General features: G+C 52.6%; 4 protein-coding genes and 1 long non-coding RNA gene across 10 annotated transcripts; 2 read left to right on the forward strand and 3 right to left on the reverse strand.

Annotated features, from left to right (window-relative positions):
* Nucleotides 1-1,641: 1,641 nt before the first annotated feature.
* On the reverse strand, nt 1,642-17,032 carry LOC144247886 (protein spinster homolog 1-like). The gene is made up of 12 exons (XM_077789539.1): nt 17,002-17,032; nt 16,331-16,396; nt 14,133-14,269; nt 12,202-12,353; nt 11,310-11,376; nt 10,546-10,685; nt 8,398-8,553; nt 6,287-6,476; nt 4,838-4,903; nt 3,953-4,051; nt 2,821-2,995; nt 1,642-1,736 (listed from the first exon to the last, which is right to left on the reverse strand). Exons 1-12 carry the CDS (start codon nt 17,021-17,023, stop codon nt 1,642-1,644), a joined length of 1,365 nt encoding a protein of 454 aa, XP_077645665.1. The 5' UTR covers nt 17,024-17,032.
* Nucleotides 17,033-19,950: 2,918 nt separating this feature from the next.
* On the forward strand, nt 19,951-27,613 carry MYL11 (myosin light chain 11). The gene is made up of 7 exons (XM_077789567.1): nt 19,951-20,042; nt 21,627-21,716; nt 22,957-23,032; nt 24,241-24,345; nt 25,125-25,203; nt 25,948-25,996; nt 27,390-27,613. The coding sequence occupies exons 1-7, from the start codon at nt 20,040-20,042 to the stop codon at nt 27,492-27,494; spliced, it is 507 nt and encodes a 168-aa protein (XP_077645693.1). The 5' UTR covers nt 19,951-20,039; the 3' UTR covers nt 27,495-27,613.
* Nucleotides 27,614-29,180: 1,567 nt separating this feature from the next.
* Nucleotides 29,181-37,119, reverse strand: CDIPT (CDP-diacylglycerol--inositol 3-phosphatidyltransferase). 2 transcript variants are annotated; one of them, XM_077789564.1, is made up of 6 exons: nt 37,058-37,119; nt 35,297-35,431; nt 33,812-33,965; nt 32,267-32,348; nt 31,220-31,301; nt 29,181-29,370 (listed from the first exon to the last, which is right to left on the reverse strand). In XM_077789564.1, the coding sequence occupies exons 1-6, from the start codon at nt 37,098-37,100 to the stop codon at nt 29,216-29,218; spliced, it is 651 nt and encodes a 216-aa protein (XP_077645690.1). In that variant the 5' UTR covers nt 37,101-37,119; the 3' UTR covers nt 29,181-29,215. The 2 variants fall into 2 exon arrangements, with proteins under 2 accessions (XP_077645690.1, XP_077645691.1); XM_077789565.1 differs by having other exon boundaries at nt 37,035-37,100.
* A 725-nt stretch (nt 37,120-37,844) lies between these two features.
* TAOK2 (TAO kinase 2) lies at nt 37,845-58,689 on the reverse strand. 4 transcript variants are annotated; one of them, XM_077789569.1, is made up of 13 exons: nt 58,569-58,689; nt 58,149-58,302; nt 56,577-56,648; nt 56,384-56,485; nt 54,179-54,224; nt 52,840-52,936; nt 51,332-51,445; nt 51,147-51,238; nt 49,823-49,919; nt 47,057-47,138; nt 45,576-45,656; nt 40,968-41,105; nt 37,845-38,157 (listed from the first exon to the last, which is right to left on the reverse strand). In XM_077789569.1, exons 2-13 carry the CDS (start codon nt 58,287-58,289, stop codon nt 38,047-38,049), a joined length of 1,173 nt encoding a protein of 390 aa, XP_077645695.1. In that variant the 5' UTR covers nt 58,290-58,302; nt 58,569-58,689; the 3' UTR covers nt 37,845-38,046. The 4 variants fall into 4 exon arrangements, with proteins under 4 accessions (XP_077645695.1, XP_077645694.1, XP_077645696.1 ...); XM_077789568.1 differs by having other exon boundaries at nt 40,944-41,105; XM_077789570.1 differs by lacking the exon at nt 40,968-41,105.
* A 42,036-nt stretch (nt 58,690-100,725) lies between these two features.
* LOC110481734 (uncharacterized) lies at nt 100,726-105,240 on the forward strand. Of its 2 annotated transcripts, XR_013341354.1 has the most exons (3): nt 100,726-100,770; nt 101,812-101,917; nt 104,433-105,240. It is a non-coding gene; the product is annotated as an uncharacterized LOC110481734 (long non-coding RNA). The 2 variants fall into 2 exon arrangements; XR_013341353.1 differs by lacking the exon at nt 104,433-105,240 and having other exon boundaries at nt 101,812-102,170.
* Nucleotides 105,241-106,399: the final 1,159 nt, after the last annotated feature.

Raw genomic sequence — 106,399 nt, forward strand, 5'->3', positions numbered from 1 at the left:
AATCCCGAACCTGCTCCGCCGCCGCCCCGCGCGCCCCAAAATCCGCGGGGCCCCTCCCCCACCCCCCAAAATCCCTCAAAAAACCCCAAAATCCCCCCAAAAAATCACAAAATCCCCCAAAACAGCCCAAAATCCCCCAAAACAGCCCAAAATCCCCCAAAAATCCCCAAAATCCCCCCAAAAATCCCGAACCTGCTCCGCCGCCGCCCCGCGCGCCCCAAAATCCGCGGGGCCCCTCCCCCACCCCAGGAAGCCGCGGCAGGAAACGGGGGGGGGGAGGGGGGAGGGGGAGGGGCAGACGGAGACGCCGAGACCAAAATTTTGGGGGGTCCGGGATTTATTTTGGGGGGAAAAACCCCAAATTTGGGGTCGGGATCCCGAAATTTGGGGGTGGGGTCCCAAAATTCGGGGTTGGGGTCCCAAAATTTGGGGCTGGGGTCCAAAATTTGGGGCTGGGGTCCCAAAATTGGGGTGAGAATCTCAAAATTTGGGGCTGGGGTCCCAAATTTGGGGCTGGGACCCCCAAAAATGGGGGAAGAGAGCCCAAAATTGGGCTGGGGTCCCAAAATTTGGGGCTGGGGTCCCAAATTTGGGGCTGGAATCCCAAAATTTGGGGCTGGGGTCCCAAATTTGGGGCTGGAATCCCAAAATTTGGGGCTGAGACCCCAAAACTGGGGGTTGGGAACCCAAATTTTGGGGCTGGGACCTAAAATTTGGGGTTGGGACCCCAAAAATTGGGGTTGTGACCCCAAAATGCAGATTTGGGACCCCAAAATGTGGCTTTGGGACCCAAAATTTGCGTCTGGGGTCCCAAAATTTGGTGCTGAGACCCCAAAATTGGGGGTTGGGACCCCAAAATTCGGGGCTGGGGTCCCAAAATTTGGGTCCAGAATCCAAAAATTTGGGTTTGGGAGCCCAAAATTCGAGGTTGGGACCCCCAAATTTGGGTGAAAAGTTCCAAAATTTGGGGTCAGTGACCCCCAAACGGAGCAGGTGACCCCTGGGGTGGTCAGTGTCCACTCTGAGTGAGTGACCACTGCCCTGGTCACTCCCAATGGTCACTCGGTCACTCTCCATGAGTGAGTGACCACAGCTCTGGTCACTCCCAATGGTCACTCGGTCACTCTCCATGAGTGACCACAGCTCTGGTCACTCCCAATGGTCACTCGGTCACTCTCCATGAGTGACCACAGCTCTGGTCACTCCCACTGGTCACTTGGTCACTTCCACACCAGCCTATGGTCACTCCCAGTGGTCAGCGGTCACTCCAGCCAGCCTGTGGTCACTCCCAGCGGTCAGTGGTCACTCTCAGGCCAGCAGGTGGTCACTCCCAGGTGGTCACTCGCAGTGGTCACTCAGCGGTCACTCAGTGGTCACTCAGGGTCACTCAGTGGTCACTCAGCGGTCAGTGGTCACTCAGTGGTCACTCAGTGGTCACTCAGGGTCACTCAGTGGTCACTCAGGGTCACTCAGTGGTCACTCAGCGGTCACTCAGTGGTCACTCAGTGGTCACTCAGCGGTCAGTGGTCACTCAATGGTCACTCAGCGGTCACTCAGGGTCACTCAGGGTCACTCAGTGGTCACTCAATGGTCACTCAGCGGTCACTCAGTGGTCACTCAGTGGTCACTCAATGGTCACTCTCAGGCCACGCCGTGGGCCGGGGGCAGTCTCCGTGTCCGGCCTCCGGCCTCGGTGTCGTCGTCGTCGTCGTCGCTGTCGCCGTCGGGGGGCAGCCCTGGGGGAGGGGGTGGGCGTGGGGTTGGGGTGTCCCCCCGGTGTCCCCCCAAAATCCCCCCGGTGTCCCCAAAATCCCCCCGGTGTCCCAAAATACCCCCGGTGTCCTTCCAAAATCCCCCCGGTGTCCCCCCAAATCCCCCCGGTGTCCCCCCAAATTCCCCCGGTGTCCCCAAAATTCCCCTGGTGTCCCCAAATCCCCCCGGTGTCCCCAAATCCCCCCGGTGTCCCCAAATCCCCCCGGTGTCCCAAAATACCCCCGGTGTCCCCAAAATCCCCTGGTGTCCCCCTGGTGTTCCGGGTGTCCTCGTCCCCCTGGTGTCCCTGTCACCCCCAAATCCCCGGTGTCCCCCCGCTATCCCGCTGTCCCGGTGTCCCCGGTGTCCCCGGTGTCCCCAATGTCCCCATCACCCCCAAATCCCCGGTGTCCCCCCTGCTGTCCCCACTGTCCCCGGTGTCCCGCTGTCCCTGCTGTCCCGGTGTCCCCCCACTGTCCCCGGTGTCCCAGTGTCCCCCCGGTGTCGCGGTGTCCCACTGTCTTGCTGTCCCCGGTGTCCCGCTGTCCCACTGTCCCCGGTGTCCCGGTGTCCCACTGTCCCCGGTGTCTCCCCGCTGTCCCACTGTCCCCGGTGTCCCGGTGTCCCACTGTCCCGGTGTCCCACTGTCCCGGTGTCCCACTGTCCCCGGTGTCTCCCCGGTGTCCCGGTGTCCCCCCGCTGTCGCGGTGTCCCCAAAGCCCCCCGGTGTCCCGGTGTCTCCCCGGTGTCCTGGTGTCCTGGTGTCCCCGGTGTCCCAGTCTCCCCGGTGTCGTGGTGTCCCCCCGGTGTCCCCATCACCCCCAAACCCCCCCCACTGTCCCGGTGTCCCCCCGGTGTCCCGGTGTCCCGGTGTCGCGGTGTCCCCTCACCCCCAAAACCCCCCGGTGTCCCCGTCACCCCCAAATCCCCGGTGTCCCCGGTGTCCCGGTCTCCCCGGAGTCCCTGTCATCCCCAAATCCCCACTGTTCCCCCGGTGTCCCGGTGTCCCCGGTGTCCCCGGTGTCCCACTGTCCCACTGTCCCCGGTGTCCCGGTGTCCCGCTCTCACCGCGTGCCGCCCGCCGGGCGCGGCGCCGGTCGCGGGGCAGGGCGGCGGCGGCGGCGAGGAACGCGGCCCCGCCGAGGGCGGCGGCGAACGGCAGCGGCAGCAGCGCCCGGCGCAGCGCGGCCGCCCCGCGCTGGAACGAGAGCGGCGCCGCGCCGCCCCCGAGGGCGTCACTGAGCTGGGGAGAGAGCGAGAGACCAGTATAAACCAGTATAAACCAGTATGGACCAGTATAAACCAGTATAAACCAGTATGGACCAGTATAAACCAGTATAAACCAGTATGGACCAGTATAAACCAGTATGGACCAGTACAGGGCAGTGGCCGCCCCGCGCTGGAACGAGAGCGGCGCCGCGCCGCCCCCGAGGGCGTCGCTCAGCTGGGGAGAGAGCGAGAGACCAGTATAAACCAGTATAAACCAGTATGGACCAGTATAAACCAGTATGGACCAGTATGGACCAGTATGGACCAGTATGGACCAGTATGGACCAGTACGGACCAGTATAAACCAGTATAAACCAGTATGGACCAGTATAAACCAGTATGGACCAGTATAAACCAGTATAAACCAGTATGGACCAGTATGGACCAGTATGGACCAGTATGGACCAGTATGGACCAGTATGGACCAGTACGGGGTAGTGGCCGCCCTGCGCTGGAACGAGAGCGGCGCCGCGCCGCCCCCGAGGGCGTCACTCAGCTGGGGAGAGAGCGAGAGACCAGTATAAACCAGTATAAACCAGTATGGACCAGTATGGACCAGTATAAACCAGTATAAACCAGTATGGACCAGTATGGACCAATATAGATCCAGTGATTCCAGTATGGACCAGTATGGTCTCAATGCTCCCAGTCCCTCCCAGTTTGTCCCAGTCCCTCCCAGTTCCCTCCCAGTCCCTCCCAGTTTGTCCCAGTCCCTCCCAGTTCCCTCCCAGTCCCTCCCAGTTTGTCCCAGTTCCCTCCCAGTCCCTCCCAGTCCCTCCCAGTTTGTCCCAGTTCCCTCCCAGTCCCTCCCAGTTCCTCCCAGTTCCCTCCCAGTCCCTCCCAGTTTGTCCCAGTTCCCTCCCAGTTCCTCCCAGTCCCTCCCAGTCCCTCCCAGTCCCTCCCAGTTTGTCCCAGTCCATCCCAGTCTCACCAGTCCCACCAGGTAGGGGCTCCCCGCGTCCCCCAGCAGGTGTGAGGTCAGGATCTGCAGCGCCTCGGCCGTGGAGCGGCGCCCGGGCGGCACCACGTACTGGGAGCACTGGTTTGTACTGGGAGCCACTGGGAGGGGGCTGGCGCCCTCCCAGTACAGCCCAATTTTCTCCCAGTTCATCCCAGTTCATCCCAATCCTTCCCAGTTTGTTCCAATCCCCTCCCAGTTCATCCCAGTTCCCTCCCAGTACAGCCTGGCACCAGCCCAGTACAAACCAGTACATCCCAGTTCCCTCCCAGTTCATCCCAGTTCCCTCCCACTCCCTCCCAGTTCATCCCAGTTCCCTCCCACTCCCTCCCAGTTCATCCCAGTACATCCCAGTACCAGCCCAGTTCATCCCAGGTCCTTTCCAGTTTGTTCAAAACCCTTCCCAGTTCCTCCCAGTCTCTCCCAGTAACATCCCAGTACATCCCAGTTCCATCCCAGTCCATCCCAATTCCCTCCCAGTTCATCCCAGTGCGTCCCAGTACCAGCCCAGTTCACCCCAGTTCCTTCCCAGTTTGTTCCAATCCCATCCCAGTCCCTCCCAGTTCCCTCCCACTTCCTCCCCAGTTCCCTCCCAGTTCATCCCAGTCCGTCCCAGTTCATCCCAGTCCCTCCCAGTTCATCCCAGTCCCTCCCAGTTCCCTCCCAGTCCCTCCCAGTTCCCTCCCAGTTCATCCCAGTTCCCTCCCAGTCCCTCCCAGTCCCTCCCAGTCCATCCCAGTCCCTCCCAGTCCATCCCAGTTCATCCCAGTTCCCTCCCAGTCTCTCCCAGTAACATCCCAGTCCCTCCCAGTTCCCTCCCAGTTCATCCCAGTCCCTCCCAGTTCATCCCAGTCTCACCAGTAAGATGTCGGCCACGATGGCCCAGTTCAGGGACAGGAGGGTCTCGCCCAGGAAGATGAAAACCTGGGGGGGGCTCCCAGTTCAAACCAGTTCAAACCAGTTGAAACCAGTTCAAACCAGTGCCCCCCAAATCCCCCCATAATGACCCCCAAACCCCTCCCAGTTCAAACCAGTTCATCCCAGTCCATTCCAGTCCCTCCCAGTCCATCCCAGTTCATCCCAGTCACACCCAAACCCCCCCATAATGACCCCCAAACCCCACCCAGTCCATCCCAGTATAAACCAGTCACCCCCAAACCCCTCCATAATGACCTCCAAACCCGTCCCAGTCCATCCCAGTCCATCCCAGTATAAACCAGTTCCCCAGTAATGACCCCAAATCCCCCCTTAATGACCCCAAAACCCCTCCCAGTTCAAACCAGTTCATCCCAGTTCATCCCAGTCACCCCCGAATGCCCCCATAATGACCCCCAAACCCCTCCCAGTCCATCCCAGTCCATCCCAGTATAAACCAGTTCCCCAGTAATGACCCCAAACCCCCCCATAATGACCCCCAAACCCCTCCCAGTCCATCCCAGTATAACCCAGTGCCCCAGTAATGACCCCCAAACCCCTCCCAGTTCAAACCAGTTCATCCCAGTTCATCCCAGTCACCCCCAAACCCCCCCATAATGACCCCCAAACCCGTCCCAGTCCATCCCAGTCCCTCCCAGTCCATCCCAGTCACCCCCAAACCCCCCCATAATGACCCCCAAACCCCTCCCAGTCCATCCCAGTATAAACCAGTGCCCCAGTAATGACCCCAAACCCCTCCCAGTCCATCCCAGTATAAACCAGTGCCCCAGTAATGACCCCAAACCCCCCCATAATGACCCCCAAACCCCTCCCAGTCCATCCCAGTATAAACCAGTGCCCCAGTAATGACCCCAAACCCCCCCATAATGACCCCCAAACCCCTCCCAGTCCATCCCAGTATAAACCAGTGCCCCAGTAATGACCCCAAACCCCTCCCAGTCCATCCCAGTATAAACCAGTCCATCCCAGTCACCCCCAAACCCCCCCATAATGACCCCCACACCCCTCCCAGTCCCTCCCAGTCCGTCCCAGTATAACCCAGTGCCCCAGTAATGACCCCAAACCCCCATCCCAGTATAACCCAGTGCCCCAGCAATGACCCCAAACCCCCCCATAATGACCCCAAAACCCCTCCCAGTCCATCCCAGTCCGTCCCAGTCACCCCCAAACCCCTCCCAGTCCATCCCAGTATAAACCAGTGCCCCAGTAATGACCCCAAACCCCCCCATAATGACCCCAAACCCCTCCCAGTCCATCCCAGTCCATCCCAGTATAAACCAGTGCCCCAGTAATGACCCCAAACCCCCCCATAATGACCCCCAAACCCCTCCCAGTCCATCCCAGTCCCTCCCAGTCCGTCCCAGTGCTCACGTAGGCGGCGGGGGGGCAGGGCTGGGCGCACAGCAGGGCCAGCAGCAGGCAGGGCGCGGCGCCCAGCACCCCCCCCGCGCACAGCAATGGGTCGGCCCGGGGGTGCCGGGGGCGGAGCCGCCGCGAGAGCTCCGCCCCCAGCCCCACCCCCAGCACCCCCGAGCCGCAGGTCAGGGCGCCGAACAGCAGGCTGGGGTCAGAGGTCAGCCCGGGGTCAGCCGGAACGTCCCCGAAACGTGCCCGAAATATCCCCAAAATATCCCAAAAACGTGCCCGAAATAGCCCCAAAATATCCCCGAAACGTGCCCGAAATATCCCCAAAATATCCCCAAAAACGTCCCCGAAATATCCCCAAAATATCCCCGAAACGTGCCCGAAATATCCCCAAAATATCCCTGAAATATCCCCAAAACGTGCCCGAAATATCCCCAAAATATCCCCAAAATATCCCCAAAACATGCCCGAAATATCCCCAAAATATCCCAAAAACGTGCCCGAAATATCCCCAAAATATCCCAAAAACGTGCCCGAAATATCCCCAAAATATCCCAAAAACGTGCCCGAAATATCCCCAAAATATCCCCAAAACGTGCCCGAAATATCCCCAAAATATCCCCAAAACATGCCCGAAATATCCCCAAAATATCCCTGAAATATCCCCAAAACGTGCCCGAAATATCCCCAAAATATCCCTGAAATATCCCCAAAACGTGCCCGAAATATCCCCAAAATATCCCCAAAATATCCCCAAAACATGCCCGAAATATCCCCAAAATATCCCAAAAACGTGCCCGAAATATCCCCAAAATATCCCAAAAACGTGCCCGAAATATCCCCAAAATATCCCAAAAACGTGCCCGAAATATCCCCAAAATATCCCCAAAACGTGCCCGAAATATCCCCAAAATATCCCCAAAACATGCCCGAAATATCCCCAAAATATCCCTGAAATATCCCCAAAACGTGCCCGAAATATCCCCAAAATATCCCTGAAATATCCCCAAAATGTGCCCGAAATATCCCCAAAATATCCCCAAAATATCCCCAAAACATGCCCGAAATATCCCCAAAATATCCCAAAAACGTGCCCGAAATATCCCCGAAATATCCCAAAAACGTGCCCGAAATATCCCCAAAATATCCCAAAAACGTGCCCGAAATATCCCCAAAATATCCCAAAAACGTGCCCGAAATATCCCCAAAACATCCCCAAAAACGTCCCCGAAATATCCCCAAAATATCCCCGAAACATGCCCGAAATATCCCCAAAATATCCCAAAAACGTGCCCGAAATATCCCCAAAATATCCCCAAAACATCCCCAAAATGTTCCCGAAATGTCCCCAAAACATGCCCAAAATATCCCCAGAATGTCCCCAAAAAATATCCCCAAAATGTCCCCAAAATATCCCCAAAATGTCCCCAATATATCCCCGAAATATCCCTGAAATATTCCCAAAATATCCCAAAAAAATTCCCAAAAAAATTCCCAAAATGTCCCAAAATCCCCCCAAGATTTCCCCAAAATCCCCCAAAAATGTCCCAAAATTCCCCCAAAATATCCCAAAATGTCCCAAAATCCCCCCAAACGTCCCAAAATCCCCCCAAAATGTCCCAAAATCCCCCCAAAATCCCCCCAAAATGTCCCAAAATGCCCCAAAATGTCCCAAAATCCCCAAATTTGGGCCCACCTCTGGTCTCCGCGGCAGCGCCGTGCCCCCCGGCAGGGCAGTGCCTCCCCCAACATCCCCAAAATGTCCCAAAATCCCCCCAAACGTCCCAAAATCCCCCCAAAATGCCCAAAACCCCCCAAAATGTCCCAAAATCCCCAAATTTGGCCCCACCTCTGGTCTCCGCGGCAGCGCCGTGCCCCCCGGCAGGGCAGTGCCTCCCCCAACATCCCCAAAATGTCCCAAAATCCCCCCAAAATGTCCCAAAATCCCCCAAAATGTCCCAAAATCCCCAAATTTGGCCCCACCTCTGGTCTCCGCGGCAGCGCCGTGCCCCCCGGCAGGGCAGTGCCTCCCCCAACATCCCCAAAATGTCCCAAAATCCCCCCAAAATGTCCCAAAATCCCCCAAAATGTCCCAAAATCCCCAAATTTGGCCCCACCTCTGGTCTCCGCGGCAGCGCCGTGCCCCCCGGCAGGGCGCCGCCTCGCCCCGCGCCAGCCGCACGCGGAACAGGAACGCCGGCGCCCAGAGCGCCAGCGCGCCCGTCACGAAGGCCACGGCCGTGAAACCCAGCGTGGACAGCACCAGCGTCCGGCTGCGGGGTCAGAGGTCAGGATTCCCGGGGAAAATTCCCAAAATCCCGAAAAAACGGCACCGAAATAACCCAAAATAGCCAAATTCTACCCCAAAACCGGTGAAAATCGACCCAAAAATGGCCAAAATCTACCCAAAAATGACCAATAAAAAGGGACATTGAGGTGACACCGAGCATGGACAGTACCAGCGTCCGGCTGCGGGGTCAGAGGTCAGAATTCCCGGGGAAAATTCCCAAAATCCCGAAAAAACGGCACCGAAATAATCCAAAATAGACAAATTCTACCCAAAAATGGCCAAAATCTACCCAAAAATGACCAAGAAAATGGGACACTGAGGTGACACCGAGCTTGGACAGCACCAGGGTCTGGCTGCGGGGTCAGAGGTCAGAATTCCCGGAGAAAATTCCCAAAATCCCGAAAAAACGGCACCGAAATAACCCAAAATAGCGAAATTCTACCCCAAAAACGGTGAAAATCGACCCAAAAATGGCCAAAATCGACCCAAAAATGACCAAGAAAAAGGGACACTGAGGTGACACTGAGCGTGGACAGTACCAGGGTCCAGCTGCGGGGTCAAAGGTCAGAATTCCCGGAGAAAATTCCCGGAATCCCGAAAAAACGGCACTGAAATAGCCCAAAATAGCCAAATTCTACCCCAAAAACGGTGAAAATCGACCCAAAAATGACCAAAAAAAGGGACACTGAGGATGAAAGACACCAGGGTCTGGATGCGGGGTCAAAGGTCAGAATTCCCGGAGAAAATTCCCGGAATCCCGAAAAAACGGCACCGAAATAGCCCAAAATAGCCAAATTCTACCCCAAAAACGGTGAAAATCGACCCAAAAATGGCCAAAATCCACCCAAAAATGACCAAGAAAATGGGACACTGAGGTGACACTGAGCGTGGACAGCACCAGGGTCCAGCTGCGGGGTCAGAGGTCAGAATTCCCGGGGAAAATTCCCAAAATCCCGAAAAAACCCCATCGGAATTGGTGAAAATGGGCAAAAATGGCCCCAAAATGGTCCCGGATGGGGCAGGGGTCACTCAGGGTCACTCAGGGGTCACTCAGGGGTCAGTGGTCAGTGGTCACTCAGGGGTCAGTTACATGTCAGGGGTCACTCAGGGTCACTCATGGTCACTCAGGGTCACTCAGGGTCACTCAGTGGTCACTCATGGTCACTCAGGGTCACTCAGGGTCACTCAGGGTCACTCAGTGGTCACTCAGTGGTCACTCACTTGTGTCCCAGCTCCCTGATCTCCCGGGCCCAGCTGCGGTCAGCGGTCAGTGGTCACTCACAGGTCAGTGGTCACTCTGGTCACTCAGTGGTCACTCATTGGTCACTCACTTGTGTCCCAGCTCCCTGATCTCTCTGGCCCAGCTGCGGTCAGTGGTCAGTGGTCACTCATTGGTCACTCTGGTCACTCTGGTCACTCATTGGTCACTCTCACTGGTCACTCTCAGTGGTCAGTGGTCACTCATTGGTCACTCACTTGTGTCCCAGCTCCCTGATCTCTCTGCCCCAGCTGCGGTCAGCGGTCAGTGGTCACTCAGTGGTCACTCTCACTGGTCACTCTGGTCACTCTGGTCACTCATTGGTCACTCTCAGTGGTCAGTGGTCACTCTGGTCACTCAGGGTCACTCAGTGGTCACTCACTTCATTCCCAGCTCCCTGATCTCTCTGCCCCAGCTGCGGTCAGCGGTCAGTGGTCACTCACAGGTCAATGGTCACTCATTGGTCACTCTCACAGGTCGCTGGTCACTCTCAGTGGTCAGTGGTCACTCACTGGTCACTCAGGGTCACTCTGGTCACTCATTGGTCACTCACTTCATTCCCAGCTCCCTGATCTCTCTGCCCCAGCTGCGGTCAGTGGTCAGTGGTCACTCACAGGTCAGCGGTCAGTGGTCACTCATTGGTCACTCTCACTGGTCAGTGGTCACTCTGGTCACTCTGGTCACTCTGGTCACTCTCAGTGGTCAGTGGTCACTCACTTCATTCCCAGCTCCCTGATCTCCCGGGCCCAGCTGCGGTCAGCGGCCGCGGCTCCGGCCCCGTCCAGGCCGCCCCGGGGCGGGTCCCTGACCACGGCCAGGAGCAGCAGCAGCGCGGCCACGCCCAGGACAGGGGTCACCTGCGGGGCAGAGGTCACACGGGGGTCAGGGGTCACCCGGGGGTCACTCAGGGGTCACCTGCAGGGCAGAGGTCACACGGGGGTCATTTGGGGTCACCCGGGGGTCACCTGCGGGGTCAGGGGTCACACGGGGGTCATTTGGGGTCACCCGGGGGTCACCTGCGGGGCAGAGGTCACACGGGGGTCATCTGCAGGGGTCAGGGGTCACCCATGGGTCATTTTGGGACATTTAAAGGTCATTTAGGGTCACCCAGGGGTCACTCAGGGGTCACCTGCGGGGCAGAGGTCACACGGGGGTCATTTGGGGTCACCCGGGGGTCACCTGCAGGGTCAGGGGTCACCCAGGGGTCATTTAGGGTAACTCAGGGGTCACTCAGGGGTCAGGGGTCACTCAGGGCAGGATTTTGGGGAATTTTGGGACCTTTTGGGGGATTTTTCGGGGATATTTTGAGCAAATTCTGGGGATTTTTTTGGGGCTATTTTGGGACATTTTGGAGGATTTTGGGGTATTTTTTTGGGGATATTTTGGGGGATTTTTTTGCGGGGATTTTTTGGGACTTTTCGGGGGATTTTTTTGGGGCTATTTTGGGAGATTTTGGGGAATTTTGTTGTTTTCTCACTCACCCGCAGCGCCCAGCGCCAGTCGGCCGCCAGGTCCTTGACCTTTGACCCCGCGATGTAACCCAGGCCGCTGCGGGGGTGGGGGAGGGGCGGGGTCACGGCGGGGTCACGGCCCCCCCGGAGCCCCTCCCCCACCCCGGGGAGAAATTCCCGCCCCTCCCCCACCCCCACTGCCCCTCCCCCACCCCAATGACGGGTCCCAGCCCCTCCCCTCCCCCATTTCCCCTCCCCCTCACCTGCCCAGGGGCACGGCCAGGTAGAACCCCTCCCCCAATTTACCCTCCCCCACCCCAATGAGGGGTCCCAGCCCCTCCCCCTCCCCCTTTCCCCTCCCCCTCACCTGCCCAGGGGCACGGCCAGGTAGAACCCCACCCCCACAGCCCCTCCCCCACCCCAATGACGGGTCCTAGCCCCTCCCCCACCCCCCACAGCCCCTCCCCCACCCTTTCTGCCCCTCCCCCACCCCCAATTTCCCCTCCCCCACCCCAGGGAGACATTCCCTCCCCTCCCCCACCCCCACAGCCCCTCCCCCACCCCCAATTTACCCTCCCCCACCCCAATGACAGGTCCCAGCCCCTCCCCCACCCCGTTTCCCCTCCCCCTCACCTGCCCAGGGGCACGGCCAGGTAGAACCCCTCCCCCACAGCCCCTCCCCCTCACCTGCCCAGGGGCACGGCCAGGTAGAACCCCTCCCCCACAGCCCCTCCCCCACCCTTTCTGCCCCTCCCCCTCACCTGCCCAGGGGCACGGCCAGGTAGAACCCCTCCCCCACAGCCCCTCCCCCTCCCCCACAGCCCCTCCCCCACAGCCCCTCCCCCTCACCTGCCCAGGGGCACGGCCAGGTAGAACCCCTCCCCCACAGCCCCTCCCCCACCCCGTTTCCCCTCCCCCTCACCTGCCCAGGGGCACGGCCAGGTAGAACGCCCCCAGGGCGCGGCTGCGGGCGGGGCCCCGGTACAGGTCGGCCACCAGGGTGGGGGCCAGGGTGGAGTAGGCGGCCTCGCCCACCCCCACCAGCGCCCGGCCGGCCAGCAGCACCCCGAAATGCTGGGGGGAGGGGCGGGGGTCACTGACCCCTCCCCCACCCTGCCCTGCCCATCCCCCACCAGCGCCCGGCCGGCCAGCAGCACCCCGAAATGCTGGGGGGAGGGGCGGGGCTCACTGACCCCTCCCCCACCCTCCCCGGCCCCTCCCCCACCCCCCTCCGGGGTCACTGACCCCTCCCCCATCCCCCCAGGTGTGTTTTGGGGGGTCCCCAGGTGTGCCCAGGTGTATTTTGGGGGTGCCCAGGTGTATCCCAGGTGTGCCCAGGTGTAATTTGGGTGCCCCCAGGTGTGTTTTGGGTGTCCCGAGGTGTATCTCAGGTGTATTTTGGGTGTCCCCAGGTGATTTTTGGGTGCCCCCAGGTGTATTTTGGGTGCTCCCAGGTGTATTTTGGGTGCTCCCAGGTGTATTTTGGGTGTCCCCAGGTGTGTTTTGGGGTGCCCAGGTGATTTTTGGGTGTATTTTGGGTGCCCCTAGGTGTATTTTGGGTGTCCCCAGGTGTATTTTGGGGTGCCCAGGTGATTTTTGGGTGTATTCTGGGTGCCCCCAGGTGATTTTTTGGGTATTCCCAGGTGATTTTTGGGGCGCCCAGGTGATTTTGGGGTACCTGGGGGGGCACGAAGTTGGTGGCCAGCGTCACCCCCGACCACAGCCCCAGCCCCAGGTGTGCCCAGGTGAGTTTTGGGTGTATTTTGGGTGCCCCCAGGTGTATTTTGGGTGTATTTTGGGTGCCCCCAGGTGATTTTTGGGTGTATTTTGGGTGTCCCCAGGTGATTTTTGGGGGTGCCCAGGTGATTTTTGGGTGTATTTTGGGTGCCCCCAGGTGTCCCCAGGTGTATTTTGGGTGCTCCAAGGTGTATTTTGGGTGTCCCCAGGTGTGTTTTGGGGTGCCCAGGTGATTTTTGGGTGTATTTTGGGTGCCCCCAGGTGATTTTTGGGTGTATTTTGGGTATCCCCAGGTGATTTTTGGGGCGCCCAGGTGTATTTTGGGTTGCCCAGGTGTATTTTGGGTGTCCCCAGGTGATTTTGGGGGTCCCCAGGTGATTTTTGGGTGCCCCCAGGTGATTTTTGGGGTACCTGGGGGGGCACGAAGCTGGTGGCCAGCGTCACCCCCGACCACAGCCCCAGCCCCAGGTGTGCCCAGGTGTGCCCAGGTGAGTTTTGGGTGTATTCTGGGTGCCCCCAGGTGTATTTTGGGTGCCCCCAGGTGATTTTTTGGGTGTCCCCAGGTGATTTTCGGGGCGCCCAGGTGATTTTTGGGTTGCCCAGGTGATTTTGGGGTACCTGGGGGGGCACGAAGCTGGTGGCCAGCGTCACCCCCGACCACAGCCCCAGCCCCAGGTGTGCCCAGGTGAGTTTTGGGTGTATTTTGGGTGTCCCCAGGTGATTTTTGGGTTGCCCAGGTGATTTTTGGGTGTATTTTGGGTGCCCCCAGGTGTATTTTGGGTGTCCCCAGGTGTATTTTGGGTGTCCCCAGGTGATTTTGGGGGTCCCCAGGTGATTTTTGGGTGCCCCCAGGTGATTTTTGGGGTACCTGGGGGGGCACGAAGCTGGTGGCCAGCGTCACCCCCGACCACAGCCCCAGCCCCAGGTGTGCCCAGGTGAGTTTTGGGTGTATTTTGGGTGTCCCCAGGTGATTTTTGGGTTGCCCAGGTGATTTTTGGGTGTATTTTGGGTGCCCCCAGGTGTATTTTGGGTGTCCCCAGGTGTATTTTGGGGTGCCCAGGTGATTTTTGGGGTGCCCAGGTAATTTTTGGGTTGCCCAGGTGATTTTTGGGGTACCTGGGGGGGCACGAAGCTGGTGGCCAGCGTCACCCCCGACCACAGCCCCAGCCCCAGCGCCAGGAGCCGCTTGCGGCTGTGCCGGTCCCCGAGGAAGCCGAAGAGCGGAGCCAGCACCAGGTAACTGCTGATGAACACTGGGCAGGTGAGAAAATCCAAAATTAGCCAAAAATCCGGGAAAAAAGCCAAAAAAACCCACCCCAAAATAACCAGAAACCAAAAAAAAACCACCCAAAAATCCTGAAAAAAATCACCCAAAAATGATAAAAATCAACACAAAAATGGGCACAAAGCTGCTGATGAACACTGGGCAGGTGAGAAAAACCAAAATTAGCCAAAAATCCGGGAAAAAACCCAAAAAAAACCACCCCAAAATAACCAGAAACCAAAAAAAAACCACCCAAAAATCCTGAAAAAAATCACCCAAAAATGATAAAAATCAACCCAAAAATGGGCACAAAGCTGCTGATGAACACTGGGCAGGTGAGAAAATCCAAAATTAGCCAAAAATCCGAAAAAAAAGCCAAAAAACCCACCCCAAAATAACCAGAAACCCAAAAAAACCACCCAAAATAAGCCAAAAATACTGAAAAAATCAACTAAAAATGATAAAGATTAACACAAAAATGGACATAAAACTGCTGATGAACACTGGGCAGGTGAGAAAAATCCAAAATTAACCAAAAATCCGGAAAAAAAACCAAAAAAAACACCCCAAAATAACCAAAAACCCAAAAACACCACCCAAAAATCCCGAAAAAATCACCCAAAAATGATAAAAATCAACCCAAAAATGGGCACAAAGCTGCTGATGAACACTGGGCAGGTGAGAAAATCCAAAATTAGCCAAAAATCCGGAAAAAAACCCAAAAAAAACCACCCCAAAATAACCAGAAACCAAAAAAAAACCACCCAAAAATCCTGAAAAAAATCACCCAAAAATGATAAAAATCAACCCAAAAATGGGCACAAAGCTGCTGATGAACACTGGGCAGGTGAGAAAAATCCAAAATTAGCCAAAAATCCAAAAAAAATCAACCAAAAATGATAAAAAATAACCCAAAAATGGGCACAAAACTGTTGATGAACAATGGACAGGTGAGGAAAACCCAAAATTAGCCAAAAATTTTAAAAAAACCCACAAAAACCCTTAAAACAATCCCAAAAGAAATCCTTGAAAAAATGAGGATAAACAACAACAAAAAAAAGCCCAAAAAAATCCCCAAAAATTAAAATAAAAAGCCCCAAAAAATCCCAATAAACCCCAAAAAATCCCCTAAAAATCCCCAAGAATTAAAAGACCTGAAAAATCCCAATAAATCCAAAAAAATCCCCACAAAAATCCCCAAATATTAAAAAACAAGCCCCGAAAAATCCCAATAAACCCAAAAAAACCCCCCACAAAAATCCCCAAAAATTAAAAAACAAAAAGCCCCGAAAAATCCCAATAAACCCAAAAAAATCCCCACAAAAATCCCCAAAAATTAAAAAACAAAAAGCCCCGAAAAATCCCAATAAACCCAAAAAAACCCCCACAAAAATCCCCAAAAATTAAAAAACAAAAAGCCCCGAAAAATCCCAATAAACCCAAAAAAACCCCCACAAAAATCCCCAAAAATTAAAAAACAAAAAGCCCCAAAAAATCCCAATAAACCCAAAAAAACCCCCACAAAAATCCCCAAAAATTAAAAAACAAAAAGCCTCAAAAAATCCCAATAAACCCAAAAAAATCCCCACAAAAATCCCCAAAAATTAAAAAACAAAAAGCCCCGAAAAATCCCAATAAACCCAAAAAAACCCCCACAAAAATCCCCAAAAATTAAAAAACAAAGCCAAATAATCCCCCAAAATATCCGCGAGCCCCAGGGCATTGTGGGACACGAATGTGGGCGTGGCCCGGGTGGGCGTGGCCTGGGTGGGCGTGGCCTGTGAATGGACGCGGCCTGGGTGGGCGTGGCCTGGGTGGGCGTGGTTTGGGAGTGGGCGTGGTTTGGGAGTGGGCGTGGCCTGGGTGGGCGTGGCATGGGGTGGGCGTGGCCTGGATTGGCGTGGACGCGGGGGCGTGGCCTGGGTGGGCGTTGTTTGGGATTGGGCGTGGCCTGGGGGTGGGCGTGGCCTGGTGTGGGTGTGGTTTGGGAGTGGGCGTGGTCTGGGTGGGCGTGGCCTGGGTGGGCGTGGCCGTGGGGGCGTGGCCTCACCTGTCTGCAGGAGGCCGGAGCTGCTGTCGCCGATGCCGAAATAATCCTCCACTTCCGGCAGCACGCCTGGGGGAGGGGCGGGGCTGGGCCACGCCCACCAACAGCCCCTCCCCCTCCCTTTAGCCCCGCCCCTTTCCATTTAATCCTTCAAGTTTAGCCCCGCCCCTTTTTAACCCCTCTCACTTTAGCCCCTCCCTATTTAAGCCCCTCCCCTTTCCCTTAACCCCGCCCCTTTTCCATTAACCCCGCCCCTTTTCCATTAACCCCGCCCCTTTCCCTTAGCCCCACCTGTAATTAACGAGGTTAATTAAGCACAAGGCCCAACCCTCTCCCTTTAGCCCCGCCCCTTTCCCTTTAGCCCCGCCCCTTTTCCTTAGCCCCGCCCATACCGGCCACGGTGAAGCGGTCTGTATAATTAACGAGGTTAATTAAGCACAGGACCTGCCCCTTCCCCTTTAACCCCACCCCTTTCCTCATTAGCTCCGCCCCTTTTCTTTAGCCCCGCCCCTTTTCCTTAGCCCCGCCCCTACAAGCCACGGTGAAACGGTCTGTATAATTAACGAGGTTAATTAAGCACAGGATCCGCCCCTTCCCCTTTAGCCCCGCCCCTCTCCCTTTAACCCCGCCCCTTTCCCTTAGCCCCGCCCCTTTCCCCTTAGCCCCGCCCCTACCGGCCACGGTGAAGCGGTCCATGTAATTAACGAGGTTAATTAAGCACAGGACCCGCCCCTTTCCCAATAGCCCCTCCCCTATTGGTCACAGTGAAGCAGTCCATGTAATTAACGAGGTTAATTAAGCACAGGACCCGCCCCTTTCCCTCAGCCCCGCCCCTACCGGCCACGGTGAAGTGGTCCATGTAATTAACGAGGTTAATTAAGCACAGGACCCGCCCCTTCCCCTTTTGCCCCGCCCCTTTTCCCTTAGCCCCGCCCCTACCGGCCACGGTGAAGCGGTCCATGTAATTAACGAGGTTAATTAAGCACAGGACCCGCCCCTTCCCCCTTTAGCCCCGCCCCTACCGGCCACGGTGAAGCGGTCCATGTAATTAACGAGGTTAATTAAGCACAGGATGGCCACGCTGAGCCGGGGGTGGGGCGCAGGGGGCGGGGCTTGGCCCGAGGGGGGCGGGGCCAGCGCCGGGTCCGGCCCCGCCCCCACCGTGACGTCATCGGGGCGGGCCAAGGTGGGGGAGGGGCAGGGGGAGGCCATGGGGGGGGAGGGGTCCTGGAGAGGGGGAGAGAAATGAATTAAACATCGACAATTAATTAATTAAATTAATGGGAATTAATGAAAAATCGAAATGGGATCAAGTTTAACGAGTTTAACAACAAAAAAAAACAACCAAAAACCCCCAAAATTCAGCTAAAAAATCCCAAAATTTATCAAAAAAACCCCAAAATTGGACAAAAAACCCCAAAATTCAACCAAAAATTCCAAAATTCATCAAAAAAGCCAAAATTGGACAAGATACCCCAAAATTAAATGAAAAAACCCGAAATTCAAGAAAAAAACCTCAAAATTCAACCAACAAAACCCAAAATTCAACAAAAAAACCCCAAAATTGAACAAAAAAACCAAGAATTGGGAAAAAAAAAACAAAATTCAACCAGAAAAGCCCAAAATACAACCAAAAAAACCCAAAATTCAACCAAAACCCCCATAAATCTTCCCAAAAATCCCCAAAATTCTCCGAATCCAACAAATTCTCCCTGAAATCCCCTGAAATGCCCAAAATTTCCCCAAAATTCCCATTTTTCCCCCAAAACACCACCAAATTCCCCCCAAATCCCCGATTTTCTGCCCAGACTCCCCCAAAAATCCCCCAAAATTTGAACAAATTCCCCCAGATTCACAAAAATTCCCCAAAATTCCCAATATTCCCTCCAAAACCCCCAAAATTCCCAAAATCCGCTCCGAGACCCCCGAAAATTCCCCAAAATTCACAAAATCCCTCAAAATCCCCCCAAAATTCGCCACAAAAGATCCAAAATTCCCACAAATTCCCAAAAATTCCCAATTTTCACCCCCAAAATTCCCCAAATCCCCCCAAAATTCCCCAAAACATCCGAAATTCCCCCAAATTCCCCATTTCCCCCAAAAAAATCCCCAAAATTCTCAATTTTCCTCCTAAAACCCCCAAATTCCCCAATTTCCCCCGAAATTCCCCAAAATTCCCAAAAAATTCCCAATTTTCCCTCCCAAAATTCCCCAAAATTCCCAATTTTTCCCTCAAACCCCCCCAAAATCCCCAAAATCCCCGAAAAATCCCCAAATTCCCCCCAAAATCCCCCAAATTCCCCCCGAAATTCCCCAAAAATTCCCCAAATTCCCAATTTTTTCCCCCAAAAAATTCCCAATTTTCCCCCCAATTTCCCCCCCAAAATCCCCCCAGCCGCTCAAAAATCCCAAAAATTCCCCGAAATCTCCCCAACCCCCCCCCAAATTCCCAAATTTCCCCCGAAATTCCCAAATTTTCCCCAATTTTCCCAAATTTTCCCCAATTTTCCCCAATTTCCGCTCCCGCCGCTACCTCGGCCCCGCGCGCCGCTCACGTGACCCCCCGGCGCCCCTCACGTGACCGCGCCCCGCTCACGTGACCCCTCCATCCCTCCCCGCCCCAAGCCCCGCCCACGCCCCGCGCTGATTGGTCGGGGCGCCCCGGCCACGCCCCCTCCGGCGGATTCTCGCTTCCCATTGGGCGGAGCGCGGAGGGAGCCGAGGGCTCGGCGCTGATTGGGTGAGGGGCGGGGCTTGGGGAGGGGGCGGGGCCAAGGAGCCGCGACGGACCCGATTGGGACCAGTTTGTCCCAGTTTGTCCCAGTTTGGACCAGTTTGGACCAGTTTGAACCAGTTTAGACCCAGTTTAGACCCATCTTAAACTGGTTCCCACTGGTTTCCACTGGTTGTTACTGGTTTCCACTGGTTTTTACTGGTTTCACTGGTTTTTACTGGTTTCCACTGGTTTTCACTTGTTTCCACTGGTTTCCACTGTTTTTCACTCGTTTTCACTGTTTTTTACTGGTTTCCACTGGTTTCCACTGGTTTTTACTGGTTTCCACTTTTTTTTACTAGTTTCCACTGGTTTCCACTGGTTTTTACTGGTTTCCACTGTTTTCCACTGTTTTTACTGATTTCCACTGGTTTTTACTGATTTTCACTGTTTTCCACTGTTTTCCACTGTTTTCCACTGGTTTTTACTGGTTTCCACTGGTTTTCACTGTATTTTACTGGTTTCCACTGGTTTTTACTGGTTTCCACTGGTTTCCACTGGTTTTTACTGGTTTCCACTGGTTTTTACTGGTTTTCACTGGTTTCCACTGGTTTTTAACCCTCTCTTTCCCGGTTTAAACCGGTTCTCCCGGTGTCCTTTACTGGTCTAACTGGTCCCTCCTCCCCTCCCCCACCCCCACCCCCCCCCTTCCCCTCCCCCCCCCCCCGCCACCCCGGGGTGGGGGAGGGGCAGCGGCAGCTGCGGGGTGGGGGAGGGGCGGGGGGGTGGGGGAGGGGCGGGGGGAGTTTCTATTTTCGGCCTCTGCCCCTTTAAGGGAACCCCGGGGTCCTTTTTGGGGGGGTGGGGGAGGGGCGGGGGGGGTCCCGGGGCTATTTTGGGGCCGCCCCTCCCCCACCCCGGGGCCATAAAAATCCCCCCGGAGGCGCCGGAACCCCCCGGGAGGAGCCCGAGGAGCGGGAGAGGAGCGGGAGAGCGGCCATGGTGAGAGACCCCGAAAGCGCCGGGATTCACCCCAAAATATCCCCAAAATATCCCCCAAATATCCCCAAAATATCCCCCAAAATATCCCCCAAATATCCCCAAATATCCCCCAAATATCCCCCAAAATATCCCCAAAATATCCCAAAATATCCCCCAAATATCCCCCAAATATCCCCAAAATATCCCCCAAATATCCCCCAAATATCCCCCAAAATATCCCCCAAAAATCCCCCAAAATATCCCAAAATATCCCCCAAAATATCCCAAAATATCCCCAAAATATCCCCCAAAAATCCCCCAAAATATCCCCCAAATATCCCCTGAAACCCCCGGCATTCACCCCAAAATATCCCCCAAATATCCCCAAAATATCCCCAAAATATCCCCAAAATATCCCCAAAATATCCCCAAATATCCCCCAAATATCCCCCAAATATCCCCCAAATATCCCCGAAATATCCCCAAAATATCCCCGAAAAATCCCCCAAAATATCCCCAAATATCCCCCAAAATATCCCCCAAATATCCCCCAAAATATCCCAAAATATCCCCCAAAATATCCCCCAAATATCCCCAAAATATCCCCGAAATCCCTGGGACTGACCCCAAAGTATTCCCAAAATATTCCCACAATCCCTGAATTTTATCCCAAAAAAATCCCCCGAAATCCCCGGGACTGACCGCAAAATATCCCAAAAATCCCCGTGATTCACCCCAAAAATATCCCCAAAACATCCCCAAAATATCCCCGAAATCCATGAATTTTATCCCAAAAATATTTCCCAAAATCCCCAGGACTGACCTCAAAATATCCCCAAAATCCCTGAAATTCACCCTAAAATATCCCTGGGATTTGCTCCATAATTCTCCCAAAATTCCCCAAAATCCCCCAAAAATCCCCCCCAAATTTCCCAAATCCCCCCAAAAATCCCCAATTTCCCTTCGAACTCCCCCACAAATCCCCCCCAAATCTGCCAAAAATCCCCAAATTTCCCCAAAACCGCTTCAAATCCCCCAAAATCTTCCCAAATCCCCCCAAAACCCCCAAAATCCCCCCAAATTTCCCCAAAATCCCCCAAATCTCCCAAATCCTCCCAAGCCCCCCCCAAAATCCCCCAAATTTCCCCAAAATCCCCCAAAAAATCCCCCAAAATTTCCCGAAATCCCCCCAAAATTCCCAAAAAATCCCCAAAATCCCCCCTGAAATCCAAAAAAAATCCTGAAAAAAATCCCCCCAAATCCCTCCAAATCCCCCCTAAAATCCCCCAAAATTCTCCAAAAATTCTCTAAAATTCCCCCAAATTCCCAAGAAATCCCCACAGGAATCCCAAAAAATTCCCAAAAAATCCCCCAAAATTCCCACAAAATCCCCTAAATCCCCCAAAATTCCCCAAAAATCCCCCCAAAATCCCCCCTGAAAATAAAAAAAAAATCCTGAAAAAAATCCCCTAAAATCCCCCAAAAATCCTCCAAAAATCCCCCCAAATTCCCAAAATTTCCCAAAATTCCCCCAAATCCCCCAAAAATCCCCAAAAATCCCCAAAATTGCCCAAAATTTCCCAAAATCCCCCAAAATCCCCCCAGGCCCCGAAGAAGGCGAAGCGCCGCGCGGCCGAGGGCAGCTCCAACGTCTTCTCCATGTTCGACCAGACCCAGATCCAGGAGTTCAAGGAGGTGGGGGAGGGGCCCAAAGGGGTGGGGGAGGGGCCTGGAGGGGTGGGGGAGGGGCTCAAGGTGGGGGAGGGGCTTAAATGGGGGGAGGGGCAAAAATCGCCACAGTGGTGACCCCAAAAATGGTGAAAAAATGGAGGAAAAAGAAGAGTGGGGGAGGGGCTCAAAGGGGTGGGGGAGGGGCTTGGAGAGGTGGGGGAGGGGCTCAAAGGGGGGAGGGGCTTGAAGTGGGGGAGGGGCAAAAATCGCTGTGGTTGGGGACCCAAAAATGGCGGAGAAATGGGGGGAAAAAAGAGTGGGGGAGGGGCTAAAAGGGGTGGGGGAGGGGAGGGGGAGGGGCTAAAGGTGGGGGAGGGGCTGAAGAGGGGGGAGGGGCAAAAATCAGGGCGGTGTAGGACCCAAAAATGGCGAAAAAAATGGGGGGAAAAATGAGTGGGGGAGGGGCTCAAAGGGGTGGGGGAGGGGCTAAAATGGGAGAGGGGCTTGAAGTGGGGGAGGGGCTTAAAAGGGGGAGGGGCTTGAAGTGGGGGAGGGGCTTAAAAGGAGGAGGGGCTTGAAGTGGGGGAGGGGCAAAAATCAGGGGGGTCGGGGACCAGAAAATGGCGGAGAAATGGGAGGGGAAAGGGTGGGGGAGGGGCTAAAGGGGGTGGGGGAGGGGCTTGGAGAGGTGGGGGAGGGGCTTAAAAGGGGGAGGGGTTTAAGAAGGGGGAGGGGCAAAACTCGCTGGGGGCGTGACCCCCAAAATGGCGGAGAAATGGGGGGAACACGAGAGGGGGAGGGGCTAAAAGGGGTGGGGGAGGGGCGGCCCCAAAAATGGCGGAGAAATTGGGGGGAAATGGGTGGGGGAGGGGCTTAAAATGGGGGAGGGGCTTAAAATGGGGGAGGGGCCTGAAGTGGGGGGAGGGGCAAAACCCACGGAGGCCACGCCCCCAAAATGGCGGAGAAATGGGGCAGAATGGCGGGGGAGGGGCTAGATTAGGTGGGGGAGGGGTTTAGAGTGGTGGGGGAGGGGTTTAGAGTGGTGGGGGAGGGGCTAAATAGGGGGAGGGGCTTTGAGCAGAGTGGGCGTGGCTTCGAGCTCAGTGGGCGGAGCTTCCCCTGCGCTTTTGACCCCAAACCCCCCAAATTTCCGCCGATTTTTCCCGGGGTTTTTTTGGGATTCTCGCCGGGATTTCGCGGGGGGCGTGGCCCTGACGCCCCTCCCCCTTTGGCCACGCCCACCTCCCCTCCCCCACCCCCCCAGGCCTTCACGGTGATCGACCAGAACCGCGACGGCATCATCGACAAGGATGACCTGCGGGAGACCTTCGCCGCCATGGGTGGGCGGGGCTAAGGGGGCGGGGCCTGGCATGGGTGGGCGGGGCTAAAGGGGGCGTGGCTTGGGTGGGCGGGGCTAGGGGGCGTGGCCTGGCATGGGTGGGCGTTGTCTGGGTGGGCGTGGCTTAGGGGGCGGGGCCTGGCTCGGGGGCGTGGTTTGGGTGGGCGGGGCTAAAGGGGGCGTGGTTTGGGTGGGCGGGGCTAAAGGGGGCGTGGTTTGGGTGGGCGGGGCTAATAGGGACGTGGTTTCGGTGGGCGGGGCTAGAGGGGGCGTGGTCTGGCTGGGGTGGGCGTGGCTTGGGTGGGCGGAGCCAAAATTTGGGTTTGGAGGGAGGGGCGGGGCTTAAGGGGATGGGCTTGAAATGGGGCGGGGCTTAAAGAAAAGGGGAGGGGTTTAAATAAAAGGGGAGGGGCTTAACTGGAAGGGGAGGGGCCTAAAGGAAAAGGGGAGGGGCTTAAACGAAAGGGGAAGGTCTAAAATTAAAGGGGAGGGGCTTAAAAAAATTGGGAGGGGCTAAAAGGAAAGGGGATTGGCTAAAACAAAAAGGGAAGGGCTAAAAGGAAAGGGGATTGGCTAAAACAAAAGGGGAGGGGCTTAAAGAAATTGGGAGGGGCTAAAAGGAAAGGGGATTGGCTAAAACAAAAGGGGAGGGGCTAAAAGGAAAGGGGATTGGCTAAAACAAAAAGGGGAGGGGCTAAAAGGAAAGGGGATTGGCTAAAACAAAAGGGGAGGGGCTAAAAGGAAAGGGGAGGGGCTTAAAGGAAAGGGGAGGAGCTTAAATGAAAAGGGGAGGGGTTTAAATAAAAGGGGAGGGGCTTAAAGGAAATGGGAGGGGCTTTTAAAATGGGGTGTGGCTTAAAGGAAAAGAGGAGGGGCTTAAAAGGAATGGGAGGGGCTTAAAGGGAATGGGGAGGGGCTAAAATAAAAAGGGGAGGGGCTTAAAGAAAAAGGGGAGGGGCTTAAATGGGTTTAAGGAAGGGGAGGGGCTTGAAGGGTCAAATTTAAAGGGAGGGGGTGTAAAAATGGGAGGGGCTTAGTGAGATGAATGGGCGGGGTTTGAAAGAAGGGGCGTGGTTTATTTAAATGAAGTGGGAGGGGCTTAGAGGGCGTGGCTTGGGTTTATTGGTGTTTTATTGGGAGTGGGCGGGGTTTGGGGGTTTGAGGGGCGGGGCCGGGGGCGTGTCCCGAGCTGGCCCCGCCCCCTGCCAGGCCGGCTGAACGTGAAGAACGAGGAGCTGGACGCGATGATCAAAGAGGCCTCGGGGCCCATCAACTTCACCGTGTTCCTCACCATGTTCGGGGAGAAGCTCAAGGGTGGGCAGAAAACCCCAAATTCCCTCCCAAATCCCCGAAATTCAAACCGAAAAAAACCCCCAAAAAATTCACCCCGAAATATTAAAAATTCAACCCAAAAAAACCCCCAAGATTCCAGCCCAAAATGCCCCAAATCCCTGAAATTCAAACTGAAAAAAACCCAAAAAAATTCACCCTGAAATACTAAAAATTCACCCAAAAAACCCCCAAAATTCCAGCCCAAAGTCCCTGAAATTCAAACCAAAAAAAAACCCCCGAAATTCCAGCCCCAAATCCCCCAAATCCCCGAAATTCAAACCGAAAAAACCCCCCAAAATTCCATCCCAAAATCCCCCAAATCCCCAAAATTCAAACTGAATAAAACCCCAAAATTCCATCCCCAAATCCCCGAAATCCCCAAAATTCAAACCAGAAAAAAAACCCCAAAATTCCATCCCCAAATCCCCAAAATCCCCAAAATTCAAACCAGAAAAAAAACCCCAAAATTCCATCCCCAAATCCCCCAAATCCCCAAAATTCAAACGGAAAAAAACCCAAAAAATTCACCCCGAAATATTAAAAATTCACCCCAAAAAAACCCCCAAATTCCATCCCCAAATCCCTGAAATCCCCAAAATTCAAACCGAAAAAAAACCCCCAAAATTCACATTGAAATACTAAAAACTCACCCCAAAAAACCCCAAATTCCATCCCAAAATGCCCGAAACGCCCCAAATCCCCCAGCCCCGCCCCGTTTGGCCCCGCCCCGTTTGACCCCGCCCCGTTTGGCCCCGCCCCAGGGGCGGACCCCGAGGACGTCATCATGGGCGCGTTCAAGGTGCTGGACCCGGACGGGAAAGGATCCATCAAGAAGAGTTTGTGAGTGGGGGGGCGGCTCCCAAAATCCCCCAAATTCACCCCAAAACAGCCCCGGAACATTGCCCAAAATCCCCGGAATTTACCCCAGAATATTCCTGAAAATCTCCGAAATTTACCCAAAAATATCCCCAAAATCCCTGGAATTTACCCCATAATATTCCTGAAAATCTCCGAAATTTACCCCAAAATATCCCCAAAGGACGCACTCGAAATTCCCCAAATTTACCCCAAATTAGCCCCAAAATATCCCCGAAATATTGCCCAAAATCCCCGGAATTTACCCCAGAATATTCCTGAAAATCTCCGAAATTTACCCCAAAATATCCCCAAAATCCCCGGAATTTAACCCAAAATATTCCTGAAAATATCCAAAATTTACCCAAAAATATCCCCAAAATCCCCGGAATTTAACCCAAAATATTCCTGAAAATATCCGAAATTTACCCAAAAATATCCCCAAAGGACACACCCAAAATCCCCCAAATTCGCCCCAAAATATCCCCGAAATATTGCCCAAAATCCCCGGAATTTACCTCAAAATATTCCCAAAAATCTCTGAAATTTACCCCAAAATATTCCTGAAATATCCCTGAAATTTACCCCAAAATATTCCCCCAAATCCCCAAAATTTACCCCAAAAAATCCCTGAAATTTTGGGGGTGGGGGAGGGGATTTTTGGGGTGGGGGAGGGGATTTTTGGGGTGGGGGAGGGGCGGATTTTGGGGTGACCCCTCCCCCCCCCAGCCTGGAGGAGCTGCTGACGACGCAGTGCGACCGCTTCACCCCCGAGGAGGTGAGAGCCCCAAAATCCCCCAAATCCGCCCCAAAATTCACCCCAAAATCCCCCAAATCCGCCCCAAAATTCACCCCAAAATCCCCCAAATCCGCCCCAAAATTCACCCAAAAATACCCCAAAATCTGCCCCAAAATTCACCCAAAAATACCCCAAAATCTGCCCCAAAATTCACCCAAAAATACCCCAAAATCCGCCCCAAAATTCACCCCAAAACACCCAAAATCCGCCCCAAAATTCAACCCAAAATCACCCAAATCTGCCCCAAAATTCACCCACAAGTACCCCAAAATCCGCCCCAAAATTCACCCAAAAACACCCGAAATCAGCCCCAAAATTCACCCAAAATCCCCCAAATCCGCCCCAAAATTCACCCCAAAATCCCCCAAATCCGCCCCAAAATTCACCCAAAAATACCCCAAAATCCGCCCCAAAATTCACCCCAAAACACCCAAAATCAGCCCCAAAATTCACCCAAAACCACCCACAATCAGCCCCAAAATTCACCCAAAAACACCCAAAATCAGCCCCAAAATTCACCCAAAAACACCCAAAATCCACCCCAAAATTCAACCCAAAATCACCCAAATCTGCCCCAAAATTCACCCACAAGTACCCCAAAATCCGCCCCAAAATTCAACCCAAAATCACCCAAAATCCGCCCCAAAATTCACCCCAAAATCCGCCCCAAAATTCACCCAAAAACACCCCAAAATCCCCCACAAAATTCACCCCAAAGTCCCCCAAATCCGCCCCAAAATTCACCCAAAAATACCCCCAAATCTGCCCCAAAATTCACCCCAAAATCCCCCAAATCCGCCCCAAAATTCACCCAAAAATACCCGAAATCCGCCCCAAAATTCACCCAAAAATACCCCCAAATCTGCCCCAAAATTCACCCAAAAACACCCAAAATCAGCCCCAAAATTCACCCAAAATCCACCCCAAAACCCCCCAAATTCACCCCAAAATCCCCATAAAATCCCAAAAAAATCCCCCAAAAATTCCAAATAAATTCCCCCAAAATCTCCAAATACCCAAAAATTCCCAAAAAATCCCCAAAAATCCCCCCAAAATCCCCCAAAATTCCAAATAAATCCCCCCAAAATTCCAAATAAATCCCCCCAAAAATCCCTCCAAAATCTCAAATAAATCCAAATAATTTCCCAAATAAATTCCAAATAAATCCCCCCAAAAAATCCCAAAAAATCCCTCAAAAATCCCAAATGAATCCCCCAAAAATTCCCAAACAAAACCCAAAAAAATCCCTAAAAATCCCCAAAAAATCCCCATAAAACCCCCAAAAATCCCCCCAAAATCCCCAAATTTCCCCAAATTTCCCCCTAATTGTCCCCAAAAATTCCGGGAATTCCGGGAATTCCCAAATTCCCAGATCAAGAACATGTGGGCCGCCTTCCCGCCGGACGTGGCCGGCAACGTGGACTACAAGAACATTTGTTACGTCATCACCCACGGCGAGGACAAGGAGGGCGAGTAGCCCCAAAATCCCGGGAATTCGCCCCAAAAATCCGGGAATTCTGCCCCGAAAATCCGGGAATTCACTGCAAAAAATCCGGCAATAAACGCCCAAAAAAATGGGATTTTACTGCGAAGAAATCTGGGAGTTTATGGCAAAAATATCTGGGATTTCACCCCGAAAATCCAGAAATTCATCACAAAAAATTTGGGATTTTGCCGCAAAAATCCGGGAATTCTGCCCCCAAAAATCCGGGAATTTACTGCAAAAAAAATCCAGGAATTTGCTGCAAAAAATCCGGGAATAAACCTCAAAAAAATGTGGGGTTTTCCGTTGGAATTTTTGGGCTTTTCTGTTGGAATTTGTGGGATTTTGGCTTGGAATTTTGGGGTGGAATTTTGGGGTTTTCCATTGAAATTTTGGGGTTTCCTGTTGGAATTTTTGGGGTGGAATTTTGGCCTTTTCCATTGGAATTTTTGGGGTTTTCCCGTTGGAATTTTGGGGTTTTCCATTGGAATTTTTGGGGTTTTCCCGTTGGAATTTTTGGGGTTTTCCCGTTGGAATTTTTGGGGTTTTCCCGTTGGAATTTTTGGGGTTTTCCCGTTGGAATTTTTGGGGTTTTTCCGTTGGAATTTTTGGAGTTTTCCGTTGGAATGTCGGAATTTTCTGTGGAGCCGCCCCTCCCCCTCCCCCTCCCCCCCCAAACTCCGCACACGTGGGGGGAGGGGCCGAACCCGGTTTATTTGCGGGGGGCGGGGCCGAGGGGGCGGAGCCCCGGGGGGGAGGGGATTTGGGGGATTTTGGGGGATTTTGGGGGATTTTAAGGGATTTTGGGGGATTTTGGGGGATTTTGGGTGATTTTGGGGGATTTTGGGGGATTTTGTGGGATTTTGGGGGATTTTGGGGAATTTTGGGGAATTTTGAGGGATTTTGGGGGATTTTGAGGGATTTTGGGGGATTTTGAGGGATTTTGGGGGATTTTGGGGGATTTTGGGGGATTTTGAGGGATTTGGGGTGATTTTGGTGGATTTTGGGTGATTTTGGGTGATTTGGGGGGGATTTTGGGGGATTTTGGGTGATTTTGAGGGATTTTGGGGGATTTTGGGGGATTTTGGTGGATTTTGGGGGATTTTGGTGGATTTTTGGTGGATTTTGGGGGATTTTGAGGGATTTTGGGGGATTTTGGGTGATTTTGGGGAATTTTGGGTGATTTGGGGTGATTTGGGGTGATTTTGGGGGGATTTTGGGTGATTTTGGGGGATTTTGAGGGATTTTGGGGGATTTTGGGGGATTTGGGGGGATTTTGGGGAATTTTGAGGGATTTTGGGGTGATTTTGGGGGATTTTGGTGGATTTTGGGGGATTTTGGGGGATTTTGAGGGATTTTGGGTGATTTGGGGTGATTTTGGGTGATTTTGGGGGGATTTTGGGTGATTTTGGGGGATTTTGAGGGATTTTGGGGGATTTTGGGGGATTTGGGGTGATTTTGGGTGATTTTGGGTGATTTTGGGTGATTTGGGGGGGATTTTGGGTGATTTTGGGTGATTTTGGTGGATTTTGGGTGATTTGGGGTGATTTTGGGGGATTTTGGTGGGTTTTGGTGGATTTTGGGGGATTTTGGGGGATTTTGGGTGATTTTGGGTGATTTTGGGGGATTTTGGGGGATTTTGGGTGATTTTGGGTGATTTTGGTGGATTTTGGTGATTTTGGGATTTTGGGTGATTTTGGGGGATTTTGGGGGGCTCAGGAGGATTTTTGGGCCCTCTCGGCCGCGTCCAGGGCGGCCACGCCCCGCAGGGCCCCGCCCAGCTGCAGAAGGTTCAGGAAGGATTTGAGGGCGGCCAGGGGGGCCAGGAGCCACAGGCCCAGCCGGGCCAGCCCGGGACCGCCCGGGAACGCTGCGGGAGAGAGGAAACCGGTCACAGCCGGATCGGGCCGGCCCGGACCAGAAAATCCGGGAAAAAATGGGAAAAAAACGGATTAAAACGGTAAAAATACGGTTAAAAACCAGTTAGAACCAGTTTGAAACCGGTTAAAACCTCCATAGAAGCCAGTCAGAATCAGTACAAACCAGTCAGAACCGGATCGGACCGGTACGGACGAGAAAATCCGGGAAAAAACGGGAAAAAAACGGATTAAAATGGTAAAAATACAGATTAAAAACCAGTTAGAACCAGTTTGAAACCAGTTAAAACCTCCATAGAAACCAGTCAGAATTAGTACAAACTGCTCAGAACCGGATCGGGCCAGCTCGGACCGGCACAGACAAGAAAATCCGGGAAAAAACGGGAAAAAAACGGATTAAAATGGTAAAAATACGGTTAAAAACCAGTTAGAACCAGTTTGAAACCGGTTAAAACCTCCATAGAAACCAGTCAGAATCAGTACAAACCAGTCAGAACCGGATCGGACCGGTACGGACGAGAAAATCCGGGAAAAAACGGGAAAAAAACGGATTAAAATGGTAAAAATACAGATTAAAAACCAGTTAGAACCAGTTTGAAACCAGTTAAAACCTCCATAGAAACCAGTCAGAATTAGTACAAACTGCTCAGAACCGGATCGGGCCGGCTCGGACCGGCACAGACAAGAAAATCCGGGAAAAAACGGGAAAAAAACGGATTAAAATGGTAAAAATACGGTTAAAAACCAGTTAGAACCAGTTTGAAACCGGTTAAAACCTCCATAGAAACCAGTCAGAATCAGTACAAACCGGTCAGAACCGGATCGGACCAGTACGGACCAGTATGGAGTGGTACGGATGAGAAAATCCGGGAAAAATCAGGAAAAAAATGGATTAAAACGGTAAAAATACGGTTAAAAACCAGTTAGAACCAGTTTGAAACCGGTTAAAACCTCCATAGAAACCAGTCAGAATCAGTACAAACCAGTCAGAACCGGATCGGACCGGTACGGACGAGAAAATCCGGGAAAAAACGGGAAAAAAACAGATTAAAATGGTAAAAATACGGTTAAAAACCAGTTAGAACCAGTTTGAAACCGGCTAAACCCCCGGGAACGCTGTGGGAGAGAGGAAACCGGTCAGAACCGGATCGGGCCGGCCCGGACAAGAAAATCCGGGAAAAAACGGGAAAGAAACGGATTAAAACTGTAAAAATACGGTTAAAAACCGGTTAGAACCACTTTGAAACCGGTTAAAACCCTGGGAACGCTGTTGGGGAGAGAAGAAACCGGTCAGAACCGGTTCGGACCAGCACGGACCAGTACAGACCGGTATGAACGAAAAAATCCGGGAAAAAACGTGAAAACGGGAAAAAAATGGATTAAAACGGTAAAAATCAGTAAAAACGGCTAAAAAATGGTAAAAATGACTGAAACCTGGTAAAACCTGGTAAAACCGGCCCAAAGCAGTCTGTACCAGTATAAACCAGTCCAGACCAGTTACAAACCAGTTACAAACCAGTTTAAAACTAGTTAAAACCAGTAAAGACCACTAAAAAAAGGTAAAAAAGGTTAAAATGACTGAAACTCGGTAAAACGTTGTAAAGCCAATTAAAACCAGTCCAGACCAGTATAAACCAGTCCAGACCAATACAAACCAGTCTAAACCAATTTAAAACCGGTTATAAACCAGTTTAAAACCGATTTTAAACCAATAAAAACCGGTAAAAATTGCTAAAAAAACGATAAAAAACGGAAATAATGACTAAAACCCGGTAAAACCAGTGCAGACCAGTCCAAAGCAGTCCAGACCAGTATAAACCAGTATAAACCAGTGGGACTCACCTGCGGGCCCCTCCCCCCAGTGCAGCAGGTAGAGGCAGCAGTGGAATCCCTCATTGCCGGCGCAGAGCGCGAAGAGCAGCGGCTGGGGAGGGAAGGGTTAAAGAAAAGGGGCGGGGTTAAGGGAAAGGGGCGGGGCTAAGGAAAAGGGGCGGGGCCAGGGAAAAGGGGCGGGGTTAAAGGAAAGGGGCGGGGCTAACTGGGGACAGACACGCCCCCTTCCCAGTTTGGTGCTGGGGCGTTCCCAGTTCCCTCCCAGTTTGTCCCAGTTCTCCCCAATTCCCCCCCAGTTCCCACCCAGTTCCCTCCCAGCCCCTCCCAGTTCCCTCCCAGTCCCTCCCAGTCCATCCCACTCCCTCCCAGTTTGTCCCAGTTCCCTCCCAGTCCCTCCCAGTTTGTCCCAGTTCCCTCCCAGTCCCTCCCAGTTCCCTCCCAGTCCCCCCCAGTCCATCCCAGTCCCTCCCAGTCCCTCCCAGTTTGTCCCAGTTCATCCCAGTTCATCCCAGTCCATCCCAGTCCCTCCCAGTTCCCCCCCAGTTCCCTCCCAGTCCCCCCCAATCCCTCCCAGTCCCTCCCAGTATAACCCAGTTCCCTCCCAGTTCCTCCCAGTTCCATCCCAGTCCATCCCAGTCCCTCCCAGTTCCCTCCCAGTCCATCCCAGTTCCATCCCAGTTCCCTCCCAGTCCCTCCCAGTCCCCTCCCAGTTTATCCCAGTCCCTCCCAGTTCCCTCCCAGTCCCTCCCAGTTCCCTCCCAGTCCCTCCCAGTCCATCCCAGTTCCTCCCAGTCCCTCCCAGTTCCCTCCCAGTCCCTCCCAGTATAACCCAGTTCCCTCCCAGTTCCCTCCCAGTTCCTCCCAGTATAACCCAGTTCCCTCCCAGTCCCTCCAAGTTCCCTCCCAGTCCCTCCCAGTTCCCTCCCAGTTCCCTCCCAGTCCATCCCAGTCCCTCCCAGTTTGTCCCAGTTCCCTCCCAGTTCCCTCCCAGTCCCTCCCAGTCCCCCCCAGTCCCTCCCAGTCCCTCCCAGTATAAACCAGTATCCCCAGTCTCACCCGGCACTGGTAGTAGCGCCTCAGCAGGGGGTGCCCCTCCCCCCCCACGTCCTTGTGCGACGACGCCCCCTGGAGGGCGGAGCTAAAGGGGGAGGGGCCAAAGGGGGCGTGGTCAGGTGGAGCAACCCTCATTTGCATATATGGCGCAAAGACCCCGCCCACATTGCCATATATGGAGTAACCCTCATTAGCATACACTGAGCAGAGGCCACACCCACATCACCATATAAGGAGTAACCCTCATTAGCATACAATGGAACAAAGACCACGCCCACATTGCCATATATGGACTGAGTAACCCTCATTAGCATATATGGCACACTGGCCACGCCCACATTGCCATATACGGAGTACAGCTCATTAGCATATATGGATCAAAGACCACGCCCACATTGCCATATATGGACTGCGTAACCCTCATTAGCATATATTATTCAGAGGACACACCCACATCACCATATTTGGAGTAACCCTCATTAGCATATATTAATCACCGCACACACCCACATTGCCATATATGGACTGAGTAACCCTCATTAGCATATATGGCACACTGGCCACGCCCACATTGCCATATACGGAGTACAGCTCATTAGCATATACGGATTAAAGACCACGCCCACATTGCCATATATGCAATAACCCTCATTAGCATACATACAAATGAGACCGCCCCACATTGCCATATATGGAGTGAGTACACTTCATTAGCATATATGGCACAGTGGCCACGCCCACATTGCCATATGTGGCGTGATCTCATTAGCATACACAGAGCAGAGGCCACGCCCACATCGCCATATTCAAACCACGCCCCCCCAAACCTCAATTTCCCGCCAATATCCCCCATTTTTTGCCCCAATTTCCCCTTTTTTCCCCCAAATTTTCCCCCTGGTGACCACACCCGGCCCCACCCACACAAGCCACGCCCCCTCCCACCAAAGCCACGCCCCCAAACCCCCATTACCTCCCATATTTCCTCCATTTTTTGCCCCATATTCCCTATTTTTTTGCCAATTTTCCCCTTTTCCCCCCCAAATTTTCTGCCTGGTGACCACACCCAGCCCCACCACCCAAGCCACGCCCCCTTCCACCCAAGCCACGCCCCCAAACCCCCATTTCCCCCCATATTTCCCCCATTTTTTGCCCAAATTTCCTAATTTTTTATCCTTTTTCCCCTGTTTTTCCCACATTTCTCCCCTGGCGACACCGCCCTGGCCCTGCCCCACCAAGCCACGCCCCTCCCACTAAAGCCACGCCCCCAAACCCCCATTTCCCCCCATATTTCCCCCTATTTTTGCCCCAAATTCCCCATTTTTTACCCATTTCCCCCCATTTTTTCCCCAAATTTTCCCCCTGACAACCACACCCGGCCCCACCCACCCAAGCCACGCCCCCTCCCATACAAACCACGCCCCCAACCCCCCATTTCCCCCCCATATTTCCCCCTATTTTTGCCCCAAAATTCCCCGTTTTTTTCTCATTTCCCCCCATTTTCCCCCCAAATTTCCCCCCGGCGGCCCCGCCCCGCCAAGCCCCGCCCACCAGTGGGTGTGCAGCCAATGGCTGGCCAGGTCCAGGGCGGAGCTGAGCTGGAAGAGCGGCGCCCAACGCGGGTAGAGCAGCGCCAGGTTCAGCAGGAGGCACATGGAGCTCAGCCGGTCCGTCAGCATGTCCAGCATGGCGCCCAGCCGCGAGCCTGGGGCACGGAAACTGGGATCGGACCGGATCCCAACTGGGAGGGACTGGGATGGGGCGGGGGGAAAAGATTCAGGGGGGAAAAGTCGAAATTTCGGTGAAAAAAGCTCAAAATTTGGAGGGAAAACCATGAAAAGGTCAATCCAAGATGGCGGAGGGGGTGGGGCCAACTGGGACATTCCCAGTTTGAAACTGGGATCGGACCGGTTCCAAACTGGGAGGGACTGGGGTGGGGTGGGGGGGAAGAATTCATGGGGAAAAAGTCAAAATTTGGGTGAAAAATGCTCAAAATTTGGAGGGAAAACTGTGAAAAGGTCAATCCAAGATGGCGGCGGGGGTGGGGCCAACTGGGACATTCCCAGTTTGGAACTGGGACATTCCCAGTTTGGAACTGGGATCAGACCGGTTCCAAACTGGGAGGGACTGGGGTGGGGCATGGGGGAAAAATTCTGGGGGGAGAAGTTGAGATTTTGGTGAAAAAATTGGAAATTACGGAGGAAAAACTTCGAAATTTGGAGGGAAGAGCTCGAAAAGGTCAATCCAAGATGGCGGAGGGGGCGGGGCCAACTGGGACATTCCCAGTTACAAACTGGAAGGGACTGGGGTGGGGCATGGGGGAAAAAAGTAAAAATTTTGGGAAAAAAAAACGGTCAAAATTTAGAGGGAAAAGCTCAAAAAGATCAATCCAAGATGGCGGCTGGGACGGGGCCAACTGGGACATTCCCAGTTTGAAACTGGGGCATTCCCAGTTTGAAATTGGGACATTCCAAGTTTGGGACTGGGAGCTCCAAATTTGGGGGAAAATCCCGAAATTTTGGGGAAAAAAAAGTAAAAATTTGGAGGGAAGAGCTCGAAAAGATCAATCCAAGATGGCGGCGGGGGCGGGGCCCCTTCCCAGTATGAACCAGTATAACCCAGTATAAACCAATAAAAACGAGTATAATCCAATATAAACCAGTATAAACCAGTATAACCCAGTGCTCCCAGTACCCTGCCCCAGTATAAACCAGTATAACCAGTATAACCAGTATAACCCAGTATAAACCAGTATAACCCAATATAACCGAGTATAACCCAGTGCTCCCAGTACAAACCAGTATAACCAGTATAACCCAGTATAACCCAGTATAAACCAGTATAACCCAATATAAACCAGTATAACCCAGTGCTCTGAGTACCCTGCCCCAGTACAAACTGGTATAAACCAGTATAAACCAGTCCAAACCAGTATAAACCAGTCCTCCCAGTGCAAACCAGTATAATCCAGTGCTCCCAGTACCCTGCCCCAGTCCAAACCAGTCCAAACCAGTATAAACCAGTATAAAGCAGTACCCTGGCCCAGCGCCCGCGCCGCGTGCCCGTCCACGGCGTCCAGCAGCGCGGCCGCTCCGTAGCAGGCGGCCGCCGGCCCCGGCCGCGTCGGCATCAGCCAGAAGGAGACGGCGGCCAGCAGGATGCGGGCGTAGCCTGGGACCAGTACAAACCAGTATGAACCAGTAGAAACCAGTACGGACCAGTAAAAACCAGTACAAACCAGTATAGAACAGCATAGAGCAATATGGAGCAGTAAAAGTCCAGTTTTGGCCACCAAAACCTCCCTGAAATGGGTCCCCGGGTGATGCAGAGTGAGGGGATGACCAGTATGGACCAGTTTGGACCAGTATAACCCAGTATGGACCAGTACAAACCAGTACAAACCAGTATAACGAAATATGGAGCAGTAAAAGTCCAATTTTCGCCACCAAAACCTCCCCAAATGACACCAAAGGGGTCCCTGGGTGATGCAGAGTGTGGGGATGACCAGCATGGACCAGTATAAACCAGTATAAACCAGTTTAAACCAGTACAAACCAGTACAAACCAGTACAACCAGTACAAACCAGTATAAACCAGTAAAACTCCGGTTTTGGCCACCAAAAGCTCCCTAAAATGGGTGCCCAGGGGATGAGGACGACCAGTATAAACCAGTTTGGACCAGTGTAAACCAGTTTGGACCAGTATAAACCAGTAAAAAGCACCGTGGATGGGTTCAAACCAGTACAAACCAGTACAGCCCCATCTGGAACGCCCCCAGACCCCTCCCAGTATAAACCAGTGACCCCTAAACCCCTCCCAGTCCCTCCCAGTATAAACCAGTGACCCCCAAACCCCTCCCAGTATAAACCAGTGACCCCAGACCCCTCCCAGTATAAACCAGTGACCCCCAAACCCCTCCCAGTATAAACCAGTGACCCCCAAACCCCTCCCAGTATAAACCAGTGACCCCCAAACCCCTCCCAGTATAAACCAATGACCCCCAAACCCCTCCCAGTACAAACCAGTGACCCCCAAACCCCTCCCAGTATAAACCAGTGACCCCCAAACCCCTCCCAGTATAAACCAATGACCCCCAAACCCCTCCCAGTACAAACCAGTGACCCCCAAACCCCTCCCAGTATAAACCAATGACCCCCAGTTCCCTCCCAGTATAAACCAGTGACCCCCAGTTCCATCCCAGTATAAACCAGTGACCCCCAGACCCCTCCCAGTATAAACCAGTCCCCCCCAAACCCCTCCCAGTACAAACCAGTGACCCCCAAACCCCTCCCAGTATAAACCAGTGACCCCCAGTTCCATCCCAGTATAAACCAGTGACCCCCAAACCCCTCCCAGTATAAACCAGTGACCCCCAAACCCCTCCCAGTATAAACCAATGACCCCCAAACCCCTCCCAGTACAAACCAGTGACCCCCAGACCCCTCCCAGTATAAACCAGTGACCCCCAAACCCCTCCCAGTACAAACCAGTGACCCCAAACCCCTCCCAGTATAAACCAGTGACCCCCAAACCCCTCCCAGTACAAACCAGTGACCCCAAACCCCTCCCAGTATAAACCAATGACCCCCAGTTCCCTCCCAGTATAAACCAGTGACCCCCAAACCCCTCCCAGTATAAACCAGTGACCCCCAGACCCCTCCCAGTATAAACCAGTCCCCCCCAGACCCCTCCCAGTACAAACCAGTGACCCCCAGTCCCCTCCCAGTACAAACCAGTCCCCCCCAGACCCCTCCCAGTCCCTCCCAGTACAAACCAGTGCTCCCAGTTGGCGCTCACCGATGAGGTTGGGCACGAACAGGAACACGTTCTCCCCCCCCATGGCCCGGGACCCCCAAAATCCCCCAAAATCCCCCAAAATCCCCCCAAAATCCCCCCAAAACAAAACCCCGGCCGGGCGCGGCCCCTTTAAGAGCGCCGCGGGTCACGTGGGGCAGGAAACGGAAGCGACGCGGCCCCTCCAGCCAATCAGGGCGCGCCTAGAGAAGGCGGAGCCAATCAGAGCGCGCCTAGCGACGCTGTAGCCAATCAGAGCTCTCATATGAGAGCCCAGCCAATGGGAGCACGCCGAGCAACGCCGCAGCCAATCAGAGCCCACCTACCGACGCTTCATCCAATTGGAGCACGCCTAGCAACGCGGCGGCCAATCAGAACCCTCCTAACAACGCCCCCGCCAATCAGAGCACGCCTAGCAACGCCGAAGCCAATCAGAACACTCCGAGCAACGCCGCAGCCAATCAGAACACGCCTAGCAACGCCGCAGCCAATCAGAACACGCCCAGCAACGCCGCAGCCAATCAGAAACCTCCTAGCAACGCCGCAGCCAATCAGAACACGCCTAGCAAAGCTTCCGCCAATCAGAACACGCCTAGCAACGCCGCGGCCAATCAGCGCCGCCCCCCACCCATGGCAACGCGGAATTGGCGCGCGATTAATGCAAATGAGGCCGATTATTGATGATTAGCGGGTTAATTAATGAGGGCGGGGCTAATTAACGAGGCCCCGCCCCCTCTCCCATTGATTAACCCCAATTAATTGCCCGTAATTAACGCGAGTCAGCACAAAGTGGGCGGAGCCAATGACGTCACCAGCGTCCTGTTTATTGGTCACGCCGCTAATGAGCGCAATTAATTTTTCCTTTTAATTGAATTGTTGCGTTTAAAGTGAAAAATTTGAGGTTTTTTCCCGCGTTTTTGGGTTTTTTTTTCACCCGAAGGGAAACCCCAAAATTTGGGGTGAAATCCGCCGGTTTTGGGGGCTCCCCGGATTCAGAAATTTGGGAATTTTGGGGCTCCTCCCCCCGCCCAAAGCGGGGCCCAGGCGAGCTCCGGGAATTTCGGGATTTTTCCAGAACGTTCCGCCCGCGGCCGCTCCGGAACCTGGGGAGAGAGGCCCAAAATTCACCCAAAAACCCCAAAATTCACCCAAAAAAATCCCAAAATTCACCCCAAAAACACCCCCAAAAAATCCCAAAATTCACCCCAAAAACACCCCCAAAAAATCACAAAATTCACCCCAAAAACACCCCCCAAAAAATCCCAAAATTCACCCCAAAAAACCCCAAAATTCATCCCAAAAACACCCCCCAAAAATTCCCAAAATTCACCCCAAAAACACCCCCAAAAAATCCCAAAATTCACCCCAAAAACACCCCCAAAAAATCCCAAAATTCACCCCAAAAACACCCCCAAAAAAATCCCAAAATTCACCCCAAAAATCCCAAATTCACCCCAAAATATCCCCAAATTCACCCAAAATTCACCCCAAAAAAATCCCCAAATTCATCCAAAAACCCCAAAATTCACCCCAAAAAAGCCCCAAAAAAATCCCAAAATTCACCCAAAAGCTCCAAAAAATCCCAAAATTCACCCAAAAAATCCCAAAATTCACCCAAAAAAAGCCCCAAAACCCACAAAATTCACCCAAAAAAAGCCCCCAAAAATACCAAAATTCACCCCAAAAAACCCCAAAATTCATCGCAAAAACCCCAAAAATCCCAAAATTCACCCAAAAATTTGCCAAAATTCACCCCAAAAAATCAAATTCCACAAAATACCAACAAAAAAACCCAAAAATCCAACAAAAAATTCTCAAAATTTCCAAAAAACTGAAAAATTAGGAAAAAAAATTAAAATTCACCCAAAAAAGTCCCAACCCCCCAAAGTTCACCCCAAATCCAACAAAAACCCCCCAAAATTCCATTTTCTGTCCCAAATTTTCTATTTTTAACTCTCCAAAAATTATATATTCCCCAAAAGACTCCATTCCCCCCAAAATTCCATTTTTATCCCCGAAATTTTTATTTTTCCCGCAAAATTTCAATTCCCCCACCAAAATTTCCATTTTTTTTGAAAATTTCTTTTTTTCCCAAAAATTCAAGTTTTTCCCCCAAAAATTGTTTTCCCGCCCCGAAATGACCCCAAAACCCCCCAGGAAAAACGAGAAAATTGGGATGTTTTAAATAATTATATTTTAAATAAAATTAACTCCAAAGAAAACGACAACGAAAGAAAATTCCCAAAAAAACGAAAATTCCAACCAAAAAAAAAAAAAATTAAAAAATTGAAAAAAAAAATTTAATTAATGGAAAAAATGGAAAAAAAAAAAAAAATGACCCAAAACCGCCACCCCCCCCCCAAAAAATGGAATTTTGGGGACCCCCGTGGGAAAATAAATAGGGAAAAAAAAGGGGGGACCCCAAAATTTTTGGGAAAATCCAAAAAAATTTGGGAAAATCCCAAATTTGGTGGGGCCCAAACTCCCAATTTGGCTTTTTTGGGAGGTTTTGACCCCAAATTTGGGGGTTTGAGCCCAAATTCGCCTCCAAATTTGGGATTTTTGGTTGTTTTGACCTCAAAACCTCTCCCAAATTTTGGGGATTTTTGGTTTTTCTGGAGGTTTTGACCCTAAATTTGGGGGTTTCACCCAAAAACCTCCCCAAAATTTAGGGATTTTCATGGTTTTTAGGGGGGTTTTAACCCTAAATTTCAGCTTTTCACCCCAAAACCTCCCAAAATGTTGGGAATTTTTGGTTTTTCTGGAAGTTTTAACCTTAAATTTGGGGTTCTGACCCCAAAACCTCCCCAAAATTTTGGGGATTTTTGGTTTTTCGGGAGGTTTTCACCCTAAATTTCAGCTTTTCACCTCAAAACCTCCCCCAAATTTAGGGATTTTTATGTTTTTTAGGAGGGTTTTAACCGTAAATTTTGGGTTTTCACCACAAAAACTCCTGCAAAATTTGATATTTTTGGTTTTTCTGGAAGTTTTGACCTTAAATTTTAGGTTTTGACCCAAAAACCTCCTGCAAAATTTGGTATTTTTGGTTTTCCTGGAGGTTTTGACCCCATATTTGGGGTTTTCACCCCAAAACCTCCCCAAAATTTGATATTTTTGGTTTTACTGGAGGTTTTGACCCTAAATTTGGGGTTTTCACCCCAAAACCTCCCCAAAATTTGATATTTTTGGTTTTATGGAGGTTTTGACCCTGAATTTGGGGTTTTCACCCCAAAACCTCCCCAAAATTTGATATTTTTGGTTTTTAGGCGGGTTTTAACCCTGAATTTCAGCTTTTCATGCCAAAACCTCCCCCAAATTTAGGGATTTTTGGTTTTACTGAAGGTTGTGACCCTATATTTGGGGTTTTCACCTCAAAACCTCCCGCAAAATTTGATATTTTTGGTTTTCCTGCAGGTTTTAACCCTAAATTCGGGCTTTTCACCCCAAAACCTCCCCAAAATTTGATATTTTTGGTTTTATGGAGGTTTTGACCCTAAATTTGGGGTTTTCACCCCAAAACCTCCCCAAAATTTGATATTTTTGGTTTTTAGGGGGGGTTTTAACCCTGAATTTCAGCTTTTCACCCCAAAACCTCCCCAAAATTTGATATTTTTGGTTTTCCTGGAGGTTTTGACCCTAAATTTGGGCTTTTCACCCCAAAACCTCCCCAAATTTCGGGGATTTTTTTTGGGGGGGGTCTCCCCGTAGTGTCCATCCGCCCCTCCCCCCACCCCCATCACCTCCAGGGCCTCCTGGGGGGGGGTGGGGGAGGGGCGCCCCGAATTTGGGGTCCCTTTTTGGGGGGCGGGGGGAGGGGCCGGGGGGCGGGGCGGGGGATGCGGCTGGGGGGGGGAGGGCCGGCGGCCGGGCGGGGAAAACGGGCAAAAACCTCCAAAAACGGCGGTGCAAAAACCTCCAAAAATGGCGGCGCCACGCCCTCAGGAAAGCATCGGCGGCGCCCCAAAAGCGCCGCGGCCAGCGATGGCCGCCGCCGCCCCGGCAGCGTTTCTGGGGGACGGGCAGGCGGCTCCTGAAGCGCATCTTGTTGGTCCTGGGGAAGAAGGCGAAGAGGCCGCGCTCGGACGCCAGCCCCAGGCGGGAGAAGGCGCGGAACAGCGGCGGCGGCAGCCCCAGCAGCGCCCGCAGCCACCAGCGGTGCGCGCGGCCGCCGCGGCACAGCTCGCCCAGCACGTAGAGGGGCACGAAGAGCCACGGCGAGAGCCAGAGCTGCGCCGCCAGCACGGCGGCCGGCGCGTAGCGGCGGCGCGCGCCCAGCGCCGAGATGGCCGCCGCGCCCAAAATGGCCGCCGGCCACGAGGGCGAGCACGAGGAGGACGGGGGCCACCAGTGATGGCGGAAGGGGAGGAAGGCGTGCGCCAGCGCCAGCCCGGCGGCGCCGCACTCCAGGGCGGGGAGGAAGGAGAGAAAACGGCGTTTTTGAGCCCAAAAAGCGGCCGGGAGGAGGAGGAGGAGGAGGAGGAGGGAGGGGTGGAGGGCGGTGAGGAAGGCCAGCAGGGAGAAGAGGAGGGGGGGGAGGAGGGAGGGGGTGGGGAGGGGGGTTTTGGCGCGGCGAGGGGTGGGTGGGGGGTAAAAGGGTGGGGGGAGGGGGGAGGTGGGGGTTTTGGGGGAAAAATTGGGGGTTTTGGGGGGAAAAATGGAGGTTTGGGGGGGGGAAATGGAGGGGGACAAGATGGCGGCTTGGGGGGGGAAAGGGAGGTTTGAGGGAGGATTTGGGGCTGGGGGTGGTAAAATGGTGATTTTTGATGGGGGGTTTGGGTCTGGGGGGGATGAAACGGGGTTTTGAGAGGGAAAAGTGGAGTTTTGTGGGGGTAAAAGGGGGTTTTGGGGGGAAAAGTCGGGATTTTGGGACAAGGAAAGGGTTTGGGGATGGGACAAAATGGCGGCCGGGGGGGGAAAAGGGAAGTTTGGGGGAAGATTTGGGGCTGGGGGTGGTAAAATGGCGTTTTTTGATGGGGGGTTTGGGTCTGGGGGGGATAAAACGGGGTTTTGAGAGGGAAAAGTGGAGTTCTGTGGGGGTAAAAGGGGGTTTTGGGGGGAAAAGTCGGGATTTTGGGACAAGGAAAGGGTGTGGGGGGAGGACAAAATGGCGGCCGGGGGGGGTGGGGGGGGCACAGAGGGGGGAGCGGGGTTTGGGGAGGGGAAATTTGGGTCTGGCGGGGATGAATTTGGGGTTTTTTGGGGTGGAATTGTGTTTTTTTGGGGTGGAATTGTGGTTTCGGGGGGTAAATTTGGGTCAAAAAAAGGTAAATCGGTGTTTTGGGGGGGGGAAGCGGGTGGAGACAAAATGGCGGCCTGAGGGGAAGGCGGGGGGGAAATGGCGGAGGAGGGGGGCGAGGGAGGGGTTTGGGTGGAAAAAAGGGGATTTTGGGGGCAGGGAATGAGGGTTTGGGTGGAAAAAAGGGGATTTGGGGAGGGGGGTTGGGGGTTTGGGGGGGACAAGATGGCGGCCTGAGGGGGCAAGATGGCGGAAATGGCGTCGTCCTGAGGAGAGAAAATGGGGAAAAATGAGGCGAAAATGGGAAAAAATGGGAAAATGAGGGGAAATGGGGGAAAAGAGGGGAAAAGAAGGAAAAATGAGGGGAAAATGGGAAAAAAATTGGGGGGAATGCGGAAAAAAATGGGGGGAAAAGGGGAAAAAATGGGGGGAAATGAGGGGAAAATGGGAAAAATGGAAGAAAATGGGAAAAATGAGGGGGAAATGGGAAAAAATGGGGGAAATGGGGAAAAACGAGGGGAAATGAGGGGGAAAATGGGAAAAAATGGGGGAAATGAGGAAAAATGAGGAGAAAAAGGGAAAAAATGTGGGGAAATGAAAGAAAAATGGGGGAAAATGGGGAAAAAGAGGAAGAAATGAGAAAAAATGTGGGAAAATGGGGAAAATGAGGGGAAAATGGGAAAAATGAGGGGAAAATGGGGGCAAATGGGAAAAATGGGGAAAGGGAAAATGGGAATTAGGAGGGAAAACTGAGAACTCAGGAAAAAGATAAGGAATCAGGAATATCGGAAAAAATAAGATTAAAACAGCACCAAGGGGAAAAAATGGCACCGTTTGTGAGGGAAAAAAAGCTAAAAATGTATTTTTTGAGAGAAAAATGCAAAAGTGGGGAAAAAGTGGTGTTTGTGGGAGAAAAAAGAGAATAAATAGGTATTTTTTGAAGAAAAAGTGACCAAAAATAGAGAAAGGATTAATTTTGTGATGAGAAAAGGGATAAAAATGTGTTTTTTGAGGGAAGAACAGCAAAACATGGGAAAAAGGTGAAGTTTGTGAGATAAAAAGGGTAAGATACAATTTAAAGGGAATTTTAGAACAAATGTCAAGGTTTTTGAGGAAAAACTGGAAATTAAAAATGGAATTAAATTCCCTGAGAAGTTTTTGGGGGCCCTGAGGGGATTTTTGGGAGGAGGAAGGGGAAGGGCGAGCCCAAATCCACTCAAAATTCTCCCAAATTCCCCCCAAATCCCTGAAAATTCCCTCAAATCCTCCCAAATCCCTGAAATTTCCCAAAATCCCTGAAAATTCCTCCCAAATTACCGAATTTTCCCAAAATTCAAAAAAATTCCCAAATTTTCCCTAAAATTCAGCCAAACCCCCCCAAAATTCAGCCCCAAATTCCCAAATATTCCCCAAATACCTCAAATATTCCCAGATTTTCCCAAAATTCTCTGATTTCCCCCCCAAATTCCCCAAAAACTCCCAAAATTCCCAAAAATTCTCCCCAAATCCCTGAATATTCCCCCCAATTCCTAAATTTGCCCAAAATTCCCAAATATTCCCCGAATTCCTAAAAATCCCCCAAAATTCCCAACTCCCTGAAATTTCCCCCAAAATTCCCAAATTTTCCCCAAATTCCCCCAGAATTCGCCTTAAAAGTCCCGCAAAATTCCCCAAAACTCCCAAATTTTCCCCAAATTTCCCCCAAATTCCCCTTAAAACTCCCACAAAATTCCCCTCAAATCCCCAAATTTTCCCAAAATTCCCAAATTTTCCCCAAATTCCCCCCAAATTTGCCTTAAAATTCCCGCAAAATTCCCCTAAATTCCCAAATTTACACCAAAATTCCCAAATTTTCCCCAAATTCGCCTTAAAATTCCCAAAAAATTCCCCTCAAATCCCCAATTTTTCCCAAAAATTCTCCAAATTTTTCCCCCCAAGTTTTTTTCCCAAAATCCCCGTTTTCTCCCCCAAATTCCCGAATTCCGGCCTCACCTGCGGGGGGCTCCCGGGGGGCCCCTCCCCCCCCTCGGCGTCCTCGGGGTCCCCCGGGCTGGGGGGGGCACTGGAGCCACTGGGAGAACTGGGCGGGGTGGGGGAGGGGCTGGGGGGGGCCTGGGGGGGACACGGGGGTCAGACTGGGGGAACTGGGACAAACTGGGACGGACTGGGAGGGACTGGGAGGGACTGGGAGGGGATTGGGGGGGACTGGGAGGGGATTGGGGGGGACTGGGAGGGACTGGGAGGGAACTGGGACAAACTGGGAGGGACTGGGGGGGACTGGGATGGACTGGGAGGGACTGGGAGGGACTGGGAGGGACTGGGAGGGAACTGGGAGGGACTGGGAGGGACTGGGAGGGAACTGGGAGGGAACTGGGAGGGACTGGGAGGGACTGGGAGGGAACTGGGAGGGACTGGGATGGACTGGGAGAGACTGGGAGGGAACTGGGAGGGACTGGGAGGGACTGGGAGGGAACTGGGAGGGAACTGGGAGGGACTGGGATAGAATGGGATGGACTGGGAGGGATTGGGGGGGACTGGGAGGGACTGGGAGGGACTGGGAGGGACTGGGATGGACTGGGAGGAAGTGGGAGGGAACTGGGAGGGAACTGGGACAAACTGGGAGGGGACTGGGAGGGACTGGGAGGGAACTGGCACCAACAACTGGAACCCCCCCAGTCCGTCCTGGTTTATACTGGTTTCTACTGGTTTCTACACTCGGTTATACTGGCTTCTATACTGGTTTATACTGATTTATACTGGTCTATACTGGTTTTTATGGGTCTATAGTGATCTATACTGGTTTCTATACTGGTTTCTACCGATCTATACTGGTCTATATTGGCTCATACTGGTTTCTACAGGTCTGTACTGGTTTATGCTAGTCTATACTGGCCTATACTGGTCTATACTGGTTTCTATACCAGTCTATACAGATCTACATGGGTTGGTACTTGTCTGTACTGGTTTATACTGGTTTCTATACTGGTCTAGGCTAGTCCATACTGGTTTCTATACCAGTCTATACTAATTTATACTGGTCTATACTGCTTTACACTGATCTATACTGTTTTACACTGGTCTATACTGGTTTCTATACCCTTCTATACTGGTCCAAACTGGTCTATACTGGGTTTATACTGGTCTATACTGGTTTATACTGGTCTACGCTGGTTCCTATACTCGTCTATGTTAGTTTATACCGGTCTATACTGGTTCATACTGGTCTATACCAGTTCCTGTACTAGTTTATACTGGTCTATACTGGTTTGTACTGGTCTCACTCACCTCCTCCCTGGCGGCCATTTTGGTTCTGCGCAGCAGCTCCGGGACCACCCCCGGGGGGCGCTGCTGAGCCAGGAAAGGGTGCTGGGAACGAGGGGGAGATCAGCCAAAACAGCCCCAATTCACCCCAAAATGCACCCCAAAACAGCCCCAATTCACCCCAAAATTCACCCCAAAATTCACCCCAAAACAGCCCCAAAACAGCCCCAATTCAGCCCAAAATGCACCCCAAAATGCACCCCAAAACAGCCCCAATTCACCCCAAAATGCACCCCAAAACAGCCCCAATTCACCCCAAAATTCACCCCAAAATTCACCCCAAAACAGCCCCAAAACAGCCCCAATTCAGCCCAAAATGCACCCCAAAATGCACCCCAAAACAGCCCCAATTCACCCCAAAATGCACCCCAAAACAGCCCCAATTCAGCCCAAATTCACCCCAAAATTCACCCCAAAACAGCCCCAATTCAGCCCAAAATTCACCCCAAAACAGCCCCAATTCTCCCCAAAATGCACCCCAAAACAGCCCCAAAACAGCCCAAAATTCACCCCAAAATGCACCCCAAAACAGCCCAAATTCACCCCAAAATGCACCCCAAAACAGCCCAAATTCACCCCAAAATGCACCCCAAAACAGCCCCAAAACAGCCCCAATTCAGCCCAAAATTCACCCCAAAATGCACCCCAAAACAGCCCCAATTCACCCCAAAATGCACCCCAAAACAGCCCCAATTCACCCCAAAATTCACCCCAAAACAGCCCAAATTCAGCCCAAAATTCACCCCAAAACAGCCCCAAAACAGCCCCAATTCTCCCCAAAATGCACCCCAAAACAGCCCCAAAACAGCCCCAATTCAGCCCAAAATTCATGCCAAAACAGCCCAAATTCACCCCAAAATGTACCCCAAAACAGCCCCAATTCACCCCAAAATGTACCCCAAACAGCCCAAATTCACCCCAAAATGTACCCCAAAACAGCCCAAAATTCACCCCAAAACAGCCCCAATTCATCCCAAAACAGCCCCAATTCACCCCAAAATTCACCCCAAAATTCACCCCAAAATCAGCCAAAAATAGCCCAAAATTCACCCCAAATCAGCCCCAATTCACCCCAAAATTCACCTGAAAATCAGCCAAAAATATCCCAAAATTCACCCCAAAATATCCCAAAATTCACCCCAATGTTTACTCCAAAATAGCCAAAATTTACCCAAAAATATCTCAAAATTTACCCCCACATATCCCAAAATCTGCCAAAATACCCAAAATTCACCCAAAAATTGCCAAACGCCCAAAATTCACCCCAAAAATCAACTGAAAATATCCCAAAATCAGGCAAGGCAGCCAAAATTCACCCCAAAAATCACCCTAAAAATCAGCCAAAATACCCAAAAATATCCCGAAATCGGCCAAACAGCTCCAAAAAATCCCAAAATTGGCCAAAAATCCCCAAATTGGCCAAAATAACCCAAAATTCCCCAAACCTGCAGCAGCTCCCGGGCTTGGGGCCGATCCTGCGGAAGCTTCCGGAGACACCGAGAGACGAAATCCCGAAATTCCTCCGACCTGGGGGGACCCAAAATGTGGGGCTGGACCCCAAAATGTGGGGATGGGACCCCAAAATGTGGGGCTGGGACCCCAAAATGTGGGGCTGGGACCCCAAAATGTGGGGATGGGACCCAAAATGTGGGGCAGGACCCCAAAATGTGGGGCAGGAATCCCAAAATGTGGGGCTGGGACCCCAAAATGTGGGGCTGGACCCCAAAATGTGGGGATGGGACCCCAAAATGTGGGGCTGGAATCCCAAAATGTGGGGATGGGACCCCAAAATGTGGGGCTGGGACCCCAAAATGTGGGGCAGGACCCCAAAATGTGGGACTGGGACCCCAAAATGTGGGGATGGGACTCCAAAATGTGGGGCAGGACCCAAAATGTGGGGCTGGGACCCAAAATGTGGGACTGGGACCCCAAAATGTGGGACTGGGACCCCAAAATGTGGGGCTGGACCCCAAAATGTGGGGCTGGAATCCCAAAATGTGGGGATGGGACCCAAAATGTGGGGATGGGACCCCAAAATGTGGGGCAGGACCCCAAAATGTGGGGCTGGATCCCAAAATGTGGGGATGGGACCCAAAATGTGGGGCTGGACCCCAAAATGTGGGGATGGGACCCCAAAATGTGGGGATGGACCCCAAAATGTGGGGCAGGACCCAAAATGTGGGGATGGGACCCAAAATGTGGGGCAGGAATCCCAAAATGTGGGGATGGGACCCAAAATGTGGGGATGGGACCCCAAAATGTGGGGCTGGACCCCAAAATGTGGGGATGGGACCCCAAAATGTGGGGCTGGGACCCCAAAATGTGGGGCTGGGACCCAAAATGTGGGGCTGGACCCCAAAATGTGGGGCTGGGACCCAAAATGTGGGGATGGGACCCCAAAATGTGGGGCTGGACCCAAAATGTGGGGCTGGAATCCCAAAATGTGGGGATGGGACCCCAAAATGTGGGGCTGGGACCCCAAAATGTGGGGCTGGAATCCCAAAATGTGGGGCAGGACCCCAAAATGTGGGGCAGGAATCCCAAAATGTGGGGCTGGGACCCCGAATGTGGGGCTGGGACCCCAAAATGTGGGGCTGGGACCCCAAAATGTGGGACTGGGACCCCAAAATGTGGGGCAGGACCCCAAAATGTGGGGCTGGAATCCCAAAACGTGGGGCTGGATCCCAAAATGTGGGGCTGGACCCCAAAATGTGGGGCTGGACCCCAAAATGTGGGGCAGGACCCCAAATGTGGGGATGGGACCCCAAAATGTGGGGCTGGGACCCAAAATGTGGGGCTGGGACCCCAAAATGTGGGGATGGGACCCAAAATGTGGGGATGGGACCCCAAAATGTGGGGATGGGACCCAAAATGTGGGGCTGGGACCCAAAATGTGGGGCTGGGACCCCAAAATGTGGGGCAGGACCCCAAAATGTGGGGATGGGACCCAAAATGTGGGACTGGGACCCCAAAATGTGGGGATGGACCCCAAAATGTGGGGCTGGACCCCAAAATGTGGGGCTGGGACCCCAAATGTGGGGATGGGACCCCAAAATGTGGGGCTGGGACCCAAAATGTGGGGCTGGGACCCCAAATGTGGGGCTGGACCCAAAATGTGGGACTGGGACCCCAAATGTGGGGTTCATCTATGGGGCAGATCTATGGGTCAGACAGGATCTATAGGATCAATCCATGGGTCAGGGGGATCTATAAGATCAATCTATAGGATCAATCCATAGCTCAGATGGATCTATAGGATAAACTTATAGGTCAGATCTATGGGGCAGGGGATCTGCGGGTCAGATCTATGGGGCAGACAGATCTATAGGATCAATCCACGGGTCAGACAGGATCTATAGGGTCAATCCCCGGCTCAGGGGGCTCTATAGGATGGATCTATAGGATGAATCCATAGGTCAGGGGGCTCTATAGGATGGATCTATAGGATGAATCCATAGGTCCGGGGGCTCTATAGGATGGATCTCTAGGATGAATCCATAGGTCTGGGAGCTCTATAGGATGAATCCATAGGTCCGGGGGCTCTATGGGTTCGATCTCTAGGATGAATCCATAGGTCCGGGGGCTCTATAGGATGGATCTCTAGGATGAATCCATAGGTCCCGGGGCTCTATAGGCTGGATCTATAGGATGGATCCATAGGTCCGGGGGCTCTATAGGTTCGATCTATAGGATGGATCCATAGGTCCGGGGGCTCTATAGGATCGATCCCCGGGTCCGGGGGCCCTATAGTTTCAATCTATAGGATGAATCCATAGGTCCGGGGGCTCTATAGGCTGGATCTATAGGATGGATCCATAGGTCCGGGGGCTCTATAGGATTGATCTCCGGGTCCGGGGGCTCTATAGGTTCGATCTATAGGATGGATCCATAGGTCCGGGGGCTCTATAGGATTGATCTCCGGGTCCGGGGGCTCTATAGGTTCGATCTATAGGATGGATCCATAGGTCCGGGGGCTCTATAGGATCGATCCCCGGGTCCGGGGGCTCTATAGGTTCGATCTATAGGATGGATCCCCGGGTCCGGGGGCTCTATAGGTTCGATCTATAGGATGAATCCATAGGTCCGGGGGCTCTATAGTTTCGATCTATAGGATGAATCCATAGGTGCGGGGGCTCTATAGGATGGATCCATAGGTCAGGGGGCCCTATAGGTTCGATCTATAGGATGAATCCATAGGTGCGGGCACTGACCAGGCCGGCGGGTGCCGCAGCGCGGGCGGCTCCCTCTGCGCGATGTGGTACAGGGCGCTCATGGCGTTCAGCTGGAACAGCGGCGGCCTGCGCTCAGCTGGGGGAGCCAAAAACCCAAATCAGCCCAAAATGTGTCCCGGAAACCCCAAATCAGCCCAAAAACCCAAATCAGCCCAAAATCCAGTCTCAAAAAACCCAAATCAGCCCAAAATCCATCCCAAAAAACCCAAATCAGCCCAAAATTCAGTCCCAAAAACCCCAAATCAGCCCAAAAACCCAAATCAGCCCAAAATCCAGTCCCAAAAAACCCAAATCAGCCCAAAATTCAGTCCCGGAAATCCCAAATCAGCCCAAAAACCCAAATCAGCCCAAAATCCAGTCTCAAAAAACCCAAATTCAGCCCAAAATTCAGTCCCAAAAAACCCAAATCAGCCCAAAATCCATCCCAAAAACCCAAATCAGCCCAAAAACCCAAATCAGCCCAAAATCCAGTCCCAAAAAACCCAAATCAGCCCAAAAACCCAAATCAGCCCAAAATCCAGTCCTGGAAACCCCAAATCAGCCAAAAATCCATCCCAAAAACCCAAATCAGCCCAAAATTCAGTCCCAAAAACCCCAAATCAGCCAAAAACACCCAAATCAGCCCAAAATTCAGTCCCAAAAAACCCAAATCAGCCCAAAATGTGTCCCGGAAACCCCAAATCAGCCCAAAAACCCAAATCAGCCCAAAATTCAGTCCCGAAAATCCCAAAATTCAGTCCCAAAAACCCAAATCAGCCCAAAATTCAGTCCCAAAAAACCCAAATCAGCCCAAAATTCAGTCCCAAAAAACCCAAATCAGCCAAAAACCCAAATCAGCCCAAAATTCAGTCCCAAAAAACCCAAATCAGCCCAAAAACCCAAATCAGCCCAAAATCCATCCCAAAAAACCCAAATCAGCCCAAAATTCAGTCCTGGAAACCCCAAATCAGCCCAAAAACCCAAATCAGCCCAAAATTCAGTCCCAAAAAACCCAAATCAGCCCAAAATTCAGTCCCGAAAATCCCAAAATTCTGTCCTTAAAAACCCCAAATCAGCCCAAAATTCAGTCCTGGAAACCCCAAATTCAGCCCAAAATCCCCAAAACCTCCCCAAAATCACCCAAAAATCTCCAAAATTCCCCAAATCCCCAACCCCGCTCACCCAGCTCGATGCAGGTGATGCCTGCTGACCACACACACCCCAAAACCCCCCAAAATCCCCAAAATTCCCCCAAATCCACCCAAAATCCCCAAAATTCCCCAAAATCCACCCAAAATTCCCCAAATTCCCCAACCCCGCTCACCCAGCTCGATGCAGGTGATGCCCGCTGACCAGACGTCGGCCCGGCCGTCGTAGCGCCCCTCGTCCATGGCCAGGATCACCTCGGGGGCCATCCTGGGGGGCCGGGGGTCAGCCCGGGGCCCTCCCCCACCCCGCCCCGGCCCCTCCCCCGCCCCGGCCCTCCCCCACCCCGCCCCTCCCCCTCACCAGTACGGGGTCCCCACCAAGGACTTGGCCGGGGTGGCCACGGCGGCCGAGCCGAAGTCGCCCAGCTTGACCAGCCCGGGCGCCCGCAGGAGGATGTTGCCGGCCTTGACGTCCCTGCGGGGGAGGGGCAGGGGGAGGGGCAGGGAGGAGGGGGAGGGGCAGGGGGAGGGGCGGGGGGGAGGGGGAGGGGGGAGGGTCAGGGGGAGGGGGAGTGGGGAGGGGGAGGGTCAGTGGGGAGGGGGAGGGTCAGTGGGGAGGGGGAGGGTCAGTGGGGAGGGGCGGGGGGAGGGTCAGTGGGGAGGGGGAGGGGGGAGGAGGGAGGGGGAGGGGCAGGGGGCAGGGGGAGGGTCAGTGGGGAGGGGGAGGGGCAGGGGGCAGGTCAGTGGGGAGGGGCAGGGGGGAGGGGGAGTGGGGAAGGGGAGGGTCAGTGGGGCAGGATTCCCCATCTATGGGGCAAGATCCATGGGGCAGGAATTCAGGATCTGTGGGGCAGGAATTTGGGATCTGTGGGGCAGGAATTCGGGATCTATGGGGCAGGATCTCAGGATCTATGGGGCAGGAATTCGGGATCTGTGGGGCAGGGTTCAGGATCCATGGGGCAGGAATTCGGGATCTATGGGGCAGGAATTCGGGACCTATGGGGCAGGAATTCGGGATCTATGGGGCAGGAATTCGGGATCTATGGGGCAGGAATTCGGGATCTGTGGGGCAGGGTTCAGGATCCATGGGGCAGGAATTCGGGATCTATGGGGCAGGAATTCGGGACCTATGGGGCAGGAATTCGGGATCTGTGGGGCAGGAATTCGGGATCTATGGGGCAGGAATTCGGGATCTGTGGGGCAGGGTTCAGGATCCATGGGGCAGGAATTCGGGATCTATGGGGCAGGAATTCGGGACCTATGGGGCAGGAATTCGGGATCTGTGGGGCAGGAATTCAGGATCTGTGGGGCAGGATCTCGGGATCTATGGGGCAGCCCCACCTGTGGATCACCCCCTGGCTGTGCAGGATCTGTGGGGCAGGAATTTGGGATCTGTGGGGCAGGATCTCGGGATCTGTGGGGCAGGATCTCGGGATCTATGGGGCAGGATCTCAGGATCTGTGGGGCAGGATCTCGGGATCTGTGGGGCAGCCCCACCTGTGGATCACCCCCTGGCTGTGCAGGATCTGTGGGGCAGGAATTCGGGATCTATGGGGCAGGAATTCGGGATCTATGGGGCAGGAATTTGGGATCTATGGGGCAGCCCCACCTGTGGATCACCCCCTGGCTGTGCAGGATCTGTGGGGCAGGAATTCGGGATCTATGGGGCAGGAATTCGGGATCTGTGGGGCAGGAATTCGGGATCTGTGGGGCAGGATCTCGGGATCTGTGGGGCAGCCCCACCTGTGGATCACCCCCTGGCTGTGCAGGATCTATGGGGCAGGAATTCGGGATCTATGGGGCAGGAATTCGGGATCTATGGGGCAGGAATTCGGGATCTATGGGGCAGGATCTGTGGGGCAGCCCCACCTGTGGATCACCCCCTGGCTGTGCAGGTAGCCCAGGCCCTGCAGGGCCCCCTCGGTGATGGCTCCGATCTCCTCCTCCCGCAGCGGCTCCTGGTGCGCTTGGGGGGCACCAAAAATTACCCCAAAACACCCCAAAAATAACCGAAAATATCCCCAAAAATTACCCCAAAACACCCCAAAATTACCCCAAAACATTCCCCAAACATCCCCAAAAATTACCCCAAAACACCCCAAAAATAACCCCAAACATCCCCAAAAATTACCCCAAAACACCCCAAAAATAACCCCAAAACATCCCCAAAAATTACCCCAAAACACCCAAAATTACCCCAAAACAGCCCCAAAATATCCCCAAAAATTACCCCAAAACACCCCAAAATTACCCCAAACATCCCCAAAAATTACCCCAAAACACCCCAAAATTACCCCAAAACAGCCCCGAAATATCCCCCAAACATCCCCAAAAATTACCCCAAAACACCCCAAAAATAACCCCAAAATATCCCCCAAACATCCCCAAAAATTACCCCAAAACACCCCAAAATTACCCCAAACATCCCCAAAAATTACCCCAAAACAGCCCAAAATTACCCCAAAACATCCCCAAAAATAACCCCAAAACATCCCCAAAAATAACCCCAAAACACCCCAAAAATAACCCCAAAACATCCCCAAAAATTACCCCAAAACACCCCAAAATATCCCCCAAAACATTCCCAAAAATTACCCCAAAACACCCCAAAACATTCCCCAAACATCCCCAAAAATTACCCCAAAACACCCCAAAAATAACCCCAAAATATCCCCAAAAATTACCCCAAAACACCCAAAATTCCCCAAAAATATCCCTGAAAACATCGCCCAAAATATTCCCAAAACATCCCCAAAATATCCCTGAAAACATCCCCTAAAATACCCCTAATTATTCCCCAAATATCCCCAAAATTTCCCTAAAATTTCCTCAAAACATCCCCCAAATATCCCTTTAAACACCCCAAAAATATCCCCGAAACATCCCCAAAATACTCCAAAAATTCACACAAAAATCTCCCAAATTATCCCCCAAAATTCATCCAAAACGTTCCCCAAAATCACCCTGAATCATCCCCAATAACATCCCAAAATTCTTCCTAAATCCCCCAAATTATCCCCAAAAAATACCCCAAAATTCCCCTTAAATCCCCCCAAAATTCCCTCTAAATCCCCCCCAAAATTCCCCTTTAGATCCCAAAAAAAGACCTAAAATTCCCGAAAGCCTCCAAAATACCCCAAAATTCCCAAAAAACTCCCCAAAATTTCCAAAAACCCCCAAATTTGCCCAAACTGCCCCAAATTCTCACCTTCCAGCAGGTCCAGGGCTGATCCCACACAGAACTCCATGGCCAGCTGGGGGAGGGGCAGGTTGGGGACCCCAAAAATCCCCCAAAATTATCCCAAAATTCCCCCCAAAATCCCAAAAATTCCCCCCAAAATTATCCCAAAAAATCCCCCCAAAATCCCAAAAATTTCCCCCAAAATTATCCCAAAAAATCCCCCCAAAATCCAAAAAAATTCCCCCAAAATTATCCTAAAAATACCCCCCAAAATCCCAAAATTTCCCCCAAAATTATCCCAAAAAACCCCCATATCCCCGACTCATTATCCCAAAATTATCCCAAAAAATCCCCCCAAAATCCCAAAAATTTCCCCCAAAATTATCCCAAAATATCCCCCAAATCCCCGACTCATTATCCCAAAATTCCCCCCAAAATCCCAAAAAATTCCCCCAAAATTATCCCCCAAATCCCCGACTCATTATCCCAAAATTCCCCCCAAAATCCCAAAAATTCCCCCCAAAATTATCCCAAAATATCCCCCAAATCCCCGACTCATTATCCCAAAATTCCCCCCAAAATCCCAAAAATTCCCCCCAAAATTATCCCAAAATATCCCCCAAATCCCCGACTCATTATCCCAAAATTCCCCCCAAAATCCCAAAAATTCCCCCCAAAATTATCCCAAAAAATCCCCCAAATCCCCAACTCATTATCCCAAAATTCCCCCCAAAATCCAAAAAAATTCCCCCAAAATTATCCTAAAAATACCCCCCAAAATCCCAAAATTTCCCCCAAAATTATCCCAAAAAACCCCCCATATCCCCGACTCATTATCCCAAAATTATCCCAAAAAATCCCCCCAAAATCCCAAAAATTTCCCCCAAAATTATCCCAAAAAACCCCCCAAATCCCCGACTCATTATCCCAAAATTCCCCCCAAAATCCCAAAAAATTCCCCCAAAATTATCCTAAAAATACCCCCCAAAATCCCGAAATTGCCCCCAAAATTACCCTAAAACCCCATAAAATCATCCCAAAATCTCCCAAATTCCCAAAAATTCCCCCAAAATTATCCTAAAAATTACTCAAAATTCCCCCCAAATTATCCTGAAATCAACCCCCAAATCCCAAAATTATCCTAAAAATCCCCCCAAATCCCCTAAAAATCCCCCAAAATTACCCAAAAATCCCTTTATATCCCAGAAAAATTACCCAAACCCCAAAAATTCCACCCAAAATCCCAATTTAAAGCCCCCAAAGCCCTGTGGGACCCCTCCCCAAATTGGGGGACCCCTCCCCAAATTTGGGGGGCTCACCCAGGTCTTGTTTTAGCACCTCTGAACCCCCAAAATCCCCCCCAAAAATGATTAAAAAATCCCCAAAAAATCCCAAAAACCCCCAAAATTCCCCCAAACCCCTCTGGGACCCCTCCCCAAATTGGGGGACCCCTCCCCAAATTCGGGGTGCTCACCCAGGTCGTGTTTTACCACCTCTGAACCCCCAAAAACCCCCCAAAATCCCTATAATATCCCCCTAAAAAAACCCAAAAATCCCCCCAAAAATCCCAATTTAAAGCCCCCAAAGCCCTGTGGGACCCCTCCCCAAATTTGGGGGACCCCTCCCCAAATTCGGGGGGCTCACCCAGGCCGTGTTTTAGCACCTCTGAACCCCCAAAAACCCCCCAAAAATCCAAAATCCCCCCAAAACCCCAAAAATCCCCATTTAAAGGCCCCAAACCCCTCTGGGACCCCTCCCCAAATTCGGGGGGCTCACCCAGGTCTTGTTTTACCACCTCTGAACCCCAAAAATCCCCCCCAAAAATGATTTTAAAAATCCCCAAAACCCCCAAAATTCCCCCAAAGCCCTGTGGGACCCCTCCCCAAATTTGGGGGACCCCTCCCCAAATTTGGGGGGCTCACCCAGGTCTTGTTTTACCACCTCTGAACCCCCAAAATCCCCCCCAAAAATGATTTAAAAATCCCAAAAAAATCCCAAAATCTCCCCAAATTCCCCCAAACCCATGTGGGACCCCTCCCCAAATTTGGGGGACCCCTCCCCAAATTCGGGGGGCTCACCCAGGTCGTGTTTTAGCACCTCTGAACCCCAAAAATCCCTATCAAATATAATAAAAAAATCCCCAAAAAATCCCAAAAACCCCCAAAATTCCCCCAAACCCAATGGGACCCCTCCCCAAATTGGGGGACCCCTCCCCAAATTCGGGGGGCTCACCCAGGCCGTGTTCTCCCTCAGGTAGCACCCCCTGAACCCCACGGTGTTGGGGTGCCGGAGCCGCTGCAGCACCTTCACCTCCCTCACGATGTCCTGCCACTTCTTTGGGGCAAAACCGGCACATTTTGGGATTTTTGGGGATTTTTTGGTGATTTTTTTGGAATTTTTTTGGGGGGATTTTGGGGGGTCTCACCTCGCTGGAGGCTCGACCCCGGTAGGACATTTTCTTGATGGCCACCAACTCCTGGGAGCGCAGGTCACGGGCCTGGGGGATTTTTGAGGATTTTTGGGAATTTTGGGGGGAAATTGGGGGATTTTTGGGATTTTAGGGGAATTTGAGGGGGACTTTGGGGGGATTTTTGGGGGATTTGAAAAGATTTTGGAGAGATTTGGGGATTTTTTGGTTGGGGATTTTGGGGGGATTTTTGGGATTTTGGGGGGATTTGGGGATTTTGGGAAGATTTGAGGGGGAGTTTGGGGAGGTTTTTGGGGGATTTTTGGGATTTGAAAGGATTTTGGAGAGATTTGGGGATATTTTGGGGGGTGGATTTTGGGGGATTTGAGGGGATTTTGGAGGATTTGAGGGGATTTTGGGGATTAGAATGGATTTTGGGGGGATTTGGAAGGATTTTGGGGATTTGAAAGGATTTTTGAGAGATTTGGGGATTTTTTTGGGGGTTTTTGGGGGATTTGAGGGGATTTTGGAGAGATTTGAGGGGATTTTGGGGAGATTTGAGGGGATTTTGGGGAGATTTGAGGGGATTTGGGGGGAGTTTTGGGATTTTGGGGGAATTTGAGGGGGACTTTGGTGGGATTTTTGGGGGATTTTGGGGATTTGAAGGGATTTTGGAGAGATATGGGGATTTTTTTGGGGAGGATTTTGGGAGATTAGAGGGGATTTTGGAGAGATTTGGGGATTTTTGGGGAGGATTTTGAGGGAATTTGAGGGGATTTTGGGGAGATTTGGAGGGATTTTGGGGATTTGAAAGGATTTTGGAGAGATTTGGGGATTTTGGGGGGATTTGAGGGGGACTTTGGGGGGATTTTTCGAGAATTTTAAAGGATTTTGAAGAGATTTGGGTTTTTTTTTTTTGAGAGGATTTTGGGGGAATTTGGGGTTTTGGGGGGATTTGAAGGGAAGTTTGGGGGATTTGAGGGGGAATTTGGGGGGATTTGGGGGATTTTGGGGTGGATTTTGGGTATTTCATGTAATTTTGGGGGGATTTGAGGGGAGTTTTGGGAATTTTTGGGGGATGTCATGGTGGATTCAGGTGATTTTGGGTAGATTTTGGGGAATTGAGGGGATTTTGGGGGGTTTCTGGGTGGATTTGGAGGATTTGAGGGGATTTTTGGGTGGATTTGGTGGATTTTGGAAGATTTGAGGGGAGTTTTGGGAATTTTCGGGGGATTTCATGGTGGATTTCAGGGGTTTTGGGGTGGCTTTTGGGGGATTTGAGGTGGATTTGGTGGATTTTGGGGTGGATTTGTAAGATTTTGGGGGATTTCAGAGGATTTTGGGATATATTTTGGCATTTATGGCCTTTTGGGTGGATTTTGAAGCACTTTACACCATTCTGGACCAATTTTGGCGCATTCAGGATCAATTTGCGGCATTTCAGAGCATTTAAATTCAATTTTCACCACATTTTAAACGGATTTTACAGGGGTCGGGCTCTTCCGGGTGAACCCTGAGGCGTTTTATTGGATTTTGGGGCTGTTTTAGCACCAATTTCAGGCGGAAATTTGGATTTTTTCCTTCACTCACACTGAAAACAGCCCCGAAACTTCCGTGCCCGATCTCCCGCAGCTCCCCAAAAACCTTCTCGGGGTCATCTTTGAGGAATAATTCCGCAATTTCGGGGTCCCGGAGGTTCCCAGGTCGGCTTGGGGGACGAGGAGCCGGCATGGCAAGGGTGAAACTGAGGGGGAAAAGCACCAAAATCCACCTTAAATCCCATTTTTTACCCCTAAATTCACCCCCACACCCACCCCTACCCCCCAAACCATCACCGCTCCCTCAGGATTTCCCCGCAAATTCTCATTAGCGACCCGCAAAGTCATCCAAGCGACCCCAAAGCGCACGAGGGAGCCCAAAAAGCCCCAAAATTCCCTCAGGACCCCAAATCCCCAAATCCCCAAATCCCCAAATCCCCAAATCCCCCTCAGGCCGCCCCCCCCCCCTCACCGGCGGCTCCGGCGGGCGCTGAGGGAGCCCCGGGCCGCCCCCCCCCGGCCGCTGCAGCTCCGGGGGGGGGCTCCGCTCTTCCCCCGACGCCTCCCGGAGGTGGGCGTGCCTCAGAAGTCCCAAAATCGCCGAATTTCACCTCAAAAAAGCGGCGGGGAATGAGGCGGGGGGGGGGAACCCCCCCGGTGCCGCCTCAGCGCCCCGGGCAAGATGGCGCCGGCGGGAGGGGCGGGAAGCGGCGGCGCATGCGCGGTGACGTCAGTGAAGGCGAGGAAAGTCCGGGCGCGCCAGGAGTTGGGCGGGATGAACCAGCCAATCAGCGGAAAGGGCGGGAAAAAAGGCGTAAAGGGATTGGTTGGGAGGGGTAAAGAGGGCGGGAAGGAAGGAAGAGCGGGATTGGTGAAGATAGGAAGAGGGCGGGGCGATGAGGGGAGAGTCGGGATGTGATTGGTTGGGAGGGGAGGAGGAAAAGGCGGGAACACGGGGAGGGGAAGCAAGATGGCGGCGGTGGGGTCTGGGGGGGGGGAGGAAGCGCCTCAGTGACGTCACTGCCCCGCCTCCAAATTTGGGAATTTTTGGGCGGGAATTTGGGAATTTTTGGAGGAGAGTTTGAGGAGTTTTTATGGGAATTTCGGGGGATTTTAACAGGAAATCTTGGGAGAATTTGGGGAATTATTAAGGGGGATTTTGGAGGGATTTGGGAATTTTTTTGATGGGAATTTGAGGAATTTTTGGGAGAATTTTGGGGGATTTTTAAGGGGAATTTGGGGATTTTTGGATTAATTTTTGGGGGGGATTTGGGATTTTTACAGAATATTTTGGGAGAATTTGGGGATTTTTAGCGGGAATTTTGGGGAGAATTTGGAGAATTTTTGGGGATGTTTGATGGGAATTTGGGGAGGGATTTTTGAGGGGAATTCAGGGAGTTTTAAGTGGGAATTTCGGGAGAATTTGGGGAATTTTGGAGGGATTTGGGAATTTTTTGATGGGAATTTGAGGGATTTTGGGGGATTTTTAGGGGCAGTTTGGGGAATTTTTGGGGGGGGATTTTGGGGGAGAATTTGGGGAATTTTGAGAGGAATTCCGGAGAGAAAATCGGGAATTTTCAGAGGGAAATCTGGGGAAATTTTGTGGGGATTTTGGGAATTTTGGGGTAAATTTTGGGAGATTTTTAGGGGGAATTTTGGGTGGATTTGGGGTAATTTTAGGCTCGGGATTTGAGGAGTTTTTTGGGGGAATTTGGGTTTTTTTTGGGAATTTGAGGTCAGGATTTGTTGGGTTTTTTTTTTTTTTTTCAGGAATTTTGGGGTTGGGCTTTGGGATTTTTTGGGATTTTGGGATTTTTTTGGGGGGGATTTTTGGGATCTCAACCACACCCGGCGCTTTCACCACTTCTTTATTCGCTCCAAAACCGCCCGAAATCGCCCCAAAATTCCAGAAGGTCCCAGAAAATTCCAGAAGGTCCCGAAAATTCCAGCGAGGTCCCCAAATCTGGGGGGGAATCCCCCATGACATCATTGTCACCCGGGGTGTCCCCAAGGTCCCAAAATTGTCCCCAAAATCATTTTTGGGGTCCTCCAGGTCACGTTTGGGTTCCCAAAAATCTCTTTTGGGGTCTTCAAGGTCCTTTTTTGGGTCCCCAAAATCATTTTTGGTGACCTCAAAATCCCAAAATTGTCCCCAAGGTTTTTTTTGGGGTCTTCAAGGTCCTTTTGGGGTCCCCAAATTGCTCCAGGTGTCCTCAAGGTCCCAAAATTGTCCCCAAGGTCCTTTTTGGGTCCCCAAAATTGTCCCCAGGGTTCTTTTTGGCGTCCCAAAGGTCACAAAAATTGTCCCCAAAATCATTTTTGGTGTCCCCAGGGTCTTTTTTGGGGTCTTCAAGGTCCTTTTTTGGGTCCCCAAAATCATTTTTGGTGACCCCAAGGTCCCAGAATTGTCCCCAAGCTCCTTTTGGGGTCCCCAAAGTTGTCCCCAAGGTCTTTTTTGGTGTCCCCAAGGTCCTTTTTGGTGTCCCCAAGATCCCAAAAATTGTCCCCGAGGTCTTTTTTGGTGTCCCCAAGGTCCTTTTTGGGGTCCTCAGGGTCCTTTTAGAGTCCCCAAATCCTCTCGGGTGTCCCCAAAATTGGCCCCAGGGTCATTTTTGGTGTCCCCCAAATCATTTTTGGTGTCCCCAGGGTCATTTTTGGGGTCTTCAAGGTCATTTTGGTGTCCCCAAGATCCCGAAATTGTCCCCAAGGTCATTTTTGGGTCCCCAAAATCACTTTTGAGTCTGGTGACGTCACCGCCCGTTCTGATGACGTCACCACCCTCTTCAATGACGTCACCGCCCTCTGTGACATCACCACCCATTCTGATGATGTCACTGCCCGTTGACATGAGGTCACCGCCCTCTTCAGTGACGTCATCACCCTCCATGACGTCACCGCTCGCTCCCATGATGTCACTGCCCTCCTCCATGACGTCATCACCCTCCTCCATGACGTCACCCTCATCCTCAATGACGTCACCTCCTGTTCCCATGACATCATCACCCTCATCCTCCATGACGTCACCTCCCTCCTCCATGACGTAATCACCCTCCATTCCCATGACGTCACACTCCTCCTCCATGACGTCACCAGCCATTCCCATGACGTCATCCCCATCCTCCATGATGCCATCCTCCTCCGTGACATCACCCTCCTCATCCGTGACGTCACCCTCATCCTCCATGACGTCACCCTCATCCTCCATGACGTCACCGCCCGTTCCCATGACGTCACTGCCCATCCTGCACGACGTCATCCGCCTCCATGACGTCACCCTCCGCCTCAATGACGTCATCTCCATCCTCCATGCCACCCTCCTCATCCGTGATGTCACCGTCATCCTCCATGACGTCATCCCCATCCTCCATGACGTCACCCTCATCCTCCATGACGTCACCGCCCGTTCCCATGACGTCACTGCCCATCCTGCACGACGTCATCCGCCTCCATGACGTCACCCTCCGCCTCGATGACGTCATCTCCATCCTCCATGATGTCACCCTCTGCCTCCATGACATCACCCTCATCCTCCATGACGTCATCCCCATCCTCCATAACGTCACCCTCCATTCCCATGACGTCACCACCCGTCCTCCATGACGTCATCCGCCTCCATGACGTCACCCTCCGCCTCAATGACGTCACCCTCATCCTCCATGACGCCATCCCCATCCTCCATGACGTCATCCCCATCCTCCATGACGTCACCGCCCGTTCCCATGACGTCACTGCCCGTCCTCCATGACATCACCCTCATCCTCCATGACGCCATCCCCATCCCCCATGACGTCATCCCCATCCTCCATGACGTCACCCTCATCCCCCGTGCCGTCACCGTCGCTCCCGGTGCCGTCACCCTCGCTCCCGGTGCCGTCACCCTCGCTCCCGGTGCCGTCACCGTCGCTCCCGGTGCCGCCGGGCCCCAGCAGGGGGTCCCAGGCCGCCCCCCGGCCCAGCCCGAGCCCCGCGGCGGCGCCGGGGCAGATCTCCCCCAGCAGGGCCCGCGCCAGCTCGCCGGGCTGCCGCGCCGCCCGCGCCAGCCGCGCCAGCTCCGCGCCCACGGCGGGCGCCGCGCCCGCCGCCAGCGCGCCCCGCGCCGCCCGCCGCGCCAGCGGCGCGCAGCCCCAGCGCTCCGCCAGCCGCCACAGCCGCGCCGGCTCACCCGGCACCGCCGCCGCCACCCACTCCTCGAAGGGCTCCACCAGAAAGCGCCGCGCCAGCGCCAGCGCCGCGCCCGCCGCCCGCGCCGCCGCCCGCAGCCCGGGGCAGCCGCCCGGCCGGCAGCCGTGCAGGAAATGCAGCAGCAGCAGCAGCGGGCGGCGGGGGCAGCGGCGCAGCGTCACCCGCGCCCGGCCGCCCTCCAGGAAGGGACCCCCCAGCAGCGCCGCCAGCGCCGGCGAGCCGCGGGACAGCGCCGCGCGCCAGGCGGGCACGGCCGGCGGCGAGTCCGGCACCAGCCACACGTCCCGCGGGCACCGGCGGTACCGGCAGCCCGGCCCGGGAGAGCCCGGGGGGATTTGGGGTGTGCGGGGGGGGTTTGGGGAGGTTTGGGGAGGGTTTGGAGACACCTGGAGGGGGTTTGGGGACATCTCAGGGAGGTTTGGGGAGGTTTGGGGGGGATTTGGGGAGATTTGGGGGGGGTTTGGGGAGGTTTGGGAGGGGTCTGGGGAGGTTTTGGGAGGGTTTGGGGACACCTGAAGGGGGTTTGGGGATGTTTGGGGAGGGTTTGGGGAGGTTCGGGGGGGATTTGGGGAGATTTGGGGGGGGTTTGGGGACATCTCAGGGAGGTTTGGGGAGGTTTTTGGTGAGTCCGGCACCAGCCACACATCCTGCGGGCACCGGCGGTACCGGCAGCCCGGCCCAGGAGACCCCGGGGGGATTTGGGGTGTTTGGGGGGGGTTTGGGGAGGTTTGGGGAGGGTTTGGGGAGGTTTCAGGGGTGTTTGAGGAGATTTGGGGAGGGTTTGGGGAGGTTTGGGGGGGATCTGGGGATGTTTGGGAGGGGTTTGGGGAGGTTTGGGGAGGGTTTGGGGACACCTGGAAGGGGTTTGGGGACATCTCAGGGAGGTTTGCGGAGGTTTGGGGGGGATTTGGGGAGGTTTGGGGGGGATTTGGGGACACCGGGAGGGGATTTGGGGACACCTGGAGGGGGTTTCGGGATGTTTGGGGAGGGTTTGGGGACACCTGGAGGGGGTTTGGGGAGGTTTGGGGGGGATTTGGGGAGGTTTGGGGGGGCTTTGGGAACAGCTGGGGGGGATTTGAAGACATCTCAGGGAGGTTTGGGGAGGTCTCAGGGAGGTTTGGGGACACCTGGAGGGGATCTGGGGACATTTGGGGGGGATTTGGGGAGGTTTCAGGGAGGCTTGGGGACGTTTGGGGGGGGTTTGGTGACACCTGGAGGGGTTTTGGGGACATTTCAGGGAGGTTTGGGGACATTTGGGGACATTTTTGGGACGTCTGGGGACAGGAACTGGAGGTTTGGGACACCTGGAGGGGATTTGGGGACACCTGGGGGGGGTTTGGGGACATTGGGGACACCTGGGGACGGGAACTGGACACCTTTGGGGACATTCGGCGACGTTTGCAGGGGGGTGGGGACATTTGGGGCCACCTGGGGCCAGGTGAGAGCGGCCCAGGTGTGTCCCAGGTGTCCCCAGGTGTGTCCTCGATGTCCCCAGAGGTGGCCCAGGTGTCCCCAGGTGTGTCCCAGGTGTCCCCAGGTCCATTCTTGGTGTCCCAAGGTGCGTCCCAGGTGTCCCCAGGTCCATTTTGGATGTCCCCAGGTGTGTCCTCGATGTCCCCAGGTCCGTCCCAGGTGTCCCCAGAGGTGTCCCAGGTGTCCTCAGGTCCATTTTTGGTGTCCCCAGGTGTGTCCTCGATGTCCCCAGGTGTGTCCTCGATGTCCCCAGGTCCGTCCCAGGTGTCCCCAGAGGTGTCCCAGGTGTCCCCAGGTGTGTCCAGGTGGTCCCAGGTGTCCCCAGGTCCATTTTTGGTGTCCCCAGAGGTGTCCAGCTGTCCCCAGGTGTCCCCCAGGTTCCCGTAGGTGTCACCGCTGTCCCCGTGGCCGTTCACCTGCGAGTCCAAAATGTCCCAGGTGTGATCCCAGCTGTGTCCCAGCTGTGCCTAGGTCTGTCCCCAGGTGTGTCCCCGATGTCCCAGCTGTGTCCCCAATGTCCCCAGGTGTGTCCCAGCTGTCCCCAGGTGTGTCCCCAGGTGTGTCCCAGCTGTCCCCAGGTGTGTCGCTGTCGCTCACCTGTCCCAGGTGTGTCCCCAATGCCCCCAGGTGTGTCCCAGGTGTGTCCCAGGTGTGTCCCAGGTGTGTCCCCAATGTCCCCAGGTGTGTCCCAGGTGTGTCCCCAGTGTCCCCAGGTGTGTCCCCGCAGGTGTGTCCCAGCTGTCCCCCCAGGTGTGTCCCCTCTGTCCCCAGGTGTGTCCCCCCAGGTGTGTCCTGTCTGTCCCCAGGTGTGTCCCAGGTGTGTCCCCAATGTCCCAGGTGTGTCCCAGCTGTCCCCCCAGGTGTGTCCCAGGTGTGTCCCAGGTGTGTCCCAGGTGTGTCCCCAATGTCCCAGGTGTGTCCCAGCTGTCCCCCCAGGTGTGTCCCAGGTGTGTCCCAGGTGTGTCCCAGGTGTGTCCCAGCTGTCCCCCCAGGTGTGCCGCGGTCGCTCACCTGTCCCAGGTGTGTCCCAGGTGTGTCCCAGGTGTGTCCCCAGTGTCCCAGGTGTGTCCCAGGTGTCCCCCCAGGTGTGCCGCGGTCGCTCACCTGCCCCAGGTGTGTCCCAGCTGTCCCCCAGGTGTGCCGCGGTCGCTCACCTGCCCCAGGTGTGTCCCAGGTATGTCCCCTCTGTCCCCAGCTGTCCCCCAGGTGTGCCGCGGCCGCTCACCTGTCCCAGGTGTGTCCCAGGTGTGTCCCAGGTGTGTCCCAGGTGTGTCCCCAGCTGTCCCCAGGTGTCCCCCAGGTGTGCCGCGGTCGCTCACCTGCCCCAGGTGCCTCCGGAGCTCCCCGATGGCGGCGGCGGCGTAGAGAGCGAAGGGGGGCGGGGCGGCCCCTCCCCCGCCCCGGGCGGCGGCGCCGAGCAGCAGCGGCAGCGCCCCTCCCCCGCCCCCGAGCAGCGGCCACAGCGCCGAGCCCGGCCTGGGGGGAGATATCGCGATATGACGTCACGACATGACACCATACATCACGATATGTCGCGATATGACGTCATGATAGAGCCCCTCCCCCGCCCCCGAGCAGCGGCCACAGCGCCGAGCCCGGCCTGGGGGAGAGATCGCGATATGACGTCACGACATGTCGCGATATGACGTCACGATAGCGCCCCTCCCCCGCCCCGGAGCAGCGGCCACAGCGCCGAGCCCGGCCTGGGGGGAGAGATATCGCGATATGACGTCACGACATGTCGCGATATGTCACGATATATCGCGATATCACGTCACGACATGACGCGATATGTCACGACATGTCGCGATATGACGTCACAATATATCGCGATATCACGTCACGACATGACGCGATATGTCACGACATGTCGCGATATGACGTCACCATATGTCACCATATGTCACCATATGTCACCATATGACGTCATGATATATCGCGATATGACGTCACGATATGTCACCATATGTCACACTATATCGTGATATGACGTCACCATATGTTGCGATATGACGTCATGATATATCGCGATATGACGTCACGATATATCGTGATATGATGTCACGATATGTCATGATGTGACGTCACAATGTCACCATATGTCACCATATATCGCCATATGATGTCACGATATGTCGCGACATGACATCACGATATGTCGCGATATGACGTCACGATATGTCACAACATGACATCACGATATGTCGCAATATGACGTCACGATATGACACAATATGTCACCATATATCGCGACATGACGTCACGATATGTCGCGATATGACATCACAATATATCGCGATATGACGTCATGATATGTCGCGATATGACATCACAATATATCGCGATATGACGTCACGATATGTCGCGATATGACGTCATGATATGTCGCGATATGACGTCACGATATATCGCGATATAACATCACGATATGTCACCATATGTCACGATATGTCGCGATATGACGTCATGATATATCGCTATATGACGTCACGATATATTCGCGATATGACGTTGCGATATATTGCAATATGATGTCACCATATGACACCATACGTCACCATATATCGCCATATGATGTCACGATATGTCGCGATATGACATCACGATATGACACAATATGACGTCACGATATGACACAATACGTCACGCTATATCGTGATATGACGTCACGATATGCCGCGATATGACATCACAATATGTCGCGATATGACGTCACGATAAGTCACGACGTGTCGCGATATGACGTCACCATACGTCACGATATGACGTCACAAAATATCGTGACATCGCGTCGCGATATGACGTCACGATATGCCGCGATGTGACGTCATGATATATCGCGATATGACGTCACAATCTGTCACGATTTATTGCGATATGACGTCACGATACGTCACAGTATGACGTCACAATATATCGTGACATCACGTCGCGATATGACGTCACGATATGTCGCGATATGTCGCGATATAACGTCCCGACATGGGGGTGGGGAGGGGAGTTTTTGGGCTGATTTTGGGGGTTTATCAGGGGATTTTTTGGGGGGATTTTGGGATGATCTCGCAGGATTTTCCAGGGGATTTTTGGGATGATTTTCGGGGATTTTTGGGGTGTGTTTGGGGTATTTTGGGGTAATTTTGGGGGATTTTGGGGTAATTTTGGGGGATTTTTAGGGGTTATCTTTGGGGTATTTTGGGGTATTTTTAGGGGTTATCTTTGGGGTATTTTGGGGTATTTTTAGGGGTTATCTTTGGGGTATTTTGGGGTGTGTTTGGGATATTTTGGTGTAATTTTGAGGGGTTTTCAGGGTGCATGTCTGGTATATTTTGGGGTGTGTTTGGGATATTTTGGGGTATTTTTAGGGGTTATCTTTGGGATATTTTGGGGTATTTTTAGGGGTTATCTTTGGGATATTTTGGGGTATTTTTAGGGGTTATCTTTGGGATATTTTGGGGTATTTTTAGGGGTTATCTTTGGGATATTTTTGGGTATTTTGGGGTATTTCTAGGGGTTATCTTTGGGATATTTTGGGGTGCGTTTGGGGGTGTTTGGGGGTATTTCGGGGGTCTCTGACCTGGCCAGCAGGACCAGGGCGGTGGCGCAGGCCAGGCGGGCGGGGGGGGTCCCACACCTCAGCCCGTGGGTCAGGACCCCCACCCCGAACGGCGCCGCCGCCGTCGCCCCCAGACTCCGCAGCAGGGCCTCGCCTGGGGGGGGAGAAAAAAAGATTTTTGGGGGGTCAAAAATTCACCCGGGACCCCCCAAGGGGGAGTTTGGGATACCCCAAAACCCCCCCTGAACGGAGAATCCAAAAAATCCGCCTGGGATTGGTGAAAATCCAGGGGAATTTGGGGGAAAGATGCACCGAAAAATGGGATTTTCACACAAATCCGTGATTTTCACACAAATCCTCCCCAAAATTTCACCCAATTCCCATGAAATCCCCCCAAACTCCCCTGTTTTCCCGCAGAATTCTCCATTTTTCCCAAAATCCCCATTTTTCCCCCCCAAATCCCCAAAATCCCAACAAATAAACCCAAATTCCCCCCAAAACCCCTCCATTTTCCCCCAAATCCTTCAAAATTCCCCATTTTCTCCCCAAAATCCCAATTTTTCCCCAGAGTTCCCCCAAATCCCCCCAAAAAACCCCAATTTCCCCCCAAATCTCCCCAAAATCTCTTTTTTTCCCCCTAAATCCCCATTTTTTTCCCCAAATCCCCATTTTCCCCCCCAAATCCCCATTTTCCCCTCCAAATCCCCATTTTTCCCCCCAAATCTCCCCAAAATCCCATTTTCCCCCCAAAATCCCCATTTTTTCCCCCTCAATTTCCTCCAAAATGCCCCCAAATCCCCCCAATTTTCCCCAAAATCCCCATTTTTCCCCCCAAATCTCCCCAAAATCCCATTTCCCCCCCCAAAATCCCCAATTTTCCCCCTCAATGTCCTCCAAAATCCCCTAAATCCCCATTTTCCCCCCCAAATCCCCATTTTCCCCTCCAAATCCCCATTTTTTCCCTCCAAATCTCCCCAAAATGACCATTTTCCCCCCAAAATCCCCATTTTCCCCCTCAATGTCCTCCAAAATCCCCTAAATCCCCATTTTTTCCCCCAAAATCCCCATTTTTCCCTCCAAATCTCCCCAAAATGACCATTTTCCCCCCAAAATCCCCATTTTCCCCCTCAATGTCCTCCAAAATCCCCCAAATCCCCCAATTTCCCCCAAAATCCCCATTTTTCCCCCCAAATCTCCCCAAAATCCCCATTTTTCCCCCCCAAATTCCCGTTTTTCCCCCAAAATCCCCATTTTCCCCCCAAAAATCTCCATTTTTCCCCCAAAATCCCCCTTTTTCCCCTCAATTTCATCAAAAATCCCCCCAAATCCCCCCAAAATCCCCATTTTCCCCCCAAATCTCCCCAAAATCACAATTTTTTCTCCCCAAATCCCCATTTTTTCCCCGAAAATCCCCATTTTTCCCCCCCAAATTCCCCTTTTCCCCCCCAAAATCCCCATTTTTCCCCCAAATCCCCCCCAAAATCCCCGTTTTTTCCCCCAAAATCCCCATTTCCCCCCCAGTTTTCCCTCCAAAAACTCACCCAGCTCCTTCAGCCTCTCCCTCCTCTCCTGGGGGGGTCCCGGCTGGGGATTTTTGGGGCGGGGGTCCCTCCCCTCCCCCACCTCCCGCAGCCACTTTTGGGGCGGGACCCCCAAAACCAGCCAGGAGTGGATGAGGGACGGGACGAAGCCGCGCAGGAGGAGCCCCAAAAATTGGGGATTTTCCACCAAAAGCTGCAGCAGGCGGGGGGCGCGGGGGGAGGGGCGGGGGGCCCCCGTCAGGTACCCCAAGATGGCGGAGACCAGGGTGGGGGAGGGGAGGGAGGGGGAGGGGCAGGGGGGCTCGGCCAGGCGCTCCAGCAGGAGCAGGGCGGGGGTCTCGGGGAGTTTGGGGTCCCCCAAAAGGGTCGGGGGGATCTGGGGGAGGGCCAGGGTGGCCAGGGTGGGGGGCAGGGGGGGGCGGGGCTTTTTTTTGGGGAGGGGGGGAGGTGGGGGAGGGGAGGGGGGAGGGGTGGTGGGGGAGGTGGCGGAGAGCCAGGCGCTGGGGAGGGGGAGGGGAGAGAGCAGACAAAAAAATCACATTTAAAATGTATTAAAAAAGCCCGAAATACGTTGAAATAAGACCAAAAAAAACGTTAAATAACCCCAAAAAATCCCTTAAATAACCCCAAAAAATCCCTTAAATAACCCCAAAAATTCCCTTTAAATAACCCCAAAAAATCCCTTAAATAACCCCAAAAATTCCCTTAAATAACCCCAAAAATTCCCTTTAAATAACCCCAAAAAATCCCTTAAATAACCCCAAAAATTCCCTTTAAATAACCCCAAAAAATCCCTTAAATAACCCCAAAAATTCCCTTTAAATAACCCCAAAAATTCCCTTTAAATAACCCCAAAAATTCCCTTTAAATAACCCCAAAAAATCCCTTAAATAACCCCAAAAAATCCCTTTAAATAACCCCAAAAAATCCCTTAAATAAACCCAAAAAATCCCTTAAATAACCCCAAAAAATCCCTTTAAATAACCCCAAAAAATCCCTTAAATAACCCCAAAAATTCCCTTTAAATAACCCCAAAAATTCCCTTTAAATAACCCCAAAAAATCCCTTAAATAACCCCAAAAATTCCCTTTAAATAACCCCAAAAAATCCCTTAAATAACCCCAAAAAATCCCTTAAATAACCCCAAAAAATCCCTTAAATAACCCCAAAAAATCCCTTTAAATAACCCCAAAAAATCCCTTTAAACAACCATTAAAAATTCTGTTAAATGACCCAAAAAATATATTAAATAACCCCCCTCCCCAATATCCCAAACCCTCCAAAATGCCCCTGAATCCCCCTCCCCAATATCCCAAACCCCCCAAACCCCCTCAAACCCCCAAAATCCCCCCAAATCCCCCTCCCCAACATCCCAAACCCCCTCAAACTCCCCAAATCCCCCCCAACTCCCCCTCCCCAATATCCCAAATCACTCAAATCCCCCTCCCCAATATCCCAAACCCCCCAAAAATCCCATCAAACCCCCCCCAAATTCCCATCAAACCCCCCCAAATCCCCCTCCCCAATATCCCGAATCACTCAAATCCCCCTCCCCAATATCCCAAACCCCCCAAAAATCCCATCAAACCCCCCCAAATCCCCCCAAACCCCCTCAAATCCCCCTCCCCAATATCCCAAATCACTCAAATCCCCCTCCCCAATATCCCAAACCCCCCAAAAATCCCATCAAACCCCCCCAAATCCCCCTCCCCACTCACCTGAGCCCCCTCCAGCTCCCCGCCGCTGCCTCCCTGGGCGTGCCCAGCCCAAAAATCCCCCCAAACCCCCCAAAAATCCCCTCAAATCCCCCTCCCCAATATCCCAAACGCCTCTCAAACCCCCCAAATCCCCCTCCCCACTCACCTCAGCCCCCTCCAGCTCCCCGCCGCCGCCTCCCCAGGAGTCCCGAGCCCCAAATCCCCCCAAAATCCCCTCAAAACCCCCCAAATCCCCCTCCCCAATATCCCGAATCACTCAAATCCCCCTCCCCAATATCCCAAACCCCCCAAAAATCCCATCAAACCCCCCCAAAATCCCCTCAAAACCCCCCAAATCCCCCTCCCCAATGTCCCAAACCCCCCCAAATCCCCCTCCCCACTCACCTGAGCCCCCTCCAGCTCCCCGCCGCCGAATCCCCAGGAGTCCCGAGCCCCAAATCCCCCCAAACCCCCCAAAAATCCCCCCAAATCCCCCTCCCCAATGTCCCAAACCCCCCAAATCCCCCCCAAATCCCCCTCCCCACTCACCTCAGCCCCCTCCAGCTCCCCGCCGCCGCCTCCCCAGGAGTCCCGAGCCCCAAATCCCCCCAAAATCCCCTCAAATCCCCCCAAATCCCCCTCCCCAATATCCCAAACCCCTCCAAATCCCCCTCCCCACTCACCTGAGCCCCCTCCAGCTCCCCACTGCCCGCTCCCCCGGCATGCCCAGCCCCAAATCCCCCCCAAATCCCCCTCCCCAATATCCCAAACCCCCAAAATCCCCCCCAAATCCCCCTCCCCAATATCCCAAACCCCCCTCAACCCCCCCAAATCCCCCTCCCCACTCACCTGAGCCCCCTCCAGCTCCCCGCCGCCGCCTCCCCGGGCACGCCCAGCTCCAAATCCCCCCCAAAATCCCCCCAAATCCCCCTCCCCAATATCCCAAATCACTCAAATCCCCCTCCCCACTCACCTGAGCCCCCTCCAGCTCCCCGCCGCCGCCTCCCCGGGCGCGCCCAGCTCCCGGGGCAGATCCGCCGACTTGGCCTCCTCTTCCTCCCGCTCCTCCTCCTCCTCCTGGTGGTCCCCGGGCAGCCCCCGGGGGGCTCGGGGCAGGCGGCGGGCCAGCAGCGGCACCAGCCCGGCGCCGTCCATGGCGCGCAGCGCCGGCGGGTCCCAGGCGAAGGCGGCGAGCGCCAGCAGCACGGCGCGGTGCCAGCGCCGCGCCCGCGGCTCCCGCAGCACGGCCAGCAGCGCCGCCAGGCCCCCGGCGCGCCGCACCCGCGCCCGGTTCACCGCCTCGCGGCACAGCAGGCACAGCGCCCGCACGGCCGAGTCCAGCTGCGAGACCCCCGACTCAATTCGGGGGGCCGCGGAGGGGGGGTTGGGGGGAGCGGAGGGGGGTTTGGGGGGCGCAGGGGGGGTTTTGGGGGGCGCAGGGCGGGTTTTGGGGGGCACAGACTCGAACTGGGAGCACCCCGAGTCCAACTGCGAGACCCCCGACTCAATTCGGGGGGGAGCGGAGGGGGGGTTGGGGGGAGCAGGGCGGGTTTTGGGGGGAGCAGGGTGGGTTTTGGGGGGTTTGAAGGGGGTTTCGGGGGTCTCGGACTCGAACCGGGAGCACCCCGAGTTGAACTGGGAGCACCCCGAGTCGAACTGGGAGACCCCCGACTCAATTTGGGAGCCCCTGGAGGGGGTTTTGGGGGGTTTCGAGGGGGTTTTGGGGGGTACAGAGGAGGGTTTGGGGGGTTTGAAGGGGGTTTTGGGGGGCGCAGACTCGAACCAGGAGCACCCCGAGTCCAACTGCGAGACCCCCGACTCAATTCGGGAGGCCCTGGAGGGGGTTTTGGGGGGTTTCGAGGGGGTTTTGGGGGGCGCAGAGGAGGGTTTGGGGGTATTGGAGGGGGTTTTGGGGGGCGCAGACTCAAACTGGGAGCACCCAGTGTCGAACTGGGAGACCCCCGACTCAATTTGGGAGCCCCTGGAGGGGGGGTTGGGGGGTTTCGAGGGGGTTTTGGGGGGCGCAGGGTGGGTTTTGGGGGATTTGAAGGAGGTTTCGGGGGTCTCAGACTCGAACCAGGAGCACCCCGAGTCGAGCTGGGAGACCCCCGACTCAATTTGGGGACCCCTGGAGGGGGGTTTGGGGGGAGCAGACTCGAACTGGGAGCACCCCAAGTCGAACTGGGAGACCCCCGACTCAATTTGGGAGCCCCTGGAGGGGGGTTTGGGGGTATTGGAGGGAGTTTTGGGGGGCGCAGACTCGAACTGGGAACACCCAGAGTCGAACTGGGAGCACCCGGAGTCGAAATGGGAGACCCCCGACTCAATTTGGGGAACCCTGGAGGGGGGTTTGGGGGGTTTCAAGGGGGTTTTGGGGGGCGCAGGGCGGGTTTTGGGGGGCACAGACTCGAACTGGGAACATCCCGAGTCGAACTGCGAGACCCCCGACTCAATTTGGAAGCCCCCAGAGAGGAGTTTGGGGGGCGCCGAGGGGGTTTTGGGGGGTTTCGAGGGGATTTTGGGAGCCCCCGAGGAGAATTGGGCACCCCCAGACTCAATTTGGGATCCCCCAGAGGGGAGTCTGGGGAGAGCAGAGAGGGTTTTGGGGGTCTCAGACTCGAACTGGGAGACCCCAGACTGAATTTGGGAGCCCCTGGAGGCAATTTGGGGACCCCTGGAGGGAATTTTGGGGGGTTTGGAAGGGGTTTTGGGGGTCTCGGAGGGGATTTTGGGACCCCCAGACTCAAATTGGGCACCCCTGGAGGGGAGTCTGGGGGGCACAGAGGGGGTTTTGGGGGTCTCAGAGGAGAATTGGGGAGCCCCAGAGGGGATTTTGGGAGCCCCAGACTCAATTTGGGATTTCCTGGAGGAGAATTTGGGGGGCACAGAGGGGATTTTGGGGGGTTTCGAGGGGGTTTTGGGGGTCTCGGAGGGGATTTTGGGACCCCCAGACTCAAATATGGGAGCCCCAGAGGAGATTTTGGGGCTCCGGGAGGGGATTTTGGGACCCCCAGACTCAATTTGGGGACCCCAGTACTCAAATTTGGGGCTCTTGGATGGGATTTTGGGACCCCCAGAGTCAATTTTGGGGCGCTTGGTCCTGGGTTTGGAACCCCCAGACTCAAATTTGGCATTTTCACCTAATTTGGGACCCCCGAATTTGGGGTTGTGACCCAATTCAGAACCCCCAGACCCAAATTTGGGACTCCTGGACCCGGATTTGGGACCCCCAGACCCAAATTTGGGATTGGCACCCAACTGGGGACCCCTGGACCCAGCCTGAGAGCAGAACTGGGGACCCCCAGACCCAAAGTTGGGCCCCCCATTCAAATGGGGACCCCCGTTCATTTGGGGACCACCCCCCCCAAATTGGGGGAGTTGGGGGCAACCCCCAACCAATTTGGGACCCCCACAATTAACTTGGGGACCCCCACCTTTAATTGCAAATCCCTCACCCAATTTGGGACCCTTAACTTCAGGACCCCCACTCAATTTAGAATCACCCCCAAATTCGGGACCCCCACCCAATTTAGGATCACCCCCAAATTTAGAACCCCCACCCAATTTAGGACCACTCGCATATTTGGGCCCCTTACCCAATTCAGGCCCCTCACCCAATTTAGAGCCTCCATGCAATTTAAGACCACCCCCAAATTTGGGACCCTCACCCAATTTAGAGCTCCCACCCAATTTAGAACCACCCCCAAATTTAGGACCCTGACCCAATTTAGAACCCCCACCCAATTTAGGACCACTCTCAAATTCAGGCCCCTCACCCAATTCGGGCCCCTCACCCAATTCAGGCCCCTCACCCAATTTGGGCCCCTCACCCAATTCAGGACCCCCACCCAATTCAGGACCCCCACCCAATTCGGGCCCCTCACCCAATTCAGTCCCCTCACCCAATTCGGGCCCCTCACCCAATTCAGTCCCCTCACCCAATTCGGGCCCCTCACCCAACTCGGGCCCCTCACCCAATTCAGGACCCCCACCCAATTTAGAACCCCCACCCAACTTAGAACCTCTACCCAATTTAGGACCACTCAGATATTCGGGCCCCTCACCCAACTCGTGCCCCTCACCCAATTCAGGACCCCCACCCAATTTAGAACCCCCACCCAACTTAGAACCTCTACCCAATTTAGGACCACTCAGATATTCAGGCCCCTCACCCAATTCAGGACCCCCACCCAATTTAGAACCCCCACCCAATTTAGGACCACTAAGATATTCGGGCCCCTCACCCAATTCAGGACCCCCACCCAATTTAGGACCACTCAGATATTTGGGCCCCTCACCCAATTCGGGACCCCCACCCAATTCAGGACCCCCACCCAATTCAGGACCCCCACCCAACTTAGAACCTCTACCCAATTTAGGACCACTCAGATATTCAGGCCCCTCACCCAATTCAGGACCCCCACCCAATTTAGAACCCCCACCCAATTTAGGACCACTAAGATATTCGGGCCCCTCACCCAATTCAGGACCCCCACCCAATTTAGGACCACTCAGATATTTGGGCCCCTCACCCAATTCGGGACCCTCACCCAATTCGGGCCCCTCACCCAATTTAGAACCCCCACCCAATTTAGGACCACTAAGATATTCAGGCCCCTCACCCAATTCGGGCCCCTCACCCAATTCCGCCCCCTCCCCCAATTCCAGCCCACCCCCACCCTCATCCCCCCCCTCCACCTCCAGCCCCCCACCCCCGCCCGCCCCCTCCCCGAATTCCCCGGGGCCGCCCCCGGCCGCCCGGAGCCCCCTCCTCACGGCGGCCACGGCCGCCTCCACGGCGCCGGCGGCTCCCAGGGCCGGCCGCAGCCACCCGCGGCCGCCCAGCGCGGCCAGCGCGGCCAGCGCCCAGCCGCGGGCGTCCAGCGCCGGCCGGGCGGCCAGCGCGGCCAGCGCGGCCAGCGCGGGCGCGGCGGCCTCGGCCACGGCGGCCGGGCACGGCGCGGCCAGCAGCGCCCGCAGCGCCCGCGCCAGCGCCGGGCCGGCCGGGTGGCCGGGCGGCAGCGCGGCCAAGCGCCCGGCCAGCGCCGCGGCCGCCCGGGCGCGGGCAGGGCCGGGCAGCGGGGACTCACCCGGCGCCGTTTCGGGGCCGCTGGCGGCGCTTTGGGGGCTGCCGAGGATGCGCAGGGCGCGGGCGGCGCTGGTCAGGCACCCCGGGGTGCTGCAGGTGGAGGTGAGCGAGATCAGCAGCGGCGCGGCACCTGAGGGGTTAATCGGGGGTTAACGGGGGTTTTTGTTTGTTTTTTTGGGGGGGAAACGGGCAAAAGTTGGGCTCGAATCGCCATGAAATCGTGGCAAATCGCCCGCAGATCCCCTGGGAATTTTATTCAAGTTTGCTCTCAAATTTGTCCAAATGTTACTAAAATTTCTCTAAAATTTTCCTTAAATCACCCCAAAATTTCTCTAAAATTTTCCTCGAATCATCACCGAATTTCTCTAAAATTTTTCTCAAATCGCTCCCAAATTTCTCTGAAACTTTTCTCAAATGATCACCAAATGTGTCTGAAATTCTCACAAATCACTCCCAAATGTCTCTAAATTTTTCCTCAGATCACCACCAAATGTCTCTAAAATTTTTCTCAAATCACTCCCAAATGTCTCTAAATTTTTCCTCAGATCACCCCCAAATTTCTCTAAAATTTTCCTCAAATCACCACCAAATGTCTCTAAATTTTTCCTCAAATCGCTCCCAAATTTCTCTGAAACTTTTCTCAAATCATCACCAAATGTGTCTGAAATTTTCCTCAAATCACTACCAAATGTCTCTAAATTTTTCCTCAAATCACCCCCAAATTTCTCTAAAATTTTCCTCAAATCACCCCCAAATTTCTCTAAAGTTTTTCTCAAATCATCACCAAATGTGTCTGAAATTTTCCTCAAATCACCAACAAATGTCTCTAAAATTTTCCTCAAATCACCAACAAATTTCTCTAAAATTTTCCTCACATCACCTCAAATTTCCTCCAAATCGCCCCTAAATTTCTCTAAAATTTTCCTCAAATCACTCCCAAATTTCTCCCGAATTTCTCTTAAAATTTTCCTCACATCACCCCAAATTTCCCTCAAATCAACCCCAAATTCTCCCTAATTTCCCCTAAATCACCCCCAAATTCCTCTAATATTTTCCTCAAATCACCTCCAAATTTCCCCCAAATCACCCCCTAATTTCCCTCAAATTTCTCTAAAATTTCCCTCAAATCACCCCCAAATTTCCTCCGAAATCCCCAAAATCCCTGAACTTTCCCAAAAACATCACCAAATTCCCCCTGAAATTCCCCAAAATCCCAGAATTTCGCAAATTTCACCCACAATCTCCCCAAATACCCCAATTTCCCCCAATTATTTCCCAAAATCCCTCCAATTTTCCCCCAAAATCCCGCCAAAAATCCCCAATTTTTCCCCCAAAATTTCCCAAATCCCCACATTTTCCCCAGAATTCCCTCACCGGCGTCCAGCACGTCGCGGGCTCCGTCCGGCTCCAGGGCCAGGTTGGCCAAAGTCCGAGCGGCGCGGTTCCGGACGCTCTCGGGGGCAGCGCTCAGCGCCAGGATGGACACTGCCGACAGGGCTCAGTCCCCACCATTTCCCACATTCCCAACATTTCCCCTCATTCCCAGCCCTTTTCCCTCATTCCTGATATTTTTTCCACATTCCCGCCACTTTTCCCCTCATTCTCAGCACTTTCCCCCTCACAAACAGCGCGTTTCCCACTTTTCCCTCATTCCTGGTATTTTCTCTTCATTTCTGACCCTTTTCCCCACATTCTCGGCACTTTTCCCCTCACAAAAAGCATTTTTCCCTCATTCCCGACATGTTTCTCCTCATTCCTGACCCTTTTTACCTCATTCTGGACACTTTTTCCCTCACATTTAGCACATTCTCTCTCACATTTCCCCCTTTCCCCCTCACATTTACCACTTTCCCCCTCACATTTCACCCTTTCCCCTCACGTTTCCCCTCACATTTACCACTTTCCCCCTCACATTTCCCAATTTCCCCCTTTCCCCCTCACATTTCCCAGTCACATTTCCCCCTTTCCCCCTCACATTTACCACTTTCCCCCTCACATTTCACCCTTTCCCCTCATGTTTCCCCTCACATTTACCACTTTCCCCCTCACATTTCACCCTTTCCCCTCACATTTCCCCTCACATTTACCACTTTTCCCCTCACATTTCACCCTTTCCCCTCACGTTTCCCGTCACATTTACCACTTTCCCCCTCACATTTCCCAGTCACATTTCCCAATTTTCCCCTCACATTCCCTCTCACATTTCCCCCTTCTCCCCCACATTTCCCCTTTCCCCCTCACCTTTCCCCTTTCCCCTCACATCTCCCCTCACATTTCTCACTTTTCCTCTCACATTTCCCCCTTTCCCCCTCACATTTCTCACTTTCCCCCTCACATCTCCCATTTCCCCCTCACTTCCCCCCCACCTTTCCCCTTTTCCCCTCACATTTCCCCTCACATTTCCCCTTTCCCCTCACATTTCCCCTTTCCCCTCACATCTCCCCTTTCCCCTCACATCTCCCATTTCCCCTCCCATCTCCCCTTTCCCCTCACATTTTCCCCTCCCATCTCCCATTTCCCCCTCACTTTTTCCCCTCACATTTCCCCCTCACATTTCCCCCTCACATCTCCCATTTCCCCCTCACTTTTCCCCTTTCCCCTCCCATTTTCCCCTCACATTTCCCCCTCACATTTTCCCCTCCCATCTCCCCTTTCCCCTCCCATCTCCCATTTTCCCCTCTCATCTCCCATTCCCCCTCACATTTCCCCTTTCCCCTCACATTTCCCCTCACCTTTCCCCTTTCCCCTCACATTTCCCCTCACCTTTCCCCTTTCCCCTCCCATCTCCCATTTCCCCTCACATTTTCCCCTCCCATCTCCCCTTCCCCCCTCCCATTTCCCTTTCCCCCTCACCTTTCCCCTTTCCCCTCCCATCTCCCATTTCCCCCTCACATTTCCCCTCACATTTCCCCTTTCCCCTCACATTTCCCACTTTTTCCCCCTCACATTTCTCACTTTTCCCCCTTTCCCCTCACATCTCCCATTTTCCCCTCACATTTCCCCTCACATTTCCCTTTCCCCCTCACCTTTCCCATTTCCCCTCACATCTCCCATTTTCCCCTCACATTTTCCCCTCCCATCTCTCGTTTCCCCCTCACTTTTTCCCCTCCCATCTCCCTTTCCCCTCACATTTCCCCTCACCTTTCCCCTTTCCCCTCCCATCTCCCCTTTCCCCTCCCATCTCCCTTTCCCCTCACATTTCCCCTCACCTTTCCCATTTCCCCTCCCATCTCCCTTTCCCCTCACATTTCCCCTCACTTTTTCCCCTCACATTTCCCCTCACCTTTCCCCTTTCCCCTCCCATCTCCCTTTCCCATCCCTCCCCCGCTCCCCGCGCTCACCGAGCCGCGGCACCCCGCCGAGTCCCCGCGCCTCTCGCCGGCAGCCGGGCTCGGTGCAGCAGTTGCCGAGCACGCTCAGCGCCAGCTCCAGCACCCTGCGCGGCCGCTCGGGCGCCACCAGCTCCAGCAGCGGCCCGAGCCCGCCGCGCTCCCGGAACCGCGCGGGGCCCGCGGCCCGCCGCGTGTGCCGCCCGCGCAGCGCCGCCAGCGCCCGCGACAGCGACGGCTCGGCCGCGGCCCGCACGGCCTCCACGCACCAGCCCAGCGACTCCGACATGGCGCGGGGGAAAAACCGGGAAAAGTGCGGGAAAGAAAAAATGGAAAGTGCGGAGGGGGGCGGAGGGGAACGGCGAGGGGCGGAACGGGCGGGGAGGGGAGAGCGGGGAGGGGGGAACGGCGGGAGGGGGCACAGAGAGAGCGGGGGAAGGGAGAGGGGGAGGGACGCGGAGCGCGGGGTTGATGGGAGGGGGCGGGGCTTGGGGCGGGGCTTGGGGTGATTGGCGGGTGTGGGAGAGGGGCGGGGCTTGCGGGTGATTGGCGGGTGTGGGAGAGGAGTTTAAGGGATGATTGGCGGGTGTGGGAGAGGGGCGGGGCTTAAGGGATGATTGGCGGGTGTGGGAGAGGAGTTTAAGGGATGATTGGCGGGTGTGGGGGAGGGGCGGGGCTTGCGGGTGATTGGCGGGTGTGGGAGAGGGGTTTAAGGGATGATTGGCGGGTGGTGGGAGAGGGGCGGGGCTTGCGGGTGATTGGCGGGTGTGGGAGAGGAGTTTAAGGGATGATTGGAGGGTGGTGGGAGAGGGGCGGGGCTTGGGTGATTGACAGCTGGTGCTTGAGGGGCGGGGTGATTGACAGGCGTGTGGGTGATTGATTTGGCGAAGACTAGTCGATTGATAATTTGATTGATTGATTATGGGGCGTGGCAATGGGGGATTGATTAGGCAAATATTGATTTATTGCCTGACTAAGGGGCGTGACAAGGAGTGATTTATTAGGCAAATATTGATTGATTGATTGAGGGACATGAAAATGGGTGGTTGATTAAGCAAATGTTGATTGATTAAGTGGTGTGACAATGGGTGATGGATTAGGCAAAAGTTAATTGATTGATTGATTAAGGGGCGTGACAGAGCGATTGATCAGGCAAATATTGATTGATTGATTGATTAAGGGGCGTGGCAATGGGTGATTGATGGAGCTGGGGGTGAGCCGACCAATGGAAAAGGGGCGTGGCAATGAGTGATTGATTAGGCAAATTGCTTAATTGGATTAAGCATGGAGTGAAAAGGGCGGTGCCAAAGGTGATTGACAGGGAAATTGCCGAATGATTAAGTGATTGATTGGTTGATTGACAGGCAGAGAATAAAAATAAACGCAGAAGGGGCGGGGCAACGGATGATTGACACTAAATTATGCAGAAGTGGGCGTGGCCTCAGCTGATTGACAGCACATTAAGCTGAGGGCTAAACTATAGTGGGCGTGGTTAGTGGGCGTGACTGACGGGTTGATTGACAGCTCCGTGCCGCGGCCAAGGAAACCTCGCGAGATTTCCCGAGACTTGGCGCCGTTCCCGCCCTTTCCTCCCCTCCCACCCAACATGGCGGCGCACGCGGGGTCCCCACCCGGGCCGGGCATGTCGCGACAGCGGCGACAATCGTGGCCTCGCCTCGATCCCGACACCGCCGAGTATTTCCGGAGGGCTCTGGAGACGCTGGAGGAAGGGCTGAGCGAGGAGGAGCTCGGTGAGGGGGGGTTGGGGGGTCCTGAGGGGATTTTGGGGTTTCTGAGGGAATTTCAGGGAGTTTATGAGGGGTTTAGGTGCATTATGAGGGGATTTTGGGGTTTATGAGGCAAATTCAGGGAGTTTATGAGGGGTTTAGGTGCATTATGAGGGGATTTTGGGGTTATGAGGGAATTTTGGGGAGTTTATGAGGGGTTTGGGTGGGCTATGAGGGGATTTTGGGGTTTATGAGGGAATTTCGGGGAGTTTATGAGGGGTTTAGGTGCATTATGAGGGGATTTTGGGGTTTATGAAGGAATTTTGGGGAGTTTATGAGGGGTTTAGGTGCATTATGAGGGGATTTTGGGGTTTCTGAGGGAATTTCAGGGAGTTTATGAGGGGTTTAGGTGCATTATGAGGTGATTTTGGGGTTTCTGAGGGAATTTCAGGGAGTTTATGAGGGGTTTAGGTGCATTATGAGGGGATTTTGGGGTTTCTGAGGGAATTTCAGGGAGTTTATGAGGGGTTTGGGTGCATTATGAGGGGATTTTGGGGTTTCTGAGGGAATTTCAGGGAGTTTATGAGGGGTTTGGGTGGGCTATGAGGGGATTTTGGGGTTTATGAGGGAATTTCAGGGTGTTTATGAGGGGTTTGGGTGGGCTATGAGGGGATTTTGGGGTTTCTGAGGGAATTTCGGGGAGTTTATGAGGGGTTTGGGTGGGCTATGAGGGGATTTTGGGGTTTCTGAGAGAATTTCAGGGAGTTTATGAGGGGTTTAGGTGCATTATGAGGGGATTTTGGGGTTCATGAAGGAATTTCAGGGAGTTTATGAGGGGTTTGGGTGGGCTATGAGGGGATTTTGGGGTTTCTGAGGGAATTTCAGGGTGTTTATGAGGGGTTTGGGTGCATTATGTGGGGATTTTGGGGTTTATGAGGGAATTTCAGGGAGTTTATGATGGGTTTGGGTTCATTATTAGGGGATTTTGGGGTTTATGAGGGAATTTCAGGGAGTTTATGAGGGGTTTGGGTGGGCTATGAGGGGATTTTGGGGTTTATGAGGGAATTTCAGGGAGTTTATGAGGGGTTTAGGTGCATTATGAGGAGATTTTGGGGTTTATGAGGGAATTTCAGGGTGTTTATGAGGGGTTTAGGTGCATTATGAGGGGATTTTGGGGTTTCTGAGGGAATTTCAGGGAGTTTATGAGGGGTTTGGGTGCATAATGAGGGGATTTTGGGGTTTATGAGGGAATTTCGGGGAGTTTATGAGGGGTTTAGGTGCATTATGAGGGGATTTTGGGGTTTCTGAGGGAATTTCGGGGAGTTTATGAGGGGTTTAGGTGCATTATGAGGGGATTTTGGGGTTTCTGAGGGAATTTCGGGGAGTTTATGAGGGGTTTGGGTGGGCTATGAGGAGATTTTGGGGTTTATGAGAGAATTTCAGGGAGTTTATGAGGGGTTTATGTGCATTATGAGGGGATTTTGAGGTTTATGAGATAATTTCAAGGAGTTTATGAGGGGTTTGGGTGCATTATGAGGGGATTTTGGGGTTTCTGAGGGAATTTCGGGGAGTTTATGAGGGGTTTGGGTGCATTATGAGGGGATTTTGGGGTTTATGAAGGAATTTCAGGGAGTTTATGAGGGGTTTGGGTGGGCTATGAGGGGATTTTGGGGTTTCTGAGGGAATTTCAGGGAGTTTATGAGGGGTTTGGGTGGGCTATGAGGGGATTTTGGGGTTTATGAGGGAATTTCAGGGTGTTTATGAGGGGTTTGGGTGCATTATGTGGGGATTTTGGGGTTTATGAAGGAATTTTGGGGAGTTTATGAGGGGTTTGGGTGGGCTATGAGGGGATTTTGGGGTTTATGAGGGAATTTCAGGGAGTTTATGAGGGGTTTGGGTGCATTATGAGGGGATTTTGGGGTTTATGAGGGAATTTGAGGGAGTTTATGAGGGGTTTAGGTGCATTATGAGGGGATTTTGGGGTTTATGAGAGAATTTCAGGGAGTTTATGAGGGGTTTGGGTGCATTATGAGGATATTTTGGGGTTTCTGAGGCAATTTCAGGGAGTTTATGAGGGGTTTAGGTGCATTATGAGGGGATTTTGGGGTTTATGAGGGAATTTCAGGGAGTTTATGAGGGGTTTGGGTGGGCTATGAGGGGATGTTGGGGTTTCTGAGGGAATTTCAGGGAGTTTATGAGGGGTTTGGGTGGGCTATGAGGGGATTTTGGGGATTATGAGGGAATTTCAGGGAGTTTATGAGGGGTTTAGGTGCATTATGAGGGGATTTTGGGGTTTATGAGGGAATTTCAGGGTGTTTATGAGGGGTTTAGATGCATTATGAGGGGATTTTGGGGTTTTTGAGGGAATTTCAGGGAGTTTATGAGGGGTTTAGGTGCATTATGAGGGGATTTTGGGGTTTATGAGGGAATTTCAGGGAGTTTATGAGGGGTTTGGGTGGGCTATGAGGGGATTTTGGGGTTTATGAGGGAATTTCAGGGAGTTTATGAGGGGTTTAGGTGCATTATGAGGAGATTTTGGGGTTTATGAGGGAATTTCAGGGTGTTTATGAGGGGTTTAGGTGCATTATGAGGGGATTTTGGGGTTTCTGAGGGAATTTCAGGGAGTTTATGAGGGGTTTGGGTGCATAATGAGGGGATTTTGGGGTTTATGAGGGAATTTCGGGGAGTTTATGAGGGGTTTAGGTGCATTATGAGGGGATTTTGGGGTTTCTGAGGGAATTTCGGGGAGTTTATGAGGGGTTTAGGTGCATTATGAGGGGATTTTGGGGTTTCTGAGGGAATTTCGGGGAGTTTATGAGGGGTTTGGGTGGGCTATGAGGAGATTTTGGGGTTTATGAGAGAATTTCAGGGAGTTTATGAGGGGTTTATGTGCATTATGAGGGGATTTTGAGGTTTATGAGATAATTTCAAGGAGTTTATGAGGGGTTTGGGTGCATTATGAGGGGATTTTGGGGTTTCTGAGGGAATTTCGGGGAGTTTATGAGGGGTTTGGGTGCATTATGAGGGGATTTTGGGGTTTATGAAGGAATTTCAGGGAGTTTATGAGGGGTTTGGGTGGGCTATGAGGGGATTTTGGGGTTTCTGAGGGAATTTCAGGGAGTTTATGAGGGGTTTGGGTGGGCTATGAGGGGATTTTGGGGTTTATGAGGGAATTTCAGGGAGTTTATGAGGGGTTTGGGTGCATTATGAGGGGATTTTGGGGTTTATGAGGGAATTTCAGGGAGTTTATGAGGGGTTTAGGTGCATTATGAGGGGATTTTGGGGTTTATGAGGGAATTTCAGGGTGTTTATGAGGGGTTTAGATGCATTATGAGGGGATTTTGGGGTTTCTGAGGGAATTTCAGGGAGTTTATGAGGGGTTTGGGTGGGCTATGAGGGGATTTTGGGGTTTCTGAGGGAATTTCAGGGAGTTTATGAGGGGTTTGGGTGCATTATGTGGGGATTTTGGGGTTTATGAGGGAATTTTGGGGAGTTTATGAGGGGTTTGGGTGGGCTATGAGGGGATTTTGGGGTTTCTGAGGGAATTTCAGGGAGTTTATGAGGGGTTTGGGTGGGCTATGAGGGGATTTTGGGGTTTCTGAGGGAATTTCGGGGAGTTTATGAGGGGTTTGGGTGCATTATGAGGGGATTTTGGAGTTTATGAGGGAATTTCAGAGAGTTTATAGGGGTTTGGGTGCATTTTAAGGGGATTTTGGAGTTTATGAGGGAATTTCAGGGAGTTTATAGAGGTTTGGGTGTATTATAAGGGGATTTTGGGGTTTCTGAGGGAATTTTAGGGAGTTTATGAGGGGTTTGGGTGGGCTATGAGGGGATTTTGGGGTGCCTGAGGGAATTTGGGGGGTTATGAGGCGATTTTTGGGGCTTTATGAGGGAATTTGTGGATTTATGAGGGGGTTTTAGGATCTATGAGGGGATTTAGGGGTCTATGAAAGGATTTTGGGGTTTATGAGGGGCTTATGATGGGTTTTGGGAGTTTATAAAGGATATTGGGGGTTTAAGGGGGTGAGTTTTGGGTTTATGAGGGAATTTGGGGGGTTTATGAGGAGATTTGGGGCATTTATGAGGGGATTTTGGGGGTTTATGAGCAAATTTCAGGGAGTTTATGAGGGGTTTGGGTGGATTTTGAGGTGCCTGAGGGAATTTGGGGGGTTTATGAGGAGATTTGGGGCATTTATGAGGGGATTTTGGGGGTTTGTAAGGGGATTTGTGGGTTTGTAAGGGGATTTTGTAGTCTATGAGGGGAGTGTGGGGTCTATGAGGAGATTTTGGGGTTCATGAGGGGATTTTGGGGGTTTATCAGGGAATTTTGAGATTTATTGGGGAATATGGGGGATTATGAGGGTTTGGGGGGGGTTTATGAGGGGATTTTTTCACTCCCAGCCCCAATTTTTTGCATTTAACCCCCATTTTTTTGCTTTTAACTCCCTTTTTTTATATTCAACCCATTTTAACCTCCATTTTTTTTGCATTTAACCCCGTTTTTTTGCTTTTAACCCCCATTTTCTCCCCTTTTAACCCCATTTTCCCCTTTTTCCACAGCTCTCTTCACCCCCAACGTCCTCTCCGAACTCGCCCACCACCTCCCCGCCATAGCCCTGCTTCATTCTCATTTCTTCACTCCTAATTCCCAATTCTTCCAATTTTATTGGTTTAAACTCCATTTTTTTTTATCTAACACCCACTTTTTTGGCTTTAACCTCCATTGTTTTGCATTTAACCCCATTTTTTGCATTCAACCCCATTTTTTCATATTTAACCCCCATCTTCCCTCTCCCAAGCCCCATTTTGTTTGCATCTAACCCAAATTTCTTCACATTTAGCCCATTTTTTTCCCATTTAACCTCATTTTCATTTACTTAACCCCTATTTCTCCACTTTTAACCCCATTTTCCCCTAACCAACCCCCACTTTTTTGCTTTTAACCCCTATTTCTCCCCTTTTAACCCCATTTTCCCCTAACCAACCCCCATTTTTTTGCTTTTAACCCCTATTTCTCCCCTTTTAACCCCATTCTCCCCTAACCAACCCCCAATTTTTTTGTTTTTAACCCTTATTTCTCCACTTTGAACCCCATTTTTTTGCATTTAACCCTATTTTCTTTTACTTAAACCCTATTTCTCCACCTTTAACCCCATTTTCCCCTAACCAACCCCCAATTTTTCGCTTTTAACCCCCATTTTTTGTGCTTAACCGCCATTTTCTCACTCCCAACCCCCATTTCTTTTGCATTTAACCCCATTTTTTTGCTTTTAACCCCCATTTTCTCCCCTTTTAACCCCATTCTCCCCTAACCAACCCCCAATTTTTTGCTCTTAACACCCATTTTCCCTCTCCCAAGCCCCATTTTGTTTGCATCTAACCCAAATTTTTTCGCATTTAACCCAATTTTTATCCCGTTTAACCCCATTTTTTTGCATTTAACCCCATTTTTTTGCTTTTAACCCCCATTTTCTCCCCTTTTAACCCCATTTTCTGCTTTTTCCACAGCTCTCTTCACCCCCAACGTCCTCTCCGAGCTCGCCCACCACCTCCCCGCCGTCGCCCTGCTTCATTCTCATTTCTTCACTCCTAATTCCCAATTCTTCCAATTTTATTGGTTTAAACTCCATTTTTTTTTATCTAACACCCACTTTTTTGTCTTTAACTCCCATTGTTTTTGCATTTAACCCCATTTTTTTGCATTCAACCCCATTTTTTCATATTTAACCCCCATCTTCCCTCTCCCAAGCCCCATTTTGTTTGCATCTAACCCAAATTTCTTCACATTTAACCCATTTTTTTCCCATTTAACCTCATTTTCATTTACTTAACCCCTATTTCTCCACTTTTAACCCCATTTTCCCCTAACCAACCCCCAATTTTTTTGTTTTTAACCCTTATTTCTCCACTTTGAACCCCATTTTTCTGCATTTAACCCTATTTTCTTTTACTTAAACCCTATTTCTCCACCTTTAACCCCATTTTCCCCTAACCAACCCCCAATTTTTCGCTTTTAACCCCCATTTTTTGTGCTTAACCGCCATTTTCTCACTCCCAACCCCCATTTCTTTTGCATTTAACCCCATTTTTTTGCTTTTAACCCCATTTTCTCCCCTTTTAACCCCATTCTCCCCTAACCAACCCCCAATTTTTTGCTCTTAACACCCATTTTCCCTCTCCCAAGCCCCATTTTGTTTGCATCTAACCCAAATTTCTTCGCATTTAACCCAATTTTTTTCCCGTTTAACCCCATTTTTTGGCATTTAACCCCATTTTTTTGCTTTTAACCCCCATTTTCTCCCCTTTTAACCCCATTTTCCCCTTTTTCCACAGCTCTCTTCACCCCCAACGTCCTCTCCGAGCTCGCCCACCACCTCCCCGCCATAGCCCTGCTTCATTCTCATTTCTTCACTCCTAATTCCCAATTATTCCAATTTTATGGAGCTAAACTCCATTTTTTTATCTAATACCCACTTTTTTGTCTTTAACTCCCATTGTTTTTGCATTTAACCCCATTTTTTTGCATTCAACCCCATTTTTTCATATTTAACCCCCATCTTCCCTCTCCCAAGCCCCATTTTGTTTGCATCTAACCCAAATTTCTTCACATTTAACCCATTTTTTTCCCATTTAACCTCATTTTCATTTACTTAACCCCTATTTCTCCACTTTTAACCCCATTTTCCCCTAACCAACCCCCATTTTTTTGCTTTTAACCCCTATTTCTCCCCTTTTAACCCCAGTTTCCTCTAACCAACCCTCACTTTTTTACTTTTAACCCCTATTTCTCCCCTTTTAACCCCATTTTCCCCTAACCAACCCCCATTTTTTTTGCTTTTAACCCCATTTTCTCCCCTTTTAACCCCATTTTCTCCCCTTTTAACCCCATTCTCCCCTAACCACCCCCCAACTTTTTGCTCTTAACACCCATTTTCCCTCTCCCAAGCCCCATTTTGTTTGCATCTAACCCAAATTTCTTCGCATTTAACCCAATTTTTTTCCCGTTTAACCCCATTTTTTTGCATTTAACCCCATTTTTTTGCTTTTAACCCCCGTTTTCTCCCCTTTTAACCCCATTTTCTGCTTTTTCCACAGCTCTCTTCACCCCCAACGTCCTCTCCGAGCTCGCCCACCACCTCCCCACCGTCGCCCTGGACCCGGGGGGCTCCCGCCTCCTTCTCCTCCTGCTCCCCCAAGCCCCCCCCAACACCCTCCCCCACCTCCTCCTCCATTTGGGGAGGGTCCCCCGCCACCCCCGGGGGTCCCGGGTGCTCGAGGCCGCCCTGGGGAGGGTCCTGGGGGTGTTGAGGGAGGGGCTGGGGGTGGGCGAGGACCTGCAGGGGGCTTTGGGGGGGCTGGCCCGGCTTTTCCTGGAGGATTTGGGGGGCTTGGCCCGGGACCCCAACGGCAGCTTCGTGCTCAGGGCGCTGCTGGCGGTGCTGGGGGGCGGCAGGGACGAAGGTGAGGGGGAATTTGGGGGGATTTTGGGGTTTTGGGACATTTTGGGCGGTTTGAGGGGGATTTGGGGGTGCTGGGGGGCGGCAGGGACGAAGGTGAGGGGGATTTTGGGGGGATTTTGGGGTTTTGGGGAGGTTTGGGGGGGTTTGAGGGGGATTTGGGGGTGCTGGGGGGCGGCAGGGACGAAGGTGAGGGGGATTTTGGGGGGATTTTGGGGTTTTGGGACATTTTGTGGGGGTTGAGGGGGATTTGGGGGTGCTGGGGGGCGGCAGGGATGAAGGTGAGGGGGATTTTGGGGGGATTTTGGGGTTTTGGGACATTTTGGGGAGATTTGAGGGGATTTTGGGGGTGCTGGGGGGCAGCAGGGAAGAAGGTGAGGGGGGATTTTGGGGGGATTTGGGGGTTTTGGGGAGGTTTGGGGGGATTTGAGGGGTTTTTGGGGGTGCTGGGGGGCGGCAGAGACGAAGGTGAGGGGGAATTTGGGGGGATTTTGGGGTTTTGGGGAGGTTTGGGGGGATTTGGGGGTGCTGGGGGACGGCAGGGACGAAGGTGAGGGGGATTTTGGGGGGATTTTGGGGTTTTGGGACATTTTGGGGGGTTTGAGGGGGATTTGGGGGTGCTGGGGGGCGGCAGGGACGAAGGTGAGGGGGATTTTGGGGGGATTTTGGGGTTTTGGGACATTTTGGGGGGGTTTGAGCGGGATTTGGGGAGGTTTGAGGTGGTTTGAGGGGGATTTGGGGGTGCTGGGGGGCGGCAGAGACGAAGGTGAGGGGGAATTTGGGGGGATTTTGGGGTTTTGGGACATTTTGGGGGGATTTGAGGGTTTTTTGGGGGTGCTGGGGGGCGGCAGGGACGAAGGTGAGGGGGATTTTGGGGGGATTTTGGGGTTTTGGGACATTTTGGGGAGATTTGAGGGGATTTTGGGGGTGCTGGGGGGCGGCAGGGATGAAGGTGAGGGGGATTTTGGGGGGATTTGGGTGTTTCGGGACATTTTGGGGGGGTTTGAGGGGGATTTGAGGTGGTTTGAGGGGGATTTGGGGGTGCTGGGGGGCGGCAGGGACGAAGGTGAGAGGGAATTTGGGGGGATTTTGGGGTTTTGGGACATTTTGGGGGGTTTGAGGGGGATTTGGGGGTGCTGGGGGGCGGCAGGGATGAAGGTGAGGGGGATTTTGGGGGGATTTGAGGGGTTTTTGGGGGTGCTGGGGGACGGCAGGGATGAAGGTAAGGGGGGATTTTGGGGGGATTTGGGTGTTTTGGGACATTTTGGGGGGCTTTGAGAGGGATTTGGGGAGGTTTGACGTGGTTTGAGGGGGATTTGGGGGTGCTGGGGGGCGGCAGGGACGAAGGTAAGGGGAATTTTGGGGGGATTTGGGTGTTTTGGGACATTTTGGGGGGTTTGAGGGGGATTTGGGGGTGCTGGGGGACGGCAGGGACGAAGGTGAGGGAGATTTTGGGGGGATTTGGGTGTTTTGGGACATTTTGGGGAGATTTGAGGGGATTTGGGGGTGCTGGGGGGCGGCAGGGACGAAGGTGAGGGGGAATTTGGGGGGATTTTGGGGTTTTGGGACATTTTGGGGGGGTTTGAGCAGGATTTGAGGTGGTTTGAGGGGGATTTGGGGGTGCTGGGGGGCGGCAGGGACGAAGGTGAGGGGGATTTTGGGGGGATTTGGGTGTTTTGGGACATTTTGGGGGGGTTTGAGGGGGATTTGAGGTGGTTTGAGGGGGATTTGGGGGTGCTGGGGGGCGGCAGGGATGAAGGTGAGGGGGAATTTGGGGGGGATTTGGGGGTTTTGGGACATTTTGGGGGGTTTGAGGGGGATTTGGGGAGGTTTGAGGGGGATTTGGGGGTGCTGGGGGGCGGCAGGGACGAAGGTGAGGGGGATTTTGGGGGGATTTTGGGGTTTTGGGACATTTCGGGGGGGTTTGAGGGGGATTTGGGGGTGCTGGGGGGCGGCAGGGACGAAGGTGAGGGGGAATTTGGGGGGATTTTGGGGTTTTGGGACATTTTGGGGGGATTTGAGGGTTTTTTGGGGGTGCTGGGGGGCGGCAGGGACGAAGGTGAGGGGGAATTTGGGGGGATTTTGGGGGGATTTGAGGGGTTTTTGGGGGTGCTGGGGGGCGGCAGGGATGAAGGTAAGGGGGGATTTTGGGGGGATTTGGGTGTTTTGGGACATTTTGGGGGGTTTGAGGGGGATTTGGGGATGCTGGGGGGCGGCAGAGACGAAGGTGAGGGGGATTTTGGGGTTTTGGGGAGGTTTGGGGGGATTTGAGGGGTTTTTGGGGGTGCTGGGGGGCGGCAGGGACGAAGGTGAGGGGGATTTTGGGGTTTTGGGACATTTTGGGGGGGTTTGAGAGGGATTTGGGGAGGTTTGACGTAGTTTGAGGGGATTTGGGGGTGCTGGGGGGCGGCAGGGACGAAGGTGAGGGGGATTTTGGGGGGATTTTGGGGTTTTGGGGAGGTTTGGGGGGATTTGAGGGGTTTTTGGGGGTGCTGGGGGATGGCAGGGATGAAGGTGAGGGGGATTTTGGGGGGATTTTGGGGTTTTGGGACATTTTGGGGGGGTTTGAGGGTTTTTTGGGGGTGCTGGGGGACGGCAGGGATGAAGGTAAGGGGGGATTTTGGGGGGATTTGGGTGTTTTGGGACATTTTGGGGGGTTTGAGGGGGATTTGGGGGTGCTGGGGGCGGCAGAGACGAAGGTGAGGGGGATTTTGGGGGGATTTGGGACATTTTGGGGGGGGTTGAGGGGGATTTTGGGGGATTTTGGGGTTTTGGGGAGGTTTGGGGGGATTTGAGGGGTTTTTGGGGGTGCTGGGGGGCGGCAGGGATGAAGGTGAGGGGGAATTTGGGGGGATTTTGGGGTTTTGGGACATTTTGGGGGGGGTTGAGGGGGATTTGGGGGTGCTGGGGGGCGGCAGGGATGAAGGTAAGGGGGATTTTGGGGGGATTTTGGGGTTTTGGGACATTTTGGGGGGTTTGAGGGGGAATTTGGGGGTGCTGGGGGGAGGCAGGGACGAAGGTGAGGGGGATTTTGGGGGGATTTTGGGGTTTTGGGGAGGTTTGGGGGGATTTGAGTGGGATTTGGGGGTGCTGGGGGACGGCAGGGATGAAGGTAAGGGGGGATTTTGGGGGGATTTGGGTGTTTTGGGACATTTTGGGGAGATTTGAGGGGATTTTGGGGGTGCTGGGGGGCGGCAGGGACGAAGGTGAGGGGGATTTTGGGATTTTGGGGGGATTTTAGGGGTTTTTGGGGGTGCTGGGGGGCAGCAGGGACGAAGGTGAGGGGGATTTTGGGGGGATTTTGGGGTTCTGGGACATTTTGGGGAGATTTGAGGGGATTTGGGGGTGCTGGGGGACGGCAGGGATGAAGGTGAGGGGGATTTTGGGGGGATTTGGGTGTTTTGGGACATTTTGGGGGGGTTTGAGGGGGATTTGAGGTGGTTTGAGGGGGATTTGGGGGTGCTGGGGGGCGGCAGGGACGAAGGTGAGGGGGATTTTGGGGGGGATTTTGGGGTTTTGGGACATTTTGGGGGGTTTGAGGGGGATTTGGGGGTGCTGGGGGGCGGCAGGGACGAAGGTGAGGGGGATTTTGGGGGGATTTGGGACATTTTGGGGGGGGTTTGAGGGGAATTTTGGGGGATTTTGGGGTTTTGGGGAGGTTTGGGGGGGTTTTGGAGGGATTTGGGGACATTTTGGGAGGACTTTGGGGATGTTTTGGGGTGGATTTTTGGGAGGTTTTTGGGGTGGATTTGGGAGATTTTGGGGGGGGATTTTGGGATGGATTTGGTAGATTTTTGGGGAGGTTTTGGGGGATTTTGGGTTGGTTTTTTTGGCGGTTTTGGGGGATTTTGGGGTGGGTTTTTGGGGGATTTTGGGGTGGGTTTTTGGGAGGTTTTGGGGTGGATTTTTGGGAATTTTTGGCAGTTTTTTGGAATTTCTGCCTCATCCCCTCCAGTCCCTCCCCCCAAGGGGGCGGAGCCAAAGGCGAAGGGGGCGGGGCTAAAGGCCAAGGGGGCGTGGTCACTGCCGGAGGGGGCGGAGCTTCCGGCCTCCTTCCGCCCCCTGCTGGAGGAGCTGGCCCAGGGATTGGAGCAGCAAATTCCAGGTGAGCCCAAAATCCCCAAAATTCACCCCAAAAAACCCAAATCACCCCAAAGTCACCAGAAAACCCCCAAATCACCCCGAAAACCCCCAAAAATCATGAAAACCCCCCCAAAAAATCTCCAAAAATCAGCCCAAATCACCCTTAAATCCCCAAATTTCTGCCAGAATTCCCCATGTTCCACCCAAAATCCCCAAATTTCCTGAGTTTCCTCCTAAATTCCAAAAATTTCCCCCAAAATCCCTAAATTTCTCTAGTTTACCCCTAAATTCCCAAAATCTCCCCCAAATTTCCTGAATTCCCCCCTAAATTCCTAAAAGTTCCCCCAGAATTCCCAAATACCTCTGAATTTCCCAAATTTTCCCCAAAATTTCCCCCAGAATCCCCAAATTTTCCGAATTTCCCCCAGAATTCTGAAATTCCCCTGAATTTCCCAAATTTTCCACATTTCTCCCACAATTCCCAAATTTCCCCTTAAAATCCCCAAATTTGTCGAAAATGCCCAAATTCCCTCCAAAATCCCCCAATTTTCCCCCCAAATCTCCCCAAATCTTCTCCAAAATCTCCCCCAAAAATGCCCAAATTTCCCGAATTTCCCCCGAATTTCCCCCCAAATGTTCCCCAAAATCTCCCATAAAAATGCCCAAGTTTCACGAGTTTTCCCCAAAATTCCCGAATTTTCCTCCAAATCTTCCCCAAAATCTCCCCCAAAAATTCTCAAATCTCCCCCAAATTTCCCCCAAAATTCCCGAATTTCCCCCAAAACTCCCGAATTTCCCCCAAAATTCCCGAATTTCCCCCCAAATGTTCCCCAAAATCTCCCCTAAAAATGCCCAAGTTTCACGAGTTTTCCCCAAAATTCCCGAATTTCTCCCAAATCTCCCTAAATCTTCCCCAAAATCTCCCCCAAAAATGCCCAAATTGCTTAATTTTCCCCAAAATCCCTGAATTTTCCCCCAAATCTTCCCCAAAATCTCCCCCAAAAATTCTCAAATCTTCCCAAAATTCCCCAAATTTCCCCCCAAATTCCCAAATTTCCCCCAAAATTCCCGAATTTCCCCCAAAATTCCCGAATTTCCCCAGCGCTGCTGAGCCCGGCCTGTGCCAGCCTGTGCCTGCAGGGGGCGCTGGGGGCGCTGCGCCGCAGCCAATCACCGTCCTGCGCCCGCTTCTGCCGCGCCCTCATTGGCTGCCTCCGCCAGACCGGCCCCGCCCACCAGCACAGGTGAGCGCTGATTGGCCGGGGCGTCCTGCTGCTCTTTCCTCATTGGTTGGGCGCTCCCACTCCCAGTTTCCTGATTGGCTGCCTTCTCGGGGGATGTGGGTGGAGCCACGGTTGCCGTTCTTTGATTGGCTGCTGCTGTGGATCGCCTTTCTTTGATTGGTCGTCCCCTGTGGGTGCTGTGCTGTGATTGGCTGAAGTTCGCCATCCCTTTTCTCTGATTGGCCAGTTCTCCCAATCCTTTCTAATTGGTCGCTGTCCTTGATCCTCTTTCCTGATTGGCTGTGACCTGGGGGTCCTGCTGTCCGATTGGCCATTGCTCCTGATCCCTTTTTTTGCAATTGGCTGCTGCTTTGGACCCTTTTCTGTGATTGGCTGATTCTCCAGATCCCTTCTCTTTGATTGGCTGAGTCTCCAGATCCCTTTTCTCTGATTGGCTGATTCTCCAGATCCCTTCTCTTTGATTGGCTGAGTCTCCAGATCACTTTTCTCTGATTGGCTGATTCTCCAGATCCTTTCTCTCTGATTGGTCGCTGTCCCTGTCCCTTTTTCTCTCATCTCTGTTTTTCCTATTGGCCACTCTTTGAATCCCTTTTCTCTGATTGGCCGGTCCTCCCGATCCCTTTTTTCCCATTGGCCGCTCCTTTGAATCCCTTTTCTCTGATTGGCCAGTCCTCCCAATCCTTTTTCTCTGATTGGTCGCTCTCCCTGACCCTTTTCCTGATTGGCTGCTGCTCCCGATCCCTTCTGCTGATTGGCCGTGCCCCTCACCCCCTACTCTGCTATTGGCCACTTCTCCCGCCTCCTTTATCCCTATTGGCCGCTTCCCCCGACTCCTTTTTTCTGATTGGCCGCCCTCTCTGTCTCCTCCTCTCCCATTGGCCCAGCCCTCTGCTGACGTCACTGCAGGACCCCGCCCACTCCCGCCTCCTGGAGGCGGCCATGACGGCCCTGGACCCCCCGGGGCTCCGGGAGCTCTTCCGGGGTCACCTGCGGGGTCACCTGAGGGGCGTGGCCTCCCACCCCGTGGCCAATCACGGCCTGCAGCGCCTCCTGGACCACGCCCCCGAGGACGTGGTAGGCGGGGCTTAGCTGGGCGGGGCCTTTGGGGGCGTGGTTTACCTGGGAGGGGTTTGAATATGGAAATTAGGGGTGGGGTTTAAAGAGGGAGGGGTTTAAATATGGTAATTAGGGGTGGGGGGTTATGTGGGAGGGGTTAAAATATGAAAATTAGGGGTGGGGTTTATGTGGGAGGGGTTTAAATATGGAAATTAGGGGGGGTTAAAGAGGGAGGGGTTTAAATATGGTAATTAGGGGCCTGGCTTAAACAGGAGCAGTTTAAATATTAAAATTATGGGTGGAAATTAAAGAGGAGGAATTTAAATATGGAAATTAGGGGTGTGTCTTAAATGGGAGGGGTTAAAATATGAAAATTAGGGGTGGGGTTTAAACAGGGAGGGGTTTAAATATGGAAATTAGGGGGGTGGCTTAAACAGGAGGAGTTAAAATATGAAAATTAGGGGTGGGGATTATGTGGGAGGGGTTTAAATATGAAAATTAGGGGTGGGGGTTATGTGGGAGGGGTTTAAGTATTTAAATTAGGGTGGGGTTTAAAGAGGGAGGGGTTAAAATATGAAAATTAGGGGCGTGGTTTAAGTGGGAGGGGTTAAAATATGAAAATTAGGGGCGTGGTTTAAGGAGGGAGGGGTTTAAATATGGTAATTAGGGGCCTGGCTTAAACAGGAGCAGTTTAAATATTAAAATTATGGGTGGGTTGTAGAGGAGGAATTTAAATATGGAAATGAGGGGCGTGGCTTAAGTGGGAGGGGTTTAAATATAGAAATTAGGGGTGTGGATTATGTAGGAGGGGTTAAAATATGAAAATTAGGGGTGGGGATTATGTAGGAGGGGTTCAAATATGAAAATTAGGGGCGTGGTTTAAGTGGGAGGGGTTTAAATATGAAAATTAGGGGTGGGGTTTAAAGAGGGAGGGGTTTAAATATGGTAATTTAGGGCCTGGCTTAAACAGGAGTAGTTTAAATATTAAAATTACAGGTGGGTTGTAGAGGAGGAATTTAAATATGGAAATTAGAGGCAAGGCTTAAATGGGAGGGGTTAAAATACGAAAGTTAGGGGTGCGGATTATGTGGGAGGGGTTAAAATATGAAAATTAGGGGTGGGGATTATGTGGGAGGTGTTAAAATATGGAAATTAGGGGCATGGCTTAATGAGGAGCAGTTTAAATACGGAAATTAGGGGTGGGTCTTAAAGTATGAGGGGTTTAAATAATAAAATTAGGGGCGTGGCTTATGCAGGAGCAATTTAAATATGGAAATTAGGGATGCGGTTTAAGTGGGAGGGGCTTAAAGGGTGGGGCTCAAAGTAGGAGGAGCTTAAAGGGGGCGTGGCTTAATGGGAGCTTTTGATTGGCCGGAAGGGTGGTGGGAGGGGCTTAAATGGGTGGGGTACAAAAGGGGAGGAGCTTAAATAGGGCGTGGCTTAATGGGAGCTTTTGATTGGCTGGAAGAGTGGTGGGAGGGGCTTAAATGGGTGGAGTATAAAAGGGGAGGAGCCTAAGAGGGGCGTGGCTTAATGGGAGCTTTTGATTGGCTGGGAGGGTGGTGGGAGTGGCTTAAATGGGTGGGGTATAAAAGGGGAGGAGCCTAAGAGGGGCGTGGCTTAATGGGAGCTTTTGATTGGCCGGAAGGGTGGTGGGAGGGGCTTAAATGGGTGGGGTATAAAAGGGGAGGAGCCTAAGAGGGGCGTGGCTTAATGGGAGCTTTTGATTGGCCGGAAGGGTGGTGGGAGGGGCTTAAATGGGTGGGGTATAAAAGGGGAGGAGCCTAAGAGGGGCGTAGCTTAATGGGCGCTTTTGATTGGCTGGAAGGGTGGTGGGAGTGGCTTAAAGCTCCAAAAACCAAAGGGGCGGAGCTTCGGCTGATGCCTCCAAGGGGATTGGCCGGGGGGGATCGTGAGGGGGCGTGGCTAATCACAGGTGGGCGTGTCCCTCTCCCCCCGCAGGTGGAGGAGGTGCTGTCGGAGCTGGGCCCCGCCCTGGAGGAGCCGCTGGCCCGGGGCCACCCCGGGGTGGTGCTGGCCCTGCTGGGGGCGGCCCTGAGGCACCCCCGGCTCCAGGGGGAGGTGCTGCGCTGGCTCTTCCAGGTGGGACACGCCCCTTTTCCCGTTAGGCCACGCCCACTTTGCGTTAAACCACGCCCTTTCCACATTAAACCACGCCTGCTTTGTGTTTAACCACGCCTACTCGCGGTTAAGCCCCGCCCCTCATTTGTGCCAAGCCACGCCCCCTCATTTAGGCTTATTAATTATAAGCACCACCTATTAATCCAAATAAGCCGCGCCCCTGTCCGTTTTCAGCACATTTCAGACCATGTCCACTTTAAATATTCTAATTAGGCCACACCCCTTTGTCTAAGGTACATCTTCCACTGGCCACACCCATTTTTCTAAGCTACACCCACTTACTTTAAGCCCCACCTCCTTAACCACTCCCTGTTTAAGCCCCACCCCTTTAATTACTCCCTAATTAGCTCCACCCACTTTTAGCCCCGCCCCTTTAGTCACATCCTCATTAGCTCCACCCACTTTTAGCCCTACCCCTGTTTAAGCCCCACCCCTTTAATTACTCCCTAATTAGCTCCACCCCTGTTTAAGCCCCACCCCTTTAATTACTCCCTCATTAGCTCCACTCCTGTTTAATCCCCACCCCTTTAATTACTCCCTAATTAGCTCCACCCCCTTTTGCCCCACCCCTGTTTAAGCCCCACCCCTTTAATTACTCCCTAATTAGCTCCACCCCTGTTTAATCCCCACCCCTTTAATTACTCCCTAATTAGCTCCACCCACTTTTAGCCCCACCCGTTTAATCACACCCTCATTAGCTCCACCCACTTTTAGCCCTACCCGTTTAATCCCCACCCCTTTAATTACTCCCTAATTAGCTCCACCCATTTTTAGCCCCACCCCTTTAATGACATTCTCATTAGCTCCACCCACTTTTAGCCACACCCTCACTTAGCCCCACCCATTTAGCCACACCCTCTTTAACCACACCCATTTTAGTCCCACCCACTTTTAGCCCCACCCCATTTACCCCACCCAGTTTTAGCCCCGCCCCTTTTGGCCCCACCCCGCTAAGCCCCGCCCCTTTAGCCCTACCAAAGCCCCGCCCCCTTTTAACCCCACCTAAGCCCCGCCCCTTTGGCCCCACCCACACAAGCCCCGCCCCTTTTAGCCCCGCCCAAGCCCCACCCCTTCATATTTACCCACCTAAGCCCCGCCCCTTTTAACCCCACCCAAGCCCCGCCCCTTCATATTTACCCACCTAAGCCCCGCCCCTTTTAACCCCACCCACCTAAGCCCTGCCCCCTTTAGCCCCACCCACTTTAAGCCCCGCCCCCTTTGGCCCCACCCTGCTAAGCCCCGCCCCTTTTCCCATCAGGCCTTGCGCTGCTGGGCCCCGCCCCACCACCCCCATTGCCTCGCCGCCCTGGCCAAGCTCCGCCCCCTGGAGGGCGGGGCCAGCGCCGAGGGGGCGGAGCTTCAGGTAAGGGGCGGGGCTAAAGGGGGCGGGGCTTTTTGAGGGGTTTTTTCAACATTATTTGACTTTATATTTAATTTTTTATACTTTTCTAATTTTTTTTGGTTTTTCTTTTTCCCAATTTCCTCGATTTTCACCCCGCTTTCCCCCAATGCCTTCTCTCCTTTTCCTCGATTTCCCAATTCTCCCCAAATTCCCCAAATTCCAAACTCCCAAATTCCCCATTTCGCCCCAAATTCCCCAATTTTTCCAAATTTCAAACCCCCGAATTCCCGGATTTTCACCTAAATCCCAAACCCCCAAATCTACCAATTTTTCCAAATCCCAAACCCCCAAATTCCCCATTTCCCCCCGAATCCCCCAATTTTTCAAATTTCAAACCCCCAAATTCCTGGACTTTCACCCAAATTCCCCTAAATCCCAAACCCCCAATTTTTCCAAATTCCCTGATTTTCATTCAAATCGCAAATTCCCCAATTATCCCAAATCTGAAACCCCCAAATTCCCCCTTTTCCCCCCAAATTCCCCGATTTTCCCAAATCTCAAACCCCCAAATTCCCCCTTTTCCCCCTAAATTCCAATCCCGAAATTCCCCCATTTCCCCCCAAATCCCAAATCCCCAAATTTTCCAAATTCCAAACCCCCAAATTATCTGATTTTCACCCAAATCCCCTTAAATCCCAACCCCCCAATTCCCCCAACTTTTTTGAATTTCCAACCCCCAAATTCCCCGATTTTCTCCCAAATCCCAAACCCCCAAATTCCCCGATTTGAAACCCCCAAATTTTCCCAAAATCCCCGTTTTTCGCCCCAAAAAATCGCAGCCGTCCCCCGCCGGTTCCCGCGCCCTGCAGCTGCTGCTGCGGTTCCGCTGCACAGGCCCCGCCCCCATGGAGACAGGCCCCGCCCACATCGACACAGGCCACGCCCCCATGGAGACAGGCCCCGCCCACATCGACACAGGCCACGCCCCCATGGAGACAGGCCACGCCCATATCGACACAGGCCACGCCCCCAATGGGACAGGCCACGCCCATATCGACACAGGCCACGCCCCCAATGGGACAGGCCACGCCCTCAGTGGGACAGACCACGCCCCCAATGCAAAAGGCCACGCCCACTCCACTCCAGGCCACGCCCCCCGCAAAAGGCGGAAATTGAGAGGCCACGCCCCCAATGAGACAGGCCACGCCCCCTGCATTACTCACAATGAGACAGGCCACGCCCCAAATGAGACAGACCACGCCCCCACCGGTCCAGGCCACGCCCCCTCCATTATCCCCAATGGGACAGACCACGCCCCCCGCAAAAGGCACAAATCGCCAGGCCACGCCCCCAGTATTATAGGCCACGCCCCCTCCATTACCCCCAATGGTCCAGGTCACGCCCCCAATGAGAGAGGCCACACCCCCCGCAAAAAGCGCAAATCACCAGGCCACGCCCCCACCGCTACAGGCCACGCCTCCTCCATTACTCCCAATGTGCCAAGCCACGCCCCCAATGAGACAGGCCACGCCCCCTCCACTACTCCCAATGGTCCAGGCCACGCCCCCAATAAGACAGGTCACTCCCCCAATGCTCCAGGCCACGCCCCCTCCATAATTCCCAATAATCTAGGCCACGCCCCCAATGCTCCAGGCCACACCCTCCGCAAAAAGCGCAAATCAGCAGGCCACGCCCCCACCGCTACAGGCCACGCCCCCAATGCTCCAGACCACGCCCCCTCCATTACTCACAATGCTCCAGGCCACGCCCCCAATGAGACAAGCCACGCCCCCAGTGCTCCAGGCCACGCCCCCTCCATTACTCCCAATGGTCCAGGTCACGCCCCCAATGCTCCAGGCCACGCCCCCCGCAAAAAGCGCAAATCAGCAGGCCACGCTCCCATCGCCCCAGGCCACGCCCCCTCCATTACCCCCAATGGTCCAGGCCACGCCCCCAATGTTCCAGGCCACGCCCCCTCCATTACCCCCAATGCTCCAGGCCACGCCCCCAATGAGACAAGCCACGCCCCCAATGCTCCAGGCCACGCCCCCTCCATTACTCCCAATGCTCCAAGCCACGCCCCCAATGCTCCAGGCCACGCCCCCCGCAAAAAGCGCAAATCAGCAGGCCACGCCCCCATCGCCCCAGGCCACGCCCCCTCCATTACCCCCAATGATCCAGGCCACACCCCCAATGAGACAAGCCACGCCCCCTCCATTACTCCCGATGCTCCAGGCCACGCCCCCAAGGCTCCAGGCCACGCCCCCAATGCTCCAGGCCACGCCCCCAATGCTCCAGGCCACGCCCCCCGCAAAAAGCGCAAATCAGCAGGCCACGCCCCCTCCATTACCCCCAATGGTCCAGGCCACGCCCCCAATGGTCCAGGCCACGCCCCCAATGATCCAGGCCACGCCCCCTCCATTACTCCCAATGCTCCAGGCCACGCCCCCAATGAGACAAGCCACGCCCCCAATGATCCAGGCCACGCCCCCAATGCTCCAGGCCACGCCCCCTCCATTACCCCCAATGGTCCAGGCCACGCCCCCAATGCTGCAGGCCCCGCCCCCAATGCTCCAGGCCCCGCCCCCTTTGCTGCAGGCCCCGCCCCCTTCCCCGGCCCCGCCCCGGTCGCCGCGGCGCTGGCGGCGCTGTCGGGCGCGGCGCTGGCGGCGCTGGCGCGGGGCGGCCCCGGCAGCCGCCTCTGCGACGCCATCTTGGGCTGCGGCGCGGCGCGGAAATGGCTCCTCGGGAGGCTCCAGGTGCCCGGAATTTGGGGGAAATTCCGGGGAAATTGGGGTTTTATTCGGGGAAAAAATTACCCCCTTTCGGGAAAAAAAAATGGGGGATTTTGGGGAAAAAATACGGGGGTTTTGGTGGAAAAATCTGATTTTTTGAAGGGAAAAATGGGATTTTTAAGTGGAAAAAATGGTATTTTTTTGGGAAAATGTAGGATATTTTAGTGGGAAAATGAGATTTTTTTGGGGAAAAAAATTAGATTTTTTAGTAGAAAAAATGGTTTTATTGGGGAAAAAATTCCGATTTTTGGGAGCAAAATTCCAAATCTTTACAAAAAAATCGATTTTTTTAGTGAAAAAACGGGATTTCGTCTGGGGGAAAATGGGATGTTTTTAGTGAAAAAATCGGAATTTTTAGCAGAAAGAAAAATAAGATTTTTTGGGGAAAATTGGGATTTTATTTGGGGAAAAAAAATCCAGTTTTTACTGAAAAAACGCGCGTTTTTTTAGTGAAAAAATGAGTTTTTGAGGAGAAAAAAATCTGATTTTTTTAGGCAATAATGGGATTTTTTAGTGAAAAAAATTTGAGATTTTTTGTGGGGAAAATTGGTATTTTATTTGGGGAAAAATGCTGATATTTTGTCAAAAAAAATTCTCATTTTTTGGGAAAAAGTTTAATTTTTTTGTGGAAAAATTAGATTTGTTTGGTAAAAGATTGGGGTTTTATTAGGGGAAAAATGGGATTTTTTTTGGTGAAAAATAGGATTTTTTTTGGTGAAAAATGGGATTTTATTAGTGGAAAAATAAGATTTTGGGGAAGAAAATGGGATTTTTTTGTTGAAACAAATGGGATTTTTTTGGTGAGAAAAATGGGATTTTTCTGGTGAAAAATCGGATTTTTTGGGTGAAAAATTGGATTTTATTAGGGAAAAAATGGGATTTTTTTCGGGAAAAAAACGTGATTTTTGCCCCGTTTTCGATCTTTTTATTTAACTTTAAATCATTTTATTAAATTGTCATTAATTTTTAATTAATTTGCAGTAATTATTATTTATTTTTTCCCAGGGTCAGTGGGCCGGGCTGGCTCGGGACCGGTTTGGGAGCCGAGTGCTGGACACGGCCTGGGCCAGCGGCGACGCCCGGCAGCGAGCCCGGCTGGCCACCGAGCTGGGTCCGGCGGCCACCCAAATATTTCGGGAATTTTGGGAAAATTTGGGAAAAATTCGGGAATTTTTGGGTGAAATTTGGGGGAATTTCGGGGTTTTTTGGGGGTTTTAATGGGATTTTAATGGGATTTTTTGGGAATTTTGGGCTCCCAGGTCAGGCCCAGCTGGGTCCGGCGGCCACTGAAATATTTTGGGAATTTTGGGAAAATTTGGGAAAAATTTGGGAATTTTGGGGTGAAATTTGGGGGAATTTCGGGGTTTTTTGGGGGTTTTAATGGGATTTTAATGGGATTTTTTTGGGGAATTATGGACTCCCAGGTCAGGCCCAGCTGGGTCCGGCAGTCACCGAAATATTTTGGGAATTTTGGGAAAATTTGGGAAAAATTTGGGAATTTTTGGGTGAAATTTGGGTGGAATTTGGGGGAATTTTGGGGTTTTTTGGGGGTTTTAATGGGATTTTTTGGGAATTTTGGGCTCCCAGGTCAGGCCCGGCTGGGTCTGGATGCCACCCAAATATTTCGGGAATTTTGGGAAAATTGGGGAAAAATTCGGGAATTTTTGGGTGGAATTTGGGGGAATTTCGGGGTTTTTTGGGGGTTTTAATGGGATTTTAATGGGATTTTTTGGGAATTTTGGGCTCCCGGCTCAGGCCCGAGCCGGGTCCGGCGGCCACCGAAATATTTCGGGAATATTGGGAAAATTTGGGAATTTTTGGGTGAAATTTGGGTGGAATTTGGAGGAATTTCGGGGTTTTTTGGGGGTTTTAATGGGATTTTAATGGGATTTTTTGGGAATTTTGGGCTCCCAGGTCAGGCCCAGCTGGGTCCGGCGGCCACTGAAATATTTCGTGAATTTTGGGAAAATTTGGGAAAAATTCGGGAATTTTTTGGGGGAAATTTGGGGCTTTTTTGGGGGTTTTAATGCAATTTTTTGGGGAATTTTGGGCCAGCGGCGACGCCCGGCAGCGAGCCCGGCTGGCCACCGAGCTGGGTCCGGCGGCCACCCAAATATTTCGGGAATTTTGGGAAAATTTGGGAATTTTTGGGTGAAATTAGGGTGGAATTTGGGGGAATTTTGGGGTTTTTTGGGGGTTTTAATGGGATTTTAATGGGATTTTTTGGGAATTTTGGGCTCCCAGGTCAGGCACAGCTGGGTCCGGCGGCCACTGAAATATTTCGGGAATTTTGGGAAAATTTGGGAAAAATTTGGGAATTTTTGGGTGAAATTTGGGTGGAATTTGGGGGAATTTCTGGGTTTTTTTGGGGGTTTAAATGGGAATTTTGGTGAAATTTTGGGCTCCCAGCTCAGGCCCGGCTGGCCACTGAGTTGGGTCCAGTGGCCACCGAAATATTTTGGGAATTTTGGGAAAATTTGGGAATTTTTGGGTGAAATTTGGGTGGAATTTGGAGGAATTTCGGGGTTTTTTGGGGGTTTTAATGGGATTTTAATGGGATTTTTTGGGAATTTTGGGCTCCCAGGTCAGGCCCAGCTGGGTCCGGCGGCCACTGAAATATTTTGGGAATTTTGGGAAATTTTGGGAAAAATTTGGGAATTTTTGGGTGAAATTTGGGGGGAATTTGGGGGAATTTTGGGGTTTTTTTGGGGGTTTAAATGGGAATTTTGGGGAAATTTTGGGCTCCCAGCTCAGGCCCGGCTGGCCACTGAGTTGGGTCCAGTGGCCACCGAAATATTTTGGGAATTTTGGGAAAATTTGGGAATTTTTGCGTGAAATTAGGGTGGAATTTGGGGGAATTTCGGGGTTTTTTGGGGGTTTTAATGGGATTTTAATGGGATTTTTTGGGAATTTTGGGCTCCCAGGTCAGGCCCGGCTGGGTCTGGATGCCACCAAAATATTTTGGGAATTTTGGGAAATTTTGGGTGAAATTTGGGGGATTTTTTGGGGCGATTTTGGGGGATATTTGGGAGGTTTTGGGTGGAATTTGGGGGATTTTGGGGGTGATTTTCCCTGATTCTGGGGTGAAATTTTGGGGGGATTTTTGGGTGGAATTTGGGGGATTTTTGGGAATTTTTGGGTGCAATTTTGGGGAGATTTTGGGGATGATTTTCCCTAATTTTGGGTGCAATTTTGGGGAGAATTTTGGGATTTTTGGGTGGAATTTGGGGGATTTTTGGGTTGATTTTCCCTAATTTTGGGATTTTCCAGGGTCAGTTTTTCAGGGATTTTTGGGTTGATTTTCCCTAATTCTGGCATTTTTCAGGGTCAGTTTTTGGGGTTATTTTCCTGAATTTTGGTGTTTTTCAGGGTCAGTTTTTGGGGTTATTTTCCCAAATTTTGGCATTTTTCAGGGTTAGTTTTTGGGGTTATTTTCCTGAATTCTGGCATTTTCCAGGGTCAGTTTTTGGGGTTATTTTCCCGAATTTTGGCGTTTTTCATGGTCAGTTTTTGGGCGATTCCCGTGGAATTTTGGGGTGGAATTTTGGGGTGTGATTTCCGGGAATTCCCGTGTGAAATTTTGGGAATTTTTTGGGTTGATTTCCCCAAATTTTCCCTTTTTCCAGCCCCTCACCTCCCGGCGCTGCTCCGGGACCCCTTCGGCCGCGGCGTCGCCCGGAATTTTTCCCTGGAGCTTTTCCGGAGGGATCGGCCGGGCTGGGAGCGGCTGCAGAGGGGGGCGGGGCCAAAGGGGCGTGGCCTGAGCCTCTGACCACGCCCCCAACCCTTCTGTCCCGCCCCTCATTTGCATATTCATAATTAAACCATTTATTTTTGATTTATGGGGTTGTTTCTATGGAAACGAGTGTGGCTTGTTAAGAAATGGGCGTGGTTATGTGTCAAAGGGGCGTGGCCTAAATATCTGACCACGCCCCCGCCTCTTTTTGTCCCACCCCTCATTTGCATATTCATAATTAAACCATTTATTTTTGATTTATGGGGTTGTTTCTATGGAAACGAGTGTGGCTTGTTGATAAATGGGCGTGGTTATGTGTCAAAGGGGCGTGGCCTGAGCCTCTGACCACGCCCCCAACCCTTCTGTCCCACCTCTCATTTGCATATACACAATTAAACATTTTATTTTGGATTGTCGGGGTTGTTTTTATGGAAATGGGCGTGGTTATGTGTCAAATGGGCGTGGTCTGAGTCTCTGACCACGCCCACACCTTTTCTGTCCCACCCCTCATTTACATATTCATAATTAAACATTTTATTTTGCATTATCAGGGTTGTTTTTATGGAAATGGGCGTGGCTTGGTGGAAATGGGCGTGGTTAATTAACAAATAGGCGTGGCCTAAATCTCTGACCACACCTACAAACACTTCTGTCCCGCCCCTCATTTGCATATTCATAATTAAAAGTTTTATTCTTAATTGCGTGTGGTTGGCTGGGAGTGGGCGTGGTAAAAAAATCGGGAATTTGGGGGAGCAATATGTGAATTTTGAGGCGAAAAATTGGGAATTTCGGGGTAAAATTTGGGAATTTAGGGCTAAAAATTGGGAATTTTGAGGTAAAAAAGGGAATTTTCAACCCGAAAATTTGGAATTTTCGACCCAAAAATTGGGAATTTTTGCCCCAAAAATTGGGAATTTTCCCTTTTCCCGCCCGTTCCCGTCTCCTCGCAATTCGGAATTTAGGGGGGGGAATGGAATTTTTGGGGAAAAAGTGGGAAATTTGGGGGAAAACATGGGGAATTTCGTGCAAAAACCTGTAGTTTTTTGGGGAAAAAATGGTAATTTGGCACAAAAAATGGAATTTTGATGTAAAAATTGGGAATTTGGCAGAAAAAGTTGGGAATTTTGAGGTGAAAATGGGAATTTGGGGGGGAAATGGTATTTTGGGGGAAAAATCTGAATTTTGGGGGGAAAATGGGAATTCTGAGGTTAAAAATTGGAATTTTGGGGGCGAAAAGTGAATTTTTGGGGTAAATTGTGAATTTGGGGGGAAAATTGGGAATTTTGAGGTGAAAAAATTGAATTTTGGGGTAAAAAAGGGAATTTTTTACCTGAAAATTGGGGATTTGTCTCCTCAGAGCCATTTCCCGCTCTTGTCGGTCTCCACGGCAATTGGGAATTTGGGGAGAAAAATGGGAATTTTGGGGGGAAATTGGGAATTTGGGGCAAAATTTGGGAATTTTGAGGTGAAAAAATTGAACTTTGGGGTAAAAAAGGGAATTTTTTACCTGATAATTGGGAATTTGTCTCCTCACAACCGTTTCCCGCCCTTTTCGGTCTCCATAGCAATTGGGAATTTGGGGAGAAAAATGGGAATTTTTTGGGGAAAAAATGGTATTTTGAGGTAAAAAATTGGAGTTTTGGGTGGAAATTGGGAATTTTGAGGTGAAAAAATTGAACTTTGGGGTAAAAAAAGGGAATTTTTTACCTGAAAATTGGACGTTTTTCTCCTCACAGCTGTTTCCCGCCCTTTTTGGTCTCCATAGCAATTGGGAATTTGGGGAGAAAAATGGTATTTTGGGGGGAAATTGGGAATTTTGGGGTAAAAAAGGGAATTTTTTACCTGAAAATTGGGAAT

This window comes from Lonchura striata, chromosome 35 (genome assembly GCF_046129695.1).
Source record: "Lonchura striata isolate bLonStr1 chromosome 35, bLonStr1.mat, whole genome shotgun sequence".
Taxonomy (NCBI): Eukaryota; Metazoa; Chordata; class Aves; order Passeriformes; family Estrildidae; genus Lonchura; species Lonchura striata.

Coding starts and splice junctions, on each gene's coding strand:
- LOC144247886 (XM_077789539.1), bottom strand. CDS start 17,023: ATGGACCGCTTCACCGTGGCCG. Junction 12,354..14,132: donor CCAGCTTCGTGCCCCCCCAG/GTACCCCAAAAA, acceptor CCCTCCCCCCAG/CATTTCGGGGTGCTGCTGGC. Junction 1,737..2,820: donor CGCCCGGCGGGCGGCACGCG/GTGAGAGCGGGA, acceptor CCCCTCCCCCAG/GGCTGCCCCCCGACGGCGAC.
- MYL11 (XM_077789567.1), top strand. Junction 23,033..24,240: donor GGAGACCTTCGCCGCCATGG/GTGGGCGGGGCT, acceptor GCCCCCTGCCAG/GCCGGCTGAACGTGAAGAAC. Junction 25,997..27,389: donor ACCGCTTCACCCCCGAGGAG/GTGAGAGCCCCA, acceptor CCAAATTCCCAG/ATCAAGAACATGTGGGCCGC.
- CDIPT (XM_077789564.1), bottom strand. CDS start 37,100: ATGGGGGGGGAGAACGTGTTCCTGTTCGTGCCCAACCTCATCG. Junction 33,966..35,296: donor GGCGCGGGCGCTGGGCCAGG/GTACTGCTTTAT, acceptor TCCGTGCCCCAG/GCTCGCGGCTGGGCGCCATG. Junction 31,302..32,266: donor GGCGCTACTACCAGTGCCGG/GTGAGACTGGGG, acceptor TTCCCTCCCCAG/CCGCTGCTCTTCGCGCTCTG.
- TAOK2 (XM_077789568.1), bottom strand. CDS start 58,289: ATGCCGGCTCCTCGTCCCCCAAGCCGACCTGGGAACCTCCGGGACCCC. Junction 54,225..56,383: donor TGAGGGAGAACACGGCCTGG/GTGAGCCCCCCG, acceptor CCCCTCCCCCAG/CTGGCCATGGAGTTCTGTGT. Junction 51,239..51,331: donor TTGGTGGGGACCCCGTACTG/GTGAGGGGGAGG, acceptor CCGGCCCCCCAG/GATGGCCCCCGAGGTGATCC.